The sequence below is a fragment of the Sinohyriopsis cumingii genome, chromosome 6, assembly GCF_028554795.1.
Source record: "Sinohyriopsis cumingii isolate HCF-2022 chromosome 6, ASM2855479v2, whole genome shotgun sequence".
Taxonomy (NCBI): Eukaryota; Metazoa; Mollusca; class Bivalvia; order Unionida; family Unionidae; genus Sinohyriopsis; species Sinohyriopsis cumingii.
The window spans coordinates 33150678-33294856 of record NC_142966.1 but is presented as its reverse complement, the minus strand read 5'-3'; the positions used below and the strand labels follow the sequence as shown (position 1 = coordinate 33294856).

The 144179-nt window shown below is 37.5% G+C and overlaps 23 non-coding genes across 23 annotated transcripts; 11 read left to right on the top strand and 12 right to left on the bottom strand.

The window, feature by feature from the left end:
• Nucleotides 1-10867: 10867 nt before the first annotated feature.
• On the top strand, nt 10868-10941 carry Trnat-agu (transfer RNA threonine (anticodon AGU)). Its single transcript has one exon. It is a non-coding gene; the product is annotated as a tRNA-Thr (tRNA).
• Nucleotides 10942-30621: 19680 nt separating this feature from the next.
• Nucleotides 30622-30695, top strand: Trnat-cgu (transfer RNA threonine (anticodon CGU)). Its single transcript has one exon. It is a non-coding gene; the product is annotated as a tRNA-Thr (tRNA).
• Nucleotides 30696-32602: 1907 nt separating this feature from the next.
• Nucleotides 32603-32676, bottom strand: Trnat-agu (transfer RNA threonine (anticodon AGU)). Its single transcript has one exon. It is a non-coding gene; the product is annotated as a tRNA-Thr (tRNA).
• Nucleotides 32677-36366: 3690 nt separating this feature from the next.
• Trnat-ugu (transfer RNA threonine (anticodon UGU)) lies at nt 36367-36440 on the top strand. Its single transcript has one exon. It is a non-coding gene; the product is annotated as a tRNA-Thr (tRNA).
• A 6679-nt stretch (nt 36441-43119) lies between these two features.
• On the top strand, nt 43120-43193 carry Trnat-cgu (transfer RNA threonine (anticodon CGU)). Its single transcript has one exon. It is a non-coding gene; the product is annotated as a tRNA-Thr (tRNA).
• A 703-nt stretch (nt 43194-43896) lies between these two features.
• Nucleotides 43897-43970, top strand: Trnat-agu (transfer RNA threonine (anticodon AGU)). Its single transcript has one exon. It is a non-coding gene; the product is annotated as a tRNA-Thr (tRNA).
• A 1138-nt stretch (nt 43971-45108) lies between these two features.
• On the bottom strand, nt 45109-45182 carry Trnat-agu (transfer RNA threonine (anticodon AGU)). The gene has a single exon. It is a non-coding gene; the product is annotated as a tRNA-Thr (tRNA).
• Nucleotides 45183-47819: 2637 nt separating this feature from the next.
• Nucleotides 47820-47893, top strand: Trnat-ugu (transfer RNA threonine (anticodon UGU)). The gene has a single exon. It is a non-coding gene; the product is annotated as a tRNA-Thr (tRNA).
• Nucleotides 47894-49965: 2072 nt separating this feature from the next.
• Nucleotides 49966-50039, top strand: Trnat-ugu (transfer RNA threonine (anticodon UGU)). The gene has a single exon. It is a non-coding gene; the product is annotated as a tRNA-Thr (tRNA).
• A 20480-nt stretch (nt 50040-70519) lies between these two features.
• On the top strand, nt 70520-70593 carry Trnat-ugu (transfer RNA threonine (anticodon UGU)). Its single transcript has one exon. It is a non-coding gene; the product is annotated as a tRNA-Thr (tRNA).
• A 14486-nt stretch (nt 70594-85079) lies between these two features.
• Trnat-cgu (transfer RNA threonine (anticodon CGU)) lies at nt 85080-85153 on the bottom strand. The gene has a single exon. It is a non-coding gene; the product is annotated as a tRNA-Thr (tRNA).
• A 1308-nt stretch (nt 85154-86461) lies between these two features.
• On the bottom strand, nt 86462-86535 carry Trnat-cgu (transfer RNA threonine (anticodon CGU)). The gene has a single exon. It is a non-coding gene; the product is annotated as a tRNA-Thr (tRNA).
• Nucleotides 86536-89321: 2786 nt separating this feature from the next.
• Trnat-agu (transfer RNA threonine (anticodon AGU)) lies at nt 89322-89395 on the bottom strand. Its single transcript has one exon. It is a non-coding gene; the product is annotated as a tRNA-Thr (tRNA).
• A 12493-nt stretch (nt 89396-101888) lies between these two features.
• Trnat-agu (transfer RNA threonine (anticodon AGU)) lies at nt 101889-101962 on the bottom strand. The gene has a single exon. It is a non-coding gene; the product is annotated as a tRNA-Thr (tRNA).
• Nucleotides 101963-106781: 4819 nt separating this feature from the next.
• Trnat-agu (transfer RNA threonine (anticodon AGU)) lies at nt 106782-106855 on the bottom strand. The gene has a single exon. It is a non-coding gene; the product is annotated as a tRNA-Thr (tRNA).
• A 2435-nt stretch (nt 106856-109290) lies between these two features.
• Nucleotides 109291-109364, top strand: Trnat-ugu (transfer RNA threonine (anticodon UGU)). The gene has a single exon. It is a non-coding gene; the product is annotated as a tRNA-Thr (tRNA).
• A 2138-nt stretch (nt 109365-111502) lies between these two features.
• On the top strand, nt 111503-111576 carry Trnat-ugu (transfer RNA threonine (anticodon UGU)). The gene has a single exon. It is a non-coding gene; the product is annotated as a tRNA-Thr (tRNA).
• Nucleotides 111577-118959: 7383 nt separating this feature from the next.
• Nucleotides 118960-119033, bottom strand: Trnat-cgu (transfer RNA threonine (anticodon CGU)). Its single transcript has one exon. It is a non-coding gene; the product is annotated as a tRNA-Thr (tRNA).
• A 1746-nt stretch (nt 119034-120779) lies between these two features.
• On the bottom strand, nt 120780-120853 carry Trnat-agu (transfer RNA threonine (anticodon AGU)). Its single transcript has one exon. It is a non-coding gene; the product is annotated as a tRNA-Thr (tRNA).
• A 702-nt stretch (nt 120854-121555) lies between these two features.
• Trnat-cgu (transfer RNA threonine (anticodon CGU)) lies at nt 121556-121629 on the bottom strand. Its single transcript has one exon. It is a non-coding gene; the product is annotated as a tRNA-Thr (tRNA).
• A 2831-nt stretch (nt 121630-124460) lies between these two features.
• On the bottom strand, nt 124461-124534 carry Trnat-agu (transfer RNA threonine (anticodon AGU)). Its single transcript has one exon. It is a non-coding gene; the product is annotated as a tRNA-Thr (tRNA).
• Nucleotides 124535-125660: 1126 nt separating this feature from the next.
• Trnat-ugu (transfer RNA threonine (anticodon UGU)) lies at nt 125661-125731 on the top strand. The gene has a single exon. It is a non-coding gene; the product is annotated as a tRNA-Thr (tRNA).
• An 8441-nt stretch (nt 125732-134172) lies between these two features.
• Nucleotides 134173-134246, bottom strand: Trnat-agu (transfer RNA threonine (anticodon AGU)). Its single transcript has one exon. It is a non-coding gene; the product is annotated as a tRNA-Thr (tRNA).
• Nucleotides 134247-144179: the final 9933 nt, after the last annotated feature.

Sequence of the window (144179 nt, the reverse complement as noted above, 5' to 3'; positions counted from 1 at the left end):
ATGGTTCTCTTGGCCCCCTCCCGTGCTTGGTTTGCCGCGTTGGTGTAAGAGGAAAATCGCAGTTATGTATTAATTGTGGCGGAAAGCGATACAGGGAACTAAAACGCTATTACGACAAGCGAATTAAAAACGCCGTCATTGACCCCACCGCTGACTCCGTCATCAAAACCCCCCAAGACTATGTTGAAAGATTTATAATTAAACCAAATAATAAATTAGACAAGTAGCATTATTATATAAATGGACCAAGAATTTCAGCCGCATCCCCTGCTCGTCAATTACGAGGCATCTCGCGACGGCATTGTTAGAAACCGCAAACTGAAGAAGCCGGTTGGATGGAAAAACAATCACGGGTATTTAATGTTTACTGCTGGAGGGAAAAAATATCTCTGTCACAGAATCATCTATGAATGTTTCCACGGATTGATCAAAGATAGTCTCGTTATTGATCACATTGATTCTAATTATCAAAATAACAGACTGTGTAATCTGCAAGCTATCTCTCAGAGTGAAAATATTAAAAAAGGCCAGACTGGTAAGTACTCAAAAGCAGCAAGGGGCGTCAAATCATTTGATACGTCAACGCACGAGGAAAAAATATTTCAGTCAATGAATGAGGCAGGAAAATATTTTGACATTTGTAGCGCCTCAGTACGATTTGTTGCAGAACGAGTATATCAAACAGCTTTCTCAAGTAAAAACGGACATAGAATTCGATTTTCATATCTGAAGGGGGATAACTCGTGAGGGTATGACGAAGTCGCCATGATAGAGTTATGCTGTCACGTGATTGCAAATAGTCGTCTGTTTCAATGTAAATGAGTTACCTATGCGCGTTCACCTGGAACGCACCACGTGCTTATATTTTTTAAAAACTCGTTATTTGTTAGGTGCGTCCGTAGTCCAATGCAAACATGTTTGACTATGAAACTCGAGTCAACAATTTACGGGTTCGCGCCTCGCAGCGGGCAATTTCCTGGCGGGAAACGGTCAGATGTTTTTTTTTTCTATATAATTGGGGGGGAGGGGATAAAGCCCCCTTCGTTGAAGTTCAAAACGAACCAAAACGCAACCCACACTATCATTCATAGTGTGCGCGGTTGGTTTTTTCCAACTACGCAACCATGATTGATTTTTATGGGTTGCGTTTTGGTTCGGTTGAGTGCAAACCACGCCCCCGTCATTGTTTGTACTGTCCATATGCCTGCAATCTGCCACAACACTCGAGTGGAAATTTACGGCATTGTACTGTCCATGTATGCCTGCAATCTGCAACAACACTCGAGTGGGGATTTACGGCGTTGTACTGTCCATACAAAAACGGGGTCATTTTTGACCCCCAATAATTTTATTAAACTTTAAACTTTAAACTTAAATTTTATTAAAATTTTTGATATTAGAAATAAGATGTTTATAAGAATATGGATCCCCAAGACATCAATAATATATTAACTGAGATTTCAAAATTAAAAAATCAAGGAATTGTATTATCTGATAGGCTTAACAGCGAGGAAATATTATCCGATTATGAGGCTATAAACGAGCAATCGAAGCGGGGGCGTTTTACGCTAGCCCGCGAGTATTCTTTTATAAAACGATTACAACATACAATTAATGAGAACCTGTATGGCAATGACGTAAGCGTATTCATTGGGTTATTCACTGCCGTTGAAACAATACGAAAAAAACTCGGGCAGCTTTATGAAAAACGCCGCGAGATCTCTAGTAAGATTAAAAACATTAGGAGGATCATAGACGAAACCCCTGTGGGGAGCCTCAGCTTGAAGTTACCTATCCCCACGTCGCGTGACGAAGTCGGCATATCAATGTAACATTATATATATGTGATGTACACAATGACACAACTTTTGCTTTGATATATTTCTGCCACCATGGAAAGACCCGGCGGAAAATTTTATTTGAAATTGCGGATCAATTTACAATAATGGTAGGTGAATCACTTACTACTCGGCTAGCCAGAGAGCGGCTAGCCGCGCTCAGAAAGTTTATACCGTTACGAGACAGAGTGAGAGAGAAACTTCAAACGCGACAACAAATGCAAACTGATTTTGCTGTTGGAAGTGAACAGTTATTTGCCCCGGTAACTAAAGCGACTAAGGATGTTACGGCGGCAACTGTACCCGTTCTTGGTGCGCTTGAAAAGATAGCAGCAGAGACAAAACAAACAAAAAGGTCTTTAGAAACACTCCCTGCAAAAATAGCGGCTGCTACAACACGGAGGCCACCACTACTCGCTATAACCGAACCACAAGAACCTTATGTTACAATGGCCGACGAGGAAGAACTAGGTGCTACTGCGAAAGAACCAGAAGAAGAAATACCGGAAGAAATACTGGAAGAAATACCGGAAGAAAAAGAGAAAGAGGGGAATATACCCCGTCATGTACTCAAGAAGAGCACAATAGATCAAATTAGAGCCCTCGACGACGATGAAGAATTAGTTAATTTTGCCGATGCAAATTTTACTAAGGGCATACGAGATAAAAAGCATATCAATAGCGGTTACGAGAAAAATATAAAGACGTTAAAGGATTGGACAAGAATGGTGTATTTAGCGGGTAAACATAGAGACGCATTACCACATCGTGGTGATCCCAATTACGACGCATTCCACAAGAAAGTTGAAAGCAGAAGACCAAAAAAAGGAAAAGGATACTCTGTTGGTAAAGAATCCTACGGCGTTACCTGTCCTGGTAGTGTTCTCAGTGATATATCACGGCTAGAGGTACTAATTGGAGGAAAACGAGCCGGAAATAACTCTCCGGAAATAATCAATGAGGCCGCTGATATTTGCAAGCGGTTATTTGCAGGCGGTATCATGGACATTAATGCATATCGAACGCTCATAGACGAACTTGTGGATGATTAAAAAAATTATAAAATTATAAAATAAAATTATCGTTTTTGTTAATTTTTGACTCTTTTTGGCCATTTTTTGACTGTTTTTTGCCATTTTTTTCCATTTTTTGACTGTTTTTTTGCCATTTTTTGCCATTTTTTGACTGTTTTTTGCCATTTTTTGAGGGCAAAAACCCAAGGAAATCATTTAGAGAAAATCGATGTTTTTCTGAAAAATCGAGAAAAAAACGACTATAGGCAACAAAAAACGACCAAAAATGACTAGAAATCAAGAAAAAACCAGAAAAAAACCGGATTTTTATCGAGGGCAAAAACCCAAGGAAATTTTGATAAAATTTATTCCGGTTTTTGATTCGGTGGGGGGGGGATCAATCACTGGTGATCACAATCACTAATTGGAAAACTGGTGTTTTTATAATAAAGATGATCATACACTACAACCATGATAAACCAGTACTCGTCTACGTGGTAAACTCGCGATTGCCTGTTTACCGCGCGTACTATGGAGATGGTCTCGGTAGCACCATTGCGGGGTTATTTACAAGAATGGCTCCAAAAGTAGCGCCGTTAGCCAAACAATTAGGAATGAAGGCTATTGATGTTATTCGTGATAGGGGTATTAGTGGTATTGGAGATGTTGCCGGAAAGGCGCTTTCAGCCGCGCGGAACAAACTAATGTCGTTGGTGAGGAGAAAAAAACAGAAACCACCGGTGATGCCATCAACGACAGTGATGCCTGCGAATGTCAGTAAAGTAATAAATAACGCCGTGGAAGAAAAACTAGAGTCGTTGGCGGCTCAGTCATCCGCCGATGCGTCAACCAACGCGATCATTAACGCGATAGCGGGAAGTGGTCTTAAACAGAATTCAAAGAATTTACGACGAAAAAATCGCAATTGAAAACATCAACATGATAAATAATAAAATGTTTGCGCGAACCGCTGATCCCGCGTTTGATATGGACGCCCCAGTGCGCAGGGACGATTCTGTCCGCGATTATCAATTTTATTCCTATCAACCACCACAAGTCGACCTACGATCGCGAATTGAACTTCAAGTCCAAGATACCAGTAAATACTTTCTGCCGTGTGAAGCGTTTATCGAAATTGAGGGAGAACTCGTGACAAATGCTGCCGATAATGCACCATACGCAGATGACGATCGTGTTCGAGTTGGCTTCGTTAACAACGGTATCATGGCGTTATTTGAGAGTGCCAGATATCTTATTGACGGGCGAGAAATTGAATCGATAGAACGCGAGGTTGATGTTGCAACAACGATAATTGGGTTAGCGAGATACTCGGATGATTATACAAAATCGGCGGGCCCATCTATGATGTTTGCGAAGGACTCCACCGATAACGCTGATCATCTTCAGTACATCAACGTGCTGGCGGAAAGAGATACCGCAGTTGACCCACAGGCTGAAGCAAATAACCCAGACCGCAGAGCAAAACCAGTCGCTAATTTCAATATTATAAAGAGTATCAACAATGATTACAATATGGGATTCGCAGCACGAGTAATAATGTTGAAAAGACCACGCCGACAGTTTTCATGCGCGATTCCACTCCATCACATATTTGGGTTTTGCAGAAATGTCAGGAAGGTTATCTATGGGGCTAAGCATACAATCGCGCTGACGCGAAGGGGCGATGATAACAATGCAATATGGCGTGCTGCTGGAGTCGCTGCCGGTAAAGTCATTTTAACTAAAATGGCATTGTGGATGTCGGTGCTGACTCCATCAGTTACCACGGAAGCACGATTGTTAGCATTTATGGAACAGGGAGGAAAATCGTTGTTGAGTTGGCTAGCGGTAACAACTGATGCTAAAGAGGATAACGTCGCCGATACGTTTACATGGCACCTGGCATCAAAACAGGGTGTTTCAGCCCCGCGTCATATATTCATAGCGCTACAGAATAGGGAACGATTGGGTAATCAAGAACGCAGCCATATGATATTTGATCAATTAGGAGTCAGGAATGTTTCGCTGAGAATAAACGGACAACAGGAACCATCCGAGGATATACAGCTTAATTACGGCGACAACCATATCGCACGTGTGTATCATCGATTGCTGTCATATATGGGCCGTGATCAAAACGTCGACACTGGTTTGCAAATATCACAATTTGATTTTAAAAACCTGTATCCGATTTATTATTTTTCGTTGGAACATCTTGATTTAACGAGACAATCCGTCGTTGATATACACTTCCGAGCTCGTATAGCCCCGGGTGGTGTTAATTATAGAGCGGTTGCTGTCATTCTCAGCGACAAATCAATGCTGCTAGAAGGCGTTGGTGGACGAATGAGAATCGTTGATGCGCCAGTGGAAAACATGTAATTGAAAACACAAACGCGTTTACAATAAAATGTCGTATAGTGTTGTCAGTGTAGAGTTGACTGATGGTCAAGTCAAGAAATTACGATCAAAGTCGGCTAAACAATGCGGGACCACAATAACGCTGAAGCCGTCACAGATGGCAGGTGGTAATCATAAGATATCGTTGACGGCGCGTCAAATAAAACATTTCAATGATGCGATGAAGAATAAAAAGGGTGTTCAAATAGATTTTTCAGCCGCAGCAATTAAAAACATGGAAAAGACCGGTGGGATATTTCCGCTGTTAGCTGCGATTCTAGCGTTGATTGCCGCGGCCGCACCAGCAGTGGCTAAGGCGGCGGCGTTGGGGGCCGTTGGTACCGCGGCGGGAATGGCATTGAAGAAGGCAACCGGGAAAGGCTACAAAAAAAAACGACCCGTGGCCGGAAAGGGTCTAAGACTACCGGGGACCCCGTATTCATGGTACTCGGGAAAGGGTCTAAGACTACCGGGAACCGTTTATTAACTCAAAAGTCTATGACTCCAATGTCTAATTTTGATTTAATAGACGCCGCAAACGCGTTAGCGATAAAAAACTTCAGAGGTGTTTTTATGAGGGATCAATTACCGGCGGCGCCAAGAAATATTGAAACCGGCATAATTAACCTCGATGGGTCCTCCGGAGCGGGAACTCATTGGGTTGCGTACGCGATTGATCCGCGTGCGATCGTCTATTTTGATTCATACGGGTTAGCCCCGCCGAACGAGTTCATGCGGTATGTCCGGGCGTGTTCAGCCCGGGTTTTTTATTCCACTCTGCCAACACAGCGATTAAGCGACCCACCGATATGTGGCCGTGAGGTATTGAACGTACTCGCGGAGATTTCATCATCGCGGAAACCACCTCATGTGGTTGTAAACGAATAAACTAGTGGGGTCGTAGAGGCCCGGCGGGTTAATTAGAAACGCTGTTTTTTTTTACAATAACGATGATTGATATCTGGGGACGACCGGTTTCGGCGCTGAAAAAGTCCACGGAAACGCCTGCCACCGATGACATAAAAAAACTAATCGAGGATGAAATCGCTGATACGTTGAATTTAACAAGTGTTGACCCGGGCGAAATAGTTGTATTTCAAGACCGCCAGGGTAAATTGAAATCCAGTAATGTGTCGCTGGATGACGTTTTAACACGACGGCGTGATGCCGCCGAGGACACTATCGCGCTGTATACCAGAGACGGACGACTCAAACCGGGTGAACATGTATTGGCGATAACGGATAGGATAACATTAATCCAAGACGATCTTATAAAGTTGGGTGATTTTGTGATCGAACTCGACACGCAGGTGAAAAAATCTACCGCTAGTTTTTTTGGGATCCCGACGGTAACCGAACCGAATCTTGCAACAATAAAAAATACTATTTCGGAGTTTACAACGCTGTCGGGCCAATTTTACACGTTACGAAAAAATGTTAACAGGATCGATGACAACTTTGATAAATTCTTTGGTAAAAAAAATACCAGGCCGGATGAGATCACAATAACTATAAATGATATCACTGCGTATAGACAGGAAATAGAAACAATCAAAACTAATGTTGCAACGAGCAAAGGGAATGTAGACATGCATGAACGGGAAATAGGAATAATCGGCGCTAATGTTGCAACGATCATAAATAATGTAGACTCGCATGGACAGAAAATAGAAACAATCAAAACTGATGTTACAACGATCATAAATAATATGGACGCGCATACACAGGAAATAGGAACAATCAAAACTGATATTGAAGCGAACAAAAAAATATAGACGCGTATTGGCGGGGAATAGGATTAATCAAAACTGATGTTGCAGCGAACAAAAAAGGTATAGACGTGCATACATATGAAATAGGAACAATCAAACTTGATGTTGCAGCGAACAAAAAAAGTATGACCGAGAATACACGGGAAATAGAAACAATCAAAACTAATGTTGCAGCGAACAAGAATAATATAGACGCGAATTTGCGGAGAATAGAAATAATCAGAACTGATGTTGAAGCGATTAAAGACGGACTACCGAGAGTAGCAGAGCAATTCGAAAAAATAAAAACCCCTCATGAGAACATCATCAACACAGTATACACAATTCGGCATGGATCATTCGATTGGACTCCTACACAGAATACAGTAAATATTACCGCAACTGTTAAGGGTATTTATCGATTGACACTGGTTTCAATGATGCAGTTTAATATATTATCGTCGAGTTCATCCGGGTTTAACAATACAATATCAACAATTATAGACAAGAACGCAACTGAACAGTTTACAATTTATGCCGTTGATAGAAATCTAGCCGGGGCAAACATCACATGGTATGTGGAATTTGTAGCGAATCTAAGTAATTAGAAACACTAGCTCTTTTAAAATAAAAATGACCACCAAGGTAATTGAATCAGAGGTATCACCGACGTCACATCAATATCGATTCGATACCGCAAAAGAATTCTCCGCGAATTTGAAAACGCTTTCCGAACAATACCGTGCAAAAATAAAAAAATACCGCCGAAAATAACCGCCATCGACGCGGTCGTGTACTCGGTGTCAGGTATAGTAGCCGGTACCGGTGTTATTTTATCCACGGTGACCACGATAGCCCCGATCGCTGTTCCAATCGCTATCTCCGCAATGACAACAGTTGCTGGAGTTGCCAATGCAATCACTAGGAAGATATCATCGTGTTTTCAGAAAAAACTCAACGAGTATACAGTAAAACATCAAATAGTATCCGACGCGTACTCGAAATTATCCGGGTTGATCTCGTTGTCGATTGATAATTTGTTCATATCCGATGTTGAATTCTCCACGATGGTCCAGTTGTATAGCTCCGCGATGTCAAAAATCGAGGATTTTCAACTGGAAGCCGGAACCACTTTAATGGACTCTGGTTGTTAAAATTAGACACAACGAATAATAATAATGTCGCTGAACCCCGAAGGGTTTCAATTACTTCAGCGGATCGCGGAGAATACCACTCCGGTACAAACAAGTATGATATCAGTGACATCAACGAAACCCGAATTCAGTGTGAACTTCCCATCGCCGGTTCCAGTGAAGGAAATAGCGCTGGCAAAATTGCGAATATATCACAGTTGGCCTAATATCCGAGCGGACGCATTTAACGGACAACAACCTAATAACTCGCTGGTTTTTGCATGGACAAATAAACCCGATGGAACCCCAGACTGGAAGGAGGTTACAATACCAACTGGGTCATACCAAATAGAACAAATCAATGGAGAATTTCAGCGCAGGATAAAATCGATCACAGGAAAAGAATCAAAAATCGCTATTACGGTTCATGAACCGACGTTATCGTCGACGATTGAAATAAGCACACCGGGGTATATGGTTGATATCTATAACAGTTCAATAAGAACCATACTAGGATGGCCTAAGAATCCACCTCATGAAATCCCCGCGGACAAGCAATCGTATCATGAGATTAATCCCAATTATCGAATTGATTTGTCTATTATGAAAAGCGCGTTATTACCCAGTAGGTTTATATTTCAAGACAGGAATAACATGCAATGGTATTTTCCGTATAAGGAAACTCCTAAATTGTCCGCCGCGGCCACAGTTAGTTTAAGTGATATTAATAGGTATTTTATCGAGATTAATCGTTATTACCAATCACAACTAGAACAGGTACGGAAAACAAAAGCACGAAAACACGTTGAGGTGTTAAATCAACTTATATCAGACATGGAATATATTAATGAACGAATCATCGGGACAATATCCGCTAACAGCGATGATAATAAACAAAAATTCCTAACCGAGTATAATATCGCAGAAGCCGATTTACCCGATTTTAGGTTTCCAGGATACAACGCGCCAGAACTAAGAAAGTCTCTTAATGATTTTCTCAGTCCATCAACTCATATCCTCAGACACGATAACGGAGATGATGGTAGGCATATTGCCCCGTACAACGTAAATATCGCATCGGTGATAGCAATTAATCTAGTGTGTGATGCTATCGAAGGAAGTTACCAGGTAGATACCAATCAATCAAATCAAGCTCAACAGGGATATATCCTTTATTCATTTTCACCAACAGCCCCTCCGGGATTTTTAATCGTTGAGAGTCCGATTAATCCGGTCTATATGCGATGCCATAATCGGTTTTTAACAAGAATTAATTTTAGACTTACCGATCAGTCAAATAACCTAATTGATCTACAAGAGGAAGAGTTAGTGATCACTCTGTTTGTAAGATCATAGCAGCAGAGGGGGCGATGACATCGACGCGGTCGTCGATGTGTTTACCGGACGCTGACGACGCTGGGGATCGACGCGCAAAAGGTATTAATTAAACCAAATGACGTTTGGACGATCCCCCAACGACGACATCGTTTTTTTTTTACCAGGCGCTGACGACACTAGATCGTTGAGTGCAGAAAGTATTAATTAAGCCAAATGACGATTGGACAAAATGTCGGATTCGCCCCCTCTGCTGCTGTATGTGTGTATGTCTGTGTATGTGTCTGTCTGTCTGTCTGTGTGTGTGTGTGTGTGGTGTGTATGGGTGTGTCTGTCTATGTGTGTTTATGTCCGAAAAGTGATTAAAATCATCAAGAGGACTTACAACCTTGATCTCCATAGGCCGTTATAGTTACTGAACAAATGTATTATTGCAAATCTAACACTCGGATCTGCAAAAATATCAGCGGTTCCAGTGAGAGTCGAACCCACGACCTCAAGTTTACAAGACTGGCGCTCTACGCAGCTGAGGTATGGATACATTGTCGTTTAATGGTATTTTTAAGGCAACCGAGGTTTGGAGCCACAGTTGTTTCAGAGAAATGTTGAGCCAAAAACTGTTTTAAGAGCTATTTACAGACCGTACTATTCGGAAACTTGCAAAGTATCTCTGATTTTGACTCTCGTTTATATATTCGTCATGAATCTTGTCTAATCGAGATGCCAAAATCCGTACTCTGCCTCCATGTGCATGAATGCAGATGTAAAATTTTATACAGCAAGACGATGGTGTTAGGGTTGATGGAGATCATGGCTTCGAACAGTATCATTCATAACGACTAAATCATTTGGAGCTACGTTGTTTACCCTTTGTATTCTAGACCGTCTAAATCATGGTAGCGGTTGAATACTACAGAGTAAAAATTGGCTTCATATTAGTTGAAAGAATTAAACATTTTTTAAATTAGTATAAACAAGTATTTGTTTCTGTTTGTCAAAGCAGTTTTCACGTTTGTCCAAAAGACTATCAAGCAATGCAAGGACTTTTCACATTGTCAAAAACTAACATTAAAATATTGCTAATGTGACTTTTAGCTTTCTTGAAATTGAAAGTGTACTGGAAAAAATCCTGTAAGAAATACACGTTGAACGAATAATTGTTTTCTTTCGTGTGTTTCATTTGTCAAAAAGTAAGATGTGGAAATCCAATTTTCAAACTAATCAACATGCCGAAATCCGTACTCTGCCTACATGTGTATGATTGCAGATGTACAATGTTATACGTCAAGACGATGGTATTTGGGTTTACGAAGAAATTTGGTTTGAATTGTACGGTTCAGAAAGACTCAATCATTTGGAACAAACAAGTAGAACATCTACATTCTTAAATATTGTGTGGCTCCATAGCTCAGTTGGTTAGAGCGCCAGTCTAGTAAACTGGAGGTCGAGGGTTCGAATCCCTCTGGAGCCTCTATGTTTGTTTTATTTTTGGAAGAACCTGTATGGAATTATTTGTTACTAGGTCACAGATTCGTTACGTCCCACATAAAAAATTTCCATATCTGACTAAATGAAACAGTATTTGTACAAGTGCCGATAAAGATAACATGTAAGCTAGGTCAATGAACCATTACACATTTTGTTACGTGACCTACTGGATATTCAGTACAGGGATCTGCACGATGTTCCCAAGCATTGACGCGAAATTAAATGCTGTTTGATATGTTTAAATCAGGGACATTCATGTGCAACATACGTAACCCGAGATCATTATTCCTAATATATTCCCCCATTTAATATTAACAAGGGGTGGATTGATCATTTCCGTTCAGCTGCATCGAATCAGATAGCTGGGCATTATACATATTTACAAGTAACTAAATATGCCAAAGGTTGACGTGGAAAGAAGCGGATCAATAATTCTTGGCAAGCGAAGATGATATGGCATGCATCCTTCTGCGCCTTGATCTCAGACGTCGAGTGTTCCAATCTTTGTGGTTCAAATTTACCTCATTGCTATGTATACGTGTATTGGAGTTTAAAGGCACTTCCGCACAACAATACCTGTATGATGGCAGTCTAAAGTAATGTTCTCTCCTCGCTGTTGAGGAAAACGCTTTAAATCTATTCGACGTACATTGTTTTGGATTTATGTACGGAATTCGGTCATTTCACCATGTCTTTTAGTCAGGACTTTAAATCGGCGCATCAAAAATAATACATCGTAATTAATTGCGAGAGAAACATATAAATTATATTACCGTAATTAACAACAGCCCATAGTGTTTGCTGCCACTAAGCCAACCAATTGTTGTTTAGATTGAAACACTTAAAATGAACGTGTCGATGTCCAAAACACTAGTATGACAATCGGATTAAAATCATATATCCACTGTCCAACATGAATATCTGACAGCTACCGTTTAGGGGTCATCTTCTGATGACCTTTGAATTAGCCAATGGAAACGCAGCTTTCTGAAATCTAAAGGTGATTAAAAACATTCGTCACGCATTGATACTGTTCAGTTATTCTGCTCAGTCTACAAAACGCGAAGATATAAGACTTTATCTGACTGACTGATAAAAGTCACAATTATGGTAATAACATTTGTTGCGACTGGTCATACAAAGCAACAAAAAAGAAGCAAAACCAATACGCTCTGTTAAACTTAACAAATAACTTAATTATCAAAGTTATAAATCAAAATGTGAGAGGAACATACATTATTATGATGTGAATCAAAAGAAATCGTGAAAGAGTTATATTAAAGTCAAAAAGATTGAAAAGTTCCGTATAAATTTTAGAAACGGAAATGTACTGGCTGCCAATAATCGTCCATAGTCAAAATCGCGTTGGATAGACTCCTTTGAATGATTCACAATAGTTCCAGAATAATATTATACTCCGAAAATTGAACAATTTCTATTTCCACCGAACAGTCCCAGCAAATGTTTTATCCTCTCAAATAATATATAACTACAACATAAAACACGTATGCAGACTTGATGTTAGTAGTAAATGGGGTCACCCTAGCCTCAATGGGAATTAGCATTACAGAGACCCCTGGGTCACTCTAGCCTCAATGGAAATTTAACATGGAGAAAAACTGTGGGTCACTCTAGGCTCAAGGGGAATTTAACATGGGAAAAAGTCTTGGGTCACTCTAGCCTCAAGGGGAATTGAACATGGGAAAAAAGTCTTGGGAAACCCTAGCCTCAAGGGGAATTGAACATTGGATTTTTTTTATTTTTTTAAAAATTTTTTTAAAAAAGGGGTAGGCAATTGAAAGGCTATCTCTTTTCGAGAAATATGGCTGGCCCTGAAAAGGGCCTTTGGGTTTATGTTAATATTAATATTAACATAGATGGCATCTGTCACATCTTCTTCTTCTTCTTCTTAAACTCCTTCTAACTGCCGGTCCATACACAAGTACCCGCTTGAGACATCCTTGTCTTTCTATGTAAACTCTCCTCATCCATTGACTAGTATCTGTCCTATCAACAACAGTCCACTTGGACCTGACATACATGAGCATGTCCGTCCTAAACATCATGGAAGACACAAGGGTGGATGACTCAACTGTGGTCCACATCTTGAAGCGACGAAAATAGGTGAATCAATGCAGTGAACTGCGCTTATTTATAGGTACAGGAAGGATTGAAACGGATTGAATTCATTCACCAATCCGAACACGCGTTACAAAATTCAGTCAGCTCGCATCCAATCCGAAGAGAGCAGTCTGTGACGTCACGTGGTCTATATAGATTCGTTAGCGCTTGTGTGCAGTCAATCTATGCGACAGTGATTCAACATGACGGAAACTCAGAAAACGATCCATTGGGGTGCACCAGCAGGGGAGACTGCCCAAGGGAACCCGGACTTACTTTCAGAAGAGGTACATTGGGATTTTGTGGATTTTCTTACCTCGCAAGAATTTGTTCCGGAACCTTCGTTACCTTCTTCATTACCGCAAGTGGAGAATTTTAGACAGAGACAGAAAGAAGAATTGGAGAAATTTATGCAACGACAAAAGGAAGCGGAACAAGCTTTTCTCCTACAGCAACAGCAACAGCAACAAGAAGAGGTAAGAAAAAAACAACAACAAGAAGAAGTAGCAGCAAAGAAACAAGAGGGTGAAAATCAAACGGCTACGGTACTGTTGGACATTTTAGCGGAGTTAAGAAGTCTGAAACAAATGTATCATCTAAACACGCCAACCCTGTGACTAAGCCTATCGTACCACCCTTTGTGATTTCAACCCAATCATCAGAAGTAGGCCTCGGCCGTGGCAAAGGCTTAAGGCAGTTAAAGTTGATTGGTTAAACTCACTCCTACACCAAAATAAAAAGGCCCTTTTCAGGGCCACCCACATTTCTCGAAAAGAGATAGCCTTTCAATTTGCCAATAACTCAAAAATCAAAAAAAAAAAAACAAACCATTTTACCCTTATAGTACGTGTCTTTTTTGTATGAGTGCGTGAGTGTAGCTTCTTATTTTAAAATCAAAACTCAAAGACACTTACCTTATATCATTCATGTATTCTTTTATCCATTTTTTACAATCCAATTCACAATTCACCACAGAACACTTTAATTAAAAGTTCATTGACTTCTTCTTTCTCCTTGTTTAGTCTCTCTGTTTTTTGAATTTCTTCACCGTTTTTTCCTCATTTTCTTCCCTTCTTCTTTTCTTCTCCTGTTTCTTTGCTTCTTTTAAATAGAATTGTCTTCTTTCTTCCTCTTCTTCCTCTGAAGAATCCCTCTCTTCTTTCGAAGAATCCCTCTCTTCTTCCGAAGAATCCCTCTCTTCTTCTGAAAAATCCTTCTTTTCTTCTGACTCCTCTTGTTTCTTTTTTGGGCAATCTGGAGACCAATGTCCTTTTTCTTTACAATAATAACAGGTATCTTGACTTTTGTCTTTTTTAGCTCCTGTTTTTTTTTTTTTTTTGACGGTCTGGACACGCTGAAGACCAATGCCCTTTCTTCTGACAGATATAGCAAGTATCCTGACTTTTATCTCGAAAGGAAGGAGAGTAATCCGTCGGCTGGTCTGAAGAGAATTTTCTAATGACCCCTCGCAAAGCTCTGACGAAACGTTCCATCTGGGTAGTCTCTTCCATCGTTGTGCTCGGCTTGAGAGTGAAATGAATAGTGAAAGAACAAGACACACACCCTTTTATATACGCTGGTCTGCCATGACTATAAATTAGTCTATGGTGTTTACACTTGAGTCATTTGACGTTTTGCACTCAAGATGAAACGATCCCATTCATTCGAGAAGAAAGAAGAAGAAAGTAAGAGGCAGAAACGTGATCTATCTCCTCGTACCAGAGCTGAAATCTTGGCACAAATTCATGCCAGTGATTTTGAAGAGGACATGAGTGAACCAGAATTTGAAACCTCTAAACCAAGTTCGTCACCCTTAGTCAACCCTGAAAAATACTATTCCATTCGAGAGACGGAAAAGCGCTCCTCTAGAAAATTTAGAACCACGGCTTACACCTACACGGTGAAGTTTAAAGATTTCAAGTCCGACGTACCATTGGAGAAAGCAGAAGGGTTCATCACTGGGGTGTGGGATTCTTTGCTCACCGCACTCAAGCGACAATGTCAACCCAAAGAAGACGATCGCTTGACACTATCCATAGATCACGACGGTTTGAAATCCCCTGTTTGGATCGAGTTTAGCAGACCCGCAGAACTAACCCCTTCCAAAGTCATGGACAAGATTCAACACGTACAACAATCTAATGACCAGTTTGACATCACCGATGGTAAAGCCACACTGAAAATGGCTCACGTCTCTCTTCCTCAAGGGACTGGACGCAAAAAGATGTTATTGGTGGACGACCTTCGCAACACCAAAACAAGTCTCGTCCGAATTAACAACCCTCATGACCAGATGTGTTTAGCCCGAGCCATCGTGGTGGGACGAACCTATGCCAACAAGAACGACACGACAGAATGGAAAAGAGCCTGGAAAACTATTCGACAATCGGACCGAGCCAAACAACGAAACGAAGCAGAACTCCTGTTGCAACAAGCTGGTCTGTCCAAAGACACACCCTGTGGCATTCCTGAGATGCAGAAATTGCAAGATGCCCTAGCTCCACGCTACACCTTGAAAGTGAACCCTCAAGAAATGCGTGGGTCTCTGTTGTTTCGAGGCCAAGATTTTAAGGACGGAAAATACATTCACCTTTATCATCACGATGACCATTTCGATACCATTACCACTATCACCGGATTCCTGGGATATTTTTATTATTGTGAGAAATGTGACTATGGTTATAACAATCGAGAGCAACACAAGCATTGTGGATGGAAATTCCCAGGATGTTTAGCCTCTCCACCCTGTCTGAGCGAAGAACCAGTGCCTCGTTCAACTTGTTTGCGCACGTTTGTCAGTCCTACCTGTTACCAACAACATTTGAAAACACAAGGTTCACAGAAGAAATGTGCTTGTCAACTGCTGAGAATGTGCCCTACCTGTGGACAAGGCATACGTACCAATAGTACCAAGGCACACGTATGTCGAGGAAAGAAAAAATGTCACATTTGTCACCACATCGTGGACTTGGAACACGAATGCTACGTGCAAAAATACCAACCCCCACCAGAGAAAGAGGACGGTCACAAGAAGAAAGGCAATTTCATCTTTTTCGATTTCGAATGCATGCAAGAGACCGGCATTCACATTCCTAATTTCTGCGTGGGTCATCGAGCGTGCGAGAAGTGCATTCAAGAACCTATCTTCAGTCATTGCCCTCACTGCAGCAAGATTCCCGGAGGGCGTGAAAAAATCTTTCGGGGACCGAACACGTTAGCCGATTTTGCCCAATGGGTCTTAGACCCCATCGACAAGACGTGGAGCCAAGAGGACATCGAACGTTACGGAGATTGTCATCGTCATGCCACGGTGATGGCTCACAATTTCTCCGGATACGATGGACAGTTTCTTTTGAGATACTATACGGAACAAGGCACCGAGCGTCCTAAAGTGACTTTGAACGGAGCCAAAATTATTTTCATGCAAGTGGGACAAGTACAGTTTAAAGATTCGATGAGCTACTTGGCCATGCCTTTGAGCCGAATGCCTAAAACGTTTGGAATGACAGAAATGGCTAAAGGGTACTTTCCTCACTTTTTCAATACAGAAGCCAATCAACAAGCCGTTCTACCCCATTTGCCTGAGGCTCACTATTACGACCCCGACAACATGCGTACCGAACAACGAGAAGCTTTCTACGCTTGGTACCAGGCTCATGCCTCGGACCCTTTCGACTTTCAGGAAGAAATGCTAAAGTATTGTCGTTCCGACGTGGACATTTTACGACGTTGCTGTGGAAAATTTCGAGAACTGTTCATGGAACACGGAGGGGTCGATCCTTTGAAAGAAGCTTGCACCATTGCCAAAGCGTGTTCCTTAGTGTATCGACAACGATTCATGCCTGAAAAGACCGTGGCTGTCATCAGTCCTCAAACGACCCACTATGTCAAGCGTCAATACTCGGTCAAAGCCCTACGTTGGTTACATTACTTGTGCGACAAGGAAGACAAGTGGATTCAGCATCCCCGCAACGGAGGAGGCGAAAAGACCATCGGAACGTATTCGGTCGATGGCTGGGACTTAGAAAACCCCAAGATCGTGTACGAGTTTAACGGTTGCTTATTTCACGGATGTCCCGTCTGCTACCCTGACCGTGACACTAAAAATCAGTTTTTACAACGGACCATGGAAGACTTGTACCAGGACACTTGTCAGCGACGCCTAAAGTTAGAACAGGAAGGATACCAAGTGGTGGAAATGTGGGAACACGAATACGATCACCGTATGAAAACCGATCCCGAGTTTAAACGCCTCGTGGAAAGTTACCAGTTAATGGACCCACTGAACCCGAGGGATAGTTTGTACGGAGGAAGGACCAATGCCACCTGTTTGCTGTACCAAGCCGACGAAGAGAAAGGAGAAGAAATCAAATACTTGGACGTGTGTTCGCTGTATCCCTACGTGTGCAAATATTGTCGCTTTCCTGTAGGGCACCCGCAATTGCTGACAGAACACATCGACCTGAAAAACATTCGACAATACGAAGGCTTGATCAAGTGCAAAGTTTTGCCTCCCACGAACCTATACCATCCCGTCTTACCTCACCATTGTCAAGGCAAACTGATGTTTCCCTTGTGCCGTACTTGTGCCGAAACGTGCAACCAAGATCAGCCTTGTCATAACAGCCATGAAGAACGGGCCTTGACGGGAACCTGGGTCAGCGTAGAATTGTTCAAAGCTCTGGACATGGGATACCAACTGTTAGAAGTGTACGAAATTTGCCACTTTCCCAAGACACAACAGTACCACAACGGTGACCCTACTCAGAAAGGCATTTTCGCTGACTACGTGGATGCCTTTTTGAAACTGAAGCAAGAAGCCAGCGGCTATCCTTCCTGGTGTCACACTCCCGAAGACCAAATACAATTCAAAGAGAAATACTATGCACAAGAAGGCATCTCTTTAGACCACATCGAGAAAAACGAAGGCAGGCGATCGTTTGCCAAAGTGATGTTAAATTGCTTGTGGGGTAAAATGGCACAACGACCGTGTTTACCCAAGACGGAATATTTGACAGAACCTTCCCGCTACTTCCAGATGATTCACGACAAAACCAAATACATGAAACACGTGGACGTCGTTCGAGAGGATTTGATCTTGGTCAATTACGAAGAAGATCTGGACTTTGTACAAGACGACCCTTTTGGAAATGTCATCATTGCGGCTTACGTGACAGCCCATGCTCGCTTAAAATTGTACGAAGCTTTAGAACTGTTAGGGGAACGCGTCCTGTACTTTGACACGGACAGTTGCATTTACATCCATCACCCGATTCAACAGCACCCTGACATCGAAGGAGACCGTTTAGGAGCCTGGACAGACGAGCATCCCGACGACAAGATTCTAAGTTTCGTCAGTGGCGGCCCCAAAAATTACGGCTACGAATACCGGGACAAACAAGGAGAAGTGCACACGACGTGCAAAGTGAAAGGACTGACTCTGAATCATCGTACCAGTCGAGTGGTCAACTTTGGGGTATTGAAAGAAGCCTTGCAATCGGGAGAGGATGGAAACTTTAAAGTGACCACCTATCAACCGAACAAGATTGTACGTTTACCCACTCACCACATCGTCAGTCGACCCTTGGAAAAAGTCTATCAAATTGTATACTAGAAGCGAGTGCGACTTCCCAATCACTTTACGTTGCCGTACGGTCACGTCGGTATTGGTCTGTATATAAAAAGGAACCCTAGGCAAGATCGATAGTTCATTGTTCATTGAAGTAACTTACCATGTCGTTGACGAAGAAGAAATCAGATTGGTTTGGCTTGGACCCAAGAGGTGGCCCAGCATGCACGAGAGTTATTCAAGGAAAAAAGTTACTTTTCAACCCGTGTTAGTGACGGTGCCAGAAGAACCCGTCACCCAGGACGGGACTGTCGTGGACAGGCCTGAAAGACCCTTTCGGGAGGACACTTGTGTGACCTTACCCCCTACTATAGAACTGGTTAGAACTTTACCCAAAACATGTTGTACAGACACTTGTGTTTATTCCACGTTCATGGTTATCATGTGCCTTTTATTCTTGTACTTAAGCCTTTGGCTTTAATGTATTTTTGTCTTTCGTATTCATGTTTGAAAAAAAACATTCAATAAACGTGTTCTGAAAAAGTATATAAACTCTTGTCTTGTTTGTTTTTCGTGTCACAAGTGACATTTCTCACACAATGGCTACCTCTGCTGTCTCTGCTCCCTCTTCCTCTACTGTCAAAGTCATCGACGAACACTTAGATCGTGCCAGTTGCGAGACTTTGTATCTTCGCCATCCCTTTAACATGCTCATTGCTGGACCTAGCGGTTCAGGCAAAACCGAATTCGTCAAACGTTTGATCGAACATAAACATCATTTGATCGATCGGCCACCTCAACGGATCGTGTGGTGTTACAAAGAGTGGCAATCGGCGTACAGCCTCTTGCGAGAAAGTCAAGGCGATTCCATCGTGTTTGTGGAAGGCATTCCTAAAGAAGACGACGGCATCGTCTCTGACTCCCGTCAAACCCATTTGGTCATTTTCGACGACATGTTAGGAGAAGACGAAGAAGAAATTAAACTGTGGTTCACGCGCAAAGGGCATCACCGTAATGCCAGTGTCGTTTACATCACCCAAAATTTGTTTCAACAAAGTAAAGCCCATCGCACCATCAGTCTCAATGCGCATTACGTGGTCTTGTTTAAAAGCCCTCGAGATAAATCGCAAGTGCAAGTCTTAGCCAAACAGTTAGGAACGCCTTGGCTGACTCAGGCGTACGACGATGCCACTCAAACGCCACACGCCTATTTACTCGTAGATTTGAAACCTACGACCCCGGAGGATTTGCGATTTCGTACCCACTTGTTTCACCACTGGTGCCAAGACGGAGGGCCTGTCCAGTACACGTCTCCGTCCTCGACTTCATTTCACTCCCCATAAAAAAATCTATAAAATCCTCAGACCCTTTTTCGTCTGTCTCACACAGCGTCAACATGACGTCCCTTCAGTCGCATCTTCCCGTCAAATTGATTCGTGCCTTGTATGGCATCAGTCGAGAAAAAAATCCACAAACACGAGCTCGTGTCTTAGAAGCTAGTCTCAAAGAAGTCTTACGATGGTTCACGGTGACGGCACGTCAATTACTCCAAGGAATCATTCAGATTCCTCATCAAACCAAACGCTTTTTCGATCGAAACAAAGTCGCTTTGGTCCAACTGGCCGATCCCCGCATCGACACTCAAACCAAAAAACAAATCATTTTGAAACCTGGAGGGAGCGGTACTCTAGGAGGGGTCATCATTCGCTCACTTTTAAGATGGGATCCTAATGCCCCCAAAGTTATCCCCAAGACAAAAGTCCAACGAAGCCCCAAGAAGAAAAAGACCAGGTCCCCAAGGAGAACTTCTCCAGTGGCAGGACCCTCCTCTGACCAGACACCACCACCCCGGAAAAAGAAAAGAAGCCCCCAGAAAAAGAAAAGTCCACAGAAAACTAGTCGCAAGAGAGGCACTTCGGCCAGGACGCAACCTTCAGGACCTTCCAATTTAGTGGCAGTGGCTGCTGCTCACAAAGTACCTTCTCCCAAAATCAAAGTTCAAGAAAGATCGGGCATGTTACAAAGTTTGCTGGATTTGTCCAAGCAAGAACTGGCTCGATTTAGTATGTTACGTACCCCTGCACGAAGTGTCATGCCTGTCCTCAAACTAATACGACGTAAAGACAATCAGTGGCGACGCGTTCCAGTATAAAAAAGGCCTGTGACCAAGTCGGGTATCAGTGTTTTTTGGTGCTCCTGAAGACTCAAAGATGTCACCCTCCAGAAAACCCCAAGGAAAGAAAAGGAAAGGACTGCCACCACGTTTAGCCAAACATGGGGACATGTTATCTGTCCTGTCCAAAGCTTCTCCACCCCTACGAAAAAAACTCTTTCAAACGGCCTCCAAAGAGGTCATCGATACCGTGTGCGAATGTTGTTTGAACGTTTTGAAAGGCACGATCCCTTTGTCCAAACACCAGAAACAATGCTTAGGCAAACATCGTCACGTTCTTCGCCAAATGGTTCAAAAGAAAATTCCCATTCGTCAAAAAAAGAAGATGTTAGTGCAACGTGGAGGTATTTTACCTCTCTTGTTAGGTCCATTACTGAAAGGAGTCTTGGGAACCATGTTGGGAGGACTGGTGGGAGCAAGATAAAAAGGCCCCCGGAAGTCCCAAGATCTCAATATCGACCCCTGACAACCCCATGGAAGGACGAAAACTAGCTTTAGTACCTTACAAACGATGGATGGAATACCATCGGTGGCAAGAACTACGCACCCCGCATTTACCTCCCAATCCCCATTTGAGCGAGATGTCCCAGTTACAACACGAATTGCAGTCCTTGATGGATCGCCAAGATTTGTCCGAAACAGAAAAATCGCAAAAGTACGGTCAACTCTTGCAACGACTGCAACTCTTTCACCAGAAAGCTTTAGACGAAACAGCTCTACCCACTCTGAAAGATTTTAAGACCTTGATGAAAAGTCCAGCACCATCACCAGTACCAGTACCAGTACCAGTGACCAAGACAGAAAAAGGAAAAGAAGAAGAAGAAGAAGGGTTTCAAATTCCACCAGAAAAAGTACGCAAGTTAACAACACCACCTACCTCCAGAATTGGATGGATTAAAAAGATGATGGCCACCCCTTCTTCATCACAAGAGAAAAAGAAAGTGAAGACAGAAGTGAAGACAGAAGTGAAACAAGAACCGATATCCCCCGCTCAGACATCCTCCTCCTCTTCAACACCTATTGCCGGTCGCACACGCAAAGCATTGCAATCCAAGAAAATACCCCAAGAGAAAAAGAGTAGCCTCCTCCAAGAGTGGGTGCCTTATTAACACACCAACCAACACAAAAAAATGGAAAAAGTCTTAGCCAGCATTTACTACGATCCCTCCCATCCTGCAGGTTACGCAGGAGTTCAAAAATTGTTTCGTGCTGCCAAAACGCGACTGAAAAGTCTCCGTTTACCTCAAGTGCAACGATGGTTACAAGAACAAGCTACCTACACTTTACACAAACCCATTCGACGCAAGTTTGCCAGAAGTCGCACCCGAGTGGAAGGCATCGATCATCAATGGCAAGCCGATTTAGCCGATGTCTCTCATTTGGCCAGCTACAATCGTGGCTACAAATATTTGTTTTGTGTCATCGACGTCTTTTCCAAATTTGCCTGGGTCGTGCCCTTGACTTCCAAATCGAGCAGCGAGTTAGTGCGAGCCCTGCAACGAGTGTTGAAACAAAGCGGTCGTCACCCTCTTCGATGGCAAACGGACAAAGGCACCGAATTTCTGAACCAAGCTTTCCAAAAAGAATTAAAGAAACGTGACATTCATTTTTTTACCACCGAGAATCCCGAAACCAAAGCCAGCATCGTGGAACGTTTTCAACGCACTTTGAAAGAACGCATGTGGAAATATTTTACGCATCACCACACTCTGAAGTACATCGACATCTTACCGCACCTGGTGCAAGCGTACAACCAATCTTACCATCGAAGCATCGGACGTGCCCCGCAAGAAGTGACTCCCGAGAACGAAGTGTTGGTGTTTGAGCGCCTGTTTGGTACGTCCCCGACGAGGGCTGTCCCCAAGAAAAGTGGAATGTTGGCCGTAGGAGATTGGGTGCGCATTGGCAAAACCAAACGCACTTTCGACAAAGGTTACTTACCTAACTGGACGACCGAATTGTTTCGCGCCACTGGACGAGTGCATGGCCGTCATCCTGCCGTCTATAAATTGGAAGACATGAACGGAGAAGTGCTCAAAGGAACGTTTTATTTGCCCGAGTTACAACGTGTGACCAAAAAAGAAGACGACGTGTACGACATCGAAAGCATTCTCGAACGCAGAACCCGTAAAGTGGGCAAACGACGTGTCAAAGAAGTCAAAGTACGTTGGATAGGATATCCACCCAGTTTTGATTCTTGGATCGACGCTTCGCAAGTCATCGACTATACAAAGAAGTGACCATCATGCCTTTTCACACAGACGCAGCTACGTCGACCACTCCTCCTTCCCCTAGTTCTTCTGTGCAAGATTTACAAAAACAACCCTTGTGGGTGTGGTGTGGAGAACGTGTGTCTAAAACGCAAATCGTCTTTTTCTGCCAAATCTTCGTGGTGTATTGTGTCTTCGGGGCAGCCATCGCCAATTTGAGTTTGCAACAAGGAGACAAACAATTGTGGACCATTTTATTGAGCAGTTGCATCGGTTACCTGCTTCCTAATCCCTCCCTGAAATTCACCTCGAACGGGAACCTTGTGTCCAGTGCCAGTGCCAGTCACCACTTCAACCACAACCAGAACCCCATTTTAGACGGAGACACGCCTCTGACGTCCACTAACCCCTCGGACAGCACAGAACTCTGGAATTATGAGTCACCAAAACCAATTTTACTTAACTTTACCCAGTGACAGTTCCATGGAGGTGTTTCCCAATAACACGTTGTGCTGTTACACGGCCAAATTACCTCAAGCCATCCCCTTAGATCACGAAGCCCATTGGGAAGTGGCTTTAGTAGAAATGATTCACCCGACCCAAGTCCTCAATGTCCTTCCCAATCAAAATTTTTTTGATGTGGAAGTTCATGACGAGCCAATGCAACAGTGGATGGATAGCAATGTCAAATATGACAAGAAAACCCGTACACAAAAGTACACCACCTATCACTTGTTCATTCCCCCAGGCTATTATTTTAGTGGTCAACATTTGGTCAGCACCATAGCCTCCAGGTTTAATGTCGTGTTTCTGAAAGCTTTGGAGCATGTCAACAAAAGTGTCACCATGGAGTACCACAAAGCAGCTCGTCGCTTCTTGATGAAATTTGAACGAAGTAAAATCATGTCCATTTTATTTTGTCCTGAATTGTCTGACATGTTGGGCGGAGACATGGACATGAGAAAGGCCATGCTCAAGAAAAACGAATTACCCATCGTTTACGACAACGAGTTTTTTAGCAAGTTATTTCGTGCCCCGGTAGAACTGAACCAAGGACTGAATTTGATGTTCGTGTATTCCGATGTGGTGGAGTACAACGTGGTGGGACACACCTCCGTACCGTTACTGCGTGTCATTCCTTTCAAAGTAGATTCTGCCACGAACACTGACGAGGAAGGTGGAAACACTTACCACGTCCACCGCGAATTTGTCCATCCTCACTATTTGCCTGTCAGTAAGTCGTATTTGGACACGGTCAACATTGCTATAAAAGGAGATCTGGGACAAAATATTCCATTCACCAAAGGGAAAGTCACGGTGAAACTCCATTTTCGAAAACGGTTCTCTCACGACTCGTAAGTAAGTCATGTACCCAGTGTACCGAGGGGTTGCTCGACAGCGAGGACACGGCTTAGGAGACATGTTAAAATCGGCCTTTCGTTCGGTGGCCCCGGTGTTGAAACCGATGGTGACACGCGGATTGCACGCCTTGAAAGATGCGGCACTGACGCAAGGCAAAGAATTTCTCCAAAATGTCATCATCGACAAACAAAACCCTAAAGAAGCCTTCATGAGGGCAGGCAAAAATGTCTTGCTGCAAACGGGCAAAGACATTTTAGGCCAACGAGAGACACCTATAAATGCCCTGCACGCTACCGAGTCAGGCATTCAGCAAGGACAAGGCAGAAAGAGACGACGAAGAAAACACCCTTTCACCAGACTTCAAGCGAGAAAGGCCAAGAAAAGAAGAACCGTTCGAGACTTAGACGTTTTCGATTATTGAGAAAAGAGACAAAAAAAATGATGCACCGAGAATCTTGCGCTTGTTCCAAGACGGAACTGGACCTGTTTGCCATGCCCCCCACGATGATGACGATGCAAGAATCCCAGTGGGTGGAATTTCACCCCGTCTCCTCACTGACCGATTCCGCTCCCATCGAGTTTGAAATCAAAGGACAGCCCGAAGATTACATCGATCTGAATAGCAGTTACTTGTACCTGAAAGTCAAAATTCTAGATAAGACTGGAGGTGCTATAGACGATGAAGCAGTAGCTCCCGTCAACAATTTCATGCATTCCTTGTTCAGTGGAATGGACTTGTACTTGAATAACAAACTGGTCAGTAGCAGCATGGATACTTACCCTTATCGTGCCTACCTGGAAAATCTCTTGACGTACGGAATAGATGCCAAGAACACTCATCTCAATGCCTGTGTGGTATGGGAAGCTGACGAACCTACCAAGTTTGAAATATTGGAAACTGATGAAAAGAAAGACAACAATGATGGATTTCTAGAACGAAGAAAGAGAATCACGGGAGCCGACACAAGTTTAGAACTGATGGATCGTTTGCATTTGGACATGTGGTTGCAAGAAAAGTATTTGCTGAACGGGGTGGATGTCCGCCTGAGACTGAATCGGAGCAGTACCGCTTTCCATTTATTGGCTGATAGTGACGGTTACAAAACCAAAATCCAAGAAGCCAGACTCTACGTACGCCGTGTGGAAGTGTTACCTAAAGTGGGAAACGACATCAGTCAGACGTTGAGCAGAACGACTGCCAAGTATCCCATACGACGCGTGGAAGTGAAAACCTTCACCATTCCCAAGGGATAGCGATCCATGATCGAAGATCATCTGTTCCAAGGACAGTTACCCAAACGTTTGATCGTTGGTATCGTCGAGAATACAGCCTTCAACGGAGCTGCCGAAAAAAATCCTTTCTACTTTCAACACTTTGGCGTGTCCAAAATCGAAGTCAGTCGCGATGGCAAGACCTTGTGTACCCGACCTTTTGAACCTGACTTTACCAAGAAGAATTACTTGAGATCGTACTTGTCCCTGTACGAAGCCACCGGACAGTTAGGAACCAATACCAGTCACGGTATTACGCACGAGGATTATGCAGGAGGCTACGCTTTGTGGGCTTTCGATTTCACTCCAGACCAAGGCAGCGACGAGGGACATTTCCACCCTATAAAATCCGGCCAGATTCGTGTGGAAATTCAGTTTAAAGACCGAGACCCTGATGAAACGGTGAACGTCATCCTGTATGCAGAATTCGATAATACCATAGAAATCAACAGTTTGAGAGAAGTCATCCTAGATTACTAGAAACCATGGAAGACTGTTATCCCTCTTTAGCTAGTGGAGAAACTTTTAGTGTTGGATTATTGTTAAAAAATGTTAGAGTTGTTGTTGTTTAGTGTTAACTGATTTTTGAATAAAAAATGTTGTGTTTTGAAAAAATTGTTTGATGTTATATTGTTGGATTATTGTTAAAAATGTTAGAGTTGTTGTTTAGTGTTAAGTGATTTTTGAATAAAAAATGTTGTGTTTTGAAAAAAATGCCTTTGTCTTTTGTTTAGCTATAAGAATGTTGGATTGATGCTCTTTCATTTCTTACTATCCTTCTCATGACACTCACTAAACGTTGCGACTCAAAAACCGTGTGGGGGATGTTTTCCTTCACGTCCGCGCTTTGACTTTAAGAACCGGGTTGTTTCCAGTCTAACCATCCATTGTCGACTCATCCTCCTACGAAGATGTGCTCCAAACTAGCTAAGCTCAACGAAGCCTACGTGAATTTGCATAGGGTCAGACACAGTCTGATACCGAAGCCAGAAGAAATAGAGAATGTGAGAATGCTAAAAATCACTGAAGACCTGATAGAAGAGCTCTTCAGAGAAGAAGTGAACAGGGAGAAAGAAGAATGGACAGAGAAGTACAGACTTCAGAGACAGCAACAACAGCAGCAACAGCAGCAACAACAGCAACAGCAGCAACCTGAAGCTGACAGAGGCTTTGTCGATTGTCGTATCGACACCAAAGAGTTCTTCTCTTTCCGAAGAAGCAGACCTATCGCCAGAAAGTTTATCCTCAGAGGACATCGCATTCTTAGAAACTAAAAAAGAATGCCATAGCAAACAAAAAAAACAGCCCTTTTCAGGGCTACCCCAATACTCTAGAAAAGAAATAACGATCGATTTGCCAATGTGTGTAGGTAGAGTAGTGTGAAAATAAACACTAACTCTTTTTTTAAAAAATGTGAGGGTATGTGTTTGTGTGTTTGTGTTTGCAAGTGGTTAAGTAGGTTGGTATGGATAGTAGATTAAAATGTTTCCTTTTTTTTTTTTTTTTTTTTTTTTTTTTTTTTTTTTTTTTTTGTGTTCGAGGTGTAGATTAGGAGTTAGATTGAATTGCTTTGCGTATGTGGATAGTCTATTGAAGAGATTTATAAAAAAAATTTAAAATAGTGATGGGTAGCATAAAAAAAAGTGAGTGAGTGTTTCTTTTAGGTCCGCGCGTTGTTGTTTTTTTGGTTATGATCTAGGTAAGATCAATTTTATGTTTTTAGGGGATGTTTTCCATCACGTCCGCGCTTTCACTATAAATTGAAACTCGCTGGGCAGTCTAGCTACCCTTGTTGATTGATCAACACAAGAATGAATAGCAGAATAAGCAAACTTCTTGAACTCCAGATACATCTGGAATATGTCAGGCGCCTGTTAAATGAACTGGCCGCGGAGGCTATAGTAGAAGAGGAAAGAATGAAGAACGAAGAGGAGGAGAGAAGACAGAGGGAAGAGGAGGAAAAGAAACTAGAAGAGAGGATGTCGTACAATATTCCCGAGACAGAGGATTGGGGTGTTGAAGCGATTCATCCTCCCTCTGCGCTCCCCAGAAGAAAGGTGAAAGGAGACTGGGGAAGAAGATGCGTGTGTGGCGCCAGGCCAGGAAGGTGCAACCATTAGATAGGTGCATCTGGAATTAAAAAAAAAAGCCCTTTTAAGGGCTACCCAATACTCTAGAAAAGAAATAACTATTAATTTGCCAATGTGTGTAGGTAGAGTAGTGTGAATATAAACACTGACTCTTTATTGATAGTGAGAGTGTATGTGTTTGTGTGTTTTTTGTTTGTAAATGTTCAAGGAAGTTTGTGTGAATAGTAGAGTATGGGTTTCTTAGCGTATGTGTTTGTGTGTTTGTGTTTGTAAGAGCTCACGTACGATTGTGTGGATAGTAGATTATGTATTTGTTTATTGTTTCTTAGCGTATGTGGAGAGTATAGTTTGGGTTTTATTATATGAAATAAGAAAGTAGGGGATGTTTTCCTTCACGTCCGCGCGTTGTTCGGTCATGATCTAGGTAAGATCAATTTTGTTTTAGGGGGATGTTTTCCTTCACGTCCGCACTTTCAGTATAAGAACCCACAACGTTCGTCGTTGGAACCATTCTACGGAATAAAGGAAAGAAAATGGTAGCTGTAACAGAATTGTTTAACCAGTTGAAGGACATTTGGTATTGGATGGTGGATGGAGCTTATGCAGTGGAAAGGATTGAACGTGAGTGGAAGTACGAAGTAACCAGGGATTTTGTAAGAAGGCAAGTGACAAACCTAAAATCAGCCATGGATCTGGTGGCAGAGATGATAGAAGAAGAAGTAAAAAGACTAAGAGGCTTTATAGATCCAGAGTATGTAAAGATTGGCCACTTGAAAGAAGCCATGAATAATGTGCTAGAAGTAAGGTGTTTTTTGGAAGAAGTAATGGAATGGATAGAGTGGTCCTTTGTCAAAAAAGGCCTGGACCAGATTAAGAAATCGGAACAACTTATGAGAAAAGTGATGGAGGAAGAGGTCATGAAGATCAAAGACAAGTGGAGTAAAGAAAGAAAGGAGAAAGAAAACTTAAAGAAAAAAGACGCATTTGAAAAACTCAACAGCAATTGGATAAAGATACAAGAGAAGTTCAGGGCTATGGGGCACCCAGACTGGTTACCAAAAAAGAAAAGAGGAAGAACAAAGGAATTTTGGGAAAGATTAGGGGGTGGATGAGGAAATGGAGGAAATAAAAGAAGAAGCAGAAGAAACCCAAAGGCCCTTTTCAGGGCCAGCCATATTTCTCGAAAAGAGAATGACTTTTCAATTGCCTACCCCTTTTTTAAATTTAAATTTAAATTTAAATTTAAAAAAAATTTTAAAAAAAATAAAATCCCATGTTCAATTCCCTTTGAGGCTAGAGTGACCCAAGACTTTTTTCCCATGTTCAATTCCCCTTGAGGCTAGAGTGACCCAAAACTTTTTCCCCATGTTAAATTCCCCTTGAGCCTAGAGTGACCCACAATTTTTCTCCATGTTAAATTTCCATTGAGGCTAGAGTGACCCAGGGGTCTCTGTAATGCTAATTCCCATTGAGGCTAGGGTGACCCCATTTACTACTGATGTTACAGCATAAACACAAGAAATAAGAATGACTCTAAGGTAAGAATGAATCTGACTGGTCAGTTCTCTCTTTATTACGACTAAATGTCAGAATGTACCCTTAGTGACATATCTTACAACTGAATCAAATATTTCAAACTAACCTATTCATGTGACCGAACTCATCCTAAAAGGAATTGACTCAATTTTTCAAGGATATACGTGACCGATCTGTCCCATGGGATTTTAAAAGGATGAATCTCGCAAACACATTTACTAACAATTTTATTATTAGTAACTGTCAACGCATACGCAAACATCTATTTATAGATCATATTCAATCATGAGCTCCCTAATATTTTAAAATACAACCAATGCACGTAAAATGTCAGATTTAGGTAATCACTATAATGTATAGTCATCAATAAAAATTACAAATAAAAGACAATATACTAGGAGTTACTCAAAACATAAAGATACATGGGTCAGTGAAGATATGATTTTAATAGGATTTATTCAAATGTATTCTGTTTATACGAACCTTCCACATGGATTTGTAAATTTACTCACATCTAATAGCAATGATTCCAATAATTTGAATGGACGACGACATTTGTGCTAAGACATATATATATATATCAGGTTGTTTGAAATAGTTTGGGAACGTTCTGGTCTTGTTCAGCATTTACTGAATTTAGTTGAGCTAACATGTAATATTGGTTTTCCAGTGTTTATTGAATACTTATTAGTAAATACTAAAATATAATGCTGGTAATTAATTGATGTTATATATATTTACAATGCATATTTAAAATCCAATAACACAAACAAATCTTGCAATAATCAATATATGTACATACCGTCAAAATTCTAGAGTTTCAAAAACTCATAATTTCATGTGTCCTTTCTTTGTACAAGTGTTCTTAAATAATAAATTAATCATCAGGGTGATACTGGCTTACTCCTGAACGACTCTACGCAACCGTTTTCACTTAGTTTGTGACTATATAGGTAGTTGTCAATTTCAGCTTTTCATTTGACATGAATAACTAAACTTTTAAACAGCAAGATCTAACTAATTGGTGGTATCTCGGCATAGGATGGTTTCTTTGTAGCATTATTAGGATCTGAAAGAGTGTTTACATTAGCAAGTTGTTGTTATGAAAAGTTAAGTGAATGTATTCGTCGAAAGAATCAGTGATAATTGTTAGACTTAAGTATATATTGAGATAACATTGGATTATTCTCAAGTGTTATACTACTAGGGACATAACATAGACCAATGTTTGAATAACGATAATGGTTACCTATGACATACACTGCTTGCAACGTATCTGCTGCTGTGGTTTCAACGTCAATACCACAGTTTATAACGTTTAGGAATTGACGGCTCCATAGCTCAGTTGGTTAGAGCGCCAGTCTCGTAAACTGGAGGTCGAGAGTTCGATTCCCTCTGGAGCCAATGTTTTTAAACTTTAAATAATCAAATCGTATCAATTCCTTATGGATTTATAGTGTGAAAAGACATTCAAGTTTTATGAACATTTTGATAACGTTAATATATATATAGATAGATAGATAGATATTGTTTTCTCTTCTTCCTGCATATTTATAAGTGTCATGTTTTTATATATATGCGCGGACGATTTTATCCATGGCACGAGGAAAATAAATTGGCAATGAATTCGAGACGCACCCGTGCTGGAAGTGCAGTTAGCCCAAATTCCAACGTCAATGGTAGACCAACATGCAATCAGCGAAACATCTCGATTAAGGAAAATAGTGTATAAGCCCCTCGCAGCATAGGAAAAGCATTTCTAGCAGGGGCCTGTCTATTAATGAAGTCTAGCCGAGAGGTGCGAATTTGTACTAGTTGAATCGACCCAAAAAAGCCAGGATGTGGCAGTTATCATTATGACTATAGCCTCAAACACTGTCATTTGTATTGTGGCCATACTTCATTTGTCTGCGTACATTCTCAACGAGAATATATATATATATATATATATATATATATATATATATATATATATATATATATATATATATCTGAAGTTAAGCGGAAACAACAGTGGAACTTATATTTCCAGTTTAATATAAATATTGCCCTGGTTAACTCCTCGTATCTATTTATGTGAGACAGTTTGCAAATTAGTTTTTCAAGTAGTTTAAAAGCCAAACACACACTTTATTAAATATCGATACAGGCGGATCCGTAGCTCAGTTGGTTAGAGCGCCAGTTTAGTAAACTAGAGTCGAGGGTTCGAATCCGAGTGGAACCTCTTTGTTTTATTTTTGGAAGAACCTGAAAATCTGACAGATACCGCTTAGGGGTCATCTACGGAATGGGTCGCAGATTAGTTACGTCCACATACAAATATTTGCATATCTGACTAAATGAAATAGTGTTTGTACAAGTACAGACAAGGAGAATATATATGCTAGATCAGTGAACCATTACCCATTTCATTACGTGACCTGCTAGGTATTCAGTACAGTGATTTGCACGATGTCCACAATCATTGACACGAAATTAAACGCTGTTTGATATGTTTTAAATCAGGGACATTTATGTGCGACATATGCTATTATGCACGCACCTCATACAAATCAGCAAAAAGAAGCAAAGCCGACAAGTTTTGTTAAACTTAACACATAATTTAATTATCAAAGTAATAAATGAAAATGTGAGAGGAACTTACATTGTTATGATGTAAATGCAAAGTAATCGTGAAAGAGTTATATTAAAATCCAAAAGAATGAAAGCTTCCGTATAGATTTCAGAACCGGAAATGTACCGGTCTGCCAAAATTCGTGCCGTTGTCAAGATGGCGTCGTATAGAACTCATTTGAATGATTCACAATAGTTCCAGAATAACATTATACTCCAAAAATTGAACTATTTCTATTTCCACTGAACAGTCCAAGCAAATGTTTTATCCTCTCAAAAATAATATCTAGGTACAGCATAAAACACGCCTTCAGACTTAATGTTACAATATAAACACAAGAAATATGAATTACTCTAAGGTAATAATGAATCATATTGGTCAGTTCTCTCTTTATTACGACTATATGTCAAAATGCACCCTAAGTGACATATCTTAATACTTAATCAAAGATACCACGTGACCAATCTGTCCCGTCTTAGTTCAAAGGATGAATCTCGCAAACAAATTTACTAACAATTTTCTTATTAGTAAATGTCAACACATATGTAAACATCTATTTGTAGATCCTATTCAATTATATCTTGTCTGTTTAGTAGGAGTTACATAAAAGAACCACACAGATAAGAACATTCGAAATCAGCGGTCCAAAATGACCCATTACAAAATAAATCCGAGCTTGTGAAAAACAAGTATTAGAAGGCTCCAGTGGGAATCGAACCCTCGACCTCCAGTTTACTAGACTGGCGCTCTAACCAACTGAGCTATGGAGCCACTACGACGACTATCGAGTATCTAATTATTTTGTAATTATGAGCTATTATTGCATCTAGAAAAATTGGCCAATTACTGATATTCAAGCGGTGTTCTTTTCAAATGTCCTATATCGACGTAAAACTAATTATTCACGCCCAAGCAGATAGCAAAATCTGTCATATAAGCAATAAGTTCAAATATTTCAAATAATTATATGAATAACTATACCGATGTATATGTTGATATACTTTCAAAAAGAATGTATTTTGCAGCAGACTGTAAGAAGACATCTGCAAGAATGGAGCACATCAATGTACTTGATTAAGATGAGACGATACAACATGTGGTGAGCACAGCGTAATGTAATCCACGTATTGCGATATCGGAACGAATTAATGGACAGAAGTATAACTCGAGTTAGCGTGAAAATATTTGTATGATTTTGCCAATAGACACTGTTGGTATTAAGCCTTAAATCCAGCTTAACTCAAGTCCTATCTCGATTTAGCTTTTGCAGTTCTTTCATACATGTGCCATGTAAAATTGCTACAAGTAATCCAAAAATGATGAAGTCGCTCTGGAAAACATCGCAACTAATTAGTTGAAAACGGTTTAGCAGTTCTGAAAAAGTACAAGTCTAAACAATTTTTCTCTGTCAACAATAACGTGATAGTTAGGTGCCATCGGCACTGCGTACATCGGCAATCATGACCATGTAGGTACAGCAGGTTGGATGGGTTCCATGATTGCTATACATGTATAATACTGCATCCTATAAGACAAACGAGAAAAGGAAAGCCAAGAGTAAGTCTTACATAATTTGTATTCTTTGCAATTTCAGTTTCAAGATGGATCTGCTTAAAGTCGAGTGCATAACATTGTATATTTTAAAATTTCAAAAGTGCATGCATAGGTTGATTTTATTTTATGAAGTATCAGAACTTCGTTGACAGTCATGAATTTCTCAAATTGTAAAAGAAAATTAAAGATACTTAGTGAAGAAATGTTACATTTTTTCCAAATTATGAAGCCCGATTTCACTGTCAACTGTTCATTCGAAATGAAGCTGGAGATGGTTCCAATTATGGAGTTATCAGATCAGTCTGAGTCTTGGGAAAGGACATATGTGATTTATCAGTCAATGGAAACACATCCCTTCGATATAATTCAATAAGGGGTTTGAACAATAATAACGTGAACACAACTCTAAAAAAAATGACGGAGTAACTAGTCGATTCCGAGTATTGCGCATAGAGACAGACAGATAGACAGAAACAGAGAGAGGGATAGATCGAGGGAAGGAGAGATAGACTTTTGAGATGCCTCCTGAAGTTCTGAGTAACGATAACTGCGTACCTAAATCATAGAGGAGACATCTTTAGAAAGTATCTGGGTCCCTTTGGGTGTAATGCTCTGATTATTAACTTTAAAATAGATGAACATTCGTATTCATCACATTTAAATTGTATGTACGTACCCACTGGAGCCATTCTTTTTATTGACCGTTCGAGCGTTTTATTTGTTCAGAAGGTAGAATGGTCGAATCCCTCTAAATAGGGAGATCAAGGTCCGAAGTCCCCATTTTCATTTTAATTCCATTTTGAATACAAAGTCACACACAGTCACAAAAAAATGTATGCATGTTAGGAGTAAAGTAACAAGATATATTCTAAACAACCTATATGAAGGAGCTGATATCAAGACAATAGTTGTCGACAGGCTGATTGTACCACCGAACAGCTATTCGCCATGATGATCTAAGAGCTCACCGTTTTGTTGTAATAGTATCCCCCTTGTTGCAAAATACACCTCAACTACATTTTATATTTTCATCTTAGTGGATTAATCGAGTTTTTCTAATAAGTCACATTTGCAGTTATTTATCAGATAATGTATTTTGTACCCGATGCATCACTGTCAAAGATTTACGATGAGGAAGTAACGGAAAAACCAACACAGGCTGCTATAATGCTATTGGCTGTGTCTAATAACCAATAAATGTACAGTTTAGGGTCACAGTATGGTTTTTAAGGTACAGTTGCGACTTTGGTTATCAACGGTTTATACAGGAGGAGAAGAATTCTGTTCCCATTGAATCTTTCTTTTGATTAGCGATATTGCTTTTGATTTATAAATTACGTCCTCAGACTTACTAGCTATTATTAGCAACGATCATATTATGAATATTCGTATCCTGTGTATTACAACTACTTCTTACGTGAGGAAAAAAAAAAAACAAGAAAAGCTTAACACGCCACCATCATGAAATCCTATGTGTTCTGTACCCCTATCACTCATTTAAAATGTATACTTAATAATATGTCGTAAGCACCTGTCTTCTAGCTCGTTTAACACCCTCAGTGCGTAGAATAATAATATCATTTGCCCATCATTGCACATACACTAGAACTTTTCTGGCTTAGTTATGTGCTTGATGTCCACATAATCATGTTAACAATTGCATTCTCTGTTTAATGTTTAATAGTTTATTTTCTCAAGTAGCCGTTAAGATTTGAATGTACATCCGTTTATTTTTATCACTGATTTTACTCTTCGAACTGCATAGCAATTAACAATATCACACGCACAAAGAGCAAACAAGAAAGGTGTTTGTAGACGTGGCAATATCGACAGACTACATAATATGCACCTAGTACAATTCACTGTGCAAAATATGTCTGTTATCTCGAATCAGATATAAAAAATGATATTGTTCTGTTTGTGCTTGAAATGCACGTATGATCTAATCTTCTGACTTATGCTGAGCTTGCAGATTAGATCTGTACTTTTATTCATTTGTACTGTACGTACAAATGCATGTCTTCAAATCGCAAACTTCCATGGCTGCTATATTCTTTCTGTCAGTTACAGTTGGTTGGTCGCTCGATACAAATCTTATCACCAACAATAAGTGTATCCAAAAGTTTATTTCGAACTGTAAAAGCTGATCTATGCTAATAATTGAAATAACTCCATGTCTGCCATTTGATTCTCGCCTTTCTGCTTAAAGGTTCCGCTGCCAAGCGGCAGATCCGTTCTATACGTTCAAACTTCAATTGTCTTTGCAGATTCGTTTTTATTCTCATCAACAATGATCATGTTGAAGGAAGACTCTTTTCATTGTCTTTATTCTTTCCTTCTAGCAGCAATTATACCACTTGCGTTTTGAGCATAATCATAGATAAATCAGTTTGAAGTCAATTAAAATTATGCAGAAAAGACTGTATCAAGAAACCTACAGCTGCATGAATGAAAAATCGGCCCGTAGAGTTTGTTTAGGTTTAGAACGGGTGCTCAAAGTCATGTTGAAAAGGGTTAATCTCCTGGCATTTCGAACTCGTGTAGCTCTTGAATGCACCACGCAGGCGCAGTTGCATCTTCATATCGTTTATAGCTGTTTGTTTCCTGATTCTAGTTGTGTTTATTTTGTATTATACTTTATTGTTATTTCTTGTTTCGCTTGTTCAATGACGGTATTTGCATATAAAGTTGGTTCAAGTCTAAATTAAACAGCACACGTTTGGTCGATGCCAGACTGAATATAATATGAGATGAATATACAAACCAGAGCCAAAGCAGGCACATTTTGCAGGTTTGCTAATCGCGGGATCTGGAAATTACTTTCAAAGTTATGTTAGCTACTTTAAAAATCAAAATCAAATCACAAAATTATGTTACATTCAACATGTTTCAGGTATATGACAGCACGGCTCCATAGCTCAGTTGGTTAGAGCGCCAGTCTTGTAAACTGGAGGTCGTGGGTTCGACTCCTACTGGAGCCTTTGTTTTTATGGAAGATCCGAGAGTTTTATTTATGCTAACATCTTTATTCAGAATGTAGAATAGTCGAATCTCTCATAATAGGGAGGTCAAGTTTCCAATTCACGATAATCAAGAGTCTTGGCTAATATTTCGACAAATTCATTAGGCAAAAATGTTTACCTCGGACTTGAGATGACGGAATTACAAAATACAAGTAAGGTCAGTTGAGTGTGTGATTTAAATTTGAAACATAGCTTTAACAATTTTCCAGTCATATGGCTACGATGTCTGCAGTGTGACAGGTTAAAGTGATGTCTAGCACTGGGGCATCATGCCGCATACATGTAGCATGATGTCCCACCCAGTCACATTAGCATGACACGAGGCCGACCAGTCCTAACACTGACCTCTTAATGATGAACGCCTAGCGAGGCAGCTGTTAGTATCACTTTCAGAAGACTTTGGTATGACTCGGCCGGGGTTAGAAACCACGACCTTCCGCATCCGGGGCCGACGCTCTAGTCACTAGGCCAACGGAGCGGTCGTAAGTTCAACTGACGTCTTTACAGTTATGTTAGGCAATCAATGAGAAGCCCATTCGGAATGTTAGATATTTTTCTCCATGATTACAGCAAACTTCTCTGCCACGAAATTTTTTCTAGACTTCAAATTTTATGCCGTAGATCTATACTGACTAATTGTCAAGGTTTCTGTGATCATTGATAATTTTGAAAGTTAACAAAATAATCCTATATCTGGTAAATTTCAGATCGATAGAAATAATTCCGGGTACTGATGAGGTTGATTGTTTAATTTCATCCTTAATCATTTAGTTTCAATGCCAGAAGACTAAACTGGCATGGGTACACGTGTCTTCGACCTGCAAAGGAAGCACAACAGATGAGTGAGAACACATCAACCACAGGTAACGATAGCTATAGATGAATTTAACTGGTCGAGATAAATTTACGAATGAAGTGCATGTGTTCGCAAATGAGAATTTTGCCATTAAAAGGCCTGTATAATTTACCCTTTCATTTTAAAAAAATCGCCCCTCATTAATGTTAATAGTAGCATACTATGGTACATGATAATTAAATACTTTCCCTCACAGCACCATGTTTTGGAAGCAAAACGAGCACCTTGCCAAAAACAGGTTATACATATTTCATATTAACTATATGTCGTTAATTTGAGAACTTGCATCCGAAAGATCAGTAGTTGTTAATATCTATCTCTCACAGACACACACACAGAATGATAAGTTCAAGATTACATCTGTCAATATGCTAATCCAATGATAATTTCAAATTCCAAATGTCAATACACCAACTTCTTTAACACAGACTGTCAGCTGTAAAATATAATATTATTGTACTAATACAATGGATGGATAGAATACAATGAACGGCATTTTTCACATATCCATGATGAGGGGAATATTCTTGTCTTGTCTTGTCTGTGTGAACTAAAGCGTGTAACTAAATCAAGATAATGCAACAAAACCATACGTGAGATTAGCTGTACTTGATATGATCGAATAATGGACACGAGATGCTTGGGGTTGTGACGGAATGGGTGGAGATTGCCCATAACTAGCACCTATTTTAGAATGAGTCGCTTACAACATTACGCATTCTTACGAATAGGGTTTTAATGACTCTTCCTGCGCGTTTTCGCACATTCCATAAACCCCACAAAGTATACACTCCGTGAATATATATTATCATTCTGGAAAAACAAAATATTTGAAAACAATTCAGTAAAGTCATACAGCGATTGAGTCAATATCCCCGTGATCTTTGGTTTATAATTTTAGAACACTTGTGCTAAGTATGGATATATTAACAAACAGTCGTTTAAAATTCTAAAACCTTTACATTATGTGTACTATTTGTATTGTTCAGTCATCTATTTGGCCATATAAATTGAAATGAGCACAACAGAAACCATACACTGTATTATTTATAATAGATGTAAAATGCCTGCACTCCATTGTTTTCATTACTTCACTACAAACGGATCAATCCAAAATATTCCCGTGCTATTTCAAAACAAACAGTCAACAACCGCTTATGTATACAGATGGCGTTATCACTAAGGGCCATGTGCTGTTGAATACTGCACAAAACCGTCGGCTTTATAAAAAATAAGCTGAGTTGTAAAACGTGAAAGGAAATCAAGTATGTTAATATTAAGTAAAAACAGTCCAATGAATATACATTTTGAATGAAAATATCTATTAAATAAGTTAATTACCTATCCTAAAACGGGAATAGGAAAAGGAAACGAATTCAAACATTTGGGATGAGCAAGTTGAAAAGAAAGCTGGAACATAAAAAAACAACAAAGTATAGAAAAAAGAGATTCCACCCCGTGTTTCGTACTCGCGACCCATTGATTGGCAACCGGACACAAAGAAAGAAAGAAAGAAAGAAAGAAAGAAAGAAAGAAAGAAAGAAAGAAAGAAAAAAGAAAGAAAGACAGACAGAAAGAAAGAAAGAAAGAAAAGAAAGAAAGAAAGAAAATGAAGAAAGAGAAAGAAAGACAAATGTGGATATATATATATACAAGTGAACAAAATCTCAGATATCAGATATGATCACTGGAGGTTGCTGATGAAAGCAAACATGAAATATAAACAAAATATTGATTTTCCTTTTAGAGTTAATATTCAGTTTATTACCAAGCCATCCAAAGGTTCCATATATTTTCGAACGTGTCCCCTCTATGACATAGTCAGGTTCTCGCGCCCTCACATTCGGCTAACGCATATAGAAACAGGATACCAAGTGATGTTTGTACAATATTATTGTCGTGAAAGTTCAAACCACATGCAAAGGGATTTAATAGCAAGCTATACTCTGTTAAATATCAATTTAATTTACCTACTCCATTAACATCAGTTGCCCATCATTAGAATTTAGACCCATCTGCATGGCTGTACTATTTATAGATTATGCATCCATATAGGGCAGTCATTCGTTTTCAATATCCGTTTCGGTTTACCATGATAACTCATTTTATTCTACAAAACACAAACGAATTCTTTCTTCGATAATTAATTAACTGTACAACTGACTGGTTCTGCTTTTAATATTCTTGAATGTACCCATTGTGAAATTCTTTGAGTAAAGCTAATGATAGAGTTAGTGTCATAATGTTTGCTTATATTATATACCTAATCTAATAAATATTTTTTTTATTTCATCCACGTTCTATTTAATTTGCAAATCGTTTCATTATGGTTCGATCATATCGTTGATATTCTTGTTTTCGGTAGTATTGTAATATCATGATTCTACCATTTCTTTTTAAAAAAAAATAATAACCCGCTATCTTTGCTAGAAAATCTAGGTAACATCTTGACACACATTGCCTTAAATATGGTTGCATGTATGTCTTATTTTAATGTGTCCCAAAGTTATGGAATGAGGGCACAATATCACGAAGAAACTATGCCAAGGACTTTGTGATACATCAACGATAGTTTCAAACCCAAAGTCCGTATTTAGACATGTACTCCGTCAGACGTGGTCTAAGGTTGACATTACCCGGGGTGTGAGTGGGAGACAAGCGCTTCAATCCTCCAGAAATGCCCCATACGGCTTGCGTCTCTGATTGCCTTTGTCAACTAAAATCCAGTTCCTGGCCTTCGCGAGTGGCTTAGATTTGAAGTCCGGCAGAATACGTGAAGGCGGGCCACTGGCGCCTTAAAACCAGTTGCTTCGGGTAGATGGGACTTGTAAATCTTGGATGGTAGCTCATCTAGGAGAAGGAAAACTCCGATTCCAAACCTCTGCTGCCTTGTGGCTATACCCACTCATGTGAAAGGCTACGGAAGTAAACCCCGACAGAAAATCCGGAGATGGAGTCAGTTAGGCGGTCTGACATTGACTTCAACGTCATTCCGGCAACTCCTGCGACGCTGTTGGTGCCAAGCTGTATCGGCATTCGTCGTTCCCTTGGGCCCACCACCTGCGTGGAGAGGGGGTCTGCTGCATGGAAAACAGCTGATTCTCCATACCACCCTGCCCAGGCTTAATAGCTCCACTGGAGAGGACACTCCAGCGTCGTCGTAGGCGTCGGCACAACACGAGAAGTAGCAGTTTACCGGTTCAAAGTCAAAGCTCGATTGGCGTAGAATTTGGTGCCAGGGGTTACTTCTGACGGTGGGAGAGATCACCAGGTCTCACAAGACAGCTACCGTCCGCCTGAAGCTGGGCAGCCCCCATAACCCTGCAAGCCCTCATGAATGCAAGGAACAACGCCCAGAAGACCGACCGCCGCTGTGCCAACACCTACTGGATGAACCTTTGCAACAGTACAGACAGCTGCAGACACCGGGGACGCAAGAGGAATGTATGAGGATATCAAGAAGGCGATAGCCCCCCCCCCCCATCTACAAGACTGCCCCCCTCAAGTCCAAGACGGGCGAAGTCATCACAAACCAGGGGAAACAACTGCAGCGATGGGGTGAGCACTAACTCGAGCTATATGCAACCCATAACAATGTCACTGACACTGCCCTGGATGCAATTCCAGACCTGACTGTCATTGAGGAGCTAGACACACAGCCCACCCTGGAAGAGCTCGGTAAAGCCATCGATTGCCTTGCCTGTGGGAAGGCTCCAGCAAGCATCGGCATTCCGCCTGAATACCTCAAGAGCGGAAAACCAGCACTGCTCCAGCCCCTACACGTACTCCTCTGCCTCTGTTTGGAACAGGGATACATCCCACAGAACATGTGTAACGCCACATCGTCACTTTGTACAAAAACAAAGGAGACCGTAGCGACTGCAACAAATACCGGGGCATCTCTCTCCTCAGCATCGTCGGAAAGGCTTTCGCCCGTGTTGCCTTGGCGCGCTTGCAGATCATAGCCTCCCGCGTCTGCCCAGAGTCCCAGTGTGGACATGACGACAGCAGCAGATGCCCCTCTACATTCCCTTCATAGACCTGACGAAGGCGTTTCACCTGGTTAGTCGGAGTGGACTCTTCAGACTCCTGCAGAAGATCGGCTGCCCCCCCCCCACGTCTGCTTGCTGTCATCATGTCGTTCCACGAGAACACAGCACAGCGTGCTTCAATGGCGCAACATCTGAAGCCTTCCCAGTCATCAGCGGAGTCAAACAAGGCTGTGTCCTTGCTCCAACGCTCTTTACCATCTTCTTCTCCATGCTTCTCCAGTACGCATTCAAGGACTGCAGCGAGGGAGTGTACATCTATACCAGGGCTGACGGAAAGCTGTTCAACATCGCCCGTCTCCGTGCTAAGACTAAAGTCAAAGAGGCAATCATCCATGAATTGCTCTTCGCAGGACTGCCAAGGCAGCAGCAGTGATGGCCAGACTTAACCAGAGGGTCTGGAACAACCCGAATCTCATCGAGAAGACCAAACTGCGTGTCTACCAAGCCTGCCTGCTCAGCTCACTTCTCTAAAGCAGCGAAACATGGACCACCTATGCAAGACACGATAGGAAACTCAACAGCTTCCACCTGAGGTGTCTTCCGATCATTCTGGACTTCCAGCGGCAGGACAAAGTACCCAACACAGAGGTTCTAGAAGGCGCCAACATGAACAGCATGTTCTCCATTCTGAGCGACCGGCGTCTTCGCTGGCTTGGCCATGTCAAGAGAATGGACCCAGGCCGCATTCTCAAGGACCTGTTATATGGGGAGTTAGCAGAAGGTGCACGACCAACTGGACGACCATATCTGCGCTACAGAGATGTTTGCAAGAAGGATATGAAGACAGCAAACATCAATGTCAACGACTGGGAGAGCTGTGCAAACAACCGTTCCAGCTGGCGTTTAGCTGTCAGGCAGGGAGTTCAAAACGCAGAGGAAGAAATAACAAGCTGAAAAGAGAGCTAGAAAGAAGGATAAACAAAAGCTTACTTTGGAGCTACGCCATCGTCTCCCGTAGACGGACGGATGCCAAGAGATACTCCGTCAGACACAATATATTGCTTACTTCATTGTTAGCAAATTATATATGAACAAAATCGAAATAATATTAGACGATCATAGGTCTTATATATAGGAGACCTAAATTTTATTGGAGAAAATGCGCTCTCTAAAGTTGTATACAGAAGACGGTCTTGGCTTGAATGTGAACCATAACTGAACCTTTCCCAGGATTCATGTGGATCATAAAAGGCTCTTAGATTTCCGAGGGAACAGCTGACATTGAAAGTTGTCCCCGTATGTTTTTTTTTTATGAAACAGTATTTCTTCACTTAGGTAAACAACACTTTTTTGTACAAGTGTTCTTAAATAAAAAATGAATCATCAGGATGATATTGGTTTATTCCTTAATGACTCTACGCAACCGTTTTCACTTGGTTTGTGACCATGAATAACTAAAATTTTAAACAGCAAGATCTTCCAAATTGGTGGTATCTCGGCATAGGATGTTTTCATTGAAGCATTATTAGGAGCTGAGTGTTTACATTAGGAAGTTGTTGTTATGAAAAGTTTATTCAATTTATTCGACGAAAGAATCAGTGATAATTGTTAGACTTAACTATATATTGAGATAACGTAGCATTATTCTCAAGTGTTATATTACTAGGGACAGAACGTAGATTAATGGCTGAATAAAGATAATGGTTACCTATGACATACGCTGCTTGCAACGTATCTGTTGGTGTGGTTTCAACATCAATACCACAGTTTATAACGTTTAGGAATTAACGGCTCCATAGCTCAGTTGGTTAGAGCGCCAGTCTCGTAAACTGGAGGTCGAGAGTTCGATTCCCTCTGGAGCCAATGTTTTTAAACTTTAAATAATCAAATCGTATCAATTTCTTATGGATGTATAGTGGGAAAAGACATTCAAGGTTTGTGAACATTTTTATAACGTTATATATATATATATATATATATATATATATATATATATATATATATATATATATATATATATATATATATATATTGTTTTCTCTTCTGCCTGCATATTTATAAGTGTCATGTTTTTATATATATGCGCGGACGATTTTATCCATGGCACGAGGAAAATAAATTGGCAATGAATTCGAGTCGCACCCGTGCTGGACGTGCAGTTAGCCCAAATTCCAACGTCAATGGTAGACCAACTAGCAATCAACGAAACGTCTCGAGTAAGGAAAATAGTGTATAAGCCCCTCGCAGCATTTGGAAAAGCATTTCAAGTATGGGACTGTCTGTTCATGTACTCTAGCCGAGAGGTGCGAATTTGCACTAGTTGTCTCGACCAAATAAAGAATCAGCATGTGGCAGTTATCAATATGACTATGCCCTCAAACACTGTAATTTGTATTGTGGCCATACTTCATTTGTCTGCGACAACAGAGTGGAACTTCTATTTCCAGTTTAATATAAATACTGCCCTGGTTAACTCATCATATATATTTAAGTGAGACAGCTTGCAAATTAGTTTTTCAAGTAGTTTATAAGCCAAATACACACTTTATTAAATGTAGATACAGGCGGCTCCATAGCTCAGTTGGTTAGAGCGCCAGTCTAGTAAACTGGAGGTCGAGGGTTCGAATCACATTGGAGCCTCTCTGATGTTTTATTTTTGGAAGAACTTGAATATCTGACAGCTACCGCTTAGGGTTCATCTTCTCCATGGGTCGCAGATTAGTTACGTCCCACATGAACAATGTTGCATATCTGACTAAATGAAACAGTGTTTGTACAAGTACAGATAAGGAGGATATGTAAGCTAGATCAATGAACCATTGCCCATTTTATTACGTGATCTGCTAGGTATTCAATGCAGCGATTTGCAAAATGTCCACACTCATTGACACGAAATTAAACGCTGTTTGATGTGTTTAAATCAGGGACATTTATGTGCGACATATGCTATTATGCACGCACCTCATACAAAGCAGCAAAAAGAAGCAAAGCCAACAAGTTTTGTTAAACTTAACAAACGATTTAATTATCAAAGTTATAAATGAAAATGTGAGAGGAACTTACATTGTTATGATGTAAATGCAAAGTAATCGTGAAAGAGTTATATTAAAATCCAAAAGAATGAAAGGTTCCGTATAAATTTCAGAACCGGAAATGGACTGGTCTGCCAAAATTCGTGCAGTTGTCAAAATGGCATCGTATAAAACTCATTTGAATGATTCACAATAGTTCCAGGATAATATTATACTCAAAAAATTGAACAGTCCAAGAAAATGTTTTATCCTCTCAGATAATATCTAAGTACAACATAAAACACACCTGCAGACTTGATGTTATCATATAAACACAAGAAATATGAATTAATCTAAGGTAAGAATGAATCTGATTGGTCAGTTCTCTCTTTATTACGACAATAGGTCAGAATGTACACTAAGTGACATATCTTACTACTCAATCTAATATTTCAAAATACCTATTCATGTGACCGAACTCATCCAAAGGGAATTGACTCATTTCTTCAAGGATATCACGCGACCGATCTGTCCCATATGATTTGAATCTCGCAAACACATTTACTAACAATTTTATTATTAGTAAATGTCAACACATACGCAAACATCTATTTGTAGATCCTATTCAATTATGTCTTGTTTGTTAAGTAGGAGTTACATAAAAGAACATAAGAACCAGACAGATCGGAACATTCGAAATCCAAAATCAGCGGTCCAAAATGACCCATTACAAAATAACTCCGCGCTTGTGAAAAGTAAAAATTGGAAGGCTCCAGTGGGATTCGAACCCTCGACCTCCAGTTTACTAGACTGGCGCTCTAACCAACTGAGCTATGGAGCCACTACAACGAATATTGACAATCTAATTATTTTGTAATAATGAGATATTTTTGCATCTAGAACAATTGGCCAATTACTGATATTCAAGCTGTGTTCTTTTCAAATGTCCTATATCGACGTAAAACTAATTATTCACGCAAAAGCAGATAGCAAAATACGTAATATAAGCAATAATTTCAAATACTTCGCTATGGTACATATTTCAATGAATAACTATACTGACATATAAAACATAAATGAATATGTTCATATACTTTGGAATCGAATGCCTTTTACATCAGACTGTAAGAAAACATCTGCAAGAATAGGGCACATCAATGTACTTGTATTAAGATGACACGATACAACATGTGGTGAGCACAACGTAATGTAATCCACCTATTGCGTGCGATACAAAAACGAATTGATGGATACAAGTATAACAAGGTTAATTTAAACCACAAGGCCTAATGTAATCTATACAATAAAGTCAACATGTATTAATTAGAACGTAAACCAAAAAGAAAATAGAAGGAAAAAAATTATTTGAACAATTACAATAAATTTATTTTTCTACAACTGTTTGGTTTGAGGAAAAATAGTATCTCTTCATAAATCAAGAATCCTTCGTTTCTGCATTCTAGCTGCATCACGCCCGTGGAGTTTAGAATGAATACTATCATGTCTTAGCTAACTGGCCTAATTAATATCAGGTCGATAATAGTTACGTTACTCTGATTACATAAGCAAAATTTTCACTTGCTTGTAAATCCTTCATGGACATTTGACCGGAAGATATTTGTATGCTTTTGCCAGTGGACATTGCTTCTATGAAGGCTTTATTTCCAGTTTAAGTCAAGTCCAATCTCGAGTAAGCGTGAAAATATTTGTATGATTTTGCCAGTAGAGACTGTTGGTATTAAGCCTTAAATCCAGCTTAACTCTAGTCATATCTCGATTTAGCGTGTGCAGTTCTTGTATACATGTGCCATGTAAAATTGCTACTATTTAATCAAAAACGATGAAGTCGCTCTGAAAAACATCGCTACTAATTAGTTGAAAACGATTTAGCAGTTCTGAAAAGTACAAGTCTAAACAATTTTCTCTGTCAACAATAACATGATAGTTAGGTGCCATCGGCACTGCGTACATCGGCAATCATGAATATGTAGGTAGAGCAGATTGGTTGGGTTTCGTGGTCGCTATTAATGTCTAATACTGCATGCATTAAGACAAACGACAAAAGGAAAGCGAGAGTAAGTCTTACATAATTTTTATTCTTTGCAATTTCAGTTTCAAGAAGGATCTGCTTAAAGTCGAGCACATAACATTGTTCCTGTAATACTTTAAAATTTCAAAAGTGCATGCACAGGAGAACTGCGTTGACAGTCATAAATTTCTCAAATTGTATAAGAAAATTAAAGATACTAATTGAAGAAATGTTTAATTTTTCCAAAATATGAAGTCAGATTTCACTGTCAACTGTTCATTCGATATGAAGCATGAGATGATTCCAGTTAGGGACTTATCTAATCAGTCTGAGTCTTGGGAAAACGCATATGTGGTCTTCATTCATATCTTTGATGTAATTCAATAAGGGTTTTAACAATAATAATGTGAAAACAACTCAAAAAAATGATTGAGTAACTAGTCGACTCCCAGTATTGCGCACAGAGAGAGACAGACAGACAGACAGAGACAGAGAGGGGGATGGAGCGAGGGAAGGAGAGACAGACTTTTTAGATGCCTCCTGAAGTTCTGAGTCACGATCACTGCGTACCTAAATCATAGAGGAGACATCTTTAGAAAATATATGGGACCCTTCGGGCTGTAATTCTCTAATTATTAACTTTAACATAAATGAAAATTCTTATTCATCACATTTAAATTTTATCTACGATACCTTTGATAACATTTTTAATTTTTATTGAACACGTAAAATAGTCCTAGGTACCTCATGGTAACAATGAATTTTTGTACCAAAGAAATCAGAAAGCAAAAAAGCTCGTTGTTTAGTTTGCTTATTCTTGTCCAAACTACAGACTCGTTTTCATTGTCATTAATAATGATAGTGTTGAAGGAAGACTCTTCTTAATCTCCGTGTGCGTTTTCCCCAGCAATTACACGTTTCCAACAAAATCATGGTTAAATCGCTTTGAGGAAAATTGACATTATGCGGAAAAGATTGTATCAAGAACGAACCAGCTGCATGATTGAAAAAAAAACCTGCCCCTGCAGTTCGAATCGGTTTTCAATTGATAGAATGGATGCTCAAAGTCGTGTGCTAGGAACAAAGGATCTGGGTTAATCTCCTGGCACCTCGAACTCATGTCGCTCTTAAATTCACTACACATGCACAGTTGCATCTTTATACCGTTTGTAGCTGTTTGTTTCCTGGTTCTTGTTGTGTTTGTTTTCCATTATACTTTATTGTTGTTTCTTGTGTAGATATGTTAAATGACGGTATTTTCTATTAAGGTCGATGCAAGTGTTGATTAAACAAAACACGTTTGGTCGATGCGAGACAGTATAATAGGAGCTGAATAGACAAGCCAGAGCCAAAGCAGATACAGTTTGCAGTTTTGCTATTCGAGGGATCTGAAAATCACTTTCAAAATTATTTTTCATTCATCATATGTTTCAGGCATGTGACAATTGTGGCTCCATAGCTCAGTTGGTTAGAGCGCCAGTCTTGTAAACTGGAGGTCATGGGTTCGACTCTCATTGGAGCCTTTCTTTTTATTGAAGATCCGAGCGTTTTATTTGTTCAGAAGGTAGAATATTCGAATCCCTCATGATAGAGAGATCAAGGTCTGAGGTAAGACGATTTATTTTCTAAACAGCCTATATGAAGGGTCTGATATCAAGACAATAGTTGTCGACAGGTTGCATGGTCCACCGAACAGCTCTTCGCCATGATGATCTATGAGCTCACCGTTTTGTTGTAATAGTATCCCCCTTGTTGCAAAATACATCTCAACTACTTTTATATTTTCATCTCAGTTGGATCAATGGACAGAATTTTTCTAATAAGCCACATTTTCACGTATTTATCAGATAATGTATATTGTATCCGATGCATGACTGTCAACGATTTGCGATGAGGAAGTAACGGAAAAACCAACACAGGTTGCAATAATGCTACTGGCTGTGTTTAATAATCAATTTAATCAGTTTGGGGTCACAATATGATTTTTAAGGTGCAGTTGCGACTTTGGTGATCAACGTTTTAAACAGGAGGACGAGCGATCTGTATTCCCGTTCAATCTTTCTTTAGATTATCGATGTTTCTTTTGATTTATAAATGACGTCCCGAGACTTACTAGCTCTTATTAGCAATGAACATATTATGAATCTTCATATCCTGTGTATTACAACTATTAATTATGTGGGGGGGGGGGGAACATTTGACAGGTCACACTCGTGAAATCCAATGTGTTCTATACCCCTATCACGAATTTAAAATGTATACTTAATAATACGTCGTAAGCTCCTGTACTCCGGTCTTCTAGCTCATTTTACACCCTCAGTCCGTAGAATAAGAATAGCACATGTCCATCATTGCACATACACTATAAATGTTCTGGCTTAATTCTGCGCTGGATGCACAGTGTCAACATAATCTTGTTAACAATTACATTCTCTGTTTAATGTTTCATAGTTTATTTTCTCAAGTAGCCGTTAAGATTTTATGACTGATTCTACTCTTCGCACTGCGTAGCAAGTAAGAATATCACACACACACACACACACACACACACACACACAGAGCAAACAAGAAAGGTGTTTGTAGACGTGGTAATATCGAGAGACTACGTAATATGCACCTAGTATAATTCACTGTGCAAAATATGTCTGTTATCTCAAATCAGATATAAAAATATAATACTGTTCTGTTTGTGCTTGAAATGCATGTATAATCTGATTTTCTGACTTATGTGGAGCTTGCAGATTAGATCTGTAATTTATTCATTGGTACTGTACGTTCAAATGCATGTCTTCAAATCGCAAACTTCCATGGCTGCTATATTCTTTCTGTCAGTTACAGTTGGTTGGTCGCTCGATACAAATCTTATCACCAACAATAAGTGTATCCAAAAGTTTATTTCGAACTGTAAAAGCTGATCTATGCTAATAATTGAAATAACTCCATGTCTGCCATTTGATTCTCGCCTTTCTGCTTAAAGGTTCCGCTGCCAAGCGGCAGATCCGTTCTACACGTTCAAACTTCAATTGTCTTTGCGGATTCGTTTTTATTGTCATCAACAATGATCATGTTGAAGGAAGACAATTTTCACTGTCTTTATTATTTACTTCAAGCAGCAATTATACCACATGCGTTTCAAGCATAATCATGGATAAATGAATGAAAAAAATCTGACATTAGGTTTCGTGTGAGTTTAGAACTGATGCTCAAAGTCATGTTGTAGGAACAAAGGATCAGGGTTAATCTCCTGATACCTCTAACTCATCTTGAATTCGCTCTTGAATTCACCACGCATGCGCAGTTGCATCTTTATATCGTTTGTAGCAGTTTGTTTTCTGATTCTTATTGTGTTTGTTTTGCATTATACTTTATTGTTGTTTCTAGTGTCGATATTTAACTGACGGTATTTTCTATTAAGGTTGATTCAAGTGTTGATTAAACAACACACGTTTGTTCGATGCGAGACTGAATTTAATATGAGATGAAAATACAAACCAGAGCCCAAGCAGACACAGTTTGCAGTTTTGCTATTAACGGATCTGGAAATCACTTTCAAAATTATTTTTCATTTAAATATGTTTCAGGTGTATGACAGCCCGGCTCCATAGCTCAGTTGGTTAGAGCGCCAGTCTTGTAAACTGGATGTCATGGCTTCGACTCCTACTGGAGTCTTTTATTAAGGATCCGAGCGTTTTATTTGTGCTAACATATTTATCCAGAAAGTAGAATAGTCGAATCCCTCATAATAGGGAGGTCAAGTTTCCAATTCACGATAATCATTTTCATTCCATTTTGAACACAAAGACACACACATACAAATAAATTGTCTGCAGGTTAGGAGGAAAGTAACTCGGAGATTTATTTTCTAAACAACCTATATAAAGGAGCTTTTATCAAGACAATAGTTGTCCACGGGTCGCATGGTCCACCCGAACAGCTAGCTGTTCGCCATGAGGATCTATGAGCGCACCGTTTTGTCGGAATAATGTCTCCTTTGCTGCAAAATACACCTCAGACACTTTTTTTTAAATTTTCCCTTTATCAATCAACAGAACGTTTTCTATTGAGCCTAACTTGCAAGTAGTTATTTGATTACGTATTTTGTACCCAACGTACGACTGGCCAACGACTTATGATGAGGAATTAACGAAAGTATAGACCAACACGGGTTGCAATAATGCTATTAGCTGTGTTTAATTATCAATGTATTGTGCTGTTTTGGGTCAGTGTAATGTACAGTTTGAGGTCACAATATGGTTTTTAAGGTATAGTTGCCACTTTGGTGTTGAACTGGCTTATTCACCAATCTCGTAAACAGCAACACGAGAATTCTATATTTTTTCCTTTAATCTTTCTTTCGATTATCGAGCGTTACTTGGTTTTATCGAGATTTTGCTTGTTGTAGGGTTGAAAGCCATTTGTCAGCACAAGATAGGATATCGTGGCCAATATAACCGGTGGAGGGAGAACATGCAAAACCCCGGAAAGAACCACCGACCCATGAGATGCTACTGGCAAGCTTTTTCGCTACGATGTCTGCAGTGTGGCAGTTTATAGTGATGTCTAGCACTGGGGCATCATGTCGCATACATGTAGTATGATGTCCCACCCAGTCACATTAGCATGACACGAGGCCGACCAGTCCTAACACTAACCTCTTAATGCTGAGCGCCTAGCGAGACAGCTGTTAGTATCACTTTAGAAGACTCTGGTATGACTCGTCCGGGTTTCGAACCCACGACCTCCCGCATCCGGGGCGGACGCTCTAGCCACTAGGCCACCGCAGCGGTCGTAAGGTCAACTGACGTCCTTACTGTTATGTAAGGCAGTCAATGAGAAGCTCATTCTTAAAGTGAGATAAGTTTTACCATGAGTACAGCAAACTTATTTGCCGCGAAAATTTTATAGACTTCAAATTTTATGCTGTAGATCTTTCTTGACTAATTGTCAAGGTTTTTGTGATCATTGGTAATTTTGAAAGTTATCAATAGAATCCATATCTAGTAATTGTCAGATCGATATAAATGATTCCGGGTACTGATGAGGTTGATTGTTTAATTTCATCCTTAATCATTTCGTTTCAAGGGTGAAGCCTAAATTCGCATGGGTACACGTGTCTTCGACCTGCAAAGGAGGCACAACAGATGAGTGAGAACACATCAACCATAGATAACGATAGCATCAGTTGAATTTAACTGGTCGAGATAAACTTACGAATGAAGTGCATATGTTCGCAAAAAAGTGTTTTGCCATCAAGAGACCTGTATAATTTACTCTTTTGTTTAAAAACATCGCATCTCAATAATGTTAATAGCAGCATAATATGGTACATGATAATTGAAAACTTTCCTTCACATCAAATAATTTGGAAGCAAAACGTGCACCTTGCCAAAACAGATTATAAATATTTCTTATTAACTATATTTCGTTAATTTGAAGAATTCAATCCGAAAGACCAGTATTTGTTAATCTCTCTCTCTCTCTCTCTCTCTCTCTCTCTCACACACACACACACACACACAAACTAAAGGCGGAATTGGGGATATTCTCTGCAGCATCTGCCAGTACTACCATTAGTAGTAGTAGTGGTAGTAACAGCACTAGCTGGCAATATATTTTTAACTCTTGTGTTTTCTTGTTTTCATTTTGTTTTGAATATGAAAAAGTGGAGATTTTGTGTTATTCAATCGTTCTGTAGTCATTTAGTTGTAACTATAAATCTTTTCTAATATTCAGCAATTGTGATCTGTTCAAAATTATGTTTTCAATTATGGTAATGATATCTATTTTTGCAAGTTCAGCAAAGGTGAATCGATTTTAACACAAAATTGTATTCAAGACGTTGTTTCTTTATTAATAAGTCTAATTTATCAATTAAAATGACACAAATAATAACTTTAAAATCACAACAGTAAATAAATCCAGAGACTGAAGTTGAAGGAGAAATGAATTAACACTGCTCATCAGAATCTAAGATAAAATGCTAAGACACAGGAAAATAACCAGGATGAGGGTCAGAAGTTTGTTTCTGGAACATTCTAAGTCTAAACCTAGAATTCAGATATCAGTAAATAGCCTATTTAAAATTTATAACTAAGTAAACGTTGTTTTTTTCTTCATAGAAAACTACATTAGCCAGGTTCTTCCAAACTCCTACTCTCAATTACGGACAAATGTCAAGAACACATTAAAAATTGAATATAAATAACACTTGTAATCGAAAGATATCAGGATTATAAAGTTCTGAAACAATTGCCAATTCAAATGTCTCCAACTATTCTCCCTTCATGTGTGGGGTTCTCAAAATAAATAACAGCCAAATTAAGCCACTGGTAAGTTCAAATTGCATGTGTCAATATGCTAATCCAATGATAATTTCAAATTGCGTGTGTCAATATACTAACCCACTGATAATTTCGAAATTCCATCTGTCAGTATGCTAATTCACTCATAAAGCAGCAGGGAGGCCGAACAGACCTATGGATTCGAGCAAAACGAGGGCTTCTACGGAAAACTTTCCCGTAGAAAGGTTTCTGATCATAAATAAGGGCTTCTAGGGGGTGTTTATTTTTGGGGATAAATATATCCCTGGAATGAAAATTAGGTTCGAAGTATAGCTGCAAATAAAGTATTCTATGAAATTTTTTATTATTTTTCCTCTACTAGACGACCAATATTGGTAGCGGCCTCCCTGCTGCTATAGTAATTTTAATTAGATATTTTTCTTAATTTTAAGATACAAATTGAAATTAATAATTAATGGACGTAGGAGAAGCACTAAGAACTAGAATAGCACGAGAGCGATTAGAAGCAATAAGAAAATATTTACCAGTAAAAGAGTCAGTTAAACGAAAAATGCGAGCTATTCAAGATGCAAAGGAAGGATTTACTGAAGCAACTCAAGAATTATTTAGACCAGTAACTGAGACCACAGAAAAAGTTCTTTTAGGTGATGTTGATGATTCTGAAGTGAGAAAACATGGTATCCTTCCTGTGCTGAAAAAAATTGAAGAACAAACTCGACCACAACCTGTTGTTGCACCCGTACCTGGGCCATCTAAAGCCAAAAATTCTAAAACCAGATATAAATCTAAAATCAGATATAAACCTAAAGCTGGGGTTGCAATTGAAGATGTAGATGAACCTGAAGATGAAGAACCTGCAGAATCTTATTTTGTTCCATATATGAAAAGATTTACTGATCAGGGGGTAGATGATTTGATGGGAATACCATTAGATAATACTGAGGTGGCATCTAATTTTGGTATACTCACACATAAAAAATTTTCATCCAAAGATATATATGTACATCCTGAATATCATGTTACTAGTCGAAAAGAATGGAGGGATTTAGTATTCAAAGCAAGACAAAATATTGAGCGACTAAATACAAATGGTGAGATATATCGTGCATTTATTGATGGATTTGATGCTGAATCAAAGATTCAAAAGGAAGAAGCAGAATATCGAAAACAACAAGAAAAAGAACAAAAAGAACAACAAAAAAGACTGAAAGTACTTGAAAAAAAAAATTGCAAGAGATAAAAAAATAAAAGAAAAAGAAGAAAAAGAAAGAAAGAAGCTAGAACAAGAAAAAGAAAAAGCAGAGAGAGAAAAAGGATATCCCGTAAAAATACATTACGTGGATGAACCAGTTAAGGAACAAGAACAAGATGAAGAAGAAGATATAGAAAAAATTCGTGATTAACGAAAAAAAATATCCACCAGGAGGATTTGAAGAATTTCAACGACAAGAAGAAGCTCAACGACGAAAAGAATTTGGTTCACTAAAATCGGGACCATCAGAAGAATATAAGCAACAAAAAAAGCTCAGGAATGGAGGAGAGAATCTCAGCAAGGAGATTCTGAGTTAACAAAAATTAGTTTTGATCCTCCAGATTTTGATCCTCCTCCAGGTTTAGAATATTATACTAATACGTTCACACCAGTTGGTATTGATAATATTCGAGATAGTAAATATAAAGCGATTGAGATTGCAGCCCATCAATATAAAAACAGAAATTTTTATTTGAAACCAGAATATCGTGATAGCATACCAGAAAATGTATGGGCAACAGTAATTTATTATGTGTTTAAAAATAAATTAATTCCTTCTGATCCAGGTGTTGGATCGTGTTTTAGTGAAGTAGATAAAGAATTAGTAAGAAAAGGTAAGAAAAGAGATTTCATATTCGCAAAACATTCTTTTGACTACACAGACCCTTTTACTGGTAGATATATACCAGGACCTACTTCTACTGATCCTACTACTTTTTGGATACCACCTTATGTATCAAAACCTGCTACTGGTAGCGGTTATAATATTTGTTCCGATAACGTTATTAATGATAAACTCGATTAGAGGTTTTAATAGGGAGAAAACGAGCTCGAAATAATTCACATGAGATAATTAATGAGGCAACTGATATCTGCCGAAGATTATTTCAAGGTAATATTATTGATGTAGCTATTTATCGTAATCTCATTGATGAGCTCGTTGATGATTGTAGCGATTAAAGATTAAGTAATAAATAAAATGATTGTGCATAAAAGTCATCAGAGACCGGTACAGGTTCGTGTAGTAAACTCGCGGTTATCTGTATATAAATTCAATTACGGGTCGGGATTAGGTGATTCAGCTACTGAATTTTTTACACGAATAGCCCCTAAAGTTGGTCCTATAGCTAAGCAGCTATCAATGAAAGCAATATGTGTTATTCGTGATAAGGTCACAGCTGCTGTTGGTGCTGCTGCTAGCAAAGCATTTGGTGCCATCAAAGACAGAATATTAAGATTAATAAGACGAAAAAACCTGTTAAATTACAGAGTACCACTGAGATGCCCGGTGACATTAGCAAGATAATAAATAACGCTAATCAAAAACGGGCGTCATTGGCGTCAGAGCCGCAACGAGAGATAATTAGCACTAGCGCATATGGAGGTAGTCTTCGTTTAAGACGATAAATAATTTATTATAATAATGTTTTCATCAACATCTAATGGCGCCTTTAAACTAGAGGAGCCAACAAGAAAAGATAAGTCAATACAAGATTATCAATATTACTCATACGATGCAAGAGAAACAAATGCTAGTGGTAGAATTGAATTACAGGTACATGATACAACCAGATATTTTTTGCCGTGTGAGGCATTTATCGATGTAGTTGGTCATATCGAAAGAGTTACTCCTGCTGCTGGTGGTATTAGAACATTTGTACGTGATGAATTTAAAATCGGATTTGTTAATAATGGTATTATGGCGTTACTTAAGAGCGCCGCGTATATGGTTGATGGAAAAGAACTTGAGTCAATTAATGATAACGTTGATTTCGCCACAACAATTATTGGCCTAGCAAGATATTCAGATGACTTTATCAGATCAGCTGGACCTAGTATGATGTTTGCAAAAGATAATTCTGATGACGCTGATCACGATAGATATGAAAAGATACAAATAGCTCATGCAGCCTCGGTTGCTGCAGTACCTGGAACAGTAAATCGACCAGGTGCTGATTTTCCGGTAATTTATGGAGATAATCCCAATTATAACCTTGGATTTGTTACACGTAAAAGTATGATATTAGGTGATGAAAAAAAATTTTCATGTGTAATTCCGTTATCACATATCTTTGGATTTTGCAGAGATTTTAGAAAAGTTATTTTTGGGGCTAAACACACTATTGTCTTTTATCGAAAACCTGACAGTAACGACGCTCTCTGGAGAGAAGCAGGTGCTGGTGCAGGTGATAATGGTAAAGTTATATTAAGTAAACTAACGTTATGGATGCCATCAATGACGCCAGCGTTACCTGAAGAATAAAAATTAATTTCTTTTATGGACCATGGGGGTAAATCAATATTATCTTGGTTGACAACTGTTATTAATGTTTCTACTGCTGTTAATGTCAGAGGTAATTTTACTTGGCATATAGCATCACAACAAGGTGTTTCTGCACCCAGACATATCTTTATTGCTCTTTAAAATGTTGTTAGGTTAAATAATCAGGAACACAGTCATACGATATTTGATGATGTTGATGTCAGTGAGAGGTATCGCTGAGAATAAATGGGCATCAGGAACCAACTGAAGAAATTCATTTGGATTATGCAAATAACTCAATAGCACGTGGATATCACCGTTTATGGAGTTATTTAGGACGAGATCAAAATTTTGATACTGGTTTGCAAATATCACAGTTAGAGTTTAGAAATTTCTACCCGATTTATTACTTTTCACTAGAACATCTTGATTTGATAAAACAGCCATGTTGTTGATATACATTTTAAGGCTAGAATAGTTAATCGATTAAATGTTAATTACAGAGCAATTGCTGTCATACTCAGCGATAAAACTATGCTTCTTGAGAGTATTAGTGGTAGAATGAGAATTGTTGATGCTCCCGTGGAGAAAATGTAATTTAAATCAATCACGTTATCTATAAAATGCCATATGAACACGTTAGCGTGACTCTGACTCCTAGTCAGACTAAAAAGCTTCAATCAGATACAGCAAAAAAATGTGGAGTAAAATTAACGTTAAAAACTAATCAGATTCAAGGTGGACCAAATAAATTATCTATAACTAAAACACAGCAAAAACATTTCAGTAAAGCTAAATCATCCAATATCGGAGTACAAATTAGTTTATCTCCAAGTGCCATAAAAGATATGGTTAAAATAGGTGGAATTTTCCCACTATTAGCTGCGTTACCAGCGTTATTCGCTGCTGCTGCACCAGCTGTAGCAAAAGCTGCTGCGTTAGGTGCTGTTGAGACAGCATCAGGAATGGCACTGAAAAAAGCTGTAGGTGGAAAATATAGCAAAAAAAAGGACGAGGTATTCGACTACCAGGAACACCTCCGTCATGGTACGGAAAAGGTCTCCGACTACCAGGAACACCTCCGTCATGGTACGGAAAATAATAACACCGATGTCAAATTAGGATGTAATTGATGTTGCTAGGAAACTAAAAATAAAGTTTTTCAGAGGTGTATTTATGCGAGATCAGCTACCGGCGTATCCAAATAAATATGAAACAGGAATCATAAATCTCGATAACAGCACCGGATCAGGTACACATTGGGTAGCTTATGCTATTAATCCACGTGAAATTATCATACGGATTAGCTCCACCTTAAGAATTTTTAAATTATGTGGCTCAGTTAAATATCCCAACGTGGTATTCTACGTTAAAACACAAAAACTAACTGATCCTCCAATATGTGGCAGTGAAGCAATAAATGTTCTCGCTGCGATATCTAAGTCGGATAAACCCTATCATAAAGCTGTTCACGAGTACACATCAGGTAAATTTAATCAAAACAAATAAATATAATGGTTGATATTTATGGTAGATCTTTATTAACAAGAACAATAAAAAAACATATTAGAAAAAGAAAAATTAGCTGTTGGTGATCTATCTAGGTAGCAACAAAGGATGATATTAATAATCTTTTATCGTTAGCGGAAGCAGAACATGATGAGGTTGCTGTCTTTCAGGATGAACACGGTAAGTTAATATCAAGTAATGTTAAAATAGGTGATAGAATCAAACGAAATGAATATGACACTCACGTAGGTGATTTTAATACTATTAAAGAGGATATTAAAAAATTAATGATGTTATCAAAAAGGCTAATGAAGATATTGGAATTTTAAATAATTTAACAGAAATTACAAATAATTTAGTACGTCAAAAAATCGATATAGCATTATATAATGGAGAAATTTACGATATTAATGTAAAACTTAATAATCGCGTAAAAATCACCGGTGATACAATGTTAGGAGAAATTAACATGAATAAAAATAAAATATCTTCACTTGGAGATCCAACAGCAGGGGAGGATGCGGTAACAAAAAAATGCGTTTACGATGTGAATTTAAAATTAGGTCTTTTACGCACAGATTATGATCAACACCTAGTAACTTTTTCAAACTTTAGAAAAAATACTATAGAACTAAACAAAGCAACTAATGAATTTTTTGGAAAACCTCCCATAGTTAGCATAAAGCTCGCAGAAATTAAAAATTTTTTTGATGATGTAGTTCGTGTGGTATCATCATCTGCATCTGCAACGTGGACAAGAACAAATAATAAAATAAAACATACTCCAGTTGTTAATGGCATATACAGATTATCAGTAATTAGTCCAGTGAAATTTTAAGTAAATACAATTGAATCTTCTTATCCAGTAGTAGTTGAATTACAGAAAGATATTGAAGCAGTATTTATACTACAATCCTATGATAATAATTTATTTGGAGCAACTTACTCATACGTATTAGAATTTCTAGTTAAAACATAATGAACACATCAAAATACAGATACGATCAAGCTCGCGCGTGGCAGACGTCGCTGAAAAACATCATCGATGTCTACCAGGTAAAAATAAAAAAATACCAACGTAGATTAGTTATCATCGATATTGTTGTTTACTCTGTCTCAGCTGTTGTCGCTGTTGCTGGTATAATATCATCTGCAATGACAATGATGGCGCCGATAACTGTTACTGTAATTGTTTCTGCAACTACTACGTTGGCTGGTGTATTTAATATCATAACCGAAAAAAAAATATCTTCATGCACCAATGCTAAATTAGCCGAGTACAAAGATAAATTAAACACAGCAACAGCAACGTATTCAAAAATATCTTCGTTGTTGTCAGAACGCCTTAATGATGGTATCATATCTGATGCAGAGTTCGCATTAATAACTAAAATTTATAATCAAACGATTAAAGATACTACTAATATAAATAATGACAGAACTACTGCAACAGATTGCGACGAACACAACGTTGACAAAAACAACGATGATATCAGCTAGTTCAACTAAATCTGAGTTTAGTATTATTTTTTATACTCCTGTCTCTATCAGCGAAATCGCACCAGCTCAGTTACCCGTCTATCACAGTTGGCCAAATATCAGATCGAAATCATTCAATGGGTTACAATCAAATAATTCATTTACTTTTGCTAATAAAAATAAAGATGATGATACTCCGGATTGGAACGTAGTTGGAATACCAACAGGTAGTTATCAGATCGAAGAAATTAATAATGAGCTCATATACAGAATAAAAAATATAACAGGAAAAGATCCTGGAATAAAATATCTGTACACGAACCAACATTAAAATCAATTATTGAAATAAACTCAGATTACAAGGTTGATATTTATGCGAGTTCAATAAGAACCGTACTAGGTTGGCCTGAAATTAAACCACCAGAGCAAAGAGCACCACCAGAACCAAAAAAATCTGACTTTATCATAGATGTTATGGTTTACATCATTGGTGAAACATCTTACAATGAAGATATATTTTTAAAGAAAGATACTACAATCATTGTTAGAGGAAAAAATGATATGATAATATCTTCGAAACAACTTTTTGAATATGTTGAATTAACTACTATTAATGAGTGGGTCAGAGAATTTAAACAAAACATGAGAAATATCTGCAGCTGATGCGATAGTATTTTCAGGAGTGTATTTTTGACGTATCAAGTTCATGTGAAAAGATTATTGAGATCATACAAATGTTAAATTATTTTCCACATATAATAAATCATATCAATAAAGACTTAATTGTGGTAATAACTAATGAAAAAACAGATGGTAAACAAAAAAGTTTAGACGCGTATTCGATAACTGAGGCTGAGTTACCAAATTTTATCTTTCCCGGTTATGACACAGATGAAATGAAAAAATCTGTCACTGATACCATTGATGAGATGTTTCCAAAATTACACGCCGCATGGAGAAAAAAATTACCACCACCAGATAGTCTTAAACGTGATAACGCTCCCGATGGTACCGGACGACATATCTCACCTGAAATAGTTAACGTAACTAACGTTGTCGCAGTTAATCTTAATTGTGATATCGTCGAGAACAGCTACGTCGCTGATGCGTCGGTGTCAGATCAAGCTCATCAGGGATTCTTTCTGTATTCGTTTTCACCAAAAGAACCACCGGGATTTTTAATCATACAAGAACCAATTAATCCAATTTATCTTCGATGTCATAATAATTTGCTACAGCGAGTAATTTTTACACTAACTGATCAATCTGGATATCTGCTCGATCTACGTGGAGAGACTCTGAGTATAAATTTATTAACAAAATCTTAACTTATGCAGGTAAAAAAAATGGAATAACAAAAAAAATATATTTTTTTTACTGATTTTCACTATCTATTAGCTTTCTTAGCTGTCGTGCACGAGTATCAATCATTTTTGTAGACTCATACTCGTCAGATAACGCTGCTCGAATCTTTTCAACGGCACGTGCTAGCTGGGTAAAATCACTTATTTCTGTTTCATCGATGTTGATAAGTGATTTATACATCGCAGACTGAATTTTCTTTATAAATCTGTACTCGGATGATAGAGTATATCTACCTTGCTGTTTGTTCTGTATTTTGGTATCAAAATCTGCATTAATTTTATAAGAATCTAATTCATCTGATAGTGGTATTTCTTTTATTTTTGGTACCTCAATGGATTTAATTATCTCATCAATATTTTCTTGGTTCATTATAATATTATTTATTTATCTCAATCTAATATCAGAGGATAATAACTGAACTTGATCCAGTTACCAAATTCATCAGAAAAAGCTGATTTAGTTATTTTTTCTGCGACTTTACGTACTGAATCTCGATGAATACCAAAATATTTACCAGCAGAGTTCATTGATTGAAAATACAACTCTTCTCCTGTTTCTGTATTAACTGATTTAACTGCTTTAGAAATTTTACTAAATTTACCAGTATTTCCTTTTATATTATTTTCGCTAGGTGTTATTGCCTGAAGGTTAGATAAATTATTATTAAGTGTGTTTCCATCAATGTGGTCAACTACCAGGCCATTTTTTATTGGTCCGTGAAAGCATTCATATGTAAATCTGTAATTGAGATAATCTTTTCTTCGATTACCTCCAGTTTTAAAATGAAGATAACCAAATTTACTAACGCTACCAACAACAGATTTTTTGTTTTACAGTTTCTGATAACACCATCACAAGATGCCTCGTAGTTATTATGTATAGGATGCCTCCTGAATGTAGGATTCATATACCATATTCCATTTGTTTAAATCAAAGTTTGTCTAAAAGCCTATTTAAATAATCCTCCTCGCATTTGATAGCAATATTACTATCGGAAGATTTTTTTATCGTAATGTCTTTTAAGTTCTCTGTATTTTTTTCCACCACATTATGCACAAATGCGTGTTTTTCCTCGAATTCCAACGTTGCATCTAATACATCTTGTTGGACCAACTGCTTCTCGTTTTATGTAAGCTAGATGTATTCCACAAAATTCTTTTCGACATGATCTATCACAGCAAGTAAATGAGCCTACCATAAACCATTTGCACTGATTCATTATTATTTAAATACTTGTTTAAAATATAATATGTTATTCAATCTTGATGAGACAGAATATATTATTCCTGAAGTTGATCAAGCTAAAAAAGAATTCTACGATGATGGAGCAGCTCATGTGTGGTCAAAGTGGAGAGCAGCATATATTGATAATACAATGAATGATACAAGAGCTAAGAAAATAATTAGCTTACTCAGCAACGATAAATTTATATTCAGAATAAAATTTATTGTGAACAATGAAAATAATGTATGGATCACACGTGATAAGCGCGATCCTATAATTAACGGAAAAAAATCTGTCATGGTGAGTAATAATTCTAGACCAGGATTACTAAGGATATTGATAAACCTTATTACTCAGGAGCTTATCCTGTTGCAGCTGTTGTTTATGGCATTTATCGATTAAGTAAACCTGTTGCTGAAAATCTTGCTAAAATGAAAATGTCGTTAAAAATAAATTGTGTAGCTGAGCGAGTTATAGAACACTTTACAAATGCGCGACGCGGAAACGGATTAACAGATCTACGAAAAGAAAAAATAAACAATTGGGCAGAATCAGTTGCTGATGGTGCATCAATAAGTGACGTTGCTACGTTATCAGCGAAATTAAAATTTCCCATAACAGTAAAAACGCTATCGGTTGAGATATTTTACTCGTTCGCGTATAAATCCAAGTGAACACCTATCGAAATAATTGATCATAATTCTCATGCGTGGAGTAAATCAGTAACAATTTTTCCTCGGGATCGTGTCGTTAAATTCTATTCCGAGAACATATTTGATTTTATTTATAAAATAAGTAAATCAGATCCAGTATCTGTTTGGTTGTTTTCCAGTGATGAGAAATATGATCAGTTCGTGAGACCCAACGGAGATATGTATCGATGTGAATCTTTACATGATTCGATGATAAAAATAGCAGAAAAATACTCAGTAAATAAAGAATTACTTGCTAATTGCTTTACTATTTCATCTGTTGTTGCTTACGCAGCAAGAGAGAAAAATTCATGGAAACCAACCAGAAAAGAATTTCTTAAAGATATTCAACAAAGTTGCATCGAGTACGGTCACGGAGGATTATGGAATACTGATTATAATTTTATTAATATGATCTCATTTGACATGATAGCATGCTACCCAGGTAGTTTTTTAGGATACGGAGAGTGCAATAAATATTTCACTCAATTTGGTCACTCTACTGATGAGATGACTAGAGTATCAATTAATGGTCCATTGCCAGAGTTTCCATTAACAGGTTTCGCTCGTGTTGTATCATTTAAGTTCGCTGATGGTTTACATAAAATATGCTACGCTTGGTTTGGTAAACATTTTTCAGAACAACGATGGGTTCCAATAGTGTTATTGAGATATATGCTGGATTCTGCTATGTTAACGTCGTTAACGGTCAGTGAAGCAATTATTTCATATCAGAAACAAACTGATGTTTGGTTACCAACGGAACATGATGATGCAAAAGATCTTGGAAGAAAAATTATTGGAAAATTTACTCAGGGTGGTGCGTATGATCACCAACGACATCATTGTAGACTGATCATGGATGAAGCCGAATTAGATTTTATAATAGCTGATACCGCTGAGAGGGGAATATTTTGTAGTAGAGAAGATATTTATTTATCAGATGGAACAAAGTTAGGTACCGTGGTTAATTATCTTGAAGGAGAATCACAGCAGTATACTCATTTAAGGTCATCAATGTTAGCTTATGCAAGTATAAATTTATTATCGATGATAAATAGATTTCCCGATGACGTGGTTAGAGTAGCTACTGATTCGTTTTACGTCGACAGAAAACACTTATCAGAGTTAAAAAAATTAACCGGAGATGGATCATGGGGTACGTGGAGAATAAAAGATGAAACCATTTTATATTACTGCGAAAACGCTGATGTACCAGTCGCAGAAAAATACTACTCAGAAAGCGTGTTAGAAATATCAACAGTACCAAATGTGTATGATCCCGCAGCGAGATATAAAACTGTTTACATAAACGGACCAGGTGGATCAGGTAAAACAACAAAAATGATAGAATTATTTAAAAACTCTGATGTTATTGTTTTAACACCAACACATCGGTTAGCGAGAGAGATGAAACAGCGTGGAGTTAATTCATGCACGTATCACAGTTTCTTTTTAAATACAACGGTGGCATATGAAGTCCATCTCGAATGGGGGAAATATACATAAATAAAGTTATTATCTGGGATGAGATTTGTACTGTATTTGTTGGGGTATTAAAAATGTTTCTAGATTGGTTGTTAACAAAAAATGTTGCTTTAATAATGTGTGGTGATCATGGTCAACCAAATCCTATTGATGGAGAATCACCTCATAATTGGCTGAAGAATTTTGTTGATTACTATGAGGAGGTCGATACCGATTATAGATCACTTGATGGTAGGTTGAGTGAATTTAAAAAACTAATCAGATTATAATCTAATAAAATTCAGTGTAGCGTGATGCGTGAAATAATCCCAGAAACACCAATGAAAGATTTTTTATCAACGTGGACACCAAATGATCTAATAGTTGCTAGTACAAAAATAATTCGAGATGTACTTCAACAAAAACTATTTAAGTTACATCAGGAAAAATTTCCATTATTACCTGTACCGCTGTGTTATAGACCAACTGATACCAGATTACAAAATATTGATGTTGATATACCTGGAAAAGGAAAACAAAATTTAGTATTAAATGATATCGTTACCGTCGATATTAATTTAGCTGAAGAAGCACTAAACGCAACAAAGTCACCTTGGACTCCAGGTTATGCTATGACTATACATTCTTCACAAGGATTAACTATTTCTGATACTCGGGTTTGGATTATCGACGACTACATCGAATGGTCCAACTTAGTTTATTTAGCTGTTTCTAGCGTGAGAAAAATATCTCAATTGGGTCGCATAATCCTAGATAGATCAATTATTAACTGCGAAACCGACGAGTACGTGATAAGAAAAAAATTATTTAGCTATAAACAATTTGATAAAAAAAATAATTATGAATTTGATTTGGATGTTGATTTCATTTTATCGCTGAAAGAAAAACAGGGTAACCATTGTAGGGGTTGTAATTGTATTATGACGTGGAGTTATCAAAAAAAAGACTCCAGACAGTTTACCGTAGACAGAATAAATAATGATTTTGGTCATAACAGAGAAAATGTTACTCTAACGTGTTTAGAGTGTAATCGGCGTGGGGTTGATTACCTAAGTGATTGAGGCGGTAACTGAGTATCAAGTGGAATTACTTGTAATTCTTCTCGAGTAAAACCACGTTGAGGAGCAAATGAATCAAGTATATAAATTGCTGGTCTACCTGATGATATTGTTACAGATACTATTTTATGTGTTGTTGTACTCCAAATAGGATCTGTTGTTCTTTTTTTACCTCCCTCAGCCTCACCTGGTTTGTACAAGTATCTGACAGTAACATTACCTAATACCGGTCGAGTTGAAAAATCGCGTCGCTTTATCGGTATAACGTTTTTTTGTGATAGCAATTACTGGTTTCATTGATATCGCTCTCTTTGGTTCATTATTTATTGCTGCAATGACATTTGGTAATCTAGTAACCCAATCATTAGATCGCTTATTTTGAATGAATTCCATCGCATACTGATATCCAAATAGTCGCTCAGCTAGTGTTTTATTAAACCTCTCAACAATAGCCTGATCGTTGTGAATAATAACTTTTCCGCCTCGTATTTTTGTATTTTTCTGCTTCATTAAAAAAGTAACCGCACCTAAAAACTCTCTCCCTGCATCAACCTGAAGTAATTTTGGCCACGTTAATGGACCTCGTTGATATATTTTCTCAAATGCGTTAGCAATCTCAGTTGCTGTTTTAGTTATCAATGGCTCAGCTTCTTTATATCTGCTCGTGATATCAACAACGGTTAGTACATATGTATAAGTTTTATCATTAACAGTATCGTGTGGTAAGAACATGATATCTGCCTGATGAACCTCATTTGGTACGCTGACGTCAAAGTGCGCGTATTCAATTCGTTTAGTTGGTGGTAAATATATTTGCCAAATAGCCTGTTTAGCTAACCACGTAGCAGCTACCGATGGTTTTACTCGAGCAGCTTTTGCTAATTTTTTAATAGCTGATTTACCTTTCCAAAATCCAACAGGTGAGTAATAAATTGCTTCCATGATATTAATTACCAGCACCTAAAACTAATTTACCTTTCATAGCGGTATTAATTATCCAGCTAGCTATTCTTTCTCTGACTGATTTATCATTTATAGAATTTAATGTGTGAATTAATTTTACATCAGCTAGATGCCGTTGTTGTAGATCTTTACTTTTATACGTGATATCATGAGTTAAACACGCTCGATCAATTGCATTTATTGGATCCTCACCAGGATTTGGTCGATCTTGATTATTTAATCTGATATCGAGTCGTGTTCCTGGTCCGCAGTAATTATATCCTGTTAAATGTTTCTCTCCACGTATTTAAACCAAAAAATCCTGGAACAGACATTAACTTTGCTGCAACATCACCTCCGTGTTTTCTTCCTTTTTTTTAATTGTTTCTGATTTTTTACCTGATGAGGTGAATCAAAATTTTTTTGTACCACATATTTCACATGTACCAGTAACAGCTGATCTATTATTACGTGTAGTAACCGTAGTCAAGTTTGTCGTTGGTGTATGCGTTTTACATCTCACACAATGTAAATCCATAATATAAATATATCATGAATGCAATTGATTTTTCGGCTACAAAAAAAAATCGGTTCCAGTCAAACATCATGCTGCGTTACCAAATTCAATTAGAATGATAATAATCGGCCCATCAGGATCAGGTAAAACTCAGTTGTTGAATTTGATAATGAGATGGTTGAAATGGGATAAATTATGTTTAGTTGCACCATCCGTTGATTATCAACGATGCTATCAAGTACTTAAAGAATTTAATGAAAACGCAGCCTTGCTAAATGATGGGGAAAATATTATTGATTTTATTACCGATGTTGAAGAAGCTCCTTCAGTTGAAGTTCAAGATGGATCAATTAATAATTTAGTAGTCTATGTAAGCAGCAATTAAATAAAAAAATAAAAATGTATACAACTTTATTTTGCAGCTACCTTTCAGAATAGGATTTTATTCCCAGCTTGGGGGTCAACAAAAATAAAAACCTCCCAGGAAGCTTTTATTTGTAAAATAAAGCCCTTCTACGGATTAGATTTCCGTAGAAGCTTTATTTTTTTGTTGGAACTCATAGGTCTGTTTGGCCTCCCTGCTGCTCTCATAATTTCACATTCCATCTGTCAGTGCAAATCCAAAGATAATTTTAAATTCCATCTGTCAACATGCTAATCCAATGACAATTTCAAATTCCATATGTCAATATGCTAATCCAATGATAATTTCAAATTCCATATGTCTATATGCTAATCCATTGATAATTTCAAATTACATCTGTCAATACGCTAATCCAATGACAATTTCAAATTCCATATGTCAATATGCTAATCAAATGATAAGTTCTAATTCCATGTGTCAATATGCTAATCCAATGATAATTTCAAATTGCATGTGTCAATATGCTAACCCACTGATAATTTCGACATTCCATCTGTCAGTATGCTAATTCACTGACAATTTCACATTCCATCTGTCAGTGCAAATCCAATAATAATTTTAAATTCCATCTGTCAACATGCTAATCCAATGATAATTTCAAATTCCATATGTCATTATGCTAATCCAATGATAATTTCAAATTCCATATGTCTATATGCTAATCCATTGATAATTTCAAATTACATCTATTAAGTGAGAATACAATGATAATTTCAAATTACGTCTTTCATTATGCTATTCCACTGATAATTTCAAGATTCCATCTGTCAATATGCTAATTCCATCTGTCAATATGCTAATCCAATCATAATTTCAAATTCCATATGTCAACACACCAGCGTCGTTAACACAGACTCTCAGATGCAAAATATAGTATTTTTTTACCGATACACTCGTGTGGATAGAATGCAATAAACGACACGATTCACGTATCCATGATAATGGGGAATATTTGTCTTGTCCTGTCTGTGTGAACTCAAGCGTGTACCTAAATCAAGATAATGCAACAAAACCATACGTGAGATTAGCTGTACTTGATATGATCGAATAATGGGCACGAGATGATTGGGGTTCTGACAGAATGGGTGGAGATTGCCAATAACTAGCACCTATTTTATAATGAGTTGCTTTCAACATCGCGCATTCTTATGAATAGGGTCAAAATGACTCTTCCAGCGCTTCTTCGCACATTGCATAATCCCCTCAAAGTATACACTCCGTGAATATATATATTATCATTCTCCCAGAAAAAAAATATTTGAAAACAATTTAGTAAAGTCATACAGCGATTGAGTCAATATCCCCGTGAACTTTGGTTTTATAGTTTTAGAACACTTGTGCTAAATAAGGATATATTAATAGAGTCCTTTAAAATTCTCGAACCTTTAAATTCTGTGTTCGATTTGTATTATTCAAGTATCAACTTTCGCCATATAAATCCCACTGGAGCCTTTCCTATTATTGAAGATTCGAGCGTTTTATTTGTTCAGAAGGTAGAATAGTCGAATCCCTCTAAATTGGGAGATCAAGGTCCGAAGTCCCCATTATCATTTTAATTCCATTTTGAATACAAAGTCACACACAGTCATACAAAATGTCTGCATGTTAGGAGTACAGTAACAAAACATATTCTAAACAACCTATATGAAGGAGCTGATATCAAGACAATAGTTGTCGACATGTCGCATGGTCCACCGAACAGCTATTCGCCATGATGATCTATCAGCTCACCGTTTTGTCGGAAATGTATCCCCCTTGTTGCAAAATACACCTCTACTACTTTTTACATTTTGATCTTAGTTTGATCAATCGACAGAATTTTTCTAATAAGCCACATTTGCACGTATTTATCAGATAATGCATTTTATACCTAATGCATGATTGTCTCAGATTTACGATGAGGAAGGAACGGAAAAACCAACACAGGTTGCAATAATGCTATTGGCTGTGTCTAATAAGCAATGTAATGATCAGTTTGGGGTCACAGTAAGGTTTTTAAGGTACAGTTGCGACTTTGGTTATCAACGGTTTATACAGGAGGAGGAGAATTCTGTTCCTGTTGAATCTTTCTTTGATTAGTGATATTGCTTTTGATTTATTAACGACGTCCTCAGACTTACTAGCTATTATTAGCAATGACCATACAATGAATTTCGTATCCTGTGTATAACAACTATTTCTTACGTATGGAAAAAAAAAAAACAAGAAAAGTTTAACACGCCACCATCATGAAATCGTATGTGTTCTGTACCCCTATCACTCATTTAAAATGTATACTTAATAATACGTCGTAAGCACCTGTCTTCTAGCTCGTTTTACACCCTCAGTCCGTAGAATAAGAATATCACCTGTCCATCATTGCACATACACTAGAACTGTTCTGGTTCAATTCTGCGCTGGATGTCCACATAATCTTGTTAACAATTACATTCTCTGTTTAATGTTTTATAGTTTATTTTCTCAAGTAGCCGTTAAGATTTCGAATGTACATCCGTTTATTTTTATCACTGATTTTACTCTTCAAACTGCATAGCAAGTAAAAATATCACACGCACAAAGAGCAAACAAGACAGGTGTTTGTAGACGTGGTAATATCGACAGACTACATAATATGCACCTAGTACAATTCACTGTGCAAAATATGTCTGTTATCTCGAATCAGATATAAAAAAAATAATATTGTTCTGTTTGTGCTTGAAACGCGCGCATAATCTGATTTTCTGACTTATGTGGAGCTTGCAGATTAGATCTGTAATTTTATTCAAATGCATGTCTTCAAATCGCAAACGACCATGGCTGCTATTTTCTTTTTCTCAGTTACACTTGGTTGGTCGCTCGATACAAATCTTATCACCAACAATAAGGGTATCCAATAGTTTATTTCGAACTGTAAAAGCTGATCTATGTTAATAATTGAAATAGCTCCATGCTGCTATTTGATTCTCGCCTTTCTGCTTAAAGGTTCCGCTGCCAAGCGGCAGATCCGTTCTATACGTTCAAACTTCAATTGTCTTTGCAGATTCGTTTTTATTCTCATCAACAATGATCATGTTGAAGGAAGACTCTTTTCACTGTCTTTATTCTTTCCTTCTAGCAGCAATCACACCACTTGCGTTTTGAGCATAATCATGGATAAATCACTTTGAAGTAAAATAACATTATACAGAAAAGACTGTATCAAGAAACCTACAGCTACATGAATGAAAAATCTTCCCATAGAGTTCGTGTAGGTTTAGAACGGGTGCTCAAAGTCATGTTGTACGAACAAAGGATCAGGGTTAATCTCCTGGCATTTCGAACTCGAGTAGCTCCTGAATTCACGACGCATGCGCAGTTTGCATCTTTATGTCGTTTATAGCTGTTTGTTTCCTGATTCTTGTTGTGTTTATTTTGTATTATACTTTATTGTTATTTCTTGCGTATATGTGTTCAATAACGGTATTAGCTATTAAAGTTGGTTCAAGTCTAGATTAAACAGCACACGTTTGGTCGATGCCAGACTGAATATAATATGAGATGAATATAAAAATCAGAGCCAAAGCAGACACAGTTTGCAGGTTTGCTATTCGCGGGATCTGGAAATTACTTTCAAAATTATTTTACATTCAACGTGTTTCAGGTATGTGACAGTCCGGCTCCATAGCTCAGTTGGTTAGAGCGCCAGTCTTGTAAACTGGAGGTCGTGGGTTCGACTCCTACTGGAGCCTTTGTTTTTATGGAAGATCCGAGAGTTTTATTTATGCTAACATCTTTATTCAGAAAGTAGAATAGTCGAATGCCTCATAATAGAGAGGTCAAGTTTCCAATTCACGATAATCATTTTCATTCCATTTTTGACACAAAGACAAACACACACACATAAATTGTCTGCAGGTTAGCAGTAAAGTAACTCGGTGTATAACAAGATTTATTTTCTAAACAACCTATATGAAGGAGCTGATATCAAGACAATAGTTGTACATGGTCCCCCGAACAGCTGGCTGTTCGCCATGATCTATAAGCGCACCGTTTTATCGGAATAGTGTCTCTCTTGTTCCAAAATACATATCAAATCCATTTTTGTTTTCATTTTATATCTATCAATCAACAGAAAGTTTCATATTGGGCCACACTTGCTACTATTGATTTGGTTACCTATTTCGAACCCGACGCACGACTGGCAAAGATTTTGATGCGGAAATAACGACTATATAGACCAACACAGGTTACAATAATGCTATTGGCTGTGTTTAATATATTCTGCTGTTTGGGGTCAGTGTAATGTACACTTTGAGTTCACAATATGGTTTTTCACGTACAGTTGTGACTTCGGTGTTAAACGGGCTTATTCACCAATCTCGTAAACAGCAGTACGATAATTCTGTATTTTTTCCTTTAATCTTTCTTTTGATTATCGAGGGTTCGTTGGTTTTATCGAGATTTTGTTTGTTGTAGGGTTTAAAGTCATTATTCAGCACAAGCTAAGCTACACATCGCGGCCACTATAACCGCTGGAGGAAGAGCATGCAAAACCCCGGAAAGAACCACCGACCCATGAGTAGCTTTCAGGCAAGCTTTCACGCGTACTCAGGTTAGCCGACCCTGAGAATCGAACCCACGAAGAAAGAGGTTTTATCAAGAGTCTTGGCTAATATTTCGACAAATTCATTAGGCAAAAATGTTTAACTCGGACTTGAGATGAAGGAATTACAAAATACAAGTAAGATCAGTTGACTTTGTGATTTAGATTTGAAACGTAGTTTTAACAATTTTCCAGTCATATGGCTACGATGTCTGCAGTGTGACAGATTAAAGTGATGTCTAGCACTGGGGCATCATGTCGCATACATGTAGCATGATGTCCCATCCAGTCACATTAGCATGACACGAGGCCGACCAGTCCTAACACTGACCTCTTAATGCTGAGCGCCTAGCGAGGCAGCTGTTAGTATCAATTTTAGAAGACTTTGGTATGACTCGGCCGGGGTTCTAAACCACGACCTCCCGCATCCGGGGCCGACGCTCTAGTCACTAGGCCATCGGAGCGGTCGTAAGTTCAACTGACGTCTTTACAGTTATGTTAGGCAATCAATGAGAAGCCCATTCGGAATGTTAGATATTTTTCTCCATGACTACAGCAAACTTCTCTGCCACGAAATTTTTTCTCGACTTCAAATTTTATGCTGTAGATATTTACTGACTAATTATCAAGGTTTCTGTGATCATTGATAATTTTGAAAGTTAACAAAATAATCCTATATCTGGTAAGTTTCAGATCGATAGAAATGATTCCGGGTACTGATGAGGTTGATTGTTTTATTTCATCCCTATTCATTTAGTTTCAATGCCAGAAACCTACACTGGCATCGGTACACGTGTCTTCGACCTGCAAAGGAGGAACAACAGATGAGTGAGAACACATCAACCACAGGTAACGATAGCATCAGATGAATTTAACTGGTCGAGATAAATTTACGAATGAACTGCATATAATCGCAAATGAGAGTCTTGCCATCAAGAGGCCTGTATAATTTACCCTTTCATTTAAAAAAATCGCACCTCATTAATGTTAATAGTAGCATATTATGGTACATGGTAATTAAATACTTTCCTTCACATCACCATATTTTGGAAGCAAAACGAGCACCTTGCCAAAAACAGATTATACATATTTCATATTAACTATATGTCGTTAATTTGAGACATGGAATCCGAAAGATCAGTAGTTGTTAATATCTATCTCTCACAGACACACACACAGAATGATAAGTTCAAGATTACATCTGTCAATATGCTAATCCAATGATAATTTCAAATTCCAAATGTCAATACACCAACTTCTTTAACACAGACTGTCAGCTGCAAAATATAATATTATTGTACTAATACACTCGTGTGGATAGAATACAATGAACGGCATTTTTCACATATCCATGATGAGGGGAATATTTGTCTTGTCTTGTCTGTGTGAACTAAAGCCTGTAACCAAATCAAGATAATGCAGCAAAAACCATACGTGAGATAAGATGTGCTTGATATGATCGAATAATGGACACGAGATGCTTGGGGTTGTGATAGAATGGATGGAGATTGCCCATAACTAGCACCTATTTTAGAATGAGTCGCTTACAACATCAAGCATTCTTATGAATAGGCTTTTAACGACTCTTCCTGCGCCTTTTCGCACATTCCATAAACCCCACAAAGTATACACTCCGTGAATACATATTATCATTCTGGAAAAACAAAATATTTGAAAACAATTCAGTAAAATCATACAGCGATTGAGTCAATATCCCCGTGATCTTTGATCTATAGCTTTAGAACACCTGTGCTAAATAAGTATATATTAACAAAGAGTCGTTTAAAATTCTAGAACCTTTACAGTATGTGTACTATTTGTATTGTTCAGTCATCTATCTGGCCATATAAATTGAAATGAGCACAACAGAAACCATACACTGTATTATTTATAATAGACGTAAAATGCCTGCACTCCATTGTTTTCATTACTTCACTACAAACGGATCAATCCAAAATATTCCCGTGCTATTTCAAAACAAACAGTCAACATCCGCTTATGTATACAGATGGCGTTATCACCAAGGGTCATATGCTGTCGAATACTGCACAAAACCGTCGGCTTTATAAAAAATAAGCTGAGTTGTAAAACGTGAAAGGAAATCAACTATGTTAATAATAAGTAAAAACAGTCCAATGAATATACATTTTGAATGAAAATATCTATTAAATAAGTTAATTACCTATCCTAAAACGGGAATAGGAAAAGGAAACAAATTAAAACATTTGGGATGAGCAAGCTTAAAAGAAAGCTGGAACATAAAAAGACAAGAAAGTACATAGAAAAGAGATGCCACCCCGAGAATCGTATTTGCGACCCATTGTTTGGCAACCAGGAGACAAAGAAAGAAAGAAAGACAGAAAGAAAGAAAGAAAGACAAATCTGGATATATATATATATATATATATATATATATATATATATATATATATATATTTTATTCTACAAAACACAAACGAATTCTTTCTTCGATAATTAATTAACTGTACAACTGACTGGTTCTGCTTTTAATATTCTTGAATGTACCCATTGTGAAATTCTTTGTGTAAAGCTAATGGTAGTGTTAATGTCATAATGTTTGCTATTATTATATACCTAATCTAATAAATATTTTTTTTATTTCATCCACGTTCTATTTAAGTTGCAAATCGTTTCATTATGGTTCGATCATATCGTTGATATTCTTGCTTTCTATTGTAGTATTATAATAACATGATTCTACAATTCCCTTTTTAAAAAAATAATAACCCACTATCTTTGCTAGAAAATCTAGGTAACATCTTGACACACATTGCCTTAAATATGGTTGCATGTATGTCTTATTTTAATGTGTCCCAAAGTTATGGAATGAGGGCACAATATCACGGAGAAACTATGCCAAGGACTTTGTGATACATCAACGATAGTTTCAAACCCAAAGTCCGTATTTAGGCATGTACTCCGTCAGACGTGGTCTAAGGTTGACATTGCCCGGGGTGGGAGTGGGAGACAAGCGCTCCCAATCCTCCAGAAATGACCCATACGGCTTGCGTCTCTGATTGTCTCTGTCAACTAAAATCCAATTCCTGGCCTTCGCGAGTGGCTTAGATTTGAAGTCCGGCAGAAAACGTGAAGGCGGGCCATTGGCGCCTTAAAACCAGTTGCTTCGGGTAGATGGGACTCGTAAATCTTGGATGGTAGCTCATCTAGGAGAAGGAAAACTCCGATTCCAAACATCTGCTCCCTTGTGGCTATACCCACTCATGTGAAAGGCTAAGGGATTAAACCCCGACAGAAAATCCGGAGACGGAGTCCCAAAGATGGTCTGACATTGACTTCAGTGCCATTCCTGCAACACCTGCGACGCCGTTTGTGCCAAGCTGTATCGGCATTCGTCGTTCCCTTGGGCACACCAGCTGCGTGGAGAGGGGAGATCTGCTGCATGGACAACAGCTGATTCTCCATACCACCCTGCCCAGGCTTCATAGCTCCAATGGAGAGGACTCTCCAGCGTCGTCGTACGGCGTCGGCACAACACGAGAAGTAGCAGTTTACCGGTTCTAAGTCAAAGCTCGATTGGCGAGGAGCTTGGTGCCAGGGGTTACCTCTGACGGTGGGAGAGATCACCAGGTCTCACAGGACAGCTACCACCCGCCTCAAGCTGGGCAGCCCCCAGTCAGTAAGATGCTGACTGCCATGGCCTGCCTGCTTCACTGGGTGCATGGAGCTTAGGGAACCATCTCGACAAGCGGGCCACAAAACTCCGCAGCAGGAAAGACAAAACGAAGAAATAAGAAGACTCCAACTCTTCGTTTTGCAACCTGGAACATCAGAACCATATGTCCTGGATTGACCGCTGACCTAAAGCAGATCGACGATGCACAGACTGAACATCGACATTGCCTGCTTCCAGAAGACCCAACTGGCTGACAGCGGCACCACGACATTGCCTGCTTCCAGAAGACCCAACTGGCTGACAGCGGCACCATCAGGGAACCCAATTACAAGTCCTTTTGGCAAGGGAAGCCCTCGGATAAACCTAGGCAGCATGGTGTAGGCTTTGCCGTAATGAACACGCTTATAGCCTTCATTGAACCGCCGTCATCAGGTACTGACAGAATCCTTGCCTTCCCGCTGTCAACATCCTTAGGCCCGGTCAACATCTTCAGAGTGTACGCCCCAACCCTCTGCTGCACCCACGAGGAGAAATACAAGTTTTATGAGGCTCTGGATCAGGCAATATCCAGTATCCCCAACAATGAAGGCCTATACTTACTAGAAGACTTCAATGCTAAAGTGGGAGCTGACCATGAGGCCTGGTCCACCTTTCTCGGCTTTTACGGAAAGGGCAATATCAACGAGAGTGGTCAGCGACTGCTGAAGATGTGCTGCTCCCACAGGCTATGTGTGCCCAACACTTTCTTCAAATGCATGGAGATCCACCAGGTGTCATGGAGACACCCATGATCATGCCACTGGCACCAGCTAGACCTCGTCATCACCAGGCGTGCAGAACTGGCCAGTGTCCTCATCACCCGCACCAACCACAGTGCCGACTGCGACACGGACCATTCCCTCGTAGCCAGCAAAATGCGAATATTACCCAAGAAGCTGCACCACGCCAAGAAGAAGGGTCACCCACGCATCAACACCTGCTGTGCAAGCAACCCAGAGGAAACACACCAGTTCATCAGCAAACTGAAAGAAGCCCTCACCAAAGTGACACCCGATGACACCATTGACTCCAAGTGGTCCCATATCCGTGACTCTCTGTACAATTCAGCCATCACAGCTTACTGGAAGAGGGAGCGAAAGAATGTCGACTGGTATGTGCCAACTGGGAGGAGATGCAGCCCGTGACTGAGGCAAAGAGTTAAGTCCTCCTGGCATACAAGGCTGCACCTAGCCCCATAACCCTACAAGCCCTCATGATAGCAAGTAACAACGCCCAGGAAAATGGCCGCCGCTGTGCCAACACCTACTGGATGAACCTTTGAAACAGTACAGACAGCTGCAGACACCAGGGATGCAAGAGGAATGTATGAGGATATCAAGAAGGCGATAGCCCCCCCCCCCAAGCTACAAGACCGCCCCCCTCAAGTCCAAGACGGGCGAAGTCGTCACAGACCAGGGGAAACAACTGCAGAGATGGGTTGAGCACTAAATCGAGCTATATGCAACCCATAACAATGTCACTGACACTGCCCTGGACGCCATTCCAGACCTGCCTGTCATTAAGGAGCTAGACACACAGCCCACCCTGGAAAAGCTCGGAAAAGCCATCGATTGCCTTGCCTGTGGAAAGGCTCCTGGAAGCATCGGCATTCCGCCTGAAGACCTCAAGAGCGGAAAACCAGCACTGCTTCAGCCCCTACTCGTGCTCCTCTGCCTCTGCTTGGAACAGGGATACATCCCACAGAACATGCGTGACGCCAAGATCGTCACTTTGTACAAAAACAAAGGAGACCGTAGCGACTGCAACAACTACCGGGGCATCTCTCTCTTCGGCATCGTTGGAAAGGCTTTCGCCCGTGTTGCCTTGGCGCGCTTGCAGATCCTTGCCTCCCTCGTCTACCCAGAGTCCCAGTGTGGACATGAGGACAGCAGATGATGCCCCTCTACATTGCCTTTATAGACCTGACGAAGGTGTTTGACCTGGTTAGTAGGAGTGGACTCTTAGACTCCTGCAGAAGATCGGCTGCCCCCCACGTCTGCTTGCTGTCATCATGTCGTTCCACGAGAACATGCATAGCACAGTGTGTTTCAATGGCGCAATATCTGAAGCCTTCCCAGTCAACAGAGGAGTCAAACAAGGCTGTGTCCCTGCGCCGACGCTCTTTACCATCTTCTTCTACATGCTTCTCCAGTACGCATTCAAGGATTTCAGCGAGGGAGTGTACATCCATACCAAGGCTAACGGAAAGCTGTTCAACATCGCCCGTCTCCGTGCTAAAACTAAAGTCAAATAGGTATTCATCCGTGAATTGCTCTTCGCCGACGATGCAGCCTTGACATCACACGGAAGATATAATACAGCAACTGGTATTCCACCTCTCCCACGCTTGTAAGGAATTTGGACTGACCATCAGTTTGAAGAAAACGAATGTCATGGCGTAGGACGCAAACTCCCTTCCCTCTGTCACCATCGATGGGTACAACTTTGAAGTTGTCGAGGACGTCACATACCTCGGGGCCAACATCTCTAGTTCACTCTCCATTGATTCTGAGGTGAACAGCAGGATTGCCAAGGCAGCAACAGTGATGGCCAGACTTAACCAGAGGGTCTGGAACAACCCCAACCTCACCGAGAAGACGAAACTGCGTCTCTACCAAGCCTGCGTGCTCAGCTCACTTCTCTACAGCAGCGAAACATGGACCACCTATGCAAGACAAGAGAGGAAACTCAACAGCTTCCACCTGAGATGTCTGCGGCGCATTTTGCACTTCCAGTGGCAGGACAAAGTACCCAACACAGAGGTTCTAGAAGGCGCCAACAAGAAGAGTATGTTCTCCATTCTGAGCGACCGGCGTCTTCGCTGGCTTGGCCATGTCAAGAGAATGGACCCAGGCCGCATTCCCAAAAATCTGTTATATGGGAAGATAGCAGACGGTGCACGACTAACTGGACGACCACATCTGCGCTACAGAGATGTTTGCAAGAAGGATATGAAGACGGCAAACATCAATGTCAACGACTGGGAGAGCTATGCAAACAACCGTTCCAGCTGGCGTTTAGCTGTCAGGCATGGAGTTCAAAACGCAGAGGAAGAAATAACAAGCTGAAAAGAGAGCTAGAAAGAAGGATAAACAAAAGCTTACTTTGGAGCTACGCCATCGTCTCCCGTAGATGGACGGATGCCAAGAGATACTCCGTCAGACACATTATATTGCTTACTTCATTGTTAGCAAATCATATATGAACAAAATCGAAATAGTATTAGACGATCAAAGGTCTTATATATAGGAGACCTAAATTTTATTGGAGAAAATGCGTTCTCTAAAGCTGTATACAGGACAGGGTCTTGGCTTGAATGTGAACCATAACTGAACCTTTCCCAGGATTCGTATGGATCATAAAAGGTTCTTAGATTTCCTAGGGAACAGCTGACATTGAAAGTTGTCCCCGTATGCTTTTTTTATGAAATAGTATTTCTTCACTTAGGTAAACAACACTTTTTTTGTTTTCAACTTGCTCATTTGAACATTGTGAAAATGGTTCTGATTGTTGAATGATGTTCATGTTTTGGATGTTCAAAAAAACGAAGAGAATAATTCTAATCACAGGGTTTTGAAGGTCACAAAAAGAGTGAGATATTAGAAACAGCAGTATTCAAAATAGAATTAGGTCGTTCAAGATTTCGAGTTAAGCAGCTTAAAGGATTTTTCCGCATTTCAGTGGACTACATGTCCGTTAATAATCCAATCAGCTTACAAGACGAGCTTTATGCCGTCATTTAATATGTGATTCGGCAACGGATGATTGATTCCACTTAAGACGAAGATAAAATAGTATTCTATACAACTATACTTGTTAGGTAGGATCATAAATGGATTGATGTATCTCCACCCATTGTAGTTAGAATCCATCGAGATTCCGACAAAATTAAAACGATTTGATCATTCAAAAGCATAAAAAAATGACTCCAGAGGGATTCGAACTCTCGACCTCCAATTTACAAGACTTATGCTCTAACCAACTTAGCTATGAAACCACTTTAACCTGCGAATACTAAAGTGTATTACAGTGAACTAAGCGGCAAGTTGTGCCTGACATGGGTAACACTTACCTATTGAAATAATAATACGCTATTTCCTGCAGCTGATAAAGTTTAAATTGAGAATAAGGCAATACTCTCTTAAAATATTGACTTCAGCTTACACCTTATATTAATTCACAATTCTAACCAGTTACGTCCTGGCTACTTTCATCTCCCAAGAAAGCTACAATATCAATATCCTAGACTGAGATAGTATCCATTTGGAAGATCTTGCTGTTTGACAATTAAGAGATATTTATAGGTCACATTCATTCTGAAATTGAAAACTACCTGTATCATAACAGTCTTTAATCTACATGTATCGAGCAAGGCATTAATAGCCTTTCATATTATCTAAACAGACGTGTGGTATAAATGCATTAAGCTCCATTAATTTACTTACGAAGTAAATGATTAGTGAAGCTGTGATTATATTCCTTTAATTGGAACCTGATAATTGGAACGTTACATATCCAAGTAAATGTAAAGGTGCCAGATAAATGCTAAATACGAATTCATTACACAAAGCCACAAAAAGAAGCATAAAATAAATAGACCTTAGATTTTCTCCACATCTTTCAAAAACATCATGCACAAGACTGGATAACTCCGCAATTTGTACCAAATTATTTTCATGTAGTGTTGAATCTCTGAAGCAACCTTAAAACGTAATGCCGATCTGCATTTGGGTCTAAGCATATACCGAAATCGGGTCAAGTCTTTAGTGCAGCGTTTCAACAAACACTTACAATCCGAATATTTTCCAGTCGATGACACGTACTAAGAAATTAATGAATAAACTGAATCTATTTTAGACGAAGAATTGTGTTTATTCTCATGCAGAGTGAGGAACATCGTGCAGTTCTGGTGATTTCACTTGCTGACATCAGTTTTTCGTCATCAGAATTGACCGTTTCCCTTGGAACTATTGCAAACTGTACGTATGACAATAAACCATACATAGTTCGTGAATAAAGATAGCACGTTTGCACGCGCACAGGCAGACACGAAAAATGTTTAAAATAGGGCTTTACAATCACTAGCTTTGTGAATCGATAAAGTGGTTATTCATATGTGTAATTGACGGACAGAATAAAACTATCAAACAAAACTTCCGAGTTTAAGTGAAAATTTTAATCTGCTTAAATTTTAGGTTAGCTTTCCACTCGTTAAAGTGTCCTAACTCGTTAACTCGGTAACTACAACGCTATAATATTCACGTACTGTTGAATAAGTTCACACAAGTCATTCATCATTAGAGTTTACACCCGTCCCATCAGCATGGCTCTAGTGTTTAAACCCCTTATGCATCTGTATATTGAATTCATTCATTTCAACTGTCCTTTATTTGTTTACCATCGTACATCATTTTATTCTTCAACATACAAATGAATGCTTTCGTAGTAAATTAATTAGCTATACAACTCACGCATTGTAAGAAAATTGATATGGGAAGGACAGTCTTTTCTGCTTGTAATATTAATATATGTGCCCAAGGTGAAACTCGTTGACTTCAGCTAAAATGGCGTTAATTTCATCATCTAATGTGTCATTCAGAGCTTAATGTTTTTCTTTTCTTTCTACGTTTGACTTGATAGCATGGCCGGCTTACATGACGAGCTTTATGCAGTTATTTGATACGTGATTCAGCAACCGATAGTTGATCCCATATTATACGAAGAAAGAAAAATAACACTTTATGAAGCAAAGCTTGCACGTGCATAGGCAGACAGGACATTTGATTAAAATATGGATAAACAATCACTGTACTAAGTTGGTAACAAAACCCTCCCCTAGACTACCTACATACTATTTAATAAGTTCATACAAGTTATCCATCATTAGACTTTACACCTATTTATACCAATTATTTATGGATTATGCATCCATTTAGGGAATTCATTCATGTCAACTGTCCTTATTTGTTTACCTTGGTAATTCGTTTTATTGTGCGTCTTAGAAGATAATTCATTCTTCGTAAATTAATTAACTGCAACCACTCACAGTTTGTAAAAACTGCTATTGGAAGAATTATTTCCCGTTTTTTAGTAGAATTCGATGTTGTTAATGTGATATCCTTTGAGTTGAACAAAAGATGGTTTTAATTTCATGATCTTTATTTCTCTAGTCATAATTTATCACTATTACACATTTAACCAATAACTATACAGTTATTTGTCCTTGTACGTACAATTTCGATTGCAATTCGTTTCAGTTTGGTTATATCATGATTCCCATGATTCTACTACTCCTTTGAAAATCCCCAAAATAATAAAGCATCTTAGCCAGAAAATAAGACTCATACTGATTTAAATATGGTTACTTGTATGTCTTATACAAAGGACCGTTCCGGTGGCCTTGTGGTTAGAACGTCCGCCTCTGATGTGGGAGGTCGTGGGTTCGTTCCCTTGTCGAGTCATACCATACGAGTTAGGACTGGTCGGTACTGGTCGGCCTGATGTCAGGATAATGTGACTGGGTGGGACATCATGCTACATGTCTGCGGCGTCATGCCCCAGTGCAAGAATTTGCTATAAACTGCCACACTGCAGATCTCGTAGCGATATGACTGAACAATTGTTAAAGCTACGTTAAAAATCCAAATCACACACACACACACACACACTTATTTAAAGGCGTTTCAAAATTATGAGATGAGAGCAAAATTTCCCGGATATATCATGCCAATTTCTTTGCAGTACATCTATCGGTGTTTTCAACAACAATGTCGGTATTTAGGCATGTACTCCATCAGACACATTCTACTAGTGATTGTTGTTGTTTTAGGGTTTAACGCCATTTTTCAGCACACGATTTGTCTATACATGGCGGCCAGTATTAATGGTGGAGGAAGAACCCGGGAAAACCCCGGAACGAACCACCGACCCACGAGAAGCTACTGGCAAGTTTTCTCACATACCTACATTAGCCGAATCCGAGACTCGAACCCACGCATACAAAGGTGATATGGCAGTGATCCGTAACGGAGAGCGCTTTAGACTACAAGTCCACTCGGGGCCACTCTACTACAGATGCCCTCAACGATAACTTATCCGTTGTGAAAAAAGCCGTATAGCATTAGACGATCAAAAGACGTATATGCAGGGAATCTAAATTATCGGAGAAAAACCGTTTTCTAAAGTTGTATACAGGACATGGTCCTGGCTTGAATGTGAACCGTAATGGAACCTTTGCCAGGATTCGTATGGATCATAAAAGGCACCTAGAATTCCGAGGAACCAGCTGACAGCGAATGGTGGTTTCTAATGTTCTTAAAAAATATTATTTCTTCTAATGCAGACAACACTTCTTTACTTTTCCAATCTCGCTAATTTGAACATTGTCAACGTAGTTTGATAAATGATTGATGTTCCTTTCCAAGATATTTCAAAGATCTAATTTAATAAAGAAAGATTATTTTACTCGACAGAATTTCCAAAGTAGAAAACGGGCAAGACACCAGAAACCGCAATGTACAACATACAATTAAATTCGTTGAAGATTGCAAACTAAGGAACTTAATGGGATTTTCTGCATTTCAGTGGATTACCTGTCTTTTCCAAATTCACCCAGCTTACATGACACGCTTTATTCCGTTAACCTATTTTTGCGTATATTAAACGCACCCAGTTATAAGACGCACCCATATATAAGGCGCCGGTTTTGACGATTTGTGTAAAAAAATATTTTAAATAAGACGCCCACGAATATAGGACACACTCGGCCTCACCATCTGCCGAACTGAGTAAACCCTATATTGACTGCAGATGACACAGCGTTGATTTTTTAATAACTTATAAGTTACTTCTGGTATTGATCTCTATCTAATATCATTTTGTTAAGTGCTATTACATTATTGTTCCAATAAAGTTTAATAAAATCTATTGAATAATTCTGTGTGTAGTTTTATTCAGATACGTAACGGTAAACATCCGTTTTCAAACCACGTGCATCAAAGTGGCTACCGGTACTTTCCTTTGTCATAAACGCAAATATCTCAAATGTTTCGATCACTCACTTGATGTAAATAAGGCTTCATAGACCGTTTTGGCTGGGTGTTCAAAGAATTGTTTGAGACAGAACTTATCTTCCTCTAGGCTGCTAGGCCTAGGCTTCAGGGCTGGGGTTAGTATATACCGGTATATACCGGTATATAGGGTATACGTGGGATCAGTCTCTTGTTATATATAAATGAGTGATCAATCTCTTGAGCATTTATAAAATTTATAAAATTTTCACGATGACAAAGCGAAAATCATACACGACCGATTTTAAATTAGAATTTCATCAAGTTTGCCAAGGAGCATGGCAACAGAGATGCTGGAAGAGAATTTAGTTGCAGTGAGAAGAATGTACGTGATTGGACGTTGGAAGAAGATGGGCTTAAGAAGATGAATCCAAGGAAACGAGCTCGTAGAGGGAGAAAGCAATATTGCAGAATTTGGAAAAAAATCTTGACAACTTGGTACGTTCAAAACGTGACAGTAACCGTGCGGTTTCAACGATATCGATCAAACTCAAGGCTCGAATTATTGCTACAGAAATGAAGATCATGGACTTTCGTGGCAGTGCGAACTGCATGCACAAATTTATGAAACGGAACAACCTTGTATCACGGGCAAGTACAACTGTTAGACAGAAGCTTCCAGACGATTGGGAGAATAAACTGGAAGTTTTCAACACCCTTGTTCAGAAGCAAATAACTGAACTGAATTTGTCAGATGATGACATAATCAACATGGATGAGGTTCCAATGTCATTCGATATTCCAGCTAGCAGATCAGTGGCAGAGAAAGGGGTAAAGACAGTAGCGGTTGATACCACGGGACACGAACAAACAAACTTAACTATTGTGTTGGCCTGCATAGCTGCAGGAGGAAAGCTGAAACCCATGGTTATCTTAAAAAGGATAACCATGCCCAAAGAAACTTTGCCAGCTGGAGTTGTTGTTGTCTTCAATCAAAAAGGCTGGATGAATACAGAGGTGATGCAGACCGGGACGGTTAAGTGCTTCAGAACAAGAAGAAGCGGTTTATTCAAGAAGCAATCTCTTTTGATTTTCGACGCGATGGCTACCCATAAGAAGATAACTGTGCAGAAACACATCAACCGTGCTTGAGCCCACATAGCCATGATACCAGGAGGTCTGACTTGTAAGCTCCAGCCCTTGGATGTTGCCGTCAATCATCCATTTTAGACTTTTGTTTGTGAGGAACGGGATCGTTGGATGACTAGCGGTAAGCACACCTTCACGCCAGCTGGTCGACAACGTCGTGCAACGTAGGTAGAGGTGTGTAATTGGGTTCTCCGGGCATGGGAGAAAGTGAAAACAACAACAATCATCAATGGTTTCAGAAAGTGTGGGATAATTCCAGAACCGGCAGCCGATATCAGTTCTTCGGACGACGACTCGGCTGCATCCGATACCACTGACACCAATGAGGATCGATTATCAGCGGCTATGGAGATATTCGGCGACGAGAGTGAATTCGATTAAAGTTTCGATGGATTTGAAGCAGAAACTGATGACGATGAAGGTGAATAGATTGATTTTAAATCACGACAAACAGTATTTTTAGTAAATGTTTATTATAACAATTGTTGACTGAGTTTTCGTTTGTGTAAAAAAAAATAATTAGATAAGACGCCCACGAATATAAGACACACACAGAGTGCGGGGGTAAGTAAACTTTTGTATAATACGCGTCTTATATACACGGAAATACGGTATTTAAGGTGTGATTCGGCAACGAATGATTGATCCCATGTTATACTAAGACACAAAATAACATTCTGTCAAGATTCAGTCGTTAATCAAGATTTGAAACGGAGTGATTCAGCTTGATACGTCCACATCAAATGCAATACTAAGCAATTGACAAACCAAAAACGACAATGACTTCAGAGGGAATCGAACTCTCGACCTCCAGTTTACGAGACTGGCGCTCTAACCAACTGAGCTATAGAGCCATGTTAAACAACATTTCATAAAGTTCGTTATTGACATATTAACTTTACCGGGAACTAAGGGCAGGCTGTGTCTGACATATGTAACACTTATCTATCGAACTAATAATACGCTTTTTTCTGCAGCTGATACATTATTGAGAATAATGCAGTGTTCTCTTAATACACATGGACTTAAGCATACACGTGAACACTCACTGTATTAACGAATATGTTAATTCACCTTTTTACCGGTTGCATCTTTTGCTACTTTCAGATCCCACGAAATATACAATATCAATATCCTGGACATTGATGACATCGATCTGGAAGATCTTGTTGTTTGAAATTTTAGTGACTTTGCATGTCTCATGCATGACGAAATTGTTAATATTAATTTATCTTTATATCGAACAAGGCTTTACTAGCAATGTACATCGTCTTAAATGAAATATTCCTAAAAATGCATACTATTAAGTACGTTTATTTATGAAGTAAACAATAACTGAAGATGCCACCATGTTCATGTAACTGAAACCTGATAATTGGAACATTAAAGGATACATCAAGCACAAAGCCACAAAAGCAGTATGTGTTTTAAAAATAATTAAAAAAAACATTCTGTCAAAACTTTGTCCAGATTTTCAATCGTGTGATTCGGTTTGATGTATCTATACCCAGTGCGTTTCGAAGTCATCGATATCTCTAAAACTGAAGATGATTTGATTATTCAAAGTTGAAAAAATTGGCTTCAGAGGGAATCGAACTCTCGACCTCCCGTTTACGAGATTGGCGCTGTAACGAACTGAGCTATGGTACCGTCAATTGCGAAATATTATGTGCTATTGACGTTGAAACCAAACCAACCGATACGTTGCAAGCAGTGTGTGTAAGAGGTAACCATAATCGTTCTGCCCCTAGTAATATAACAATATATACTTAAGTATAACAATTAGCACTGATTCGTTCGACGAAAACATTCACTGAGGGGCTCGTACACTATTTTCCTTATTACTAGAGGTGTTTCTTTCACTGCTAGCTGGCCTACCATTGGCGTTGGAATTTGGGCTAACTGCACGTGCAGCACGGCTGCGATTCGACTTCATTGCCAGATACTATTTTCCTCGTGCGGTGGATAAAATCGCCCGCGCATATATAAAAAAAAAAACACATTTATAAATGTGCAGGCAGAAGAGAAAACGATATATCTCTAAATGTATGTATCCACGTTATAAAAAGTTCACAAACCTCGAATGAAAAGAGTTATCATCTTATTCCCACCATAACCCATATGAAATTGATACGATTTGATTATTTAAAGTTTGAAAATATTGGCTCCAGAGGGAATCGAACCCTCGACCTCCAGTTTACGAGACTGGCGCTCTAACCATCTGAGCTATGGAGCCGTGTGTTATTGATGTTGAAACCACACCAACAGATATCTTGCAAACAGTGTATGTCATAAATAACCATTATCGTTATTCAGCTATGTTCTACCCCTACTAATATAACATTGAGAATAATGGCATGTTTTATCAATATATACTTAAGTATAACAATTAGAACTGATTCTTTCGACAAATACATTCACTGAACTTTTCACAACAACCACTTCCTAATGTAAACACTCTTTCAGCTCCTAATAATGTTTCAATGAAAATATCCCATGCCGAGATACCACCAATTTGGAAGATCTTGTTGTTTAAATTTTTTGTTATTCATGTCTCATGAAAAGCTGAAATTGACAACTACCTATATAGTCACAAACTAAGTGAAAACGACTGCGTAGAGTCATTAAGGAGTGAGCCAATATCACCCTGATGGAAGGACACATAAAAGGAAGAGTTCTTGAAACTCTCGAATTTTGAAGGTATGTACACATATAGATTAATGCACTATTTGTTTGTGTTATAGGATTTTAAATATGCATTGTAAATATTTCTAGCATCAATTAATTACCGGCATTATATTGTAGCATTTACTAATAAGTATTTAATAAACACTGGAAAACCAATATTGTATGTTAGCTCAAATAAATTCAGCAAATGCTGAACAAGTCCAGAACATTTCCAAGCTATTTCAAACAACCTGATCTATATGTCTTAGCACAAATGTCGTCGTGCATCCAAATTATTGCAATCATTGCTATTAGATGTGAGTAAGTTTACAAATACATGTGCAAGGGTCGTTTAAACAGAATACATTTGAATAAATCCGATTAAAATCATATCTTCACTGATACATGTGAATATCGTACAGCATCTGAGTAGATGTCATGTTCTGATAACCTATGTGTTATGTTTATGTCTTTTGTATCTCCTGCTACATGACTTTGTCCTTTTTGCAATTTTTATTAATGACTATAAATTGTAGCGATTACCTAAATCTGACTTTTTACGTACATTGGTTCTATTTTAAAATATTAGGGAGCTCATAACTGAATAGGATCTACAAATAGATGTTTGCGTATCTGTTGACAGTTACTAATAATAAAATTATTAGTAAATGTGTTTGCGAGATTCATCCTTTTAAAATCATATGGGACAGATCGGTCACGTGGTATCCTTGAAGAACTGAGTCATTCTTTTGGACGAGTTAGGTCACATGAATAGGTATTTTGAAATATTAGAATGAGTGCTAAGATATGTTACTTAGGGTACATTCTGACATATAGTCGTAATAAAGAGAGAACTGACCAATCAGATTCATTCTTACCTTAGAGTCATTCTTATTTCTTGTGTTTATGCTGTAACATCAAGTCTGCATACGTGTTTTATGTTGTAGTTATATATTATTTGAGAGGATTAAACATTTGCTGGGACTGTTCGGTGGAAATAGAAATTGTTCAATTTTCGGAGTATAATATTATTCTGGAACTATTGTGAATCATTCAAAGGAGTCTATCCAACGCGATTTTGACTATGGCACGATTATTGGCAGCCAGTACATTTCCGTTTCTAAAATTTATACGGAACTTTTCAATCTTTTTGACTTTAATATAACTCTTTCACGATTACTTTTGATTCACATCATAATAATGTATGTTCCTCTCACATTTTGATTGATAACTTTGATAATTAAATTATTTGTTAAGTTTAACAAAGCGTGTTGGTTTTGCTTCTTTTTGTTGATTTGTATGACCAGTCGCAACAAATGTTATTACCATAATTGTGACTTTTATCAGTCAGTCAGATAAAGTCTTATATCTTTGCGCTTTGTAGACTGATCAGTAATACTGAACAGTATCAATGCGTGACGAACGTTTTTAATCACTTTTTAATCACTTTCAGATTTCAGAAAGCAGCATTTCCATTGGCTAATAAAAATGTCATCAAAAGATGACCCCTAAGCGGTAGCTATCAGATTTTCATATAGGACAGTGGCAGCTTAATTTATGTATTTCTCTGGCAATTAATTACGAAGTAATCTTTCAGATGTGCCGATATAAAGTCACCTGGCTAAAAGACATGGTGAAATGACCGAATTCGGTACATAAATCTGAAACAAAGGACGTCGATCAGATTTAAAGCGTTTTCCTCAATAGCGAGGAGAGAACATTACTTTAGACTGCCATCGTACAGGTATTGTTGTGCGGAAATGCCTTTAAACTATAATACATATATACATAGCAATGAGGTAAATTTGAGCCACAAAGATTAAATCTCGACATCTGAAATCAAGGCGCAAAAGGATGCATGCCATACCATCTTCGTTTGCCAAGAATTATTGATCCGCTTTTTTCCACTTCAACCTTTGGCATGTTTAGTTACGTGAAAAGATGTATAATGCCCAGCTATCTGATTCGATGCAGCTGAACGGAAATGATCCAATCAAACCCCTTGTTACAATTAAATGGGGAATATATTAAGAATATTGATCCCGGGTTACGTGCATAACAGCATATGTTGCACATAAATGTCCCTGATTTAAACATATCAAACAGCGTTTAATTTCGTGTCAGTGATTGTGGACATTGTGCAACTCACTGTATTGAATACCTAGCAGGTCACGTAACGAAATGTGTAATGGTTCATTGATCTTGCTTACATGTTCTCTGTATCGGTACCTGTACAAAACACTCTTACATTTAGTCTGATTTGCACATTTTTTTATGTGGGACGTAACGAATCTGCGACCCACGGCTAGTAACAAATGATTCCATACATGTTCTTCCAAAAACAAAACAACAAAAAGGCTCCTGTGGGATTCGAACCCTCGACCTCCAGTTTACTAGACTGGCGCTCCTACCAACTGAGCTATGGAGCCACACACACTTTAAGAATGTAGATGTTCTATTTTTTTGTATTAATTTGCTAATGCATTGCTAAAACTTAGCAATCACTACTTTTCAAGCTCTGCCCATTTCGAATCCTATGTATATGATTGTTCCACTGGATAGTAAAATCTGTCAGGTAATAAATCATTTGTTGTACTTCTCAATACTACTAGTTGTATTGATATATGATAAACAAACGTCTATATTCAGAGACTTTGCAAAATAACGCTTTTTTAAGTAGAAATACAATGATGCATTGATAAGTATAGAGAGCATTAATATGTTGTTGTAGTTGTTGTTGTTGGGTTTAACGCCATTTTTCAGCAAAAGATAGGCTATACATGGCGGCCAGTATTAATGGTGGAGGAAGAACCCGGGAAGCCCCGGAAAGAACCACCGACCCACGAGAAGCTACTGGCAAGCTTTCTCACATACCCACATTGGCTGAACCCGAGACTCGAACCCACGCAGACAGAGGTGAGATGGCAGTGATCCGTAACGGAGAGCGCTTTAGACAACTCGGCCACTCGGGGCCCCTAATATGTTCTTGTTACTGCGACACGATACAACATATGGTGCATATAATGTATTGTTATCCCTATATCGCTATATCACAACGAATAAATGAATAAAGATATTGCAAAGTTAACTCATACCACAAGACCTTATGTGCTGTATATATGAAGTAAACGTGTACAGGTGCGACATCTGAACAATTTTCCGAGGGGGTGGGGCAATATGTTGCTCTCCGATATTGACATTGTAAGCCAAAACATGTTTACAGGTAAAATTGCCCCTATGTGCGGGCGACCATGTACATGTATAAATTAGAACGTAGATAACAGTTGGTTTCCACTGTTCAATAGATATTCAAACGAGAAAGATATTTGAGAAATTAAAATAAATTTTATAATCCTGTGACGTTATTGTTTGATGAAAATTATGATGCCTTCAGTGAATAAGAAACCATTGTTTATACATTTTAGCTGCATCACGGCCGTGGCCGCAAGAATGAGAAGTAGTATAACTTAGCTGCCATGATTAGATGGTCTGGGGAAAAAAATGGTAAAACCACGTAGTTCCAAATGATTCAGTCTTACTGGATGGTACTGTTCGAATCAATTTTCTTCGTCAATCCTAAAATAATTGTCTTGATTTATAAAAGTGTACATCCGCAATCAAAATATGGAGGCAGAGTACGGATTTCGGCATGTTGATTAGTTTAAAAGTTGGATTTCCATATATTATATTTCATGCATTTCGACAAACTAACTATACGAAAGAAAACAATTATTCGTTCAACGTATGTTTCTTACACGATTTTTGTCCAATATAATTTCAATTTCAAGAAAGCTAAAAGTAAAGTTTGCAACTTGGCCGAGATGAATCTCTGTGACACATGGGGACGTCGATCCAAGTACTACAAAAAGAAGGCGAAGGAACGGAAATTTGAAGTGGGTGACAAAGGTGTTGTTGTTGTTGTCACCACTGGAGCAAAACAAACTCCAAATTTCCTGGAGGTGACCGTTCGTTGTAACGGACGAGAATGGTGGACAGAACAACAGTGGTCGAGTAGGAGATAAAGAGAAGATGATTGTTTGTTTTATGTAAATGTGTTTGCTATGACTAGGTTTCCAAATTATGTATCGTTTATTCAATTCATGGTAAATTTATTGATGCTAGAGATGTTATGCAATTTATCTTATTCAATTTTATGGATAATGTTGATGCTAGAGGTGTTCAGCAATTTATTTGATTCAATTTCATGGAAAGTTTTGGTGATAAAAATTGGTATGCAATTTACCTTTTTAATTATACAGTTATTAGTTCATTGGTTTAATTGATTGCATGCGATCCAAATGTTCATATGTGTAGGATTTCATATGTTTATATGAAATAACTGTCTTTGTTGTTAGGATGATACAGAGCATCATGAGGTAACGAAATTACCTAATTATATCTGATTTTGTAATGATTGGATAATCTTGTAGTTAAGGAATGCCATGTGTTACATTTCTTTTCATTTTCGTGCAATAGTAATCGAACATGTAGTAGCATATGTAAAATAATACGGTAATATTTGGTAGATGTTCACATGGTAATTTAAGACCAACCGCTGGAAAACATGTCAATGTCATACCGTACTAAGTCAAAATTTACGCGGCGTGTGTATTCCAACATGCTCTAAATAACATTAAGTGAATTGTATGTACCTCTGAATAGTGGGTATACGTAATTATGTGGTAAATTTGTCATATAAGGAACAGCTTTCTGAGAGGAGGACGAGATAGTCCGAAGACAGGAGTATGGGGAAAAGAGAGAAATAAGGACGAGGTCAGAATAAAGGACCAGGAAGTCCATGAAGGGGCAGAACATGGAATTTAGGAAGGATGAACTAGGAGACGCTAATATACGGTCAAAGAGAATGACGGTGATGCAATCGGTCGTGGACATTGCGCTCTTTTCACCTCTCTTTATGATGATGTAATACATCCAAATTGGACACACCTGTTAAATTTTGCTTGTATATCTAACTTGAACTGGAATTGCCGTTATTAATTTGTTGTGATTAAATTTGTTTTCTTGTCAAAAGGGGGCTCGTATTGTTTATTTCTTCCCAATATTCTCGCTCAGTTCTCTGTTGAAATTTCATTCTTCTTTCACTCCCGCCGGGCTATAATATGAGGGAGGTCATCCTCTGGATAACACCAGCCAAACCCAATGAACCACCCCTCATACTAAGACGGCGACGTTATACCTGGCTTGAGTGTTATAGCCCCTACTTGTACTACACTGTCAACAGTCCCTTGGACATTCAAATTGTTATGAATAAGTTAAAGACCTTATCACATCAGCTTGAGTATTGGGAAACGTAACCCTTTGGTCGTCATTCAAGACTAACAGTTCTCCTGGATAACTGATTTAGTAAACTTGTATAACAAAACTAAAACATGGATATAACAGGTTCCAGTGGCATTCGAACCCTCGACATCCGGTTTACTATACTGTCGCTCTAACCAACTGAGCTATGGCGCTTGAGGAAACTATATGGGAACATGTTCTTATTATGTTGTTGTAACGTGCTACTTCATCTCTTAAACCTCGGTTTTTACTAAATGTTTGACAGCTCCTAATGTTTCAAATTTCCTATACTGATGTAATACAGATTGGTCTCAGTAGTACTAATTTCTATTTATAACTACTCTAATATTTCATAAAAAAAATGAATATATTCAAATATTTTGAAAACTATATTGTTTACTTTCCGTTTTGTAATAAGTATTGTACATCGATAACTATGGAGAGCATAATTATAATTATGTATTTACGGCAAGATGATACGACATATTGTGAATACAACGTAATGTCATCCCAGTATCACGATCTAGTATTGAATTAATGAATAAAGTGAATGCCAGGCTAACTCAAACCACAAAGCTTACGTTATCTACATATTAAGTACACATGTACTACAGAGTAAAAAAGTGACTTTTGAGAAATTAAAATTAATTTCGTTTTACTACTACATTATTCTTTGAAGAAATATATGATGTCTTCGATGACCAAGAAACCTTTGTTTCTACATTTTTACTGTATCAAACTAAATCTATTTAGAATGAGAATTAACATGGCTTGGATAATTGACTTTGTTAATGCGAGATCTCAAATAAACTTAATTTACTCTGATTGCATAAATAATATTTTTGCTAGCTAGCTAAATATTGACTGATATATAATCAAGCAATTATTAAATGATTTTGCTAATGGAACGGGATGCTCATCTTCGCAAGCCTAGGTTTCAATATATTAGCCTCTCTTCACACCTTGGCGAATTGATCAGATATGTCACTGTTTCGGTCTGTGAATTTCATACGATGCAACCTCCGCATGCGAAAAGTATTTTTGTGGACATGGTCACGTTGAAAGTCTTCAAAATATGCACCTAGTGCATATTTCTGTGCAAAACATTCCCTGTCTCTAGAGTCAGACTTAACAAAATAATATTTGCACTCTTTATCTTTGCTGACAGAGTGAGACTTCCCTTCTCGCGTCAAATAAACCCGTTGGCGTTTCGAACAAAAGCAATTTTTAAACTGAACTTTACAGAGAAACTACTGTTGCAATTACTAAAACCATGAGATCAGATAAGATGCAAGACGAATATATAATTGAGAGTCAGAAGCAGATATAGTTTGCAAGTTGGCTAATTGTACGGTCTGTAAATAGTTCTTAAAACCGTTTTTGGCGGAAACTGCGAATCCATACCTCAATCGGCTTACAAATAGTATTAAACGATTACGGCTCCATACCTAAGCTGCTTAGAGTGCCAGTCTTGTAAACTTTAGGTTGTGTGTTCGACTCTCGCTGGAGCCTCTTTTTTGCAGATCCGATTGTTCCATTTGCAAAAACACATTTGTTCAGAAAGTAGAGCGGCCCAGGGAGATCAAGGTTGTAAGTCTTTCTGATGATTTTAGTCCCTTTTCGAATACACACACACACACACACACACACAGAAACACACACTGTCTTGAGGGTAGCAAAGTGACCCAGGGTCCAGTTTCTTTTCAAGGTCCCGATTCTCCGTGATGATATGAATCCCATATTCAGCAAACACACACACACACACACACACACACACACACACAAACATACACACACACACACATTGTCTGCAGGTAGAAAAGTGACTCAGGGTCTAAACAATAGATCTAAAATCGCCCTTGTAAAGCTTAACCTTATTGTCAAGTCGCCTGGTGCCTCAAACAGTTGCGCACCGAGATTTTCCATATGCGTGCCAATTAGGTGGAATAGCCTCTCTATCATTGTAAAATACGTTCATAAAAATGGTCATTTTTATTTTCATCTTATCTATGTGAACCAGCAGATTTTTTTATCGAAGTACATTTACAAGCATTGATTAGACTTCATATTTATCCCACCTCGGGACTGAAAAAATTGTGGTGAGTAGGTAACGGAATGCTGGACCAACACAGGTTGCAATAAGGATATTCGTTGTGTTTAATAATCAATCGAATGCACAACCTTGAGACATACTATGTTTAGCAAAACAATGATGCGGCTTTATGGATCAATTGGCTTGTGCATCGATTTCGTAAAAAAAGAGTACGAGGTTTCTATTATCTCCTTGAATCTTTCTTTTCATAGCCGGTGTCCGAATCGTTCTGGGTATTTGGTTTTATCAGGTGTCCGAATCGTTCTATTGGTTTTATCAAAAGCTTTGTTTATTTGGCAACCTCTCTTAGAACAAATACTAAATTCTTACTCAAGATGACGGAAATAAAGATATAAATACGGTCAGTTGAAAATGTTTATTATTGGGAGAACACTGACAAGCACATTCTGAAAGCTGTATAATTCACCCCATGATTAAAGTGAAATTATAAACCGAACTCTTTAATTTGTGTCTACAGTTCAGCTGTTTACTCATATTTCGTGTCTAATGGTCAATTTCTTTCGTGATCCTTCTTTTTGTTTGAAAGTCGAAAGATAGAACCTCGTATAGTTTAATTATCAGGTTGCGAATTCTAAGTATCATGATTTGGAGGCTGAGTTCTGAAGTTCATTGTAACTCATTAGTTTGAAGGCTGATATTTTATACTGTGGTGGGTATTCGTAATGTAGACTTTCAAGGCATATACAACAGAGGAATGAGAATTCTTTACCTTAAGTAACGATGACTTCAGATGGATGGAAATAGTCGCGATCAGTTTAGGTATTAAGTGCTCGAGCTGGGAAATGCACTTCGTAAGACTCGAACGGGGAATTGGTCATATTTCTTATAGCTAGTATTTAGAACCACTGGATTAACCTCCTTATGAAGCCTGGTGCCTCAAACGACTAGAGCTAGCACCTACAACTGAATTAGTAACAGTGCTAGATAATTAAGAAATGTTATTTTTCTTTGTTAATATTTCTAATTTTACCATATAATGTACACTTCTAATAATGATGTTTGTTTATAACAACGTTCTGCAGAAATACCGAATCTTCATCAACAACGTTCTGCAGAAATACCGAATCTTCATTAACAACGTTCTGCAGAAATACCGAATCTTCATCAACAACGCTCTGCAGCATACAGAATCTTCATCAACAACGTTCTGCCGAAATACCAAATTTTCATTAACAACATTCTACAGAAATACCGAATCTTCATCAACAACGTTCTGCAGCAATACCGAATCTTGATTAACAACGTTCAACAGAAATACACACATTTCATTACCAAAATTCTACAGAAATACCGAATCGTCATTAACAACATTCTGCAGAAATACAGAATATTCATCAACAACATTCTGCAGAAATACCGAATCTTCATCAACAACGTTCTATAGAAATACCGAATCTTGATTAACAACGTTCTACAGAAATACCAAATCATCATCAACAGCGTTGTGCAGAAATACAGAATCTTCATCAACAACGTTCTACATAAATACCAAATCTTCATCAACAACGTTCTGCAGCAATACCGAAACATCATTAGCAACATTCTGAAGCAATACCAATCTTCACTAACAACGTTGTGGAGAAATACCGAATCTTACTCAACAACGTTCTGCAGCAATACCGAATTTTCATTAACAACGTTCTGCAGAAATAGCTAATCTTCATTAACAATGTTCGTCACCAAAACCGAAACTTCATCAACAACATTCTGCAGAATTACCAAATCTTCATTTACAACGTTCGGCAGAAATACCGAATCTTCATCAACAACGTTAAGCAGCAATACTGAATCTTCTTTAACAACGTTCTACAGAAATACCGAAACTTCATCAACAACATTCTGCAGAAATACCGAATCTTTATTAACAACGATCTGCAGAAATACCGAATCTTCATCAACAGCGTTCTGCAGAAATACCGAAACTTCATCAACAACGTTCTGCAGAAATACCGAATCTTCATCAACAACGTTCTCATTACCAAATGATCGAGGCCCCGCGTGGCCGAGTAGTCTAACGCGCTCTCCGTTACGGATCACTGCCATCTCACCTCTGTCTGCGTGGGTTCGAGTCTCGGATTCAGCCGATGTGGGTATGTGAGAAAGCTTGCCAGTAGCTTCTCGTGGGTCGGTGGTTCTTTCCGGGGTTTTCTCGGGTTCTTCCTCCAACATTAATACTGGCCGCCATGTATAGCCTATCGTGTGCTGAAAAATGGCGTTAAACCCTACAACAACAGTAACAACAATAACAACAACAACAATAACAACAACCAAATGATCGTTCAACAAGAATGAAAGCATAACTCTCCCTTGTAGAGATCATTGACATTTAGTTTAACGATATTTTTTGTCGCTTATATATACCGACATTCAGCCTGATAAACATTGCTAATTTCTACTAATCCATGCAGGTATTTACATGATAATTATAACTACAAAGGCAAATTGCTTCCAAAGTAGAATGATTAAGTTTTCCTTTGTGAACCAGAGCATAAATTACTACCCCACATCAGAGAGAGCTATAACACAGTGTGTCATTGGTGCATCTAGCATCACTCCATACTGAGATCCATAATAAACATACGATGTGCCCTTTTGTTTATCCGTTGTTTTCCATACTACACACTTTTATAATGGACGACACGTGTGTCTAAAATAGTGTCGCGTATTAGCAACTAATTTGCAAACAAGTTGCGCTCATGTAGCGGACGATTTAGCTTTTGGTTTATTAGATTAGTTCTTGGATAAATTAAGGAAGTTATTTCGTCCACTGAAATTAGATATGATAATATTTCAATATGTGGTACGTGGTTTTTCAGTCACAAAGGAAAATTTCAGAAAAGGAAATGACTAAACGTGATATTCGCAATGTCGACAACAAGTGTGAGAGGTGCAGTATTGGTAATATCATTCTGATCATTTAAACACTTATTTAGGACAAATTTTCACAAATTCAATGGCTCCGATTATGACCAGGGTCTATACAAATTAGCATAAGAAAGCATACTGAGGCCATGGGCTATCGCATATCTCTCAGAGACTTACCTTTTATATGTCAGTCAAAACGCTAAATTTGAGAAAAATGAAACTGAATGTTTAGGTCGAAACAGTCTAATTTCCACTGGCGAAATGGACTGTCACACAAGATCTGGTTGGCAATTAAACCATTTAACCTTTTGATAATATGTTAAGCCAGCGATAGAAGCCATTCAGGGCACATGCATTGTTTGGGTCTCTGCAACAAAGAGCATGCACATGACATATCATAAACATCCGTTTTCTTTACCTGGCAATAAGTATTGCAATAAATATACTACCATTTTTGCATCTCGAATCTACTCAAAATGTACTTATTCTTAGTTCTGCAGATCTAAATGACATGACCCATATCATGGGATCCAACACTGGATATACATCGCGAAACTGTACTTTAATTTCCACTACATTTCCAACAGAAGTTATGTTCTCCTTACCGCATTCAAAACGAGATGAATGTGATATTTCATTATATTTGTATGATAATTTCAATTAAAAGGATAATTATTTTGCCCACATTATCATTCCAAACAATCAAGGACAGAGCATAAACATGGTTTTTAATTGCCCAATAAATCCACTGCTCAAATCAGATTTACATCATACGTAATTGACTCGGCTAACAAATGCAGTCCATCAAACGCAGAATTGAGATGGATCGACAGATATACAAAATTCACCCATTCCAAACCAACTGGATAAGTTGTTTCAATGCTCATTCATTCACAATAAGATTCCAAATTTCAATTTTAAATCGACCAACACGAGTATTGTTTTTTAAACTAATGACGAAAGTTCCAACTGCAATTGTCTCTCTTCTTTCTCTTTCTCCAACTGCAATTGTCTTTCTTAAAGCTCAAGCTTTATTAACTCTATTTTATTCTTGTTTGTTAATTTCAATTCCATAACTTTTAAGTTAGAGCCAGACAGAGAATCAATAATCAAATACAAAGAACTTTTATCCAAAACATTCTTTCCCAGCAAGTATTGGATAAAAATATTTGTTATTTACAGATTTCTTAAAGAATTCTTTGCCTCAGAAATATTATATTTTCTGGTAAGCTGGAGCAATTCATTATTTTTCAAGAAGTCTACATTTTCCAGGGTAGAACATGAAATAAAGTATTCCACTTTCAATGACATTATAAAAGCTTGCTAGTTTCACTATAAATGCGCAGCATTACCAGGGACGTAGAAAATTCCATATCAAGGTGAAATTTAAAAAAAAAAACAACAAAGTTTTCTTAAATATTTTAGAGAAATTCGCATCCGAAGGACAAGCGCCCACTTTTCTATTATTAATATATGATCTTATAAAAGCTAATAGAGAAGAGTTAAAACCAACAAGTTTTGTAAAATTCAACAAACAATTTATTTCCCTGAAATAAAAAGTGAAAATGTGAAAAAGGAACTTACGGCATTGCTAATTAAATCCTAAATAGTCCTAAAATTACAGACTCATGTCCTAATAATTCATGATCCAAATATATTTAGTGTCAATCCAAATTAAATCCAATCCTGAAGGTGTTGATGTGTCTATGGAGGACCATATACTGTTTGTGTGCCTACATCTTTTGTTGGATCACAATAATACAATGCACGAATATATCCTTATTTGAAATTTCAGTGTAAATTTAAGTACCTATTTCCAAAAATGTTATCCTTAAAGAGCACTTTGTATCTCCAGAGAAGAACCACTTGAATTAAATAATCCGAATAAATGAAATTCCAGCCCAGATGAATTCATGGGCACGACAATAATACAATTGATTCTGCTAGATCTTAAAGCTCAAATGATTTTTTTTCCAAAATCACGATTACTTGTCACATTTAACATTTTCTTAAACAGAAAAATACTACTTAATGGAAAATAACATTCTAGAAACTTCTTCATGTTTACAAAATAAAATCTTAGTTATAACTAGAAGTCCATTACCAAAATGTAAATATAAAATAAGTAGCAAATAATGATAGACCAGGCAATGCATAGGAGGTTTCCAAAATTCAAGAATGAGAGTGAGATTAATATTTAATGCAAAACCAAATATATAACCCACGACCGTTTTCAGGCCACCGAGATCTCCAGAAGGAAGAGATAGTATTATATTTTCATTATAAAATATATTTTTGTGTATGTATTTGGAATATAACTATATGTCGGAAAATCACAGAGATCCAACCCATTGGAGTACCACAGCCACAGTAATTATACTCCGACAAATATTTCTGTCCTGGGTATTTCGACCACGGAAGCAATGTAATCGTGGGACCCACCAATGTGGATGCGATATCGTCGCCATGTGTAATTTTACTTGACATCAAGTAATATTTCTTGCGCTACATCGAGTACATATCTCGGTAAATGCGCGCCGTTTATTTTTATTGTGACTACATGCGAGTACAGTGTATTCGTACGAGTCACGCATCGTAAACAAAATAAACCTATGGATATTTTTTGTGCTAGAATATCTGTCACGTTCACTGTCAAAGGCATTTATGCCAGAGTTCAACAAAGCTGACTTTTCAAAGACAAAACCATCACGTCTTTGAGGCCTTGCCAGCTAGAATTCGCGCGATAATCATAAATCGGTCCGGATCTAGTACGATTGAGCTGTTACTTAACCTGGTTTATAAGAATGCTCAAAAAGGACAAATTATATCATAAAATATATTCAGTAAAATAGTTAAAGACGCATTTTGGAAATATCAGAGATGAATTGAACAAATATCGCATTAGCGCTTGGCGACGCTACAGCAATATTTACAAGAGAGCGATGCTGTTAAACAACAATCATAATCTCGTCAATCAACCCATGATAATGTTACCTCGGGATTCAAACAAACAATTACCCCACTGAACAAGTCAACGAAGGGAATTCCCGTGGCAATGGGACAGACCACGCAGACGTCGTTGGAGAGATCCGATGCGCCATAGCTGACATGTCGAAATAAATCCAAGCTCCAGAGGCGACAACGCGAGCAGAAGCCCCAACAGAGGCATGCAGAGATTTTACCCCAGCCGCCGCATGACTCTCAGTTAACTACGATCATGCAGAATTTTAATGAAGAGGATTTTGCATGAAAAACTATGAAGGCGCTATCATATCGTCCTCCAGTGAATACGAAAATAGAGGAAAATTACTATTAAAAATGAAAACAGTTTCTCCAAAAGAGGAATGCTATTGATTTATCGAGAACGTAACAATAAAAGGCAGGTAATGAAAGATAATGACGAGTGAGTTACATTTAATAATGATGTCCTGAACGAAGTGGCTTCCCTCCACCATGATCTGGAAACCCCGGTGAAGCCTGTTACAATATAATAGATTCCGCAGCTGAAGTAATTTCATACGTACATACAGAACTCCAAGTACGACTATGATGGTGTCGGTATCGACAAATGAGACCGGAATTTGATGTTATATTTCCCCATTCCGATGGCGTCGTCGAGCGGGCATCCACTTGAAATATAACTGGCGCCGCTGCCACTTGGTTTAATCTTTTGTTTGGTATTTTACCAGCCACAATTCTCTTGCTTTTTAATGGAAAAAACATACGGGCCGCTAAGGAATCGCTGCGTCTGAATGATAGGTCATTACATTTCCAGATGACGCTATTAAAAGCAAGACAATCAGTGCTGAAATTCAGCGTAGTGTAAATAGAATCACAAAAGAGATTCTAAGATCGCAACTACCGTCCACTTGTCAAAGCTAAGCTGGGCGTTAGAAACAGCCACATCGGGGTACCGCGTAGACATTGGAGCATCCTCGATCAAGACTGGGCTTGGATGGGATCAAGTCGTCATCGGCGTGTTAGAAGTTGATAATTATACAGACGGTGAAGGACGACACGTAGACCATTGCATCATTAACATAACATCGTCGGTCGAGTAAATCTTATATTTGATGATGTTGTTGGCAGCATAATAAACTAGTAAACCGCTATTAAGTGAATAAACAATGACAATCACAGACCACTATTTCACACAATTTGATTTACCATACAGTCGGTAATATCATTCTTGACAATTGTGTCTTTTCCATTGGTATGGTTGAATTCAATTGTTGTACTACTTTCAGAAAATCCTTAAGCGAAAGGAATGTCAGTTGTGACCTCCTCCGTGTGCCTTAAAAATATCAGTAAAAGACTTGTTCGATGATCTGTATTAAATTTGCCAAAACATAAAATTAACGTTGAAATAGATTGCATTCCTCCCAACAAAAATCATTACAAAGTAAAAGGCTTACCCTCCATGTAAGAAGTAGACATGTTGTTCCATGGGCGGATAATACTGGGAAACCAAAATGGATGATTTTTCCATAGAGGACTATATGTTTGACCATACAAACTGATTCATTGTATTTTACTAAATGATATTAAATATTTTGCAAAACAACTTTCCTTGTGAAAAATGTGATTGGAGAAAGATGATGCCATATCAAACGTAAAAAAAAGATCATAAAAGTATACTTAAGAGGCTCCAGTGGGATTCGAACCCTCGACCTCCAGTTTACTAGACTGGCGCTCTAACCAACTGAACTATGGAGCCTCGTATAAATTCAGATCGCCGCTGTCCTACCTGAAGATCTGACGACGACCGCCTAAGGGTCATGTTATAGTGACCTTTGATTTAACCAATGGAAATGCTGCTTTCAAGGAATCTGCGAGAAAATCACATCGTTCGATACACAATCTTCAACACTGCTCAGTCTCCAAACACGAAGATATTATAAGATTTAATCTGATTGGCTGATACAATTCCACATAGGCAATTGTTAACATGGACGATGAATACAAAATTGGGCTTGGTGGTTGAGTTGAACGTTTGCTCGTTACGTCTTATACTCCATGCATTTAGACAAACGGAAAAAGCAAACAACAATAAAACATCATTAGTCTTTAAATGTATAGTTCTTCCACGATTTTTGTTCTGTGCACTTTTAATTTTAAGCAATGTCGAACTTGAACAATTTTTTACTGTTATGATTAAAAATTTGAGAAATCCTTGCACGGGCTGATTTTCGTCAATGAAACTTCCTAATGACAATCTTCAAATTATCACATTGTCAAAAAAAAGAAACTAATATGTGTTTATACCAAACGAAGAAATGTTTAAATCTCTCAAAAACGTTGATGCCAAATGTTATTTTCAGCTGTTCATTTCGAAAATCAACGTTGGATGATTCCATTTGGGCTACATTCAAGGATAACAATTCTCCTAGATACATCTGTCAAAAGGATTCAAACAATGAACAAATAAATAAAAGTACAAAAAAATGTCCAAGTAACTTTCCGGCTCCGGGTATTACGCAGAGAGAGAGAGGGAGGAAGGGAAGAAGGGAGGGAGAGTCCTGTGACGTTTTGGGTTATGGTCACGTCGTACATCTTTAATGATTTATGGGAACCTCCGGGTAGTAATATTCTAATTATTAATCTTAAAATGGTCAAAAGTGAATTTAAATGTTCAATCAGAAACAAAAGACAGGGAGGTCGAAATCATCGTCCACTAAACCCAACTCTCTCTCTCTCTCTCTCTCTCTCTCTCTCTCTCTCTCTCACGCACACACACACACACACATGCCCGCGCGTATACGCACAAATACATCTGCATAGCAAACACGAACATTATATCTGTAGACGTGTTCACGTTCAAATACTTTATAATATGCACCTAGTGCACTTCACTGTGCAAAACACATAAAGTCTCCAGAGTCAAATTGAACAAAATAATTATAGGTTACTGCAGTTTTATGGGATAATATGAATGAGTTTTTCGAATGGAAATACTGCACTACCTTGGGAGTGCAGTGTATCCATCCGAAAAAACGAGTTCATATTTTCCCATACGAATGCAGTAACATGTTTGTTAGATACTCTTTTTATTCTACCTAATGCTTAATTATATTAACAAAATGCACTACAAGAAACAAAGTAACTGAATGTATGCCGTATTCCAAACTAAATACACAAACACAGATTCATCATTACACAACAGAAACATTAGTATTCCGCACACATCTCCGCCCAGATAAAGTTGAACTTAGTCTAGCGCTCAACATACCTTTCGAAAGAAAACAGCGTGTTTTGTTAAAATTGAAATGTGGAGTCATATTGTGAACGAATGCGCATTGCAACAAGTTTTCAATTTGATCTGGAATGAATAGGTTTTGGTATATGTTTCGATTCTATGAAATTTCTTGACTGTGGACTGGATTTATATGGGACAATTATACATGAAATACATCGGATTGAATATGCGGGGGAGAAGATGTTGATATCTGCAAATGTGTTTATGTTTGTGTCATTGAATGTTTTTTTGAAATCAAATTGTGATTGTGTTTGTGTGTGTGTATATGTGTGTGTGTGTGTCTGATATTGTTACTTCCTACTCAGTGCGAAGAGTAAAATCAATCACATAAATAAAAAGATGTACATTCGAAATATTAACGGCTACTTGAGAAAAGAAACTATGAAATATTAAACAGACAATGTAATTGTTAACAAGATTATGTGGACACTCTACATCCAGTACAGACTTAAGCCAAAGATTTTGTTGGAATCGTGTAATTGCTGGGGGGAAATAATGCACGCGGAGAGTAAGAAGAGTCTTCCTTCAACACTATCATTATCAATGACAATGAAAACGAGCATGCAGTTTGGACAAGAATAAGCAAACTAAACATTGAGGTTCTCTGGTACAAAAAGTCATTGTTAGCATGAGGTACCAAGGAATATTTTATGTCTTCAATAAAAATTAAAAATATTATCAAAAGTTGTCGTAGATAAAATTTAAATGTGATGAAAAAGAAGTTTGATCTATTTTAAAGTTAATAATCAGAGAATTATCGCCCGGAGGGTCCCAGATACTTTTAAAAATGTCCCCTATACGATCTAGCTACGCAGTGATCGTTACTCAGAAATCCAGGATGCATCTCAAAAGTATTTCTCTCCCTCTCTCGATCCATCCCTCTCTCTGTCTCTGTCTGTCTGTCTCTGTGCACAATACTCGTTCAAAGACTTTATAATATGCAAATAGTGTACTTCACTGTGCAAAACACATAAAGTCTCCAGAGTCAAACTTAAGAAAATAATTATAGGTTACTGCAGTTTTATGGGAAAATATGAACGAGTTTTTCGAATAGAAATACTTCACGACCTTGGGAGTGCAGCATATCCATCCGACAAAACGAGTTCATATTTTCCCATACAAATGCAGTAACCATCTTATTAGATGCTCATTTTGTATTCTACCTAATGCTTAATTATATTAACAAAATACACTACAAGAAACAAAGTAACTGAATGTATGCCTTATTCCAAACTAAATACACAAGCGAAGATACATTATTACACAACAACAACAGTATCACTGAGTACATAACTCCACCCAGATAAATTTGAACTTAGTCGCGCGCTCGACATAGCTTTCGAAAGAAAATAGCGTGTCTAGTTAAAACTAATATCAGGAGTCATATTGTGAATGAACGCGCATTGCAACAAGTGTTCAATTTGATCTGGAATGAATAGGTTTTGGTATTTGTTTCGATTCTACGAAAGTTCGTGATTATGGACTGGATTCATATGGGACAATTCCACATGAAATACATCGGATTGAATAAGCTAGGGAGAAGCTTGTTGACATCTAAAAATATGTTTCTGTTTCAGTCACTGAATGTTTGAAATCTTAGTGTGATAACATATGAAGTCTTTCAGCTGCAATTATCAAAAAGACGTTATGGAACGTAATGCTTATTTCATTTTGAGTGCAGTAAGGAGGATTTAATTACACTTATATTCGAAATTACAGTTCCTTTCTATAGCCTGCGTACATGCGGAAGGTAATGTCTGGTTTCGGTACATGTATGCATGTTGCACACAGGTCGTTTTTAATCAGTTCTATGAAATCATTCTCCAGCAAATACTTAACTTGTTTTTCCAAACATTCCTGTTTGAGAGAGTTTATCTGGAACTGACGCTGTTTCATAGTTGGTTAATGTACAATTCCATTGTCACTGTAGATCTTATTTTTTCTTGTATAAACAAGTACTCGTGTTCAAGTAATAACTGTTTTACTTCATTCATTTGTTGTCGTCGCAGATTTGAAACTGGTTACATATGTCTAAGTTTCTGTCCATATCATTCATAAATTTCTGAACTCCGAAGATTGGTTGCTCCGAACCACTACAGTCCAATTGCATTCCATCGTTTAAATCTTCACTGGGTGGGACAGTACTACTAAATTGATTTCATGATTATTTGTACTCTTTTAATAGTTTTACATTCCTGGGGTACTAATATTTAAGTTAACTATCTCATTTTCTTTTAATTTTATAAAGATCATAATAATTATCAGAAGAAAACCTTGAAAACGGGCAAGAGAAACAGAATTATATCCCCAGATGGAAAGGTTCTTTCCACTGTAATTCGGTTGTACCTTAGACTGGAATTTCTGGATGCCTAATTCATACATACGATGCTGAAAAAATCCAGACATAGATTGTGACCCTTCATCGGACCAAATTGAGTAAAACAAACTTTATCAAAGTTTTTACTTTGTTTTAGTTTTAATATTCCTCAAATGAATTGCCTCTGGGAATGTTGTTGACGCACATATTCTGGTCAACAAGTATTGGTTACATGACTTGGTCTTAGGTAAGGCACCGACACAGTCTACCAAGATTCATCATTTACAAGAGCTATGTTTACCCTAGCTCTAGTAACTGCACAAACTGGGTATAAGCTGGGAATTTCATTTTCAAAAGGACTGACTTATCATCCAAAGAAGGCTTGTCAGTTGCAAGTGGAGCAGAACCACTTGAATTAAATAAATTGAATAAATAAGTTCCATCCCAAATGAACTACTAAAGTCATCCACACACATAAAATATCTCTCACTTATATATGAATGTGATCACACGAATCGCATAAACGTACCTGAAACAAATTAAAACAGATAAACAGTCTATTAAAAGAAGAAAAAAACGTGAAAATTCACGGAACGATCATCAAACGTGTTTTCCTTCTGATGTCACAACCTCAATCCTGCGTTTTATTTATCTTTTTCCCTTTTTATCCCAGTACGTAGACGGGCAGTTAACCTAATTCAAACTACAGTGGTCATTGATGTTATGAGTTCCGCAACTTTACAGTTACATATCTAACTGGTCAATTCAACAATTCAAAAAAAAATATTTTGCTGCTTTCTAAACAAGCATTGCAACATTTAGAATGAAAACGAACATGTATTGTTTGTTTAGTAGGAGTTATTTAAAAGACTATAAGAACCAGACAGATCGGAACATTCGAAATCAGCAATCAAAACGACCCATTACAAAGGAACTCAGAGCTTGTGAAAAACAAAAATTAGGAGGCTCCAGTGGGATTCGAACCCTCGACCTCCAGTTTACTAGACTGGCGCTCGAACCAACTGAGCTATGGAGCCACTACGACGACCAGCGAGTATCTAATTATTTTGTAATTATGATCTATTATTGCATATAGAAAGATGAGACGATGCAACATGTGGTGAGCACAACGTAAGGTAATCCACGTCTTGCGATACAACAACGAATTAATGGATAAAGGTTTTACAAGATTAACTCAAACCACAAGGTATAATGTAATCAATAAATGAAGTCAACGTGTATTAATTAGAACGTATATTATACACGGTGTTCCCACTGTTCAAGGGACACTGTAAAACAAAAAAAAAACAAAAGAAAAAAAAACTTCGATGAAAAATTACAATACATTTCATACTTTTCTACAACTGTACATTATAGCTGCGTCACGCCCGTGGAGTTTAGAATGAAAACTAACATGTCTTAGCTGACTGGCCTAATTGATTTCAGGTCGATAAAACTTACCTACCTCTGATTACATAGGCTATATTTTTACTAGTTAGTAAATCCTTCATGGACATCTGACCATAAGATATTTGTATGACTTTGCCAGTGGATACTGCTTCTATGAAGGCTTTAATTCCAGTTTAAGTCGATTCCAATCTCGAGTTAGCGTGAAAATATTTGTATCATCTTTCCAGTAGGCATTGTTGGCATTAAGCCTTAAATCCAGCTTAACTCTAGTCCTATCTCGATTTATCGTGTGCAGTTCTTGTATACACGTGCCATGTGAAATTGCTACTGAGTAATCCAAAATGATGAAGTCGCCCTGGAAAACATCGCTACAAATTAGTTGAAAACGATTTAGCAGTTCTGAAAAAGTACAAGTCTGAACAATTTTCTCTGTCAACAATAACATGATAGTTAGGTGCCATCGGCACTGCGTACATCGGCAATTATGACTATGTAGGTAGAGTATGTTGGTTGGGTTCCATGATTACTATCAATGTCTAATACTGCATGCTATAAGACAAACGAAAAGAAGGAAAGCCCAGAGTAAGTCTTACATAATTTTTATTATTTGCAATTTCAGTTTTAAGAGGGATCTGCTTAAAGTCGAGTGCATAACATTGTTCCTGTTATATTTCAAAATTTCAAAAGTGCATGCACATGTTGGTTTTCTTTAATGACGTATCAGAACTGCATTGACAGTCATGAATTTCTCAAATTGTAAAAGAAAATTAAAGATACTAAGTGAAGAACTGTTTAATTTTTTCCAAAATATGAAGCCAGATTTCACTGTCAACTGTTCATTCGAAATGAAGCGTGCGATGATTCCAGTTATTGACTTATCTAATCGGTCCGAGTCATGGGAAAGGACATATGTAATCTATCAGTCCATGTCATAGGAAAGGACAAATGTGGTCTTCATTCAATGGAAACACATCTCTTCGATATAATTCAATAAGTGTTTTAACAATAATAATGTGAAAACAACTCTTTAAAAAAATGACGGAGTAACTAGTCGATTCCGAGTATTGCGCACAGAGAGAGAGACAGACAGACAGACAGAGACATAGACAGGGATGGATCTAGGGAAGAAGAGACAGACTTTTGAGATGCCTCCTGAAGTTCTGAGTCACGATCTACATCTGCGCAATACTCGGAATGTATGTAAATCATAGAGGAGACATCTTTAGAAAGTATCTGGGACCCTTCGGGATGTAATGTTTTAAAATAGATGAACATTCTTATTCATCACATTTAAGTTTTATCTACGAAAACTTTTGATAACATTTTTAATTTTTATTGAACACGTAAAATATTCCTTGGTACCTCATGGTAACAATGACTTTTTGTACCAAGGAAATTAGAAAGCAAAGAAACTCAATGTTTAGTTTGCTTATTCTTGTCCAAACTGCAGACTCGTTTTCATTGTCATTAATAATGATAGTGTTGAAGGAAGACTGTTCTTACTCTCCGCTGCATTAGTTTTACCCAGCAATTACACGTTTCCAACAAAATCATGGTTAAATTGCTTTGAGGAAAATTGACATTATGCACAAAAGATTGTATCAAGAAAGAACCAGCTGTATGAATGAAAAAACAACCTGCCCCTGCAGTTCGAATCGGTTTTCAATTGAATGATTGGATGCTCACAGTCGTGTGCTAGGTACAAAGGATCTGGGTTAATCTCCTGGCACCTCGAACTCATGTCGCTGCACTACTCATGAACAGTTGCATCTCTATACCGTTTGTAGCTGTTTGTTTCTTGGTTATTGTTGTGTTTGTTTTCCATTATACTTTATTATTGTTTCTTGTGTAAATATGTTAAATGACGGTATTTTCTATGAAGGTCGATGCAAGTGTTGGTTAAACAACACACGTTTGGTCGATGCGAAACAATATAATAGGAGCTGAATAAACAAACCAGAGCCCAAGCAGAAACAGTTTGCAGTTTTGTATTCGAGGGATCTGGAAATCACTTTCAAAATTAATTTTCATTCATCATATGTTTCAGGCATGAGACAATTACGGCTCCATAGCTCAGTTGGTTAGAGCGCCAGTCTTGTAAACTGGAGGTCGTGGGTTCGAATCCCACTGGAGCCTTTCGTTTTATTGAAGATCCGAGCGTTTTATTTGTTCAGAAGGTAGAATAGTCGAATCCCTCATGATAGGGAGATCAAGGCCCTCATTATCATTTTAATTCCATTTTGAATACAAAGTCACACACAGTCACAAAAAAATGTCTGCATGTTAGGAGTGAAGTAACACGATTTATTTTCTAAACAACCTATATCAAGGAGATGATATCAAGACAATAGTTGTCGACAGGTTGATTGTATCACCGAACAGCTCTACGCCATGATGATCTATGAGCTCACCGTTTTGTCGGAATAGTATCCCCCTTGTTGCAAAATACATCTCAACTACTTTTAGTATTTTCATCTTAGTTGGATCAATCGACATAATTTTGCTAATAAGCCACATTTGCACGTATTTATCAGACAATGTATTTTGTACCCGATGCATGACTGTCAACGATTTGCGATGAGGAAGTAACGGAAAAACCAACACAGGTTGCAATAATGCTATTGGCTGTGTTTAATAATCAATGTAATGTATAGTTTGGGGTCACACGATGATTTTTAAGGTACAGTTGCGACTTTGGTGATCAACGGTTTAAGCAGGAGGACGAGAATTCTGTATTCCCGTTGAATCTTTCCTTAGATCCTCGATGTTTCTTTCCATTTATAAATGACATCCCGAGACATACTAGCTCTTATTAACAATGAGCATTTTATGAATGTTCATATCCAGTGTATTAAAACCGTTAGTTATGTATGGGGAAAAAAAAGAAACATTTGACAGGTCACACTCATGAAATCCTATGTGCTCTGTTCCCCATCACTAATTTAAAAGCACCTGTCTTCTAGCTAAGTTTACAAATCTCAGTGCGTAGAATAATAATATCATTTGCCCATCATTGCACATACACGAGAACTGTTCTGGCTTAATTATGTGCTGCATGCACAGTGTACATATAATCTTGTTAACAATTACATTCTCTGTTTAATGTTTCATAGTTTATTTTCTCAAGTAGCCGTTACGATTTCGAATGTACATACTTTCATTTTTATGACTGATTTTACTCTTCGCACTGCGTAGCATGTAACAATATCACACACACACACATACACACACACACACAGAGCAAACAGGAAATGTGTTTTGTAGACGTGGCAATATCGAGAGACTACATAATATGCACCTAATAAAATTCACTGTGCAAAATATGTATGTTATCTCGAATCAGATATTTAAAAAATAATATTGTTTTGTCTGTGCTTGAAATGCATGTATAATCTGATTTTCTGACTTATGCTGAGCTTGCAGATTAGATCTGTAATTTTATTCATTTGTACTGTACGTACAAATGCATGTCTTCAAATCGCAAACTACCATGGCTGCTATTTTCTTTTTCTCAGTTACAGCTGGTTGGTCGCTCGATACAAATCTTATCACCAACAATAAGTGTATCCAACAGTTTATTTCGAATTGTAAAAGCTGATCTATGTTAATAATTGAAATAGCTCTATGTCTGCCATTTGATTCTCGCCTTTCTGCTTAAAGGTTCCGCTGCCAAGCGGCAGATCCGTTCTACACGTTCAAACTTCAATTGTCTTTGCGGATTCGTTTTTATTGTCATCAACAATGATCATGTTGAAGGAAGACTCTTTTCACTGTCTTTATTCTTTCCTTCTAGCAGCAATTATACCACTAACGTTTCGAGCATAATCATGGATAAATGAATGAAAATATCTGCCATTAGGTTTCGTGTAAGTTTAGAACTGATGCTCAAAGTCATGTTGTACGAACAAAGGATCAGGGTTAATCTCCTGGTACCTCTAACTCATGTCGCTCTTGAATTCACCATGCATGCGCAGTTGCATCTTTATATCGTTTGTAGCCGTTTGTTTCCCGATTCTTACTATGTTTGTTTTGCATTATACTTTGCTTTAGTTCCTAGTGTATATATGCTAAATGACGGTATTTTCTATCAAGCTTCATTCAAGTGTTGATTAAACAACACACGTTTGGTCGATGCGAGACTGAATTTAATATGAGATGAATATACAAACCAGAGCCGAAGCAGACACAGTTTGAAGTTTTGCTATTAGCGGGATCTGGAAATCACTTTCAAAATTATTTTTCATTTAACATATATTTCAGGTATATGACAGCCGGGCTCCATAGCTCAGTTGGTTAGAGCGCCAGTCTTGTAAACTGGAGGTCGTGGGTTCGACTCCCACTGGAGCCTTTCTTTTTATTAGGGATCCGAGAGTTTTATTTGTGCTATCATATTTAATCAGAAAGCAGAATAGTCGAATCCCTCATAATGGGGAGCTCAAGTTTCCACTTCACGTTAATCATTTTCATTCCATTTTGAACACAAAGACACGCACACATACACATAATTTGTCTGAAGGTTAGTAGTAAAGTAAATCGGAGATTTATTTTCTACACAACCTATATGAATATCAAGACAATAGTTGTCCACGGGTCGCATGGTCACCCCAACAGCTAGCTGTTCGCCATGACGATCTATGAGCGCACCGTTTTGTCGGAATAATGTCTCCATTGCTGCAAAATACACCTCAAACACTTATTTTTTAATTTTACCTTTATCAATCAACAGAAAGTTTCCTATTGAGCCTAACTTGCAAGTATTGATTTGATTACGTATTTTGTACCCGACGCACGACTGGCAAAGATTTATGATGAGGAAATAACGAAAGTGTAGACCAACACGGGTTACAATAATGATATTGGCTGTATTTAATGATCAATGTATTGTGCTGTTTGGGGTCAGTGTAATGTACAGTCTGAGTTCACAATATGGTTTCTAAGGTACAGTTGCGACTTTGGTGTTCAAATGGCTTATTCACCAATCTCGTAAACAGCAGCACGAGAATTCTATATTTTTTCCTTGAATCTTTCTTTCGATTATCGAGGGTTAGTTGGTTTTATCGAGATTTTGTTTGTTGCAGGGTTGAACGTCATTTTTCAGCACAAGATAGACTATATGCATCGTGGCCAATATAACCGGTGGAGGAAGAACAGGCAAAACCCCGAAAAAGAACCACCGACCCTTGAGAAGCTACTGGCAAGCTTTCTCACTTACTCACGTTAGCCGAGCCTGAGAATCGAACCGACGCAAACAGAGGTTTTATCAAGAGTATTGTCTAATATTTAGACAAATTCGTTAGGCAAAAATGTTTAAATCGGACATGAGATGACGGAATTACAAAATACAAGTAAGGTCAGTTGATTGTGTGTGTGATTTAGATTTTTAACGTAGCTTTAACGATTTTGCAGTCATATCGCTACGATGTCTGCAGTGTGGCAGTTTATAGTGATGTCTAGCACAGGGCATCATGCCGCATACATGTAGCATGATGTCCCAACCAGTCACATTATCATGAAACGAGGTCGACCAGTCCTAACACTAACCTCTTAAATCTGACCGCCTAGCGAGGCACCTGTTAGTATCACTTTTAGAAGACTTTGGTATGTCTCGGCCGGGGTTCTAACCCATGACCTCCCGTATCCGGGGCGGACGCTCTAGCCACTATGCCACCGGAGCACTCGTAAGTTCAACTGACGTCTTTACAGTTATGTTAGGCCGTCAATGAGAAGCTGATTCTGAAAGAGAGATATGTCTCACCATGAGTACAGCAAACTTATCTGCCGCGAAAATTTTCTAGACTTCAAATTTTATGCCGTAGATCTTTACTGACTAATTGTCAAGGTTTTTGTGATCATTGGTAATTTTGAAAGCTAACAATAGAATCCATATCTGGTAATTTTCAGATCGATAGAAATGATTCCGGGTACTGATGAGTTGATTGTTTAATTGCATCCTTAATCGTTTCGTTTCAAGGCCGGAAGCCTAAATTGGCATGGGTACTCGTGTCTTCGACCTGCAAAGGAGGAACAACAGATGAGTGAGAACACATCAACCACAGATAACGATAGCATCAGTTGGATTTAACTGGTCGAGATAAATTTACGAATGAACTGCGTATGTTCGCAAATGAGTGTTGTGCCATCAAGAGGCCTGTATAATGTACTCTTTTGTTTAAAAAAATCACATCTCATTAATGTTAATAATAGTACACTATGGTACATGATAATTGAATACTTTCCTTCACTTCACCACATTTTGGAAGCTAAAGTTGCACCTTGCCAAAACAGATTATACATATTTCTTATTAACAACATGTCGTTATTTTGAAGAATTGAATCCGAAAGACCAGTATTTGTTAATCTCTCTCTCTCTCTCTCTCTCACACACACACACACACACACACACACACAAACTTAAGGTGGAATGCGGGATATTTCCTGCAGCATCTCCCAGTATTACCAATAGTAGTAGTAGTGGTAGTAACAGCACTAGCTGGCAATATATTTTTAACCCCTTGTGTTTTCTTGTTTTCATTTTGTTTTGAAGTTGAAAAGGGGGAGATTATGTGTTACTCAGTCAATTCTGTAGTCATGGAGTTGTAACTATAAATCTTTTCTAATATTCAACAGTTGTGGGTTGTTCAAAATTATGTTTTCAATTATGGTAATGATATCTATTTTCGCAAGTTCAGCAAAGGTGAATCGATTTTAACACAAAATTTTATTCAAGATGTTGTTTCTTTATTAATAAGTCTAATGTATGAATTAAAATGACACTAATAATAACTTTAAAATCACAACAGTAAATAAATCCAGAGACTGAAGTTGAAGGAGAAATTAATTAATTCTGCTCATCAGAATCTAAGATAAAATGCTAAGACATAAGCAAATAACCAGGATGAGGGTCAGAAGTTTGTTTCTGGAACATTCTAAGTCGAAAACTAGAATTCATATATCAATAAATAACCTATTTAAAAATTATAAATATTTCCACAATCAAAATCTCTATGCACTTTTCAAGGACAAAACCAAAGTCCTGAATTCAATTACAAGTAAACTTTTTTTTTCTTCATAGAAAACTACATTAGCCAGGTTATTCCAAACTCCTATTCTCAATTACGAACAAATGTCAAGAACACATTAAAAATTGTACACTTGTTATCAAAAGATATCAGGATTATAAAGTTCTGAAACAATTGCCAATTCAAATGTCTCCAACTATTCTCCTTTCATTTGTGGGGTTCTCAAAATAAATAACAGCCAGACTATGCCACTGGTAAGTTCAAATTGCATGTGTCAATATGCTAATCCAATGATAATTTCAAATTGCGTGTGTCAATATACTAACCCACTGATAATTTCGAAATTCCATCTGTCAGTATGCTAATTCACTGATAATTTCACATTCCATCTGTCAGTGCAAATCCAATGATAATTTTAAATTCCATCTGTCAGTATGCTAATCCAATGATAATTTCAAATTCCATCTGTCATTATGTTAATCCACTGGTAATTTAAAATTCCATCTGTCAGTGCGAATTCAATGATAATTTCAAATTCCATCTGTCAATATACTAATCCAATGATAATTTCAAATTCCATATGTCAATATGCTAATCCAATGATAATTTCAAATTCCATCTGTCAATATGCTAATCCACTGATATTTTCAAAATTCCATCTGTCAATATCCGGGCCCTCGAGTGGATGAGTGGTCTAAAGCGCTCTCCGTTACGGATCACTGCCATCTCACCTCTCTCTGCGTGGGTTAGAGTCTCGGATTCAGCCAATGTGGTTAGTGAGAAAGCTTGCCAGTGGCTTCTCGTGGGTCGGTGGGTCTATCCGGGGTTTTAGTGGGTTCTTCCTCAACCATTAATACTGGCCACCATGTATAGCCTATGGTGCGGTGAAAAATGGCGTTAAACCCTAAAACAACAACAACAACAACTGTCAATCTGCTGATCCAATCATAATTTCAAAATATGTATATCAATACACCAACGTCTTTAGCACAGACTCTCAGCTGCAAAATATACTATTTTTGTAGCAATACACTCGTGTGGATACAATACAATGAACGGCACGTTTCACGTATCCATGATGAGAGAAATATATGTCTTGTCTCGTCTGTGTGAACTCAGGCGTGTAACTAAATCAAGATAATGCAGCAAAACCATACGTGAGATTAGCTGTACTTGATATGATCGAATAATGGGCACGAGATGCTTGGGGTTGTGAGGAATGGGTGGAGATTGCCCATAACTAGCACCTATTTTATAATGAGTCGCTTTCAACGTCGCGCATTCTTATGAATAGGGTTTTAATGACTCTTCCAGCGCTTCTTCGCACATTGCATTACCCAACACAAAGTATACACTCCGTGAATATAGATTATCATTCTGCCAAAACAAAATATTTGAAAACAATTCAGTAAAGTCATACAGCGATTGAGTCAATATTCCCGTGATCTTTGGTTTATAGTTTTAGAACACGTGTGCCAAATAAGGATATATTAACAAAGAGTCCTTTAAAATTCTAGAATCTTTAAATTCTGTGTACGATTTGTATTATTCAATCATCTATTTGGCTACATAAATTGAAATGAGCACAACGGAAACCATACACTGTATTTATTTATAATAGACATAAAATGCCTGCACTCCATTGTTTTCATTACTTCACTACAAACGGATCAATGCAAAACATTCCCATGCTATTTCAAAACAACCAGTCAACATCGGCTTATGTATACAGCTGGCGTTATCACTAAGGGCCATGTGCTATCGAATACTGCACAAAACCGTCCGCTTTATAAAAATAAGCTGATTTGTAAAACGCGAAAGGAAATCATCTTTGTCAATAAGAAGTAAAAACAGTCCAAGGAATACATATTTTGAATGAAAATATTTATTACATAGGATAATTACCTGTCCTAGAACGGGAATAAGAAAGGTAAAAACATTTAGAAAAATTAGGATGAGCGACATTAAGAGAAAGCTCGAACATCAAAATATAAAATAGTATATACAGAAAGAGATGCCACCAGGAGTTTCGTACTCCGACCCATTGTTTGGTAACCAGGACACAAAGAAAGAAAGAAAAAAAGAAAGAAACAAGGAAGAAAATAAAGAAAGAAATTACGAAAGAGAAAGAAAGACATATATATATATATATATATATATATATATATATATATATATATATATATATATATATACAAGTGTACAAAATCTCATATGATCAATGGAGGTTGCTGATGAAAGCAAACTTGAAATATAAATAAAATATTGATTTTCCTTTTAAAGTTAATACTCAGTTCAATACCAAGGCATCCAAAGGTTCCATATATTTTCGAACGTGTCCCCTATATGACATTGTCAGGTTCTGGCGCCCTCAGCTTCGGCTGACCCATATAGAAACAGGATACCAAGTGATGTTTGTACAATATTATTGTCGTGAAAGTTCAAACCACATGCAAATGATTTAATAGCAAGCTATAATCTGTTAAATATCAATTTAATTTACCTACTCCATTAACACCAGTTGAACATAATTATAATTTAGACCCGTCTGCATGTCTGTATTATGTATAGATTATGCATCCTTATAGGGTAGTCATTCGTTTTCAATATCCTTTTCTGTTTAACATGATAACTCATTTTATTCTACGACATACAAACGAATTCTTTCTTCGATAATTAATTAACTGTACAACTGACTGATTGCACAAATATTCCTTTGGGAAGAAAAGTTTTGTCTGATTTTAATAGTCGTGAATGTACCCATTGTGAAATTCTTTGTGTAAAGCTAATGATAGTGTTAACGTCATAATGTTTGCTATTATTATACACCTAATCTAATAAATATTTTTTTATTTCCTCCACGTTCAGTTTAAGCTGCAAATCGTTTTGTTATGGTTTGATCATATCGCTGTTTATTCTTGTTTTCGGTAGTTATGTAATGTCGTGATTATACCATTCCCTTAAAAAGTCCCCAAGAATAACTCACTATCTTTGCTAGAAAATCTAGCTAACATCTTGACACAAATGGCCTTAAATATGGTTACATGTATGTCTTATTTTAATGTGTATCAAAATTATGGAATGAGGGAAAAATATCACGGAGAAACTATGCCAAGGACTTTGTGATACATCAACGATAGTTTCAAACCCAAAGTCGGTATTTAGGCATGTACTTTGTCTGACACAATCTATTGCCGACTTCAATGTTAGCAATCATATATGAACAAAATCGAAATAGCATCAAACGATCAAAGGTCTTACATACAGAAGACCTGACTTTTATTGGAGAAAATCCGTTCTTTGAAGTTGTATAAAGGACACGGTCTTGGCTTGAATGTGAACCATCATTGAACCTTTCAGAGGATTTGTATGGATCATAAAAGGATCTTAGAGTTCCGAGGGAACAGATGACACTGAAATTTGGCCCCGTATATTTTTATGAAATATTATTTCTTCACTTAGGTAAATAACACTTCTTTGTTTTCACCTTGCTCATTTGACCATTGTGAACGTGGTTCTGATTGTTGAATGATGTTCGTGTTTTGGATGTTAAAAAAAAGATAAGAGAATAATTCTAATCACAGGGTTTTGAAGGTCACAAAAAGAATGAGATATTAGAAACAGCAGTATACAAAATAAAATTAGGTCGTTCAAGATTTCAAGTGAAAGGGATTTTCCGCATTTCAGGGGATTACATGTCCGTTAATTATCCACCCAGCTACAAGACGAGCTTTATGCCATTATTTAATGTGTGATTCGGCAACAGATGATTGACCCCACTTTAGACGAAGATAAAATAGTATTCTATAAAACTTTAGTCGTTAGTCACGATTATAAATGGAGTGATGCATCTCCACACGGTGTAGTTAGCATCCATCGAGATGCCGACACAATTAAAACGGTTTGATCATTCAAAAGCATAAAACAATGGCTCCAGAGGGATTCAAATTTCGACCTCCATTTTACGAGACCGACGCTCTAACCATCTGAGCTATGGAGCCACCTTAAATTATTGATCATAAAGTGTATTACTGACGTGTTAACTTTACAGTGAACTAAGCAGCAATCTTTGCCTGACATGGGTAACACTTATCAATTGAACTAATAATACGCTATTTTCTGCAGTTAATACATTATTGAGAATAATGCAGTGTTCTCTTAATACACATGGACTTAAGCATACACGTGAACACTCAATGTATTAACGAATATATTAATTCACCTTTTTACCGGTTGCATCTTCGCTATTTTCAGATCACACGAAATATATAATACCAGTATCCTGGACTTTGATACCATCGATCGGAAAGATCTTGTTGTTTGAAATTTTACTGACTTTGTATGTCTCATGCATGACGAAATTGTTAATATTAATTTATCTTTATATTCAACAAGGCTTTACTAGCAATGTACATCGTCTTAAATGAAATATTCCTAAAGATGCATCCTATTAAGTTAGTTTATTTATGAAGTAAATGATAACTGAAGCTGTCACCCCGTTCTTGTAACTGAAACCTGATAGTTGAAACATTAAGGATACATCAAGCACAAAGCCACAAAAGCATTATGTTTATAAAAAAAACATTCTGTCAAAAATTTGTCAAGATTTTCAATCGCGTGATTCGGTTTGTTGTATCTATACCCAGTGCGTTTAGAAGCCATCGAGATCTCTAAAACTGAGGATGATTTGATTATTTAAAGTTGAAAAACATTGGCTCCAGAGGGAATCGAACTCTCGACCTCCAATTTACGAGACTGGCGCTCTAACCAACTGAGCTATGGAGCCGTCAATTCCTCAACTTTATAAAAGGTGCTATTAACGTTGAAACCACTGCAGCATATACGTTGCAAGCAGTGTATGTCATAGGTAACCATTATCGTTATTCAGCCTTTAATTTATGTTCTGCCCCATGTAATATAACACTTGAGAATAATGCTATGTTATCTCAATATATACTTAAGTATAACAATTAGCACTGATTCGTTCGACGAATACATTCATGAACTTTTCATAACATCCATTTCTTAATGTAAACACCCCTTCAGCTCCTAATAAAGCTTCAATGAAAATATCCTATGCCGAGATACCATCAATTTGGAAGATCTTGCCGTTTAAAATTTTCGTTATTCATGTCTCATGAAAAGCTGAAATTGACAACTACCTATATAGTCACACACTAAGTGAAAACGATTGCGTAGAGTCGTTAAGGAGTAAACCAATATCACCCTGATTATTCATTTATTATTTAAGAACACTTGCACAAAGGAAGGAAACCTGAAAGGAAGAGTTCTTGAAACTCTAGAATTTTGACGGTATGTATACATATTGATTATTGCACCATTTGTTTGTGTTATAAGATTTTAAATATGCATTGTAAATATTTCTAACTTCAATAATTTACCGGCATTATATGGTAGTATTTACTAATAAGTATTTAATAAACACTGGTAAACCAATATTGTAGGTTTGCTCAGATAAATTCAGTAAATGCTGAACAAGTCCAGAACATTTCCAAGCTATTTCAAACAACCTGATCTATATGTCTTAGCACAAATGTCGTCGTCCATTCAAGCTATTGCAATCATTGCGGTCACAGGTGAGTAACTTTACAAATAAATGTGCAAGGGTCGTTTCAACAGAATGCATTTGATTAAATTCGATTAAAATCACATGAATAGGTATTTTGAAATATTAGATTGAGTAGTAAGATATGTAACTTAGGGTACATTCTGACATATAGTCGTAATAAAGTGAGAACTGACCAATCAGATTCATTTTTACCTTAGAGTAATTCATATTTTTTGTGTTTATGTTGTAACATCAAGTCTGCATACGTGTTTTATGTTGTACTTAGATATTATTTGAGAGGATACAGCATTTGCTGGGACTGTTCATTGGAAATAGAAATTGTTCAATTTTTTGGAGTATAATATTATTCTGGAACTATTGTGAATAATTCAAATGTGTTCTATACGACGCCATTTTGACAATGGCATGATTATTGGCAGACCAATACATTTCCGTTTCTAAAATTGATACGGAGCTTTTCATTCTTTTGGACTTTAATATAACTCTTTCACAATTACTTTGCATTCACATCATACCAATGTAAGTTCCTCTCACATTTACATTTATAACTTTGACAATTAAATTATTTGTTAAGTTTAACAAAACTTGTCGGCTTTGCTTCTTTTTGCTGCTTTGTATGAGATACGTACATAACAGCATATGTCGCACATAAATGTCCTTGATTTAAATGATATCAAACAGCGTTTAATTTTGTGTCAGTGATTGTGGACATTGCGCAAATCGCTGCATTGAATACCTAGCAGGTCACATAAGGAAATGTGTAATGGTTCATTGATCTTGCTAAAATGTTCTCCTTATCGGTACTTGTACAAAACACTATTTCATTTAGTTACATATGCAAAATTTGTAAGTGGGACGTAACGAATCTGCGACCCATTCAGAAGATAACCAATAGCGGTAGCTGTCAGATTTTCAGGTTCTTCCAAAAATACAACAAAAGCGAGGCTCCAGTGGGATTCGAACCCTCGACCTCCAGTTTACTAGACTGGCGCTCTAACCAACTGAGCTATGGAGCCGCCTGTATCTACATTTCATAAAGTGTGTGTTTGGCTTATAAACTACTTGAAAACCTAATTTGCAAACTGTCTCACCTAAATATATATGATGAGTTGAGCTTTCCAGGGTAGTATATATATTAAACTGGAGATAAAAGCTCCACTCTGTTTTCGCTTAACTTTATATATATATTTCTACGTTGAGAATGTACGCAGACAAATGAATCATGGACACAATAAAAATCTCAGTGTTTGAGGGTATAGTCATAGTGATAACTGCCACATACTGGTTCTTTATTTGGTCGATTCAACTCGTAAAAATTCACACCTCTCGGCTAGACTTCATAAACAGATAGTCCCCTATTAGAAATTCTATACCAATGCTGCGAGGGGCTTATACACTATTTTCATTATTACTCGAGACGTTTTGTTGATTGCTAGCTGGTCTACCATTGGCGTTGGAATTTGGGCTAACTGCACGTACAGCACGGATGCGACTCGAATTCATTGTCAGATACTATTTTCCTAGTGCGGTGGATAAATCGCCCGCTCATATATATAAAAACATGACACTTATAACTATGCAGGCAGAAGAGAAAACAATATATATACGCTATAAAAAGTTAACAAACATTGAAAGATCAGAGTTATCATCAGTTTGTCTTTTCCCACTATAACGCATAAGAAAAAGATACGATTTGATTATTTAAAGTTTAAAAACATTGGCTCTAGAGGGAATCGAACTCTCGACCTCCAGTTTACGAGACTGGCGCTCTAACCAATTGAGCTATGGAGCCGTCAATTCCAAAATATTATAAACTGTGCTATTGACGGTGAAACCACATCAACATATACGTTGCAAGCAGTGTGTGTCATAGGTAACCATTATCGTTATTCAGCCTTTAATCTATGTTCTGCCCCTAGTAATATAGCATTGAGAATAATGCTATGTTATCTCAGAATATACTTAAGTATATCAATTAGCACTGATTCTTTCGACTAATACATTCACTGAACTTTTCATAACAACAGGTTCCTAATGTAAACACTCTTTCAGCTCCTAATAATGCTTCGATGAAAGTATCATATGTCTAGATCCCACCAATTTGGAAGATCTACTGTTTAAACTTTTAGTTAATCATGTTTCATGAAAAGCTGAAATTGACAACTACCTATATAGTCACAAACTAAGTGAAAACGATTGCGTAGAGTCATTAAGGAGTGAGCCGATATCACCCTGATTCATTTATTATTTAAGAACACTTGTACAAAGGAAGGACACATGAAAGGAAGAATTCTTGAAACTCTAGAATTTTGACGGTATGTATACATATTGACTATTGCACCATTTGTTTGTGTCATAGGATTTTAAATATGCATTGTAAATATTTCTAACATCAATGAATTGCTGTCATTATATTGTAGTATTTACTAATAAGTATTTAATAAACACTGGAAACCAATATTGCATGTTAGCTCAAATAAATTCAGTAAATGCTGAACAAGTCCAGAACATTTCCAAGCTGTTTCAAACAACCTGATCTATATGTCTTAGCACAAATGTCGTCGTCCATTCAAATTATTGCAATCATTGATATTAGAGGTGAGTAACTTTACAAATACATGTGCAAGGGTCGTTTAAACAGAATGCATTTGAATAAATCCGATTAAAATCGTATCTTCACTGCCCCATGTGACGATCTGACAGCGCCGGAGTAGAAGTTATGTTCTGATGTGTTATGGTTATGTTTTGTGTAACTCCTAGCATATTGTCTTTTATTTGTAACTTTTATTGATGACTATAAATTGTAATGATTACCTAAATCTGACTTTTTACGTGCATTGGTTCTATTCCAAAATATTAAGGAGTTCATAATTGAACAGGATCTACAAATAGATGTTTGCGTATGTGTTGACAGTTACCAATAATAAAATTATTATTAAATCTGTTTGCGAGACTAGTCATTTTAAAATCACATCGGACAGATCGGTCACGTGGTATCCTTGAAGAACTGAGTCAATTTTTAGTTCGGTCACATGAATAGGTATTTTGAAATATTAGATTGAGTAGTAACATAGGTCACTTAGGGTACATTCTGACATATAGTCGTAATAAAGTGAGAACTGACCAATCAGATTCATTCTTACCTTAGAGTCATTCTTATTTCTTGTGTTTATGTTGTAACATCAAGTCTGCATACGTGTTTTATGTTGTAGTTAGATATTATCTGAGAGGATAAAACATTTGCTGGGACTGTTCGGTGGGAATAGAAATTGTTCAATTTTTGGAGTACTGTATAATATTATACATTTCCGTTTCTAAAATTGATACGGAACTTTTCATTCTTTTGGACTTTAATATAACTCCTCACGATTCCTTTGGATTCACATCATAATAATGTAAGTTCCTCTCACATTTTCATTTATAACTCTAGTAATTAAATTATTTGTTAAGTATAAAAAGCGTGTTGGTTTTGCTTCTTTTTGTTCCTTTGTATGACCAGTCGCAACAAATGGTATTACCATACTCGCCACTGTTATCAGTCAGTCAGATAAAGTCTTATATCTTCGCGTTTTTTAGACTGAACAGAATAACTGAACAGTACCAATGCGTGACGAACGTTTTTAATCACTTTCAGATTTCAGAAAGCTGCATTTCCATTTGCTAATTCAAAGGTCATCAGAAGATGACCCCTAAGCGGTAGCTATGAGATATTCATGTTGGACAGTGGAGATATGATTTTAATCCGATTGGCATGTTTGTGTTTACTTTCAGTGTTTCAATGTAAACAACAATTGTTTGTTTTAGTGGCAGCTAATACTATGGCCTGTTGTTAATTACGGTAATGTAATTTATGCATTTCTCACACAATTAATTACGATGTAATCTTTCTAATGTCCCTATTTAAAGTCGCCTGGCTAAAAGACACGGTGAAATGACCGAATTCGTTACATAAAACCAAAACAATGGACGTCGACTAGTTTTAATGCATTGTTCTCAACAGCGAGGAGATAACATTACTTTAGACTGACATCATACAGGTATTGTTGTGCGGAAGTGCCTTTAAGCTCTAATACATGTATACATAGCAATGAGGTAAATTTCAGCCACAAAGATTGGAACACTCGATATCTGAAATCAAGGCGCAAAAGGATGCATGCCATACCATCTTCGTTTGCCAAGAATTATTGATCCGCTTCTTTCCACGTCAACCTTTGGCATGTTTAGTTACGTGAAACGTTTTATATCTAATTCGATGCCGCTGAACGGAAATGATCCAATCAAACCCCTTGTTACAATTGAATGGGTAATATATTATGAATAATTATCTCGGGTGACGTATGTCGCACATACATGTCTCTAATTTAAACATGTCAAACAGCGTTTAATTTCGTGTCAATGCTTGTGAACATCGTGCAAATCCCTGTACTGAATACCCAACAGGTCACGTAACGAAATGCGTAATGGTTCCATGATTTAGCTAACATGTTCTCCTTATCGGCACTTGTACAAAACTATTTCATTTAGTCTGATTTGCACATTTTTGATGTGGGACGTAACGAATCTGCGACCCACGGCTATTAACAAGTGATTCCATGCAGGTTCTTCCAAAACTGAAAAATAGAGAGGCTCCAGAGGGATTCGAACCCTCGACCTAAAGTTTACTAGACTGGCGCTCTAATCAACTGAGCTATGGAGCCATACACGTTTTTAAAAATGTAGATGTTCTAATTTTTTGTAATAATTTGCCACTGCATCGCTAAAACTTAGCAATCACTACTTTTCAAGCTCTGCCCATTTCGAATCCTATTTATATGTAATACTGATTGTGTATTGTCCACTGGATAGTGAAATCTGTCAGCTAATAAATCATTTGAAGTACTTCTCAATACTACCAAAAACAAACGTCTATATTCAGAGACTTTGAAAACGAACGCTTTTGTAAGTAGAAATACAATGATGCGTTGATAAGTATAGAGAACAATAATATATTGTTGTTACTGCGACACGATACAACATATGGTGCATGTAATGTATTGTTATCCCTATATCGCTATATCACAACGAATACATGAATAAAGATATTGCAAAGTTGACTCATACTAAAAGGCCTTATGTAATCTATATATTAAGTAAACGTGTACAGGGGCGACATCAGAACAATTTTCGGAGGGGTTGGGGCAATATGTTCCTCTCCGATATTCAAATTGTAAGCCAAAACATGTCTAGAGCTATGTGCGGGCAACCATGTACATGTATAAATTAGAACGTATATAACAGTTGGTTTACACTGTTCAAGAGTTATTCAAAAGGAAAAGCTATTTGAGAAATTAAAACAATTTGTATAATAATGTCACGTTATTGTTTGATGAAAATTAGGATGCCTTCAGTGAGCGAGAAACCATCGTTATAAATTTTAGCTGCATCACGGCCGTGGCCGCAAGAATGGGAAGTAGCATAACTTAGCTGCGATGATTAGATGGTCTGGGGGAAAAAATGGTAAACCACCTTAGTTCCAAATTGTTTATTCTTTCTGAATGGTACTCTTCGAAACAATTGTATTCGTCAACCCTAATACCATCGTCTTGATGTATAACATTGTACATCTGCAATCATAACCATGGAGGCAGAGTACGGATTTTGGCATCTTGAATAGACAAGATTCATCATGAATATATAAATGAGAGTCAAATTCAGATATGCTTTGCAAGTTTGCGAATAGTACGGTCTGTAAATAGCTCTTAAAACAGTTTTTGGCTCAACATTTCTGTGAAACAACTGCGGCTCCATACCTCGGTTGACTTAAAAGTAACATTAAACGACAATGGCTCCATACCTCAGCTTAGAGAGCCAGTCTTGTAAACTTGAGGTCGTGGGTTCGACTCCCACTGGAGTCACTAATATTTTTGCAGATCCGAGTGTTCGATTTCCAATAATATATTTGTTCAGAAACTAGATCAGCCTATGGAGATCAAGGTTGTAAGTCGTCTTTATGATTTTAATCCCTTTTCGAACATACACACACATACACACCACAGACACACACACACACATACACACACACTGTCTTCAGGATAGAAGTGACTCAGGATCTTATTTCTTTTTAAAAAAACGAAGTTCTAGGTTCCGATTCTCTATGATGATTTTCATCCCATTTTCAGCACACACACACACACACACACACATTGTCTACAGGTCGAAAAGTGATTCAGGATCTCGATGAATGTTTTAATCAATGGATCTAAAATCGCCCTTGTAAAGTTTAACCTTCTTATCAAGTCGTCTGCTACTCAAACAATTGTGCACCGAGATTTTCCATGAACGTACCACTTTGACGGAATATCTTTTCCATCGTTCTAAAATACATTTACAATAATGTTCTTTTTTATTTTCGTCTTATCTATGTTGACCAGCAGAATTTCTTTTTTATCGACGTACATTTACAAGCATTGATTAAACTTCATATTTATCCCACCGCGGGACTAAAAAGGATTTGTGGTGAGCAGGTAACGGAATGCTGGACCAACACAGATTGCAATAAGCCTATTGGTTGTGCTTAATAATAAATCTCATGCACAACATTGGGACACATTATGTTTAGTAAGGCAATGTTGCGGCTTTATGGCTCAAATGGCTTGTGCATCGACCTTGTAGAAAAGAGGACGAGGTTTCTGTTATCTCCTTGAATCTCTCATGTCATAGTCGGTGTACGAATTGTTCTGGGTATTTGGTTTTATTAGGTGTCCGAATCGTTCTCTTGGTTTTATCAAGAGCTATTTGATTTTATCAAGAGCTTTGTTAATTCGGCAACTTCTCGTAGCACATATATTAAATTCGTACTCAAAATATAAAGATATACATACTGTCAGTTGAAAATGTTTATTATTGGTAAACATTGAGAAGTTCATTCTGAAAGCTGTATAATTCATCCAATGATTAATAATAAAGTTATACACCGAACTTCCTTAATTTCTTTCTGCAGTTCAACTGTTTGTTCATCTTTCGTGACTAATAATCAATGTTTTCTTTGATTATTCTTTTTGTTTTGAAAATCAAAAGCAGTCTGTAGAAATACCGAATTTTCATTAACAATGTTCTGAAGAAATACCGAATCTTCATTAACAACGTTCTTAAGAAATACCGAATCTTCATTTACAACTTTCTGAAGAAATACCGAATCTTCATTTACAACGTTCTCTAGAAATACCGAATCTTCATTAACAACGTTCTGAAGACATACCGAAACTTCATTAACAACGTTCTGCAGAAATACTCAATCTTCATTAACAACGTTCTGCAGAAATACAGAATCTTCATTGAAAACGTTCTGCAGAAATACCGAATATTTATTCACCACGTTCTGCAGAAATACCGAATCTTCATTAACAACGTTCTGCAGCAACACCGAATCTTCATCAACAACGTTCTGAAGACATAGGGAATCTTCACTAACAACGTTCTGCAGAAATACCGAATCTTCATTAACAACGTTCTGCAGAAATACCGAATCTTCATTAACAACGTTCTTAAGAAATACCGAATCTTCATTTACAACTTTCTGTAGAAATACCGAATCTTCATTAACAACGTTCTGAAGACATACCGAATCTTCATTAACAACGTTCTGCAGAAATACTGAATCTTCATTAACAACGTTCTGCAGAAATACAGAATCTTCATTGAAAACGTTCTGCAGAAATACCGAATATTTATTAACCACGTTCTGCAGAAATACCGAATCTTCATAAACAACGTTCTGCAGCAACACCGAATCTTCATCAACAACGTTCTGAAGACATATCGAATCTTCATTAACAACGTTCTGCAAAGACACCGAATCTTCATCAACAACGTTCTGCAGAAATACCGAATCTTCAGTAACAACATTCTAAAGAAATACCAAATCTTCATTAACAGCATTCTGAGGAAATACCGAATCTTCATTTACAACGTTCTGTAGAAATACCGAATCTTCATTAACAACGTTCTGCAGAAATACAGAATCTTCATTAAAAACGTTCTGCAGAATTACCGATTCTTCGTTAACAACATTCTGCAGAAATACCGAATCTTCATTAACAACATTCTGCAGCAACACCGAATCTTCATCAACAACGTTCTGAAGACATACCGAATCTTCATTAACAACTTCCTGCAAAGATACCGAATCTTCATTTACAACGTTCTGCAGAAATACCGAATCTTCATTAAAAGCGTTCTGCAGAAATATCGAATCTTCATTCAAAACGTTCTGTATCATATATCATGTATTAGCAACTACTTTGAATACAATGTAAGCTCATGTAGCAGACGATTTAGCTTTTGGTTTAACTGATTGGTTCCTGGTCAAACTAAGAAAGCTGTTTCGTAAATTGAAACTAGGTATTATAAAATTTAAAGATGTGACACGAGTTTACTCTGTCACCAAGGAAACTGTCAGAAAAGGAAATGACTAAACATAATATTCGCAATACCCACGACAAATATGAGAAGTGCAGTATTGATAATATCATTCTGATCATTTAAACACTTATTTAGGACAAATGTGCGTACATTTTCACAAACAGAACGGCCTATGACCAGGGTCTATACAAATAGCATAACAACACATACTGAGGCCATGGGCTGTCGCATAACTATCAGGTACGTACATGTCAGTTAAACCACTAAATTCGAGAAAATTAAAACTGAATATTTTGGTCGAAACAGTCCTATATCCACTGGCTAAACGGACTATTACACAACATCTGGTTGGCAATTAAACCGTTTAACCTTTTGATACAATGTTGACCCAGCGATAGAAGCCATACAGGGCATACACATAGCTTGGGTCATTGCAACAAAGAGCATGCAAATGACAGGGCATAAACATGTTTTCTTTACGTGGTAATAAGCTTTCCAATAAATATACTAACACTTTTTAATCTCGAATCTCCTCAAAATGTACATTTTCTTAGTTTTGTAAACCTGCATGACATGACCCGTGTCATGTGATCCGAAACTTGATAAACATCGCAAAATTGTACTTTAATTTCGACTAGATTTCCAACGGAAGTCACGTTCTCCTTACCGCATTCAAAATGAGATGAAAATTTGATATTCCATTATACCGTTTTAGTAATTTCAAATTAAAGGATTCTTATTTTTGCCCATATTATCTTTACAAACAATCAAGGACAGAGCTCAAATACGGCTTTTAGTTGCCCAGTAAATCCGATGCTCGACTCCCATTTACATCATACGCAATTGTCCCGGCTAATAAATGCATTCCATCAAACGCAGAATTGAGTTCAATCGACCGAAAAATAAACCAACTGGAAAAGTTGTTTGAATGCTCATTCATTTACAATGCGACTCCGAATTTCGCTTTTAAATATACAAAAACTTATATTGTTTTTTAAACTAATGACGAGCGCGCGATGAATTTCCAAGGTCGCTGGGTTATGCCATGTGCGCATTAATATTGTTACTGTGCATTGATAAATGTCCAATTGCATTTGTCTCTAACTCGTCTTTTTCTAATTGCATTTGTTTTTCGTATTTCTGTAACTGCAAATGCTTCTCTTCTTTCTCTTTCTCAAATTGCATTTGTCTCTCTTGAAGCTCAAGCTTTATTAACTCTATTTCATTCTTGTTTTTTAAATACAATTCTATAACTTTTAAGTTCGAGCCATAGGAAGACTCAGTAATCAAATACAAACCAATTTTATCCGAAACATACTTTCAAAGCAAGTATTAGATATTTGTTATTTCTTGCTTTCTTAAAGGAGTCTTTGCCTCAGAAAGATTATATTTTCTGGCAAGCTGGAATTATTCATCCCTTTCTAAGGAGTCTACATTTTCCTGGGTAGGACACGAAATAAAGTATTCCACTTTCGATGACGATGTAAAAGCTTGTTAGTTTCACTATAAATTTATGAAATGCGCAACATTACCTTGGACGTATATATTTACAACAAAAACTTTAAGATTCGTTCAACCCCTTTTCTTTTGATAGTATGTGTTTGTATGTGTAAGTATAATTGTGTCTATCCATTGTACAATCCTCATGTTAAACATATGGAGCCGAAATAATTATGATATTACCACCAGGTACCATCCTCGTACAGGTTTACGGCTAATATTAATTTCCAAATGACCCCACAGTGCCCACACGTCACTACTATTATCCCCTTTAGTCTCTTCGTCCATCTGATCGTAAAGCTAACTGCAGTTCAAACATGACATGTTAAACTTAAACAATCTATATTTTAAATCAAGTAAATTTATTTATCGAATGTAAATAGCGATAAAATTATATCCCATCTGTTAGCATCGAATCAACTTTAAACATAATTTATTGTGTCTATTACATACATAGTGCATACACATTTAGACCTACAAAGTTCATCTAATTACATTAACAAATTATGCATATGTATACCAAATTTTCATTTATTGCATGTTGCAAATTTCTCAAAACTTTATATATGATCTGGGACATGGTTTACTACCATAAGATTTTAATACATGAGAAACGATTATATATTGTTTTAAAAAATACCTTATCTACCCACAATTCAGTGGCAAGTGTATATGTCTTGAACGAATAGTTACACAATTAAACATCTCCTGTTGCAATTTCCACACTGAGCATAAACTGTTTTAAAGGTTTACTCTAGCGATTATAACTGTAACACCCAGTTTTTATTAGTGATGTTAACAACAGCGGCGTTCGCCAGGTGACATATTTCACAGATCTCGTGTGATATCAGTACAAACTGGAAAGTAAGTGATAACACTCGGTTTACGTCTTCTGTTTGTCCTAATTATTTCTTCTACATTTGAAATATGGTCGTCCAGGTGCCAGACGAGATATACTTACCCTCTTGTAATCGTATACGGTGTTTTTAATTAATTTGGATCCGATTATCATACTCAGAATTTCACAATCAAAACTAAATGAATAAATCAGGTCAAAAATAAGTAACAACGTAACCTTGTTGATCAAAGTATGACTTCGAATGGCAATCTCTACTCAAATCTCAATATTTGTATTTACTGCAGTGCAAACCGGTTGTTATCTTTATTAAATATTTCACCCTGGCCTCAATGGTGTGCACAATGATGAACCATGTTAACAAAACTCATTCAATTTTGATGTCTTATCAACCAAATATTCATGCTGAAAGCATAATGTTATCTCCATCTTGAGTCTTTCTTTGAAACAGCACTTGTGTCCTGTACCTACAAAATTACAAGTAAGGTATTCACATAGCATAATAATACAATTGATTTGGTAGACAACATCTTTTTCATGCTAATATTTCTCTATCATGCTGTTTAAGCAGTGTTGGTGAGCAAAGATATGGCTAGAACATCCATGACATGACAGATACTTATTTTCATCATAGAATTATTCTTAAAAGGTCCTGTTTAAGCTTTTCAAGGAAATAAATTTGATTCTTAATGAGCTATGTGGATCAGCCAATTGATGTTGCACACACGTCAGATATAAATGACTTCCATATGCCATGCCAAAATTGTAGATGTCTTTTAAAGATTGGATACGTGTAGATTTACTGGAGTATTTTAAATGCAAAAGAGGACTCCATTTATTTATTTGTTTTCGACATGTGCATCATGATCATATCTTGCGCTTCTTATCACTAAGGACACATGTGCAAGAAATAATAAAAATTCATGAGACCGTTATATGAGCCTGGGATTCTTCTTCTACATCAGCTATGCTATTTAATTTTTATAAGGACTTTCTTGAAACCTTATTTTGATTGCATGCATATCTCGCGTTCTCGCATCGGCATTTCGTGGCAGATTGATGTCCGAATAATCATTCCTTGAGTGTACAGTTAAATCGTTTAGCAATGGTTTGATCGCGATAAACACCAGCGTGTGTCTTTCGAATGCTAACATCGTTACGTTTCATAACCGCATTTATTTCTCCGTCATGATGCCTTTAAGCGAGGTCATGACGATATCATGTGTTGCGTCCATTCCGTTCACTGAAATATCACTACATGTCGGAAAATCATACAGATCCAACCCATTAGAGTACCACAGCCACAGTAATTATACTCTGACAAATATTTCTGTCCTGGGTATTTCGACCACGGAAGCAATGTAATCGCTGGACCCACCAATGTGGATGCGATATCGTCGCCATGTGTAATTTTACTTGACATCACGTAATAATTTTTGCGCTACATCGAGTACATATCTCGGTCAATGAGCGCCGTTTATTTTTAATTGTGACTACATGCGAGTACAGTGTATTAGTGCGAGTTCCGCATCGTAAACAAAATAAACCTACGGATATATTTGTGCTAGAATATCTGTCCCATTCATTGTCGAAGGTATTTATGCCAGAGCTCAACAAGGTTGACTTTTCAAAGACAAAATCATCACGTCTTTAAGGCCTTGCCAGCTAGTATTCGCGCGATAATCATAAATCCGTCCGGATCTAGTAAGATTGAGCTGTTACTTAACCTGGTTTATAAGACTGCTCAAAAAGGACAAATTATATCATAAAATATATTCAGTAAAATAGTTAAAGACGCATTTTGGAAATATCAGAGATGAATTGAACAAATATCGCATTAGCGCTTGGCGACGCTACAGCAATATTTACAGGAGCGTGATGCTGTTAAACAACAATTACAATCTCGTCAATCAACCCGTGATAATGTTACCTCGGGATTCAAATAAACAATTATCCCACTGAACAAGCCAACGAAGGGAATTCCCGTGGCAATGGGACCGACCACGCAGACGAAGTTGGAGCCATCCGATGCGCCACAGCTGACATGTCGAAATAAATCCAAGCTCCAGAGCCGACGACGCGAGCAGAAGCCCCGACTGAGGCATGCAGAGATTTTACCCCAGCCCCCGCATGACTCTCAGTTAACTACGGCCATGCAGAATTTTAATGAAGAGGATTTTGCATGAAAAACTATCAAGGCGCTATCACATCGTCCACCAGCGAATACGAAAATAGAGGAAAATTGCTATTAAAAATGAAAACAGTTTCTCCAGAAGATGAATGCTATTGATTTATCGAGAACTTAACAATAAAAAGCAGGTAATGAAAGAAAATGACGAGTGAGTTATATTTAATGATGATGTCCTGAACGAAAAGGCCTCCCTCCACTATCATCTGGCAACTCCGGTGAAGCCTGTTACAATATAATAGATTCCGCAACCCAAGTAATTTCATACGTACTAACAGAACTCCAAGTACGACCATCATGGTGTCGGTATCGACAATGAGACCGAAATTTGATGTTATATTTCCCCATTCCGATGACGTCGTCGAGCGGGCATCCACTTGAAATATAACTGGTGCCGAAGCCACTTGGTCTAATCTTTTATTTGGTATTTTACCAGCCACAATTATCTTGCTTTTTAATGGAAAAAACATACGGGCCGCTAAGGAATCTCTGCGTCTGAATGATAGGTCGTTGAATTTCCAGATGGCGCTAATAAAAGCAAGACAATCAGTGCTGAAATTCAGCGTAGTGTAAATAGAATCACAAAAGAGATTCTAAGATCGCAACTACCGTCCACTTGTCAAAGCTAAGCTTGGCGTTTGAAACAGCCACATTGGGGTACCGCATAGACGTTTGAGCATCGTCGATCAAGACTGGGCTTGGATGGAATCAAGCCGACATCGGCGTGTTAGAAGTTGATAATTATACAGACGGTGAAGGACGACACGTAGACCATTGGATAATTAACATAACATCGTCGATCGAGTAAATCTTATATTTGATGATGTTGCTGGCAGCATAATAAACTAGTAAATCGCTGTTAAGTGAATAAACAATGTCAATCACACACCACTATTTCACATAATATGACTTACCATACAGGCCGTAACATCATTCTTGACAATTGTGTCTTTTCCATTGGTATGGTTGAATACAATTGTTTTACTACTTTTAGAAACCCCTTAAAAGAAAGGAATGTCAGTTGTGACCTCCTCCGTGTGCCTTAAAAATATCATTAAAAGACTTGTTCGATGAGCTGTACTATATTTGCCAAAACAAAAAAATAACGTTGAAATAGATTACATTCTTACCAACAAAAATCATTACAAAGTAAAAGGCTTACCCTCCATCTATGAAGTAAACATGTTGTTCCATGGGCGGATAATACTGGGAAACCAAAATGGCGGATTTTTCCATAGAGGACTATATGTTTGACCATAAAAACTGATTCGTTGTATTTTACTAAATGATATTAAATATTTTGCAAAACAACTTTCCTTGTGAAAAATGTGAATGGAGAAAGATGATGCCGCAGTAAACATATTAAAAAAAATCATAAAAATATACTTAAGAGGCTCCAGTGGGATTCGAACCCTCGACCTCCAGTTTACTAGACTGGCGCTCTAACCAACTGAGCTATGGAGCCTCACACAACGTCAGATCGCCGCTGTCCTACCTGAAGATCTCACAACGACCGCCTAAGGGTCATGTAATGGTGACCTAATATTTAGCCAATGGAAATGCAGCTTTCAAAAAAATCTGCGAGCGAATCACATCGTTCGATACACAATCATCCACACTGCTCAGTCTCCAAACGCGAAGATATAAGATTTCATCTGATTGGCTGATACAATTCCACATAGGCGATTGTGAACATGGACGATGAATACAAAATTGGGCTCGGTGGTTGAGATGAACGTTTGCTCTTTACGTCTTATACTGCATGCATTTAGACAAACGAGAAAAACAAACAACAATAAAACATCATTAGTCTTTAAATGTATAGTTCTTCCACGATTTTTGTTCTGTGCACTTTGAATTTTAACCAATGTCAAACTTAAACAATCTTTTACTGTTATGATTAAAAATTTGAGAAATCCTTGCACAGGCTGATTTTCGTCAATGAAACTTCCTAATGACAATCTTCAAATTATCACCTTGTCAAACAAAAGAAACCAATATGTGTTTATACCAACGAAGAAATGTTTAATTCTCTCATAAACGTTGATGCCAAATGTTATTTTCAGCTGTTCATTTCGAAAATCAGCGTTGGATGATTCCATTTGGTCTACATTGAAGGATAACAACTCTCCTAGATACATCTGTGAAAAAGGGATTCAAACAATGAACAAATGAATAAAAGTATAAATATAACTGTCAAAGTAACTTGTCGGCTCCGTGAAGTGCGCAGAGAGAGAGAGAGTCCTCTGACGTTGTGGGTTATGGTCACGTCGTACATCTTTAATGATATATGGGAACCTCCGGGTAGTAATATTCTAATTATTAATCTAAAAGTGGTCAGAAGTGAATTTAAATGTTCAATCAGAAACAAAAAGGCAGTGAAGTCGAAATTTTGGGTTGCTACCGTTGAATCATCGCCCACCAAACCCAACTCTCTCTCTCTCTCTCTCTCTCTCTCTCTCTCTCTCTCTCTCTCTCTCTCTCTCTCTCATACACACACACACACACAGACAGACACACACACACACACACACACACATACGCGTATACGCTTACATACATCTGCATAGCAGACACAAATAGTATATTTGTGGACGTGCTGTAGTTCAAAGACTTTCTAATATGCACCTAGTGCACTTCACTGTGCAAAACACATAATGTCTCCAGAGTCAAACTTAACAAAATAATTATAGGTTACTGCAGTTTTATGGGAAATTATGAACGAGTTTCTCGAATGGAAATACTGCACGACCTTGGGAGTGCAGTATATCCATACGACAAAAAGAGTTCATAATTTCCCATAAATGCAGTAACCTTTTTATTAGATCCTCATTTTGTATTCTACCTATTGCTTAACTATGTTAACAAAATACACTACAAGAAACAAAGTAACTGAATGTATGCCGTATTACAAACTAAATACACAAGCGAAGATACAATATTACACAACAACAACAGTATCACTGAGTACATAACTCCACCCAGATAAATTTGAACTTAGTCGCGCGCTCGACATACCTTTCGAAAGAAAATAGCGTGTCTAGTTAAAACTGAAATCTGGTGTCATATTGTGAATGAAGGTGCATTGCAACAAGAGTTCAATTTCATTCTGCGAAAGTTCGTGATTATGGGCTGGATTTATATGGGACAATTCCACATGAAATACATCGGATTGAATAAGCTAGGGAGAAGGTGTTGACATCTACAAATATGTTTCTGTTTCTGTCATTGAATGTTTGAAATTCTAGTATCATAACATATGAAGTCATTCAACTGCAATTATCAAAAAGACGTTATGAAACGTAATGCTTAGTTCATTTTGAGTGCAGTAAGGAGGATTTAATTACACTTATATTCGAAATTACACTACAATTTTGAAATGTGTAATCAAGATTGAGAACCTATGACGTGGCTCATGTAATTCGGATTTGCAGAACTAAGAAAGTACATTTTGAGGAATACCAGGATGTAAAACTGTAAGTATATTTTTGCCATTCTTATAACCAGCAAAAGAAGACAGTATATGCTTTGACACTTGCATGTTATTTGTAAAGACCCTTTCTGCGTCTCTTGTATAACTAGCCTAAATCCGAAACATTGCATCAAAAGGTTAACGAGGAATGTGCCAAAGCAGCTGGTATGTGGCCGTCCAGGAAAATTTCCTTTACTTCATTCAGAAACAAATTTAAACAACCACAACGTAAAGCGCCTACTACGCGAGTGTGCATAATTTGTTTACAAATCAAAAGTGCTGGCGTCTGCGTTCATTGCCCTCTGGTAAGCAAAGTGATTCAGAATCATAAACAAGGGAGATCAAGGTCCCAAGTCTCCGTGATAATTTTAATCCCATTTTATAATTGTCTATGCAAACACACACATAGTATATGCAGGGTAGCAAAGTGACTCAGGACATTGTTTGATGTATTTTAAAACAATGCATTTGAAATCGTCGCTGTAAAACTAAAATTCGGGTCCGTGAGTGCAACACTTTGTCCTAAATGCGCCTCCATCGTTGCAAAATATGTTTATGATACTGCTCATTTTTATTTGTATTTTACCTGTGTTAACCGAATAACAGTTACAAGCATTGATAGGACTACATATTTTAACCTACTGCGAAACTGGAAAAGATTTGTGGCGAGTAGGTAATGGAATGCTAGACCAACACAGAATGCAGCAATGTTATTGGTTTTGTTTAATAAACAATGTCATATACAACTTTGGGTCACGTTATCTTAGAAAGGTTCGGCTCTGGCTTTATGGATCAGTTGGCTTGTGCGACAATCGAGGAAATAGGAGATCAAGGTTTCTATTTTTTCCTTGAAACCTTCTTTCCCTGGTCAAGTATCAGAATCGTTCTGGGTATTCAGTCTTATGAAGACGTTTGACTATTTATAAGGGGACCTCTCTAAGCACTCGCACTCAAGATGACGGAAATAAAGATATACACATATTCAATTAGCACCTATGAAAGGTTGCAATATTACTGGACAAGCATTAACTAAATCATTCTGAAAGCTATGTAATGCATCCAAAGATTATAGTAAAATTATCTGCGACTGAACTTTTCATTTCTCGCCACATTTCAAATGTCTCGCTGAAGATCTTTCGTGACTAATAATAGATGTCTTACGTGATCGTTGTTAATTTAAAAGTTAAAATATTGAATCTCATATATTTTTAATTGTTTTGTATATTTAATTTCCATTGTTTCTTTGTTTTATTTAACTTTTTTCTTTCATTATATTTCATTCAATTGTAAGTTTGTATATTGGAAATAACCTTGCCTTAAATCAAGTTTATTTTCTACTTAACTTGATATATTGATTTTGTTTATGTTATTTTATAAATAACTAATGCATAGTAAACTATGATCCGTGTGTATGGATTTAATATCAGGATCATAATTAATATAAGTAAACATGTTTATTTGGGTCTGGGTCCAAGTTATTGGAATTCCCTTACAATTTACTATGCGTACCTGACATAGTCCAAGTTATATATTATAATTTTTAAAACAGAATTTCTAATCATAGCTAGCATTTCATTTTGTATAGATTAAGAACCTTGTAGAAAGTTCGTTTCTATTACGTAAATTCTTTCTTTTCTCAGCTAATGTAAATTGTGACCTAACGTCAAATGGAAGACTATATAATTTTGTCACTGGAAAGATTATTCAATTGTGCTTTATGATCAAGCAGAATCAATTTTGTATTGTTGTTATGTCCAAAAGATCATTTGGGATAGAATTTATTTGTTCAAAATATATACTTCGGTGATTTTTTACTCTGGAAAATACAGAGCACTACTATAAAATAATATTTGGACAGGGACATTCACTTCGACTTAGAGTGAATTCAGACCTGCAATTATAATACCGTGCTCAACAAAAGACTGTTTGTAAAACATCACGATACGGGCAACGAGATGAACATCAATACCTACAGCGTCGGACTTAATTTGGATTTCACTAACGTCTATTCAGAACTTTTAATCTTAGGACATGGGTCTGTAATTGTATCGATGATTTGGGATTTCATTCGCATTACCATACCTTCCTTGTTTTTAATTTTCACTTTGTATTTAAAGGTAATAAATTATTTGTTGAATTTTACAAGGTCTGTTGCTTCTAACTCTTATCTGTTAATTACTTTAAGGGCATAGACTCATAACACAATTATCAGATCGATAACTCTAATTACCGCATACTACTTAGCTTGAATATTGAAATTCATTTTTTATCATTTCGTTTTGTGCCGAGAACATAAAATGTAATGGTTACTCATAATCCCAATGATCCTACCCACCCCATTTGTTTATATTTGGACATTTATGTTGGGTGTAAAGTCAGAATCACATGACTATCGAAAAGTTGGAATTCACCGCCATTATGCGGTGTCGGCATAGGGTAGCCACTTACTAACTGGTCTTGCAGATTTGAACGACTTTTCCTCTAGATACACCTGCATGAAATCGATAGGAATGTGATTTATTTTCTTAGAAATTGTGAGTATACCATTTGTTTTGTCTAACGACGAGACGAAACTACAGCGTTGATGAAATATGACCTAGAAACCTCGCCATTTCAATTGTTAGTCAAATGACTACACAAATCTCGCAATCTACATGTCAATGTCATCAGAGGTCCAGTAGACGAGTTACGTGAACAATGAACCATTTCCAATGTTGTAAGAAAACAAATCGAAAATATAAATCAAAGTCACGTAATCTTTACAGAAAAACAAAAGAACAAGAGCTTCTCAAAATATGTATTCTAAAATCAACAACCAGAAATCTGCCACTGTCGCAGGAACTTTGATTAACCCATATTCACCAAAGAAAGAGCAGATATCAAGTTGCTAATAACGTTATACCAACAAAACATCGCTGACACGTGCCAGATACTTGATTATTGTAGTTTTCGCCACCTTGCTGCAACACCGACAGATTCCTGGCCCTCTTTTGTTGAATAAATATGTTTGCATTAAATGTGCACTATTTTTATTTACAAACATTACGTTACTTTTAATTAGTATTTTCGAATTTTCTGTACAACACCATCGAGCAATAGTTTTTTTTTTTATATGAAGATGGCGTCGTCAAGAACTCCTTTGAATAATTCACAACAGTTCCATAATAATATTATAGTTCAAATAATGAGCATTTTCTATTTCAACGAAACAGTCAAAACAAATGTGTTTCGTCTCTAACAATATCTAAGTACAACAAAAAGCACGTCTTCAGAAATACAATAGGAATTGAAGAAATAAAGATCGCTCCCAAATGGGAATGAATCTGATTGCTCAGCTCTTTCCTTATATACGCCTTCTATTGCGTATATAGTTCACTATATACTCCGCGTGACGAATCGTACTACTTGAAATTGCAACTTCATATAACCTAGCCAAAACAGCTGGACGTTACTGAATTCTTCTAGATTTGTTCACACCCCATTAGCCAATGAGAAATTAATTCAAAGGCAAATTAATTCTTATTATTACGATTATTATTAATAATTGTCAATACCTAAAAATGCATATATTTATAGATATTATGTAATTTTACGCTCTTAATAGACACTAAGTCTCCTAATCAAAACCTGTCGGTACCAAAATATATTCTGTGCAATTAACAATCTTGAATAAAAATTAAATACAATCTTCTAGAAAGTTACTATTCAACGAGGATTCGTACCCGTATTTATATCGTTGCAGGTATGTGGTAATTATAACGGATTACGGCCATAGTAGTAACCCTAACGTCCAAACAAATCGATTGTGCCGAATAACTTTAAGATCCTCGAATGCACTGGTCTGACAACAGTCTTGAATGCGTGCTTCTTTTAACGTCAGATTTTGCCTTTAAGGAAATAACTTGCGAGGGGTGCCCCACAATTTCGACTGCCTAAGGGCCTCAGGGCTTCCACAGGGGTCAGTCTGGCATTGAATCTCTGCTTCGCAAATGCATGCTGACTGGTTTTATTAAAAACTGGGCATAAATCATTTGCATTTTTTTCAATTGTTTGCGAGAAAAGATTGGAACTAAACGAATTCAATTCAGTGTTCAAGTGGATGTCGATTGTATGCTTTTTAACTTTTTAAAATTACAACAATATATGCCAGTTACTCAAAAGTTACAAATAATAATTATAATGTAACTTTGTCAGGGGTTCAACAATTATTGAAAGAACGAATGACAATTTCTGATAGTATCCGGCAATAAACAAATACTGGATCAGTTCATTTTTGCGGATAGGGTGAGGGCATTCAGAGATAGCCTTGACCTTAGAATCCAAAGGTTTACCTTGTCCGTGTCCCACGAAATGTCGTAGCAGTGTATCAGAAGTACGACAAAAGCCACTTTGGTTACATTAATTGTCAAATTTGAATCAGTGAGTCTGTCAGAGAATTTCCGAATTTTGTCTCTAAGTGATCTTTCCATGTGTCGTTGTAGATGACGACATCATCGATGTAAGCATCAAAATTATCAAGACCAGGTATAATCATATTCATTAAACGGCATCACTTTATATTGTTAATGTCCATCTGTAGTCATGAATACCGAAATTACCTTTGCCCTTTACGTAGGTGGAATTTGTCAGAATAATTTCAGAAGGTCATATTGCATGACATGTTTTCGTTTCCAGTGCAGTTATCGATTCTTGGCAATGGATATGAATCTGTTTTAGTCACACGGTCCACCTTTCTATAGTCTGCGTACATGCGGAAGGTAATGTCTGGTTTCGGTACATGTATGCATGTTGAACACAGGTCGTTTTTAATCAGTTCTATGAAATCATTCTCCAGCAAATACTTAACTTCTTTTTCCAAACATTCCTGTTTGAGAGAGTTCATCTGGAACTGATGCTGTTTCATAGGTTTTTAATGTTTAATTCCATTGTCACTGCAGATCTTATTTGTACGTTTAAAAACAAGTACTCGTGTTCAAGTAATAGCTGTTCTAGTTCGTTCTTTTGTTGTCGTTGCAGATTGGAAACTGGTTACATATGTCAATGTTTCTGTCCATATTATTCATAAATTTCTGAATTCCAAAGATTGGTTGCTCCAAACCAATACATTCCAATTGCATTCCATCGCTTAAATCTTCACTGGGTAGGACAGTACTACTAAGTTGACTTCATGATTATTTGTACTCTTTTAATATTTTTACATTCCAGTGGTACTAATATTTAAGTTAACTATCTCATTTTCTTTTAACTTTATAAAGACCATAATAATTATCAGAAGAAAACCTTGAAAACGAGCAAGAGAAACATAATTATATTCCCTAATGGAAAGGTTCTCTCATTTGTAGCTTGATCCTACCCTAATTAGATTTTAGACGGGAATTGCTGGGTGCCTAATTCATACAGACGTTGCTGAAAAAATCCAGACATAAATTGTGACCCTTGATCAGACCAAATTGAGTAAAACAAACTTTATCAAAGTTTTTACTTTGTTTCAGTTTTAATATTCCTTAAAGGAATTGTCTCTGGTAATGTTGTTGACGCACATATTCTGGTCAACAACTATTGGTTGCATGGCTTGATCTTAGGTAAGACACCGGCACAGTTTACCCTGATTATGCAAAATGTTTCTGCAAATGCAGGAATACGTTGCACATAATCCTTAGATATCTTCTGATTGCGTTTTCCTACAATTTGACAAACGGGACAGAATCTACACTACTTTCAAACAACATTTTAACTTTTTGGCCAATAATAGGGAATCAAATCTTGTAATAAGTCTTATTCATCCCTAAATGGCCAGCCAAAGGAGTTGTATGCGTTGAACAAATAATTGTCTCTCTTTACGACTTTGGAAACCACAATTTGATAGTTCACTGACCACTCGTTACCAGCAGGTATTTCAGGTGGTCTCAATTTTCTCATGATGGACCTTCACTTTTACCAACATAACAAGCAGGTAATGATATAGCTTCAGTGTCGCTAATAGCCCTCTGAAACAAACAGTAGTCTCAAGATTATATTTATGTTTGACGACAAATGATTATCGTTTGACACCCTGATAATAATATAAAGAATGAGTAGTAAAAAGAGTATCACTATAATCAAGTGATTTTGATTGATCCGAGCGAAGAGCAAAGGTGACCTGAAAAGCCTGACCAATACGTACATCTCCATCATTTACAAGAGCTCTATTTACCCTAGCTCTAGTAACTGCACAAACTGGGTATAAACCGGGGATTTCATTTTCAAAAGGACTGACTTATCGTCTAAAGAAGGCTTGTCAGTGGCAATTGAAGAAGAACCACTTGAATTAAATAAATTAAATAAATAAGTTCCATCCCAAATGAGCTACTGGAGGCAACAATAACACAACTGATTCTACTAAGATTTTATAGTACGAATAAATATTTTTTCCAGTAACAAGATTATCTAGTCCTTTAAAGGAAAATGCCTATTACCTAACGGAAATATTTCATTCTAGAATGTTCCACAAGTTTACAAAATAAAATCTTAGTTATATGGATATTTCTATTACTTAAATTATATTTTAAAAACAGTTAGACAGTAATATGTACACCTAACAATTCATTAGGGATTTCCAATGTTCTAAACTCAGATTGTAATAAACAGGTTGTTTACAAAAGTAAAATCAATGATTCATGTCAGGTAGAAAATGAAGTTCATATTGGACAAGGTCATATTCAACATACATTGCTACATTATTAATAGCTTACAGCGAAAGCAAGATTATGTTTTAAAACAATCAACAAACTAGCAGACAATTCAAATTAAATATGCATAACAATTGACTGAACTGCCTATCAGTTCCATCACACTGTACATCCCGCAACTGTAAACACGATGGTCGAGTATAAATTCGGCATACACTGTATGCTAACTCTGTCAAACGCTTTTTCTTGATTACTTTTTAAGATATATCCTTCAAGATTGTCTCTCTCAAACAGTTCCATCACACTGTATAATATCTCTTACAGTGATTGTAGTATCAGCAATATCTCTCCCAACGATACAACATGTCTGAGTTTAAAATACAATGTTGGGTAATACCCGTTTTAAACGTGTAGACCAAATCCTTGCCAAAATGTTATAATATACATTTTAAAAAACATATAGGCCGCCAATGTTGCAACATCCTATTATCCCCCTTGTTTTTATAAATAAGCGATATATCCCCAAATCTTATTGATCTCAACATAGTATTGTCATTGTTAACACTCGGATAGATGTGCAACAGAATATCATATATATGATCATAAAATTTACAATACCACTCTACTGTCAATCCGTCCGGGCCGGGGCTTTCATTTTTAGCCATCCTTTTTATAGCTGTATGTATTTCATCAACTGTTATTATGGCATCACACATATTTTTATCCTCATCAGGTACAGAACAGGTTGCAAAATTTAAAAGTGAATCTCTACAATGATCATCAATAGTTACAGAAGAGTCCAAATCACTATAAAACTGATGTATTTCATCTAAGATTTCAGGTGTATTTGTAATAATTACATCGTCATCATTAATCAATTCATTGATTACGTCTTTCTAGTGTCAATATTTATTAAGATTAGAAAGTATTTAGTATTTATGTCGCTTTCCATTGGACATTGCGTCATAGACCATAATATAGCACCCCGACAAAATAAAGTTTCATAGTCACTTAACTGATATTCTATTTCTTTATATGTGTCAGTGTTATATGATTCTTTATTGGCAACTGTTTCTAAAAATGATTTTAATTCATTTTCCAATCTAAAATATTCTTGTAATCTTTCCTTATTTCTTCTTGCACATTATACTTGGCAAAATTCTTTAATTTTGTATTTTACATTATCTTACCAAATTAGTGGTTCACTGAAATGCATTTATTTAGTTTTCCCTCCGTAAGAATTGATTTCACTCTCTGA